A 144,179-nucleotide genomic window follows, 5' to 3' on the forward strand; every position below is an offset into this window, starting at 1 on the left:
TATTTCATGCTGAATACATGACAGTCACAGCAGGTGCTGAAAGTGTCCTCCCTGGACGTCAAGACATGTTTGTACACGGCGTTCCATATTGTGAAAAGTCCGATGTAGAGTCTCCGGTGTGATCTCATGAATCGCATTCTCAATGTTGTTTCGCAACTCTTGCAGTGATCGTGAGTTGTTTCTGTCGACAAAACCTTTAAGAAAACCTCATAAGAAGAAATAAGGTGGTTTCAAATCCGGAGATCTTGGCGGCCACAATCCTTTGGAGATTATCCTGTAACCAAAAAAGGACTCAATTTCTGCCATGGCCACGTTGGAAGTATGGCATGTTGCTCCGTCTTGTTGGAAACAACCGCGACGCAGTTCTTCATCGTCCAGCTGATTCACAAATTCACTGAAGATGTGTAAGTAAACTTGTGTATTTACTGTAAACATTTACTAGGATTTTTTTAGTTTTCTAAAACTTGGTTTTAAATTTCTAGTTCGAAAATTTTAAAAGCTTAGTTCGATAAAAAGTTTGAGTTGAATATTTTTAATTTGATTTACATCTTTAGTTCGAAACTTTTGATTTTAAAAATTGGTTTAGTTCAAAAAAATTTTGTTTCAATTTTTTTAGTTCGAAAATTTTTCGAAAGATTTTAGTTTCAAAATTTTTATTTCGAAAATTTTTTGTTTGAAACTTTTTGTTTAATTTTTTTGGTTCCAAAATATTTCGTTTCAAATTTTTTTTAGTTCGAAAAATTTTTTAGTTTTGAAATTTTTTTAGTTCGAAAAATTTTTAGTTTGAAAATTCTTGCACTCTGCGAAACCGTTTCGAAAAGAATCGGAGCAGTTTATGTAAGAAAAATCTGGCAACACTGTTTCCATTAATGATGCGCTTACTGAACAATAAATCGCTTAACCTCACAACAATGTATTATAAAAAATCTACAAGCGACAAGCGAAGGATGGACCCCTCTTTCAACATTGTTAAACTAAATGTATCCTTTCAGAGACAGGCTACTAATTCAAGGACAGAATCTCCATACGTAAACATATAAGGTGGGCTCCTTCTCCATCAAGGTAAGAAAGCTGGTAATCATCTTATCTGTCAAAGAGAACGATAATATTTAATGTAAATTTCAGTACAATATCATGATACCAAAAAGGGTTATTTAAGAGGGGGTTGAACCCTCCATGGGAACTTTAAGGTACCAAAAAGGATAACCATAAAAAAGGGAACAAAATTCTAAAATCCCGGTCAAGGGTGATCACCGTCATATCACGTAACCTAAAAAAATGAAAATGAAATGAAATGAAATCTGTGAGTTTTACGTCCCACGGTTATGCCGGTTAGGCTAAAGGAGACGGTGATGATGAATAATGAGTGAAATGGTGGAATGAAGAAAGTGGGAGGAAACGGGAGAACCCCGAGAAAACCCACGCACACGGTGTTTGTCCACCATAAAGTTCACTTGGCGGGGGCTGGGATCGAACCCAGAACCCCAAGCACCAGAGGTGAACGCTCTACCACTGAGCCACCGCGGCCCCCCTAAAAGAATGAATTTCTAGCATTGGGGTGGGGGTAAGATTATGTGACTTCTATCCTCCAATCAAAATTGAGGTACCAAAACATTCAGCTTATCCATAAAATGAAACGAATTTCAAAAATTCAGAGTGAGGGATTTCCCCACGTTATACCATGTAATCTGTTCACCGTGTGGTGGCTCTAAAATCATGTGACTTCTATCCTCCAATCAGTATCGTAGTACCAATCCCAGAGCCTAAGATCATTTGACCTCTATCAACCAAGCAGCATCATGGTACAAAAGCATTCATCTTCCCGGAAAAGGGAACGAATTTCAAATATCTCTGGACCTAAGATCACGTGACCTCTGTCAGTCAATCAGAATCAAGGAACCAAAGCACTCATCTTACCCGTAAAAGGAAACGAATTAAAAAAAAAATCCAGAGCCTAAGATCACGTGACCTCTATCAACCAATCAGAATCATGTTTCAAAGCACTGTTGTTACCCATAAAAGGGAACAAATTTCAAATATCCCACGACCTAAGATCACGTGACATCTATCAACCAATCAGCATCGTGATACCAAAGCATTCATGTTACCCATAAAAGGGAACAAATTTCAAATATCCCACGACCTAAGATCACGTGACATCTGTCAACCAATCAGAATCAGGTATCAAAACACTCATCTTACCCGTAAAGGGAACGAATAATATAATTAAGACCCCACCACTGATTCATAATCAGTTTTCTTCTCCTTGATTCTAATCTTGTTGGGTATGCATGATTTAAAAGCGGTTATTTGGAAGAAAAACCACCTGTGTTTAAAAATTTCCTTTCAAAGATTGTGCAGCACTTCGCGATTCGTGCAGTTATTGCCGTAATAAGGTGTGTGCGGTGTAAACAATGTTTATGGATCACACACTTTTTTACGGAATATCATTACCGTAAAACGCTTTCCCAATCAATTCATAATTATAACATTTGAGGAAATATGAAGTTCTGACATAGAGTGAGGCGAGGGGACCAGAGCTGGCGTGGGTCAATGAAAACTTGACCCACGACCCACTGACCCACCACCACCATGACCCACTCTGACCCATGACCTACCACCCACCGTGACCCACTCTGACCCACCACCCACCATGAACCACTCTCATCCACTTTGACCTACTCTGACTCACCAAAATCCATCGTCATCAACTCTGAACACGATCCACGGCCTCTTCTGAACTGACTAAAGAGTTTACTCTTGTAATAAAACAAGACTGTGAAATTGTCACTAATCAGAGTTTGAATTTCTAGTCAATCGCTCAAGCACCACTCTGTTACAATAACAGTGGATCTGACCTTTACGATATAAAATGGTAAAGTGTTTGTCAGTGAGGAAATTGAAACAGTTCGAGGTGGGGGGAAATTAGTGTGTGCATCACGTTAAATTTAAGTTACAAATATGCATAATTGCAATTATTATGAATATTTGTTCAAAGTAGTTTACCTAAAGCAAAGAAGAGACTTACTAAAAATTAGGTACAAAGTTGAATAACACAAATAAGCTATTAGTAATACAAGTATACATTTTCCGTAACTCGTAATTTTCCACCTTAAAACAAATCTGAAATCGGATTTATTTCCTGTTGGTAAGTTTTTGGCGGTAAATCATTCGCAGTGGAATGATGTCCATCCTTCAGCCAAGAAATAACTAGCTCGTCTACTTTGAGCTTGTCTAGCGGTGGGCCATTAACATTGATGAGCAACAAGTTAGACAATGTTTGAGCACTTAGTGTATTTCTAATATTAGTCATCTGTAAATTCATAAGGGGAAATCCCCGTTTGCACTCTGTCGTGGAAATTGATAATATTTCTACCCGATTTCTGCAACTTCTCATCGACAATCTACTTGTAAGACTTAAGTCTGATAACGATTTTTCTTGGTCAGGTTTGAAATACTCAGCAAGAAGTATCATCTCTCTATCAATATACAACATCTTTTCCATATCGACCATGTTAGTTGGCAATGTCGACCCATGTAGAACACAAACTTCATCTACCACGCCTTCGATAGGGAATCTTGTGAATAAATTATCAATTAAAGCCTGATAAACTGATGATTTCTTATTTGTTTATAAATTTAATTTTTGTAATTACACATGAAGGTTTGATATCATTACCAAGTTCCCTCCCCCGTCTAGAAAGCGAAAGGGAACGAGGTTCCTGGAAAGTGTTCAGAGTTGATTGGGAATTTCCCTCCTTCTTCCCCTTCAATTACCACACTGATGTTTGCCATGTGCCAAATTACGATGAATTTCAATTAACTTATCATAGTATAATTATTTCTTTGTTGAATTATCAATACTTTTTAGTGGAAAAGAGGATGAAATTTCAAAGTTCCAAATCAAAGTAAGTAGACCAACGTAAAGGTAGAAAAAGTGTAAAATTTTCCATACAATTATGCGTACAATCCAAACTTCAAATTTCCGTGTAATTAAGCTTACAATACAAATTTTATGCCTATTTTTCTCACAACTTTATGGGTTGATTGCCCTGTGCTGTAAGCGCTCCATATAATAAACATAAGCTTCAGCAATTATTATAGCAGAAAGCAATGGATATATGAAGCCAAGCACTGTATTTTTTGTTTCAGATTTTTTTTCTTAAATAACATCGATCGTTTTCGATCATTTTTACAAACCAACTCACTACCAATTTTCCATATTTAGAAAGTGCCCCCCCCCCCACATAAAGGAGAATTTTAAAAAATGCTAGGACACACACTGTTTATTTTCAATAAAGAGTTAATACGCTGAATTTCATCTCCGTAAGTTTAACGGCTTGCGAGATACTTTTTTTTCGCAAAAATTCGGATCCTCACTACCTCCTTAGGATATTATGCATTATAATAAAAGCAATATAACATCTCAATTTGGATTAAGGCCCAACTATATACCAAGTAATTTCATTTGACTTTGCAATTTGACCGTGATGATCAGGCACACATAATTAAATTCATTTTTTTAAATATAATAATTTATATATTACAGTGATTCAAGAATGTATTTTTCAGTAGTTAGCTCTAAAAACTCACAGGTCTCGAAAGCCAAGTAGTAGTGTAAGTCCTATTGCTATTATTACAATTACAAATATCAATATCAAAAAGTGCCTGAAGTTCCTTTTACGCTTGGTTAGATAAACTCACCTGAGGTGAGTAGACAGAAACAAATGGAAAAGGAAGGGAAATGAAGGTCTTGAAAGTAAAACGCAGACAAATTTACCAGTCTTCACAAGATACTGTCTACAATGCAGTGAGAAGAGAGGGTCGATAGATCATACTGAGTCGGTGGGTCGCAATGGGTCACGGTGGGTGGTGGGTCGCAGTGGGTCACGGAGGGTGGTGGGTCATGGTGGGTAGTGGGTCGCAGTGGGTCACGGTGGGTGGTGGGTCGCAGTGGGACACGGAGGGTGGTGGGTCAAAATGGGTCATGGTGGGTGGTGGGTCGCAGTGGGTCACGGTGGGTGTTGGGTCACAGTGGGTCACATGCTGTTGACCCATGACCCACCCAAAAAACTTGACCCACTCCATCTCTGGAGGGGACTCACTATAAATAAGCATCTTGAATAGTGGGAGGTAGAGACCTACTTTAATCAAGCATCCCATTAAAATAAGTACAGAAGGGGCTTTCAAATCGGTCTGCAACCTTCTCCCTTCCAATTATAGCAGCATTTAATTTTTATTTTATTTATTAAATTATATTTTCTATTTCATGAATTTATTTCTCCCTAACGAATAATTTTCATTTTTAAGGGTGGATGTTTCGGTGTAAACATTGAAACTTTTACACCGAACCAGCCTCACACCGAGACACCCGTACACCGAAACGCCCTACACCGAAATAGCAGTATCCCCTTTATATTTTGATTACTTGTACATTCCTCTTTTGAAATAATATATATTTCTTCTGTGAATTTTACAGATCTATGGATCAATAAACTGCGTAGACAACCTTTTTCCTAGTAGAGTTGAATAGCACTTGTGATGGTTTCACAAGGGTAACGCTACACTTGTAAAATAAAATACAGCTTTTGTATTCGTACACTGTATATAAATGATACCCCAGCGGAAAATATCTAATACAGTCTTTTTTCATATATACTCACTTGCATTAACCAGAGAACAGCACTTGTAATGTTTTTGACTAATAACCCTACACTTGAAAAAAAAAAAAAGAAAAAAAGCTCTTATACTTAGTATTTAATTTTGCCAAGTGTGGTATTAAATTTATCCCGCACCAAGAAAAACTTGAAATCTACTTATGTCGGTAACAGGTGCGTCATTTCAGACTTTGCTTGAGGGGGGCAAGAGCTCGATCGACATAAGACTTTCATGTTTTGTACTAATACATTAGTAGACAATCTATTAAAGTATATGTATTCCTCAAACTCTTGGGAGGGCAATTGCCCCCCTGCCTCCTAAATGACGCCCCTGGTCGGAAACTGTTGAATTCTTTCCGTCCAGAGCAAAATCTGAAGTGACGTCTATTCTAATCTACATTTAAATACATATATATACAAATTTATGAGATATTTTTGAAACAATTGCTCTCAAATTACAATTATAAAATTGAAATGGAAACCTTCGCCAAATATAAATGACAAAATTGGTTAACGGTTAGATATTGCATGGATAGAAGAAAGCAGGAACATGCAAGGCAAACTGATCATGTCCCTATGCTGTCCAGTGTGAAGTAGTGAACTTGTAATGTTGACTGTAGTGGAGCAATGATGTAATGTTTTTAGTAAATTGTGGTCCATTTTAACTTTTGGGTCTGCATTGGTGGAGTACTTTTAATTATAGTGTGCAAAACTGAAACAATAAAATTGGATTATTTCCTCCAGTATTACTGTGAAAGGAAAATGAGAAAAAATGTCAGCCTTGTCTTGTAAAGTTGGCAGTAATCAACTAAGAAGGTGAGTTCTAATTTTGCCAGCTGGTTATTGTTCGAAAACAATCACTCTTGAAGTTTGACAGTTTAACTTAATTCTACAGTAGTTTTGGCACATTAATTGTAGGGTATAATGATGCAAGAAAGGAACATAGGGTATATAACATGTAGATTTAAACTACCCGTTGTTTACTGTTACTTTTTACGTTTTAATATATAGGTGAAATTATTCAGAAAATAAATGTTTTAAGTGATGCTGGTAAAGTTTAGGCACACCATATTTTTGTAAAATATACAAGTAAAATTCAACCCCCTGTATTTTAACTCTGCACGGAAAGACATGTTTATAAGGAACAAATTTCGGCCTATGTTTAGCAGAAGGGGTCCAGCTCTTTTCTCTAAAAAATGTTACAATTTTGGTAATTTCTGTTCAGATACGGTTAGTTTAGGTTAGTTTAGTTTATGTTATATTAGTGTAGGGGTCCCGCATGATTTTCCAAAAAAAGATAGAATTTCGCTTATTCTACTAATATTAGGTTACTTGAGGTTAGGTTATGTTAGATTTGGTTACGTTATATTACGTCTAAGTACTTGCATCATTCATTTCTCCTGTAAATTTTGTTTTTTACGTGCTTCTAGACCCCTTGTACTAAACATGCTCCCAAATTTCTACAGGGGGCAGAATTAAATACTAATTAATACAGGTGTCCTTTGGATTTGCAAATGTAGATGTATTAGTCAAAATCATTTTCCTAAGATAAGTGAGGGTAAGAGTGTAGTTTATGCCGAACATTAATAATAATAATAATAATAATAATAAATTTTATTGTCGAATCAGCTACATAGCCATAGACAACGTCAAATTATAACTTACTACAATAATGTACAGCAATAGTGATTGTTCACTACTACAATAAGTACTAAAGTACTAAAATTCACAACAATAACATATCTCAAATATTATTACCTTACAAAAATTAAATATTATCGTATTCAAAAAACTCATCTATTGAATAAAATGGTGTTTTTACTAACCAAGAATATAATCTATTGTTGAAGCTACCCATAGGTAGTTGTGTCAGTTCTATAGGTAATTTATTATACCACCTCACACTCATGGCTTCATAGCTATTTTTTGATTTTGTTAATCTCAAACATGGTACGTTGACACGTCTATTATTTCTAGTGTTATATGAGTGTATGTCATGCCTATAATGTATTTCTGACGTTTTGCCTTTTATGTACATCAACACATTGTATATATATATATATATAAAATTGATTACTGTCATTATTTTTAATCTTGTGAATAATGGTTTACAATGACACGTATTCTTTGCATTCATAATTATTTTCACAACTTTTTTTTTTTTTTTTTTTTTTTTTTTTTTGTAACAACAGAACGTCCTTCAAACGGCTACCATTTCCCCATAACAGTATACCATATAGTAAGATACTTTGAAAAAACGCAAAATATGCGGATCTTACATAGTTTTGTGCTACCTGATTCCTCAAATTTGTTATCAAAATATATAACTCTTGAAAGTCTTCCTGTAATATATTGAATATGAGAGTCCCATGATAATTTATCATTCATTGGAACCGATTCACCTGAACTGATTCCTCGGAACAGTTCAGAGATCAGTTTCCAAAAATAATCCCATGAATCGAAGCAATCGAAAAGTAAGTTCTGGGCAAGTTTTGCAGACCACCTAATAAGTAATCGTAATCTAACTTCACACCAGCAAACTAAGATATATCATAACAATGATAATAGATTACGATTGCTAACCAAATGATCTACCACACTCACCAAGAATTTGCTCTTCAATTGCTACGTACAAAGGCAATATCCTTGAGAACTGACGTTGAAGTCTTGCGAGAAATCAATGCAGGTGAAACGGTGACTATCAGTTTTGAAATCTAAATGGGGGCTACCGCCCCCCAAACCCCCCGCTCAAGTACCATAAAAACATCTAAAACAACAATAAATAATCAATCCACTACTATAGATCTAAGGTAATAAGGAAAAAAAATTCTGTAAAAAAATAAATTAACACACCACTAATTATAAATCAATCCAGCATGCTGAAAAAAACGACATCCAAACTGACTTAACATCACACTTCACCAACGCAACACACACGTTCAACCGTACACATTCGAACTTGAGTTACGAATACATAACAACCAATCAGCGACTTCAACACAACCAACCAACCACAGCATAGGAGGCAACATCAGTGTCACCAACCGCTAAAACACCGTTTCCGTACCTGTTACAAATAACAGTGATTCCATTCCTCCAAAGCCACAACATGTGACAAAATCACTTGTTCGGCATAAAGTGCACTCTAGCCTAAGTGAGTACATATGAAAGAGGACAAAGTTCTAGAACACAGGTCCCCATTCCAATTTAGTTGTAATAAAGACAGAAATAAAGTGCCCTGCGGTGCTCTAACCCACCTACGCTCGCTCGGCAGTACTATGTGAGTTAAATATTAAACTTTGACACAGAAAGGAACCAGCCTATATAAGGGGTAGGCCTACCCGTGTTCTAGAACCTTCCCGAGGACGGTAGTAGATATTTTCCGTTGGTATAGCATTTGTACTATTCAGTGTACGTGTACAAAAGCTATATTTTATTGTACAATGTAGGGTTGCTATTGTGAAACCATTACATATGCTATTGTAACTCGAATAATTGCGAAAACCCACGTGTTTTCAATGCTCTTTCGCGTGCAGGTTTACTATACGGATCCCAGTATAAGTAGTAGAAGTAGTAGTAGTACAGGTTAGAAATCCCGCAGGGATTGGTTGGGTTCTGTTCTCGACATAAAATGGGTAAATAAAAAGCCTTGCCCAAAGTTTATGTACATTTTACAATCTGTGGATCCGTATAGTAAAACTGCACCCTCTCCTGTACGCGCATACCGTACCCATTGTCACTGAGGTGCCCCCGCCCTTTAGATGCGCTCTCGCAATATTGCACGTATCTACCAGTTTTCCCCTGTCCTTATTCGTTTAGATAGTATTCGTGCTTTTTAGTGGCCACCTAGCACAAGATGGTTTGTCTTTTTGAATTGTAGTTAGTGTGCCACGCATCCAAATGCTGTATTTATACGCAAACCGTAAAATAATTCTAATTTTTAACAATTACTTCTGGTAGCACCCTTGAATTTCATCTATGCAAAGTGGGGTAATGTCATGTCGCCCAGTGTAAATCTTTTGGAGGACAATTAGAAGGAAATTAGTGAGAATTGTAATTTTTCCACAATTTCGAGTTGGGTGCCTAAACTTGACCTGTACAGAAATTTGTTGCATATAGACATGTCTTCATGCAATGTATTGAATTTTACCTGTAAATTTTGCAAGACCAGCACCGTTTAAATTCTTGTAGGCATTAAATAAAATGTGACATGTGAACAGAAACAGCGATAAAAAGGTGACTAAATCCAGGATGACACACGGCACAGAATAAAGCGACCATTTTAAATGAGTTTTCTGAAGGTTTGATTTTCTGATGAACTGTATAACTAACAGGATATTGCCGTGCCCTTCTAGTGTTGTATTGCACAAAGTTTAATGTAGGAATTCGGGTTCTTTCACTTTGATACATAATTGTGGCTATAAAACATGTTGTGTATGTAACTTGTTAGCATCATTAGCTTATGTTCTTCACTTTGCAGTACATTGTACGAAATATGACCTATGTGTACGTCCGTTTGTTATCAGGTCTGAAATATAGGATGCCAAAACATAATCTTCGCAAAATCCACTTCAATGTGTGTAAACTCGGTCGCATAGGAACGCAAACAGTTCGAAATATTAATGAATGTGCGGGATAAATTAAGACAGTAAGAGCGAATATATAATCAACACCGTTCCGAAAATTCTTTAGTGGAATCTCATGGTTGGAAAATAAGGAAGGTCACGGGTCTCGTTCTATTATTGGCTAGTACAAATTGAAGGTGATTACTGAAGCAAATTCGCGGAAATGACACGATTAATTACAGAGAAATCCTGCGTCGATCATCCGACCATTTGGAGAATCTAGAAAGGTGAAAAGATGAATAAATTGAACGAGCACCGAAGGAATCAGCGTTTTGAATCTGCTTTGCTTTACTGTTGTTTCTGTAGTATAAAAGTGGTCTATTTCACACGCACATGCAAGAACTCCCTTCTATTTCCAAACCAGTTCCAGCTCCGACGTTGCATTCAAAGAGATTTATAATGATTGTGAGGTGCTTCGTGGCGTATTAATCCACTACAGCTTACTCATTCCAGGCAAATTGAATGGTTTAAAAAATTGTCGTAGGGTACCAAAACCTACAATGTCTATGTTAAGCATTGGCCAACAGCAAAGATCTAAGTTATATGCCAATAATATGAATAAGCAGTACTTGGAGAATTACATGCATTGTGATATGAAACTGCCCTATTTGCCTTTCGTCAGACCTAGCTTATTGACTTGGAGGTGCTGGAGGTGCTCTTGTAGAGACACGTCTTCAACATCCAAGACAGTGGCTATTTTGCCTTCGAAGACTATCAGCCCAAAACAGTAAATCTGTATATTGCCGGTGACGAACCTGTGCAACTATTTTTTTTTCATTCTTTCTTATATGGCTTTGGTTTTAGTTCATCGAATTCCGTTGAGACGACATTAACTTACGGTTCAGAATCCTACATTAATTTCACAAGAACCCATTATATATATAACCTTTCCGATTCTGGGACTAGCGGCGCAGAGTTTTGAATAACTTGTGTGTGAAGGGGAGGATTGTGTCAGACATTACTCACAAAACTGAAAGACAAATTAAAATTGTAACGCTGCGAAAATTTCAAAAAAGAAATTCTGTTCCTTAGGACAATATCTCTGTCCATCGAGTACTACAAACACAACTGACATTGCATGAGCTACGGTTTCAATGTCTAGATCATCCTCTTTATCCTCCAGTTCTAGCTCCGCCAGACTATTATTACCTGTGTTTATTCCCCAGACTGAAACCGCACTTAAAAGGACACCATTTTGGATCTGATAAAGAGCAGTGGTGTGAGGAACAGTCTTCAGAATTCTTTTTAACTGGTCTGCAAAAATTGGTGCACCGTGCAAGGAAGTGTATTGAACTTCAGGGGAAGTATATAGAATAACTAAAATTTCACCATTCCACGTGCATTCCTGGGTTGGGCTACGAACTTTTCAGTGGCTCCACGTACGAACATACGAGTCACAATAGTTTTATTCAATTCTACATTAAAGGTGGTTGGAAATGTTGAATTCGAACTGTGCGAATACGCGGTTCTGTGTTATCAGTAGAAAGACTGAATAATTCTCTAGACTGTCTTTGCCAGGTCTGTATAAGCAAAGAGGTTTACCAAAACTGCTGATGAAGTTGCACATCGTAGTATGCATTTCGTCAATACTCAGTGGATAACCTGACTAATTTCATTGGACTCTTGATCGTTCATCCTTATACCGAAACATCTGTAGGAACTACGTAATAAGGCACACCTGGTCTGTCAGACGTTCTGTTATTTTGCATTGCTTAAATGCAAAAATACGTATATGTAGTGTACTATTATCAGATTTGTATTTTAAACATCGTTATATTGTTAACTGTTAAATATTCAGTAACAACATTTTTTTTTTTTTTTTATACGTAGTTTCTCGAGTGCTCTACGTACTTAAAATTTTTACTACCGGTACTACTTGAAAGTAAGTTGACATTAATATTAGTAATAAATTCTAGAGACTATACCTAATTCATTTCTTACTTTATCAGTCACTTCTTTAAGTACATGTGCACACTCTTCTACTATATCGAAGGCAAGTTTGAATTGTTACAAGTGAGGTTATTTGTATGCTATTTTACTTCGTTTGTGGTAAGGACATTTATAGCAGATTTTCCGTCTTTTCCAGTTTGTCTTTGAAAATTTTATCATCTGTTGCCGTCAGGATGGATTGATTTAAATCAGTCTGATTTAAATCAAGATTTAAATCACTTGATTTTTTAAATAAAAATCGCTGATTTAAATCAAATTCCGAAATAATTTAAAGTGAAAATAAGTAGTCCTGTTTCTGTTCTGTTATTTCGATTATGGAAGATGATAATCATAATACAATGAGACTCATATGTACAGTATGTACAGCATAGTATGAAAACAAGTGTCATGCAGATGATGATTAGGGAAAATCCCGTTTTGACCGGTAACAGGGCAATCATGTTTTCCTCTCTTCGTAACATAGGGTTTATATTGTAAATCGTTAACTATTCCAACGGGGAAATCACCATCGACATTTAAGACGAAGATTCTTTTGTGTGCGCGTCTATATATATGTTCCCATATAATAGGACGTATTTAGAAGTGTCCTATCCCCTGTCCGACTTTTTTTTTTTTTTTTTTTTTTTTTTAAGATTTTATAACTTCAGGCAAAATTTATGTATTTCGTGCCGCAAGCTAGTTACAATTTCCTTAAAAATATGCCCCTGCCAAATATCAGTAACTTTTGTGGAAAAAAAAAGTGTCACTTTGATAAGCGTTGCTGTACTTTTTCCTTAACGCTTAACCTTTTAAATTATATCACCTATTTTTAGGTGATAGGATAAAATCTTCATTATTCGATTAAAAAATTACCAATAAAGCTTTTTACTCTTTTTTTATTTATTTTTTTTTTTTAGGACTGAAGGCATCGTAAAGTACGTTACATATGCTTTCACGCCTCTCTGCGTCGAGACATAGGATGTGATGGCGTCATATTTTTTTTTTTAAAAAAGATATTTTTTTGTGCCTATTTTTATTATTTTTTGGCGGGCCTACATTTTGCATTTAGAAGACTGAAATTCTGCACACTCGTCCAGTGCACTCTTAGTATTTTTCAGATGATTTCAGATCTCTGCGTGAAAACAAGGTAATCCAGAGGGGCAAAAAAAAAAAAAAAAAAAAAAAAAAAAAAAATATATATATATATATATATATTTTTAACAAAAAATAGCTTTCTTCGCGATTTTCCCGCCTAAGATGGAGACATATGAATGGTACCATTTGAAAGGCTGTTCTATTCTGAAGAGAATGATGTACGAACCATGATCTTAGGATAAATAGGGATGTCTCAGGAAACTGTTACCTGAGATCCTGTTTTATACGGGAATCTGGAGTATTTAGTATTTTTCTCGGGCTTACTTTTGCATCTAGAAGTTTGAAATTTTGGGCACTCATTCACTGCACCCCTTAGTATTTTTCAGATTTATTTCAGATCTTTATCTCTGTACAAAGGCGGTACAGAGGGGTAAAAAGTAAAAAAAAAGGTGATATTTGTTAACAGAAAATCCCTTTTTTCGTGATTTTCCAGCCCCAGATAGCCTACACCAGTGTTTCTCAAAGTGTGGGTCGCGAACTATTGGTGGCTCGCGGGCCGTGTTTTTGTGGGTCGCGAGAAATTAAGTATGAAAATTTTATTTTGGTGCAGAAACATATGTTATAAAGTAAGTACCATTCAGGAAATGAACATTCGAAGCGTTTGTTAATGAGGTGAAAAGTAAGTGATTGCTCAGAGCCCTGCCTTGTTGTACACATGGGAAAGAAAGTATTTGACAGTTGACAAATTTTCTTTTGTCAATAACTCGGGAACAAATGTATTAATTTGGATCTTTTTGTTGCTATCCTTAGATTAGTTATAACTTAATAACTTGCCAAAAGCGGTACTCTAATAGGCTATTTTTTGTTTAGTTATTAGGAAAAGAAATTTTGTCAATCGAAAAATACTTTCTTTGTTGATTGTACAATCAGTAGAGATGCTGGATTAGGATGGAAAGAGAATGGGTGAGTCAAAATCTGTCACGGGGTAGGGCATTGCGTTGGGAATATTGTTAGCTCTGAGTTACATTTCTATGGAAAAATTAGAAATATGACTTTCAAAATTTAATTGGTTTGGAATGCATCACGATGTGTATTTGAATAAAAGTAGCTGGGCCACAAAATAGTTTTAATATTTAATATGGGTCGCGGTCACAACAAGTTTGAGAACCACTGGCCTACACGATGGAGACATTTGAATTGTACCGTTTGAAACTGTTTTATTCTGAAGAGAATAATGTGCAAATCATGATTCTAGGATAAATAGGGATGTCTGAGGAAACTTTATTACATCCGGGTAATCTGGGGATGTTCTTAGCTCATTGTTAAATATTTTCCCGCCCTTACTATTCAAGATAGAAGCTTGAAATTTTGTAAAAACATTTAGTACACTCTTAGTATTTCCCAGATGATTTTGAGATCGGTGCGTTAACACAGGGGAGTCCAGAGGGGATCAAAATTTGAAAAAAAAAAATCAGAAAAAATCCCGACTTCTCTCAAAATTTTCCGCTTCAGGGACATGATAGGGAAAATGTGAATGTTACCGTTTTAAAAGCTGTTCTATTCTGAAGAGAATGAGGTATAAACTATGATCCTAGGGTAAATAGGGATGATGCTTGACTGAAAGTCTATAATTTACCAAAAAAAGAAAAAGAAAACCATAATTTAAAATTAAGAAACATTGTTTGGGATTGATATAGGTTAACGATTGGGAATTAATTCAAAATTCAACCCCAATAGTTTCACTTAAATGGCATAATTGGCATTTAATACTAATTCGTAATGCTTTTTCTTCAGTTCGCGACTTGTATTATACGAGGAGAAAGATTTGATTTAAATAAAAAAAAATCGATTTAAATCAAAAAAATCATCAAAAATGATTTTTTTTTTTTAAATCATGATTTTTTCCACCCTGGTTGCCGTACTTTCCTCGGGAGTTACTAATTGTTGAATTAGTACTTTGATATATCTTGGGAGATTAGAAATCTCCGGTCGTCTTCCAAAATAAGGAATTATCAATTATGCCAAGTGCTTGCTGAACTCGAACCGTCTAATAATTGGATCATCCGTGTAGCAAAGGTAAAGAACAAAACTATTTACACAGCTGATGTTACGCCTTACTTCTTGAGATATTAGTGAACTTCCTCGTTGAAGGCTGGTCCGTGAAAGGTAATGAAGTGCAATAAACACATACATGTAATCAAATACGTAATTGAAAACACACGGTCTTCTAGATCTTATGCAGAACTACATAATTAGAAGCACCCAGTCCCTATGTGGCAGTCAACCAATAACTGATTAACACAACGTTCAACGTTTTCAAACGTTTTCCATCAATAGTTATATATTTCTAATGATATATTAATGACGATGCCTCTCATAAGTTTTTTTTTAAATTTTTTTTTAATATTGTTGATTCTCGTTATAAAATTTTTCTAAACTTAAAATTACGGTATACAGAAATTTGCGAACAATATTTATGGTACATGAGTTCAAATGAAATTTAATTTTTTCTCTCTTTAATTATTCTTAAACCAAATTTTTCTGTAGATTTTTCAATGCCAACATAAAATGTTGAAAGTATTATAAAGCAAGGTCCCTTTCAGACAAGACATGTAAAATTTTGTAACTGAAATGCAGCTGATCACGAGAACTGTTTTAGAGATTGGAGGGTGTGCCACCCATAGGAACATATCTGCTAGCTCCTTTCCAAAATATGCGACAAAGACTGGATTTCTTTATTTAGCAGCTCGCAGTGAAATAAAAGGAAAGAAAAAAAGAATGGCTAAAATTTGCGATTCAAATTAAAAGAATATTAATTTGTTTCCAATATACTGTGGATATAACAGTTTCATGATAATTCCTGTTTTAATGTTGACATCTTCAGACCTTTACTATGGAAACAAATCGTAAATGGCTTCTGCGTCATGTTCATATGTTGCTGTTTTATATCTTGTTTTCGTCAAAATGCTTGGGCTTTGGAACTGGGGAACCAAACAGCTTCTTTCTTGCTGACAGTTCATAATTACATGTTACATTAAACGAAGGAAATTGATCGAAGATATCGATCATCTTTTAGATGCTATACGGGTTACAAATATTTTTACATGGTGTTAATTTAAACACAAATTCTGTACCTAATCGGTAGATCGTTCCAAAATTCGTGCGTTCAAACCACGGGTTCGCAATATGGATTTTGTGGTATATAAAAGGTCTGGCCACGACATTAAACTTCCTTGTTCTAATTTCTTCAACTAAATCATATTGTGCTGCATTTATGACTGAAATAATTATTATAATGAAACACGAACAAAGTTATAATTTTTTTTTCGTAAAATCTTGTCCGATGAAAACAACCCCAGAAGTAAACTACCGTTTTGAATATTTTCATAAGTGATTTATGCAACGCCAAGAATTATTAATAAAACTTGAAAAAAAATCGCCTGAGTTGTTATTGAGTAAATTGTTCGAAAAAAAAAAAAAAAATCCTAAGAGTTTAAATAACCTTCTGGATTCATTTCCAGAAAACTCACTTATATCACATATAGAGTTGTTAATGAAATATTTTATGTTTGAAATACAAATATGGATCGTTACAGCCGTTTTTGAGAAAATTGCTAATTTTGATTTTAACTCTAAAGTAAACTACCCTTATATTTGGGGGTAGGAGGAAAATTCGAATCCTCTTTCCTAAAGAATGTTATAAAAACCTTAAGATTAAAATTTGGTCTTCATACGTTGAACACTATGATCTTTAGGGAGTAAACACATTTACATCGGGAAGAACGGACGGACGACGGGCAGACGAAAGTCCGTAAAATTTCGACTGCTGAGTTTTTTTTTTTTTAAGTGGCACCTCCTAAAGTGGTTCCATGTCTAACTAAAGTAACCCACGAGAAAAAAATAGCTCAATTTAATAATATTAAATGATGCGTCAAGTTTTGAATGCATTTACAATATACAATATGGGGCAAATGTAACTAATTTAGAACAGTTAGAGGCGGTAACACCATATCTTGACTGGGCGTAATGGAAGTAGAAGCGCATCTATTTCTGTATAATACTATCATAGCTGCTATCTTGAACTCAAGTCAGTTTTTTTTAATAGGAAGGGGGTCATGTGTGTATCGTTTTAGGATAGCTTTTCACTACAAACACACATTTAACATTATTTGCATCTTACCTTTAATCATTTAATAGGTTATGTCCTTCCCAATATCGGTTCATTAGCGTAGAATTGTCGTTCCAAAGCTACAAGGTACCTTTGCCTCATGTCGTATACTGTAAATGCATTTAAAACTTGAGATCGTTTTGGGCACCATTTAATATTACTCAATTGAGCTAACTTTTCTTATTGATTACTTTGGTCTGATATGAAACTGTTTTTCGGGATAAGACTCAAAGAAACTCAAACCTGAAAAAATAAGGACCACTCTAATATATTTATCCATCGTAACTTTGTTATTATTATTCGTCAGTATCCAAAGGTACTTACATCCTCTACATTATTACTGTTTCCGTGTATAGTATATACGGTTCTGACTTGTTGCTATGCTTTTCGTTTTGTGAACTGTTATCGACAAAAGAAAATAGTATATACTCCATTCACTTTTGCTAATTATACCATACCTTCACTTCCAAGCTAATTTCGTTACACGTCTTCAGAAGAACTTGTTTCTGTGCAGACTCCGGTTCGCCAGTCTTAACAGTTTCGTTGGGACCTTCCTATTTTAATGTAGCTAATCTCATTTTACATTATGTGATTTCGTACTTCATACGATTACATCATGTGCAGCAGATTAAGTTCCGTACAGTTTTAACATAGAAAATCATAAATCAATTTCTGTTTTGCACTCTTGTAGATCCGTCACATGTGCAACCTGGAAATAATTTTTCATCCTTCAATACAAAGAGAGCGGAGCAAATTAGTGCAGTGTGGATAACTGCCAGTGTTGTGTTACATATTGAAGAAGAATGAATTTAGAGAGGGGGAAGTAAGGTACAAAGTGCTCCAGAATTATTCTAGCTTGAAAGAAAAGAAGGTAAACCTAAATTTGGAAGAAGAAAGTGTTACTGTTAAAAAAAAATCTGGGTGATTACTTGTTTCGGCAGAATGTTAATTTTGTAGTTGTACTAGGAGAATACAAAAATTGTGTAGGGTTTACTTGAAGTTCACGGAAAGAAACTTTTCAAGGAGTAGCAATAACGTGAAATCCGCAAATTGTAATTTATGAATTAACATTTTTATTTCAAGTTTACAAAATAATCTATTGACAATTCGATTCTTTTTAGAAGATCGTAAAGATGGGCGGGGGGAGGGGTAGGGGGTGGTTAAACGTGTGATGAAAAGAGACAGTGTGGACAACGATTGTTAAATGTACTACAAAGAAGTGCCAATATTCCATTTTTCTAAAGAAAAAATGAAGAACTATTTATAAAACTTTTTGTATATTATAAGGTACGATAGCCGATGAAGTATTGTGAGACAGTTCATTTCCGTTTCAAATTTAGTTTATTACAACTACGTTTGTATTCGCATTTAATCGCAATTTTCGTGCTCCCTAATTTTAAAAATGGTAGAAATCACCTAATGAGAATACAAAGTATATTGATCTGATATTTCTGTGTTGGCCTGGTAGTTACCTTTCCTATTAGACCATCATTCAATAAAACTATGAGTCAAAAGTGCTTTTACAGTGGTAATTTATGTTATAATTCAGAATTATTTCTCTCTTACGATTCTTCACACTGTATGAGCAAAAATCAGTGTTTCGAGTTGTTCAAGCGCTTTAAATTAGTCAGGACGTCGACAAAGGAATATTTCATATCTGAACAAACTTCTGCATCAACAAACTCGGACTGTGTCGAGAATGTTCGTGCTCTGATCCTTGCAACTCTTCACATAACTGTCGAAATTGCTGAGGAATCATGTGTAATTTTAAGTGACAAGCTGGGAACGAAACACGTTATGACAAAATTCGTGGCGCAGTTGCTGACAGACGAACAAAGGCAAAATTGTGTTAAAATCAGTGAGGAACTGCTGGGCCGTGCAAATGATGATGACAACTTCTTGAACTTCTACAAGTTGTTGTGCGCAGAAAGAGACCTGTTTTGTGGGAGAACCAGAACTGGTTGCTGCACCACGATAACACGCCACTTTACTCTGAATTAGTAATTTTCTTAATATATATATATATATATATATATATATATATATATATATATATATATATATATATATATATAATCATATTCATCCATCCTACTCATCGGATCTTGCGATTTCATTTAATCGCAAAGATACAAGAAAATGTGATGGCAATTACACGATATTCCAGCAAACGTGTTTCAGGAGGCGTTCAATCATGGAAGAAACTGGTGTGTGGTTAGTGGAGGGGCCTGCATTGAAGGAGACAGGGTTGATTAAACATGTCACTTATCAACACATATTTTGTAGCACCAGACCGGTCTTCTATTGAATAGGCCTTCCATCTAAGATATTTCACTATCACAGAAGTTTTCGTTTGCCCATGCCTCAGTCACATTGTATTCCGCTACTTCTTCGCCGTGTAGGCCATGTAGTGATACGTTCAACACACATAAATAACCTGACCTTGAAGACCCACAATAAGAGTTCTCATTGCTAATCAACTTGCACCGTAGGCTGCAGCTTTATTGTAATTTCTGATAGCGAGTCCATTCACAGGTTGTGTAATTTTAAATTGTTATTTACTATGCTGTTCTTGATCTTAAATATGGTAGAAATAAAAAGAGAATCGTTGTAGGTAATTTATTAGGATACAAGGGATCTTATGTGTACGCTTGGACGTATTAGATGCCATGATGTTTGAGCTAAAGTTCAGGTCTAGTGTAACCAAATTAGTTCAACTTATGTAACAGATCTACGATTGACAGCACCATTTTCAAATCGTAATAAATCAAATAAATATAGCACAAGGGACATCCAAAAAGGAATGTCCAATAACACAATAGTAATATCCACGGGATTATCCTGCGAAATTGATGCCAACATTGGATAGAATCTTGCCACAGAAGCGAATGTGGAATCAATGACTCAACAGAGAGGAAAAATAGACCGACTTCAAGGGTATCAACGGTCCCGTCACACTGCCGACCAAGAAGACAAAGGCGCAAGTTTGCGGATAGTTTAACCACATCGCGAACACTCGGACAAGAATTCGAAAGTATTGAACCAGGAACCGTGTCCGCACACTCGGTTCGATGTCTGGAGTATCGAGGCATTTTTTTTTTTTCATACTTCTCGTTGCTGTGGTTCCCTTTGACTGCACATCTTGGGCGTCTGTGCTTTAATGGTACCAAGTATGTATGTCAGTCCGAATGATTTGACATCTACCTCTCCATCGAATCCCACTTATGTCTGCAGTACCATGATGATTACATAGTGTGCAGTAGATCGTGGTAACAGACTGGGCGAGTCATGCATTGTGAATTTCAACATCGATTAGCACCGGGCGTTATAGAATGTGATACCATTAGATTTCATTACGTTGATCGGACACTGATACACACCTAAGGTGTTGGTGCCTATTGTTGTCCTACGTATGTGCATTTCTATTTCAGTTAATGAGGAAATTTTCAAATATTTTAGTATACGTGACACGTTACCTCCCAACAATTTGCAGATAGATACCACTGTCCCGATCATTCACCTGATCTCACTTGGTAAACACATCTGGTACATGATCGCATGACTTCCACACCAGAGATAAAAACAGATGAAAGCTTTTAGTAGTGCTTTTTAGCTGCGTGGCTTGCAGTACTTAAGAAGGACAGCTAATGTATATTTTTATGTTTGTGTTTTCCATGTCGCAGCAGTTACTGATACTCATGATAGCTCCATTCGATACTACTTGTTCTGCTAGATGTCATCTACGTTGTATATAGGAATAACTGTAATCATTTCATTATTGTACCATTAAGTAGCTACCAAATTTGATATTATTTGTACAGAATAATTCTTCACTTGTTCTTTCATTGACTAGCACAGCGTATATGTCCGTCCTGTACAGATAGAAGATTTGAATCTCGGCCGCGGCGTATCAGCAGTATCAAATCCTCAGCACTTGCGATACACATTTTATGGGTAGTAATTTGTCAGTCAGTCACGCGTTTGTATAAACAGAACTCAGGACGAGTTGTTAACGAAAATAAGGGGATCTGTGCTTGTTGGTGCTAGTACTACGTTTGACAGGGCAGCTATGCATCGGTCGTCGAGAAAATAAACCGATTGTATTCAGGGGGACAGAGAGCCACTCACTTCAAAGTATGTTGGATTTGAAGGGATTTTGTCTCGGTGAAGTACGTTATTCATCCAACTTGGAATATTAATTAACGGAACTCAGTTTGGACTTCTCTATTTTTTTTTGTGTTAGATGTACTCATGAAATTTTCAGAGTTGTAACATATTTTCCATTTCGTATGTAAGTCAATATTGATGTATGACAGGATCGCCATGTCGCAGTTAGCGACTAAATATTTTAATTTGACGAGGGCCATTTGGCCTTTATTCTGTTCACCTTTGAATGTATGGTGATCAATCTCTTATTCAGACCTGAAATTTCATGCTGTGATTTATGGTGTCACACATTGTCATTAAATCATGCTCAATATTACATAATAAGGGTAAAATTGTTCCCTTGAGGAGCTCGTAACTTTCCTGATCTTCTACGTATTTAATAGTATTGTTCGAAGGATAGAAAATGTTATCAAACCTTCTTCAAATTGAACGTTTGATATACATAATCAATATGCGATATTTAGATGATGAAACATCTTGTACTACATTATTCTGAGAACATACGAATTATTCAACATTCGCACTGATCTCAAGCACATGTGGACAGATATATTCAATTGAATATGATTGTTCAGGAGTATGTCGTTTATTTGTTCAGGGAGCATATCTTCTACCAATTGAACCAAATCGTTGGGGTGTATGTCATTTATCTATCGACCTCTTGATGGTAACGAAACTCTGATTTGTTTGTTTGTTGACGTTTCTCTCCCCTTTTTCAGCATGGACGCTATATGAGACGTAAACCTACAGTTTCAAGTTGGAATCCGAATGCCATAGTATGTTCATTGCCTCCTACCGAGACTGGAACTCGGAATACCGTGCATTAAAGGTGCACACACTAGCCTCTTGATCAGCAGGAAGAATAACAGAATCTTGCTGATGATTTTTTCTGTAAGTTTGGTTTCTTTCTTGTAGTCATGAAACTTGAGGATGGGTAACTTCCAACTCAAAATAATATGGCAGTGATTATTCTGATAACATACCGTCTCATGTACACTTAGTGTGACGTGAATAAAATCGGAAAACGATTCGAAATGATATGTGGAAGCTGGAATCGAATTCTCAAGGTTTTGAAAACACTGAACACATTGCTATGTACTTCTTGCACTGAGTTTGTTCTCCAAATCAATGAATAATATTATACCACAATCAGAGTCAGCTTTAACAGCATACTGTCACAATGCATAAAATACAAGAATCAGCGCGAATAAAAGTTGAGTCTTTTTTTCTTTTTGATAGACATTCATTTCTGAAACCTTGCATGATAAGTGGTGATCCTGAATGAGCTTATGTTATACGTAATTATATTATTATGTGTATTTTAGTTCTTATGTGCGCGATCATTTGTTTTCGTTAATACATTTTTCGCCTCTTGCTTTTTTTATGTAATGCGTTTCCTCTGCACTTCTCAAATCTAAGATTTTTTTTCTCTCGAAATATTCACTCAGGAGCACACCTGACACTGGTTTCATCATGCACATGACATACTGAAGATTACGAAGATTGGATCTGATGTGGAATTTTTCGTAAGTTTTGCACTGATTAATATTGTTTTATTGCATAGGATGAGAGGAAAAGACAATTAGGTTCTTAACCGTTGCTAGGACTTGTTTTTGTGTGTTTATTTTTCTAACGTGTGTAAGGAGAGAATGAAAAATTCGTGTTTTTCCGTTAGTATTTGCTGCTGGTGAAACATATTTTGATCAAGGAGGATTGGAGTATATTTTTCTTGTGGAGGGAGGGCGCTGAACTGAGTTACAATAATCTTTTTGTTTTACGTCCCACGGTTATGCCGTGTAGGCTAAAAGAGACGGTAATGATGAGAAATGAATGAAATGGTGGAATGAAGAAAGTGGAAGGAAACGGAAAAACCTCGAGAAAATCCATACACACGGTATTTGTTTACCACGTAGCTCACCACTTGGCGCAAGTTGGGATCGAACCAGAGATCCCATGTATCAGAGGTGAACACTGTATCACTGAGCCACCGCGGCCCCCTGAATTGTAATAATAATTAGATTAATTAAACAGGTATTTACATTCAGACTTCTGGACTTACCATTAAGTTGCAATTCTTATGAATGTTCTACAACATTACGTAGCTATAGATAGGTAGGTGTATTTTTGGATTAATTCAGCATTTCAATCAAGGAACAAAAGTGGGAAATAAACTCTTTAAGTTTATATAAGAATATTTATAAAAAATATTAGAGTAGCAGAATGTAGGTGCTGTTCAAGAAAATCATTAGAATTTTTGCTACTATTTCTGTTTTTATATGGAGAAAAGCAAATGTCCCGCTATCCGAACACATCCTGGAGAGAACTGTGATATCTACCTCGCATACCCACCACGAGCCACTTTCCATAAGTTGGCAAAGAAATGCAGCTTCAATGTTGTTTCGGTGTTTTCACGCTGTATGTCAGTTAGTTGGACGCATTTGCTTGCCCAGATCTTTTATTCCAATATATCTCAGAAATATTTGATAATATTTAAAAATTAGGGCTGTGAATGGGTTAACGTTGTTGTACATTACGTTATGGTAGCTAGAAGTAATGCTTTGGAAGTAACATACTCGATCTATAAAACCTTAATAATGTTGGGAAAATTCCATTACTTAGACTTGCAATAGATTTTTTGCCGTTTCTGTTTCCTAAACAATGAGTAATGGTCCGATGTCACCGTACTAGGATCAGCAATTTTTTTTATCATAATTACATCATCATCGTAATCATTTTATGGTGGGTACGATACATTTAGACGATAGCCATTCTCCTAGGAGGTCATATATATACACGTTCAATGGAACGAAATATGATTGTTGATTCAAGACACTCTAAAGGTTTATTCCCGCTGCTCCACTGTTCAGGTCCGATGATACAGACAACACAGGAAACTTTACTTAATTACATGGCACGCAACTTCTCTGTGGAAATATCTAAACTAGTGGGTTTTGTTGTTCAATGTTTTTAGTGCTCTTATCAAAATCTATGAGTTTTGCACTGTGTGCAATATGTATTTCAAACTGCATCTTGTTGTCCCCTGAACTTAGGTTGCTAAGTACAAATTAACTTGCACCTATTTCATTGCTTTAAGTTTCCACTCCCCTAAGACGTGCACACTTAACTCTTTTGGTAATTAGTTCATATTTAGCGGAGAAATCAATAATATCGAGAGCAGAAAATTATTTGTGGTATCTAGAATTAATAGATTAATTCTTTCTCTGTTCTTCCTCTTTTCAAAACTTGTGCAATTTTAGATTTATTTTTGAGATTTGTGTGTAGTGTTTGGTAAAAGATAGTTTGCTTGCACCCAGCATGTTATAAAGAGTTTATTTTCGATTTTTAGTTTAACCATTAGTGGTTATTGTGTTTCCCTTGTATAAAAAATAAAACAATTACGTCTATATTATTAACATTAATTTTATAACGTTAGTGTTCTTTTTATAGAAGAAAATTTTAAAAACATACGGAAATTTTTAAAAACAAATTATTTCTTTTGATCAAAAGTATCTGGACTCCTAGCTAAGATTACAAGTGAAGTTTGATCATGAATCTATGTAGTTGCGTGTAATGCAGATTTGCAAGACAAAACAGTGCATGAGAGTTCACCAGTACTACGTCAATGGCGTTAGTGAGCAAAGGAAAGTACCATTTTTATGCCTTATTTTGTTCTGTATTTTTAGACGTTCTAATTCATCTTGTCCACTCCTCCTACATGCTTGTTATACTCTGTGATCAGTTACGTTGGAGGATGTGAACATCTTTCTTTCGAGCTCTACTCCATCGCTTCACTTGCAAGAGAGGCTCGATGGTTTCATGGTTGGATAGTAGCCTCACACAGCTGTTGTTGTTCCAGGCGACAGCCAAAATTTGATTCTGCGAATAAAATCTATAGTTAAAAGTTTCACGTTTCTTTTTTCTTAATCTCTGTGTCAAAATAAAGCACTTGTTCATTCTGTTGAGTCGAACAGGCTCTGTTGCTCTGACGTCAATATCTTACAAATGTTTCATCAGAGAAAACCCCGTGGAAAAATTGTGAAGTTGTGAGTCTTTGGTGTGTCTAAAACAGAATCATTCGATCAACAGATGATCGAATTCGGGACACACGTGTATCATCACCTCCAGAATCCTTTGATTTGCCTTCATACACCTGCATCTTGTAACAATAACCTGTTTCTGAGCAGTAAATCGCCCATTGTTTGAACCCAAACCTGATGTGCTTACCACGTATAAACTGGTTGAGATAGTGATGCCCGTAATATCAAACAATTTGTTCAGCAATGCTCAGATTTTCAGGGAACATGCAAGATTTCAGAAAATTTTCGATTAGTTTTTTGATCAGTGGGCGAATCTTGAAAATCTTACCTGTTTCGACTCACGCATTGGATATCCGTCATCGTATTCACACAAATATAAATGTTCTTGAGGAATACAATGATAACCAGTCAAAAGAAGAATTCCATAAATTTCTTGATGCAATCATTTGAAAGCTGAAAGTGATGGACGTTCTTGTGTGCGGCATATATCGTAGCCTATCGAACAATATGTGAGACTTGACATCAAACAGCTTCTCAAAACACACTATCGGGCTTTTCTCTTGGAGTTCATTAACGAGATCATTCCTGCTTGTCTCTACAGCATCCGAATTTGACTACACTTCTGAGTAATCGGTTGTTGTTTCTTCCGCTTCGAAATCAAGGACATATTTTTTTCTTTTTATCAGGTTGTTGGGCTTGATCCTGTGTAGTTGTACTTGTCGATGATACAGCCACTTCCACTACAGCAGGTTCATCCCTCCTTATCGCATAATCAATTTCAATTCATCGATATATTCATTGTCAGAAATTTCATCGATCCATTCTGAAGGAAGTTCCACAATGTCTAGTGAATCATTACTGTCATCTTCATTGTCAGAATTCCAGAAGTTCTGAGAATCCATGATATCTTCAACCTCTTTTAAAGAAAGAAGCTTTTGTCAAGCCATTGCCCATACAATGCAATCACAGAATATTTGCCGAAATTGTAGTCACTATCATCCGTGATCCTCAAATGGAACTTTCTGTATTTCCGTCCATTATTCCCATGCAAGTTGTACTGACATGAAAAAAGTACTATTATCGTAATCAACACCCACCAACAATCAAGAAAAAATCACCACGACCAAAATTAGCCTCGATCCGCAACGTCTGATCTGCCTTCAAAATTCACGTTTCGCTTTTGTAATAAGAAGAGGTGGGTTGAACGGGAAAATGAGCACGTGTGCTGAACGTAAAGCACACGCATGATCGCTTTAGGTTCTGTATCACAGGTGACATTCGGGGAAAGAAGTGAACATCCTGGTTTTCTCCGAGAGAGAGAGAGAGATAACGGTACTAGACGCGTTAAAGTATGTGATTCTCAGATGGGAACCATGGCAACTAATGGGTTAAAATTAGGTAAAGGGAGTGCAGAATTCTATATTTTCGTTTTTACTCGGCTTTATGTGGGACTTGAGCGTAACACAAATGAGAAAATCGTCTTCAGTAATTTACTTAAGACTGATTGATTTCTTCAGATTTCTGCTAAAGATTCAAGTCTACTTAATAAATTGTTACGTAGCTAAATACTAATTGGTAAGATGACATGCGTATTTATTAACAGTAAATACAAATTCTCAAGCTGTTTCGAGGCTGTCCTTAATCTCTTTCCCAGCACATCTAAAGAAAATTTGTTACATAAAAAGACATGATACATGAAATTCTCTAGTTATCCATACTTTAGAATAAGAATTGATGTGATGAGTTTATAGTCCGATAGTACGATTTCCTTCTCTTCCTAATGTAAGCAAATTTTCATTAGATACACTGAGCAAGAGTTTAGGAGTACTTCGAAAACGTTCGCAGATTTTGTGTTGTTTGGAAAGTTTGATTTTTGAGAATTTTTTATGTATTGTTGCATAACTAATTCATAGAAATATAACTGAATGTTATAATTTGTATATTTTGTAACATAAAGAAGACAATGCAAACTTGGTGTTATTTAGTGAGTAATGCTTAAAGTATTATCAAAATTCAATGTTATTCATCATTTTTACAATATGTTGAGCAATATGAGAATATTCTGTACAGTGACGAATCCTAACCAAATAATCAGACATACTTTCTTTTACGGGATCTTGAACTTAGAATTTCATATCTTCAATACTCCGCCAGGTAAACTACGTTGAAATTCAATATATTCAATATATGCTAACGGAGGTTATTTGCAAAAAGGTTAAAATAAAAAAAAAAAAAAACAACCTTAATTTCAATTGTTCTCAATATTTATATGTATTTATATGCGTAATAAGATGATAAAATGTGGTATTTCATGTGATACTGCCTGGTGTAGTTACTTCTAATTAAAAATAAATGAATGTGAGAATAAATAAAAAATAATAATAATAATAATAATAAAACACTTTGCTCTGTCGACAGATAGATAAGCAGAATCTGTCTATGAGACTTCTCATATTTATTCCTAGCATAGTTTGGAGATTTAAAAGTATTTAAAAAAATCTTTGCATTGAGAAAAGTTTAAATTGATTTATAGGAAGAAAAAAAATCGTGTGAGAAAAGGTAAAGCATTCTATAATTATAGAGCATTCTATACATAAAATCAAGTCTTATTTCTGTTGTGGCTTTGATGATAACAGGAGAACTTTCGCTGTTAAAATGTTAGTTTCGTTTTCGCTTGTTTCGTGGTTTGATTACAATCTGATGAACTTTTGTTTCTATGGCTTTGGGTGTCATCGTATTCGAACCCATAAGTTAGTCAGCAAGTCCTCTAATAAAAATATAAAAGAAGAACGGAAATTAATTTTAATGTATATAGCCTCACTTACAGTGAGTGTAGTAAGCTCGAACGTGTATTCTTAAAATCAGAGAACGAGATTGACGTATGCCGTTAAAGTAAGAAAAAAGGTGTATACTTGCTGCGTCGTTGTCCTTATTTTGTGCCCTAACAGTTCCGGTAGACACAAGAACCATCATCATTCAGCAGATGTGCATGCAGATACTTTTCATATCCCTGATTCATATGTCAGAATCGTTCGTTTCAGTTAGAAATTGAAGTGATGAATCTTCAGATTTACATTCGTATCACACATTTACATTCTTATCACAAACTAGATATTTACAGTAAGTGCATTTAAAATAAATAGCATGCCCATCTTGAATACAGAATAAAAATTGCGAACACTACAACAGGAGAGTGTTTATATTTTATAGGTGAAATGAAGATTCTGTCGTGAATCAGGGCTGTCAAAAGTATTTAGACGAGGATTCGGTAACTGGTGAAAATGATAGTGCCCACCGAATCCGTTTTGACAATATAAGGACGATGACATATAAACAAGCATTCTTTTCTAGTTGTATGGCCGAAGATATCTCGATTATTTCACCTTTTATTTTATTGTCATCATTTCATTTGTCATAGTCTCCACTAACCTAAAAGAGACAACTGTGGAACATGAAAATAAGTAAATAAATAAATAGACAAATAAACAAAGAAATAAATAAAGTTTCTTCAGGGAGCATTGGATTAACAGTTTTTATCTTAACAAAGCTTTATATGTATGTTTGCGAAAGAACATCTTAATCCTCCGTGGACTCCTATTCAGTGTAAATAATTATTTAAAATAATTTGACTTCTGTTGATATCCGATCTACATGTAAGAACTCATAAATGTTATATGTCTATAAATTTAAAAGAATAGTTGATAATGCTTTACGGGTAATGAATTAAGAAGACTAAGATGAGCGGAAACATCACTTTCGTGGGTAATATTCGCCGTGTTCATAGAGTTGTCGTTAGAGGGCCTAGGAGAACGACACATCTGGAGAGACCAAAAGGAAGAAGAGAGAATATTATAAAGCAGACTCTTAGAAATATGTGATAATCCAAAGCGGATTAAGTTCATACGAGATAAAATTCAGTGGAGAGATCTTGTTTCTACAGCGAAGAATCTTTGTATTGTTTAAGCTATAGAATAAATGAGTTGGTATCATCGTATCTTTTTTATTCTGTTTCTTTATTTTATAACTACTTTTAGCATTTTATTTTTACTTTTGTAATTTCAAATTTGTGTAACTTGTAATATGTGAATCTTAGTTTTTATTGTTTTTCTTTTATTTTTCAATATTTTTGGCTAAATTTATTTACCTTGATCTGTTTTGTTGTTATTTTTTGTTTTAATATCTACTGTATGCGATAACGGTGGCTCACTACACTGGAGCACTGAATAGTTGCTTATTTTCTCTCATTGCATGGCAACGTTATTGTGTTGTTTTGCTTTTCTTTTGTTTTTCTACAGCAAGCAAAACAGTTGGTAGATAAGTGTCAGTTGTCATGATGTGGTATGTGATGTGCTGGTCTTTACTGGGATGTGTTCCTGCTTCCCAGAATGCTCCGTTCGATGAGTAGAGATAGTAATGCTATGCGCCCCAGGATGATGGAGGACGAAGGAGGTGGTAGATGCGGCCCTAATGGCGATAAAGCTTCTCATTCATCGAAGAATGAATCCACGGCAGACATTGAGGTAAGCAGTTCCTTTTTGTATTATATTCTTATTAACCTTTTATTTTGTAAGGATAATAATATACGTATGTCCTGAAGTTAAAGGATTTTTTCGTTTTTGTTTTCTTTTGAGCTTTCTATGCGGTCTAAGCGGTTAGCGTACGCGCCTTTCGCGTGTGAGATCCGGGTTCGATTCCTGGCGGGAGCTCATGTGGCTCGGATTCCACGTTAAGCTGTAGATCCACATCTCATATAACCTTGCTGCTGAAAGGTACTAAACTCAAAATAAAATCAAAATCTTTCTTTCTTCGAAACTTATTATCATCATAGGTATTCCGTCATTATTGGCAGGTCACTTGCCTCAATTGAGAAGCTTCCATCCATGCTCCACGGTCTTCAGCTAACCTATCGTTCATCAGTTGTAGCCTCCTTCACCTCCTCCCTCTCGTTCCTGCCACCATACACTCTAGCACGTTCTTCATGATACAGTTCCTTCTTAGCCAATGTCCCAACCAGTTTCTCTCCCCTTTTCAATAATATTTAAAATCGTTCTTTTCTCTCCCACCATTTCTAACACTCACTGATTCGTTTTCCACTCGACCCAGCTAATTCTCTCCATTCTTCTTCACACCCACATTTCCAAAGCTTCCAATCGATTTTCACCACTTTTGCGTAATGCCACTCTACACGAAGTATTTTATGAGTCTTTTTCTTAACTCTTTATGCAAGGTCCCACAAAATAGTATTTTCTGCCTCCTAAAGGGTTTCTTTTTTCGCCATTCGTCTTTACTTTTCGTTCACGTCTGTACTTCATATCATCACTAGTAATACTACCCAGATATCGAAAACATGTCACCTGTCCCATTCCCTCCCCCTACTTCTGTATTTGACACTGACTGGCTCCAATCATCATGGCTTTTGTCTTTCCAACATATATATTTCACCTCATATTCTTCATAGCTCTTCTTCAAGCTTTCTGACATCTTATTGATTTCCTCTTCACATTCCACAATAAGCGCCACAATCATCTGCAAACCGTATACACCTAATCATTCTACCTCCTACCGAAATGCCGTCTTGATTATGTAGGCTCTTTTTCGTTATCTCTCCTACATAGATATTAAATAATGTTGGCAAGAGACAGCAACCTTGTGGAACTACCCTTTCAATTGTATTCCCCTCTGTTATTTCCTCCCATATTCTAACACTTACTTGGTGGTTCATATATACACTATGTGATCAAAAGTATCCGGACACCTGGCTGAAAATGACTTACAAGTTCGTGGCGCCCTCTATCGGTACTACTGGAATTCAATATGGTGTTGGCCCACCCTTAGCCTTGATGACAGCTTCCAGTCTCGCAGGCATACTTTCAATCAGGTACTGGAAGGTTTCTTGGGGAGTGGCATCCCATTCTTCATGGAGTGCTGAACTAAGGAGAGGTATCGATGTAGCTCGGTGAGGCATGGCACGAAGTCAGCGTTCCAAAACATCCCAAAAGGTGTTCTATAGGATTCAAGTCAGGACCCTGTGCAGGCCAGTCCAGTACAGGGATGTTATGGTCGTGTAACCACTTCGCCACAGGCCGTACAGTATGAACAGGTAGGTGCTCGATCGTGTTGAAAGATGCAATCGCCATCCCCGAATTGCTCTTCAACAGTGGGAAACAAGAAGGTGCTTAAAACATCAATGTAGGCCTGCGCTGTGAGAGTGTCACTCAAAACAACAAGGAGTGCAAGCCCCATCCAAGAAAAACACGACCACACCATAACACCACCACCTCCGAATTTTACTGTTGGTACTACACACGCTGACAGATGACGTTCACCGGGCATTCGCCATATTCATACCCTGCCATCGGATCGCCACATTGTGTACCGTGATTCGTCACTCCACACAACGTTTTTTCCACTGTTCAATCGTCCCATGTTTACGCTCCTTACACCAAACGAGGCGTCGTTTAGAATTTACCTGCGTGATGTGTGGCTTATGAGCAGCCGCTCGACCATGAAATCCAAGTTTTCTCACCTCACGCCTAACTGTCATAGTATTTGGAGTGGATTCTTATGCCTGTGTGATGGTCTGGATAGATGTCTGCCTATTACACTTTACGACCCTCGTCAACTGTCGGCGGTCTCTGTCAGTCAACAGACGAGGTGGGCCTGTACGCTTTTGTGCTGTACGTGTCCCTTCACGTTTCCACTTCACTATCACATCAGACACAGTGGACCTAGGGATGTTTAGGAGTGTGGAAATCTCGCGAACAGGCTTCTGACACAAGTGACACCCAATCACCTGACCACGTTCGAAGTCCGTGAGTTCTGCGGACCCCATCCTGCTTTCTCACGATGTCTAACGACTACTGAGGTCGCTGATAATGAGTATCTGGCAGCAGGTGGCAGTACAATGCACCTAATATGAAAAACGTATGTTTTGGGGGGTGTCCGGATACTTTTGACCACATAGTGTATGTTTCTTATGAGTCTTCCATCTTTTCATTTCAGCCTAACCTTCTTCAGAATTCCCAACAACAGTTCGTAGTTCAAGCGGTCAAAATCCTTTTCTAGATCAGTAAATATAACATACACGTATTTCCCTTTTTCTGTAAAACTTTTACCGATTACCTTTATAATCCAATTGTATCTTTTGTGCCTTTACCTCTTCTGAACCCGAACTGTTCCTCCTCATAGCTTCATGCGACATGAGACTAATCGTTCTATAATCTTCACATCTCTCTGGGTTCGATTTCTTAGCCATCGGTATCATGATCATCTTCTGGAACTTCTTTGACCACTCTTTGCTTTATATATTTCATTGCAGAGTCGGAACAATTCTTTCTTGCCATTGTCTCCTATATTCTTAATGGATTCTATTGGTATCTTATCTGTTTGTTTCCTTTACATTTATATTCTCGGATATAGGTTTTTCAAACTCATCCTATAGCACGGCCAACAAGAGATGGTCTCTGACATTTTCTTACCATATGCGGTGGGACATTGCAGCCCCTACTTTGATACCAGTATTACCAACCACGATCACTCTGTCTTATACCATTAATTAAATTGCCACTACAGTTGCACCGAAAAAAACATTGACACGCGAGTAGTTGCATTGTCACTGCGAGCTGTCAGAGACGTTCTCTTACTGGACGTACTATAAAGAATACTAAACCTTTTATCATCATTGAGTACTTCATTTTCTATTTTAACATTTAGGCCAAACGGTTCATTCCTACTCTAATCTAAGTCGTCAACATATTGTTTCTGTCTTCCTAAGACTTCACTTCTTTTGCTGACTACCTTCCCATTGTTATTTTCAACTGTCATCTTAACACCCCTTGTTTTCTCTGACGTTCCATAGATTTTTACTCTTGTACATTTCCTCATATTTCCCAATTCTTTTTAATTCTTCTATGGCCTCGCATTTTCTTTTGTAGAACTCTTCCGTTGCTCTGTTCTGTTTCCCTTCGTAACTCGTTGTTTAACTTACTGTTCATCTTTCTGGCCTTTCCTATATCAACCGGTTTCCACACCCTCCTTTCTCTCATTCCCTGCAACATCCGTTCTGCAATCCATGGTTTCTTACTCGTTTTGTGTTCGCGTTAACCTGCTAGTACTTCTGTGGCCTGCTGTATGGAAAGTTTAATATGCTTACATTGTCTGCGCCTATCTTGTCTTTGTTTCAGTATTTTTCTTCGAATTTTTTCCAACGAAAAGATCTCTTACTTCCTCATTTTCAAGTTTTCAGCATTCAACATCTTGTTGCCTACTTTTAGTCTGCCTACATTTTTCAGTTGAATATCCATTTCGGCCAGCAGAAGGTTGTGATCAGAGAAAATATCGGCCTCGGGAAGAGTCCATGAGTTCTTTAAGCTATTCTGATACCTGTCCTGAATTATAACATAGTCTATCTGATATCTTCGGCCGTCTATTGAGGATTTCCACTTTTCTTGTGCTTGTTGAACAGGGTTCGTGACGCAGTTCGTAGGGAAATAACGGTAATTCCATAAGATATGGTCCAACGTTCTATGCAGAATTTTAGTGAGGTTGCGAGATAACGTTCGCAAGAATTGTTCTCGTTTGGATGACGTAATTTTTGAAACGCAGACTGTCTTCATCTTTTGTTAAATATATATATTTAATTGTTTACTGTTTCGTAAATGACTTTTCATTTGATGTAAGAACAATAAATTCTGTTTTGTTTAAAATTCTAACCTTATACTGTGATTCCAGAAACCGCCAGGTTTCCCTTCCGGACCTTGTAGAATGGATAACAGTAGAAAGCGTTAATTTTTACTTACTTTATTACACGGGCTATCTTGTCAAGTGTCTAACAAATTCTATCGAACCATCGTCATATTTGGAATTTGTATTTGGCCAGTGTATCGAATATTGTAATAGTATAATCTTACGTATGCTATAACTTCAATACATCACAGAACTAGTTTCTGTGTGTTTCAGAATAATCCCGTGTAATGTTTCATAGAAACCAAGTTGTCTTCGAAAACAGACTTTGAACAGCCACCACATCTCTAACGCTTTCATTTTAAAAAAATGTAATTTACAGTGCATACGTAACCAATATTTCGTAATTTATACACACAAATTTTGATTGCGATTGCGATCTCATCATTCTTTAGAAATGTGAATGCTTTTTGTGAAGGTTCTATTTTTTACTTTTCATCAAATTTTCAGGTATTTTGTCAAAAGAAACATGATTTGTTCTCTACAGTATATTCCGGAAGTAGAGAAATTATTGTAGTATGCAGTTCATGCAACATAAAAATTAATAAAATATTTACACATCATTGTGATGAGTGTATAAGGCATTTACATCATCGTTTTACATTAGTCTCGATTAACTTTACGTAAAATTTAGTTTCTATAGAACTTATAAGAAGCAAATAATATTTTATATTTAATTTAATAATTTATGTATTCATCAGGAAATAACAGACTTAAGTCCAATAACTATTTCGTATACATGTAAAACATTACACTGAGACATATTGATAAAATAATACTAATAAAAAAGTAATTCATGCAAATACAAAAACAAATAAGCATGCGTAGAGATACCAAACACAATACTCACATATACTATGAAGAGCAACATCTGCTACATTGTTTTTTGATAATACCAAAATCTCCGATAAATATGTCCATAGGATAAGAATAGTTATTGGCCGCTGACAAACACTTATAGATAGGGACATCTATTAAGGTAGGTACACATTTAAACATTTTGTAATTCCTAATAGTTGTGTAACGAACATGCAAGTTAACAATATTAATTAACTGTAGTTTACCAGTTAGAATTTCATGCAGTAATTTAAGATCATGTGAAGTTTTCCTTGTGGTAAGAATCTAAGTAAGTGCCTAATTTCATCATTAGTTTTGAGTGATAAAAACTTAAAATTTCCAGCCTAACCAGGAAAGAAAGAAATTTTGGACATATTCAGTATCATTAAAAAAGTACGCTTCTGTTTCAACACTAGAGCAATATTCAAGATGACTTCTAACATCAGCGAGATACAGGGTTACACAAGTATTCATTAGCACAAAAACTCTAGAGATTCATTTGATAATTCCTAAATTTCTCCTTGCTTTGTTGGTAGTCTCTCCAAGATGCTTGATAAATAACAATTTGTTATCAAATAACATATGCAGAGCTTCAGTGAACTCAGCATAGTTAACAAAAATATTATCAATAATAGACGTATAATAAATAGGATTACTTTTATTCGAAAAAGTAACAATAAGAGTTTTGCTTAGATTTAAAGGTAAGGCATTAACAATACTATCAATATTACTTCAAATAACAGCACAGTTATCAATAGAATCAGTAGAACGATAAATTTTGAGTCATCAGCATACATGAGAAAATGACAATTAATGTACTCGTTCAAATCATTGATAAATAAAAGGAAGAGAAGCGGTCCCAAGTTAGACCCTTGAGGGACGTCTGAGAAAATATCGTGAACTGCAGAGGTATAACCGTGTTCTAACCATAAATTTTCTGTTAGAAGGATATGAGACAAACCACCTAATAAAATTAATAAATAAATCATATTGTTTCAATTTCCTTATAATATGTCATGATCCAATTTCTCAAAGGCTTCGGAGGAATCAAAATATATAGAATCAACCTGTTCTTGGTTCTTAACTACAGGAAGAATATCAGACATGAAACATGCCAAGTTAGTATTCATTGATTTGGTTTTTATAAAACCATGTTGTTCCATAATATTTGAAAAAACTTGGTTATACAAATAATTGTACATATCAATTTTTTTTTAGGTAGAATGTGCACATAAATAGGAATTGGTCTAATGTCGGTAAGGTTTTTCCATTAGTTTTGGGAATAGGAGAGACAATAAGAGTTTTCCATCTATCAGGATAAGTAGCAGTAAATTAAACTCCAATTAAAAATTGATACAAGGATAGGAGTAAGAATATTTATTATACCTTTATTAAAGACTGGTGCTATCCAATCCACAAGAGAATTTCATCTTCAAACCTTTTATAGCATTAATCACTTGATCAACAGTAAAAGTAGGATAGAAAGTAATACTATTACTTGCAATACATGCTATGTCAATACAGTTGAGAGATGATTACTTCTGATAAATGGATTCAAACAAATCGACGTAAGCATTGACAAACTTATTAGGATCATTTAACATATCATTCAGTTAGTCCATAGATGACTAATAAAACAACAACTTTTAGACAATATTCGACTTTATTCATCAAGATGAATACATTCATTCGAACGCTTCTTCAGTAATATTTCGATGCCTTTTTTGTAGAACGATTTGTCTTTGGCCTCAAAAATAGGCTTCTGTTTTTGGCAATCACTTTTTTATTAGAGTCAGATCTCTTTCCCTGGAGCATTCATTTTAGGTCTGCAAACAGGTGGTAGTCGCTAGGAGCCAGATCTGGAAGTAACGGTGGATGGGGAAGCAATTCAAAGTGCAATTCGTGCAGTTTTACCATTGTTGCGATCGACTTGTGACACGCTGCATTGTCTTCGTGAAAGAACACTTTTTTCTTCTTCTTTAAGTTTTCTTTTTCAAATTACTTCTTTCTAACGCACCAATAACGCCATATAATATTCGCTATTGATGTTTTTTTTCTTTCTCAAGGTAATCGATGAATAAAATACCGTGCGCATCCCAAAAAACGGAGGCCTAAACCTTACCAGCTGAAATTTGCACTTTTGGTCGCTTTGGGCGGCTTTCGCTGGTGCTGTCTACTTAGCTGACTGCCGATTTGACTCTGGAGTGTAGTGATGAATCCATGTTTCATCCGTTGTCACATATCATATGAAAACAACCTTTTTATTGCGCTGGAACAGCTCCAAATAGCGCTCTGAATCGGCACGTTTTTGTCTTTGGTCGACTGTGAGCAAACGCGGTACCCACTTCAAACAGAGCTGTCTCGTGGACAAATGTTCAATCTAAATAGTGAACACACTATCTTCTTCTAATATCTTTAAGGTATCACCTATCTCATTCAACTTCACTTTACGATCGGCCGAAAGTATTTTGTGGACTTTATGTTTTCTGAAACAATTGCCGAACTCGGCGACCAGAGCGTTGAATATCATCGGTATTTGTACAGCAGTGTTTAAATTCAGCAAACCACTTTTCTACTATTTGTCTCGGCGGAGCAGAGTCCGAATAAACCATTGCTTTGCTGGAACGGCATTTTTTTCCATTAAAGAGCAATGGTTTATTAACTCACGAAAGTCAGATTTTTCCATTGTTTTGAAAAGTTGCGTCACTTAAATCATTGTAACTTGTGAAGTAAACGTCATATTGTTGGGAAATTGTGACAGATATCATTTGAAGGTTAGTACTTCGTAATCATTATATGGATTTATAAGTAGTGGTGACATCTGTATGTCATCCTACGAACTTACTGAGTGATGTGTTACATATTCACCAGATTCTTGTTCTTATTAATACAAAAGTAAATAAACAAAACTCCGGATGTATGTATGTTAGAGATACTTCAACACTAGATATATACTTCGCTCTGTTCAATCGCAAGTTGTTTTTAAACTGTTTTCTGTAATTAGCGCAGGCATAATACTTCTCGGTGGATCCAGTCATCTTATATTTTCTGTGTGGCTTATCTTTGTCTTCAATTAAAGAAATGAGTTCCCTGAAATACTAAGTAGAATACTTCCCAATTTTAGGTTTGTATACAGGGGTATTGTTGTTCATACTAGATATTATAGCGTTTTTGACAGCTTCAGCAGCTAAATTAACATTTTCACCTAGTAATATATTAGTCTAGTCGACCTTAGTTATCTCATGGTATAACGCCAAATAATTACCCCTATGAAAAGCAGATATATGGAAATTTTTACAATCAAGTATACAAACCAGTTTAAATATACAAACCAATATAGTAATTTCAATAGGATAATAATAGGAGTCAAGTTTTACAATTTAAATGAAAATAAGATACAACCAAATCAAGATTAGGAACACTCGAAATTAACACCCAAGATTAAAATCATCTAGAAAAAAACTTTAGTTTTGTATTTGCCATAATAATGTATACCAGGAAGAAAATTCGTATTGGCCCAATTAACTTTGGATACATTGTAATCAGCAAATGTTAGAATATCATACTCAAGAAGATCAATTTTAAAAGTATCGCCAGAGCAGTTGCCAAACGTATAGTAAGTTCTTACCAGTTTTATTAGCAAAATTCAAGAAAAGACATTCACTGAATATTTCAAAAGCTATTCGTTTAATCGCCTTAATATTTTTGTCGACAGCACATAACACTCTTCCACGTTTTTTTTTTTTTTTTTTTTTTTCAGATATTCGGTTCATATACTCTGTCAGCTCTAAAACAATTATTGGGAAAATAGTTCTCACCTGTGTGGGAATATCACTAAGCTAAGTGTTCATCATAGCCACATCATACGAATAGTCCGCAAGAGCAGAAAAAAAATAAACGTTGATTTTTGTTCTAAGACCCCGCACATGCTGATACCAAATCTTAATATTGGTATTTGATCGTTTTTTACACTTCCATTTGAATCATTGACTTCTTCGGAATCAGAGAGTGTTTTTAACTTTCCTTAAAATGGACCAATAAGGAGACCAGTAGGCCATATTTCCGCAACATTGATTACATTGTAACCATTACTATTTATCTCAATGGGAAAAGATTAATAAGATTTATACTTCGTTCTCAATTTTGTACCCTTAAAGGATTTGACATGCTCATACAAAATATCTTCAACAACTTTAACAGAGGACTAAACCTAGTTACAAACAAAACTTTTTTTCTAGCTTTTAAAACCAATCCTACTTTATGGTTATTACATTCAGTGTTTAATTTACGAGAATTTTCCTTACCCACTCTACCTAAATTCTGATGAACAATTACAGTAGGTTCTTTATTTAACAATTTTTTTTTCTGTTTTAAGATAACTTCAATCCATCATTGTTACCTGAGGACTTATCGATAAGTTCCAATTTGTGATTTTGAATAATGATTGTAAGACTAGGAAATTTTGCCTTATACTGACATTCATTTAGCGCACGACCATGAATACGGTCCAGTTCTGATTCATGATTAAAAGAAACTTCAAATTTCTTCTTAAGAATAGACTTGAGCTCTCTATTTTCTTGTCTTAAACCGGTAGTTTCTGATTTCAAAGCTTTGATCTTATTCCAAAAGACTAGTAAATGATATTTCAGTTTGTTCTTAAATGGCAACCAGAGATTGCAGCTCATCCTTATTTGACATATTTACCTTTATTGTCTGAGATTCAGCCAGTGGCGGATCTAGCCCGGGGGTGCCTAGACACCCCAGTTTTTTGGGTGACAAAAATAATTTAAGCTATTATTATATATTGTTGAAAGTTTATGGTAAATTCATGATATATCTATTATAGTCTGGGTTCTAGCTGCCCCCCCCCTTAGTTTTTACCTTCTAGATCCGCCACTGGATTCAGCCATAGCTTGGTTCATATTAGTTCAATTGCATTAACATCATGCTTTTCTACATTCATAGGTGTTCAGTATCTCTACAGGTGCAGTTTCCTGATTGCAACAACTTGAACACTTAAAACTAATATATAGGTCATCATTCCTCCAGCAGGTTGAATCTGTATGATTTCTAAGTTAAACTTAGTCCTACAAATAATACATTTTAAAACTCTTTAAAACATAAATTAGTGCATTGTAATCCGGAATTATCAGATGTTGGCATGATTACATAAACAACACATAAAACAATAATCATAATGCCAGTAATGCTTATCAAAATACCAGTAGATGTATTGAGAAAATAAGTTGTGAAGGAATTTATTTATTTTATGTTGATGTGTTTGGATAAATTTTACTGTCTCTTTATTATAGATCGACAATTCGAGCACCGTTTTAGCAAAGATAGCGAATTTGTATGCTGAGCGGTTAATGAGTGATATCTGTTTGATAGTTGGTTGCAAGGAATATCCAGCTCATAGGCTTATTCTTTGTGCGTCTAGTGAAGTCTTTCAGGTAAGAATTTTAAAAGATGTTCATTCATAAAGAAGATCGTAAATGAAAATTCTAAAATAGAGTTTCGACTTTTTCTCTTTCTTTCTCAGTACAGTTTCATTCATAGCATAGTTTTAGTAACGGTTAACTCTTGATTGAAGAAAACTACCAAATGTAGCGTTGAGAAGTATTAAGGCTTTTCATAGTAATTATAATCACAATTTTGCCTCACATTCTAAATAATTATCACTGTTACACGAAACGTAAGTCAGTATTGAATAAAGAATAGAGAAGCAAACCTGCATCGGCATTAGCAATTTAACATAGTGTGTGATCATGAAATAAAAATTGTGGTTTCTAATTTTATATATATTCAGTGTAGATCAATTTGACGTTATAAATAGACCTACGATTAGTCTGCCTGGAGTAAAAAGTCTGATTTGATTTACCTGGAGTCTGCTTTTTCGTGCTCTTGCACAGTAGACCCACCGAGAAGAGCACGAGTTTTCTGAATGCACGTATCCAGGGTATCTTCAAGCCTTGGGATAGTATTTTAAATATTTTTGTTTATCTTTCTGCTGCTAGTTTAAGTTCACCGAAACCTTTTAACACTGACAGGTGTTTTCACTCATGTTTAGAAGTGAGTGAAGTCCTTTTCTGAGTAGTTGAAAAGATTGTTGATCTGCAGTACCTGACATCAGACACGCTTGTCAGCAGTTGTACGTACTAACACGAATTGAGTATTAATAGAACGTTTTTTTTTTTTGTGTAGCGAATATTGGAAGTTCTTGCGAACATGTATGAAAATTCTTGATCCCAAACGTTTGATATACAGGGGTTGGACAAAAAAATCTAAAAACACTTCATACAGGACACTTAAATTTGGCCCTCCACTGTGCAACACGTGTTGCGGTTGCCGATCGTTTTTTTGTTTTCAATGTGTCATGTGGACCTTCCTCTTCCCTCAGCAGTGACCAGTTCACCTGTGAGTGTCGTGGTGTGAAAGTGGTAGGTAAAATGGGCGACCTGACAGACTTCCAAAGAGGCGTGATCGTTGGTTCCCGTCTGGTTGGTCAGTGGCAACAGTGGCGAACATTGTGGATGTATCGAAAGGCACTGTATCCAATGTCACGAGGGCATACACAATTCATGGGCAAACGACGTCTGTAAAGCACAACAGTGGTCGAAAGACAATCCTATCAGATAGGGACCGGAGGACATTAAAACGGATTGTAGCAGCTAAAAAGAAGACCACTGCAATGAAAATTACGTCTGAACTCAATTCCGGCCTACAGATCCCGGTTTCATCAAAAACAGTGCGACGGGAACTTCATAAAATGAAAATTCATGGCAGGGCCGCTATCCCCAAACCTCTGGTCACAGCAGTAAATGCGAAGAGGCGAATCCAGTGGTGCAAGGACCACAAGGTGTGAACTCATGAGCAGTGGAAACACGTAATGTGGTCTGATCAATCGACCTTCACCTTGTTTCCAACAACCGGTCGTGTTTACGTATGGAGAACACCGTCGCAGGTCTATGATACAGAATGTCTGCTCCCAACTGTAAAGCATGCGGTGGTTCTGTTACAGTATGGGCTCGTGGTTTTCTGCAGGTACCATCATAGTCCTGCATGAAATGATGAATGCTAAGGCGTATGAGGCCATCGACCTTCACCTTGTTTCCAACAACCGGTCGTGTTTACGTATGGAGAACACCGTCGCAGGTCTATGATACAGAATGTCTGCTCCCAACTGTAAAGCATGCGGTGGTTCTGTTACAGTATGGGCTCGTGGTTTTCTGCAGGTACCATCATAGTCCTGCATGAAATGATGAATGCTAAGGCGTATGAGGCCATTTTGGGGGACCATTTTCTATCCATGGTCCAAATATTGTTCCTTGATGGTGATGGCATCTACCAAGATGATTTGTCACCCTGTCACGCTGCAAAAACGGTGAAATCATGGTTTGAGGAGCATGACCAGGAGCTATCACACCTCTCCCCTGGGTTCCACAATCACCAGATCTGAACATCATTGAGCCATTGTGGTCTGAGTGAGAAAGGCGTGATCGGTCTCATTACCCTCCACCAGCATCCCTTAAGGAACTGGAGCATGTTTTGGAGAAACAATGGTACAAAATTCCACACACCACGATTCAGGAGCTATATACTTTCATTCCACGTCGGATCCAAGCTGCTTTGGACGCAAAAGGAGGCCCCACACAATACTAGGTATGATTTTCACACTTTTGCAAACGTTTTAGATTTTTTTTTTTTTTTTTTGTCCAAGCCCCGTATCTCGTATATTATACTTTGTCAGTAAGATACATGGCTGTCCTCGGATTTGCTTCATTGTCGTTAGTGTACGATTGCGGTATTTACATTAACATTTTATATTTACCTTGGTTGCTGACTTACGGCGTTCTTACACATATCACATATTAGCACTTTAATTAATTCCGCATTCGTGACTTATTATCACATTGCAACAGAACATGGAATATTTTATTAGCCCGTGAATGCTTGGCATGAGTCAAATTCCCTCTAGGCCTTCTAAATAAGCGTTTCGACACCCCCCCCCCCCACTTAACATTTGCTTTCACTGAGAACTTGTACACTCTTCTTCTTTTCATTTTAGCGCAAAACTCAGACCACTAATTTAATACGGAAAATGAAGCCATAGACTCGAAAAGTATTTGGCGTTCATTATATTTAAAGTAAAACTGTCCAAATAAACCAAAAGACATGTTTTAGTATATGTTCTTTTGTGTCACATGGTTACATTACACAATGATTTTTTTTTCACCAATTAATTGTTCCATATTTATTGATACAAGTCAGTTGAAAGATCTTATCTCAAAGGTACTCACTTTTGCTTGTCCAAATATTTAGATTATTAGAATATTAAACGTCGAATTTTCGCTGACAAATATAAGCATTGTCAAGAGGTGCGTAGTGGGAATTAAATGTTTACGCTTATAAATAAGAACGTTCAGCTGATTCACAGAATACATAGCTTAAATTTTTCTTCGACGTTTAAAATCAAACTTTTAATATAATTTCTTAAACAATCTATAAAAATTTGAACGAGCAAAAGTGAGTACCTTTTCGTGTTTATTGATACGTATTTATTTTTGTATGTGCTGCATTGTAGTCTGTTGCTTGTATTATAGACTGTACTTGGTTTTGTTTCATAATATAAACGAAGTTTCTTTTTTCACGATTGTTGTACTGTATATTTTGTTGTTTCAAACATTATTAAATTCGGCTGAGAGGGTATAAACATTCATTATATCTAGTATAAAGGTGTTCTGATATTTGTTTTGTTAGAATGGTAATATTTATGTAGTTTATTGTGTTACAGGTGATGTTGATGAATCCTCGCTGGACAGAATCACAGGAAAGCAGGGTTGTGTTGCAGGAAACTCCATCGTGTTGTGAAGTTTTCGGTGATTTCCTCAGATATTTCTATACTGGACAAATTCATATTAATCATGCTGTGGTGATGCCGATTTTGTCGCTTGCAGACAAGTACAATGTGAAGGTGAGATAGTCAGATTTAAAAAGAAATACAATAAAATAAAATAATATAAAATAAAATAAATACGAGGGGGTGCTGATAAAGATTGAGCCTTACCAAGAAAAAATTTAGCTAGGAAGCTGAAACTCCCACAGAATTCCATATATTCCCCTAGTAGGTCAATACATGTGCGACATCTGGCCTGCAACTTTTTAAGTCATTGTAAATAGAAGTATTTTGTCTGCTGCTGTAACTACTCATCTGTAGCATCAGTTGTCGCTTGAACACACTGAAAACGGTGACATTTGAGACGTTGTTTTGGGATTCGGAAACAGATGATAATCGGATGGAGCTAGGTCCGGCGAATAAGTGGGATGAGGCAACACTGGAAAGCCTAGGGTGGCCAATGTGTCCTGTGTTTCAGATGCCATGTGTGAGGAGGCATTGTCGTGCAAAAGTAGGACACGTTTGGAGATCTTACCATGACGTTTATCCTTTATATTTTCGCGCAACTTCAAGAGACCACAGTAATATACTGCATTAATCGTTACACCCACTGAAAGATAGCCCACCAGCAGAACTCCGTCCTTATCTCAAAAGATTGTTGACATTTGTTTCTGTGCAGACCTCTGCACACGGCACTTTTTTGGCCGAGAAGAAGAACTGTGCCTCCATTCCTTAGACTGTTCTTTAGTCTCGGGATCATAGCAATAGATCCACGTTAACAAGTTTCTCCAGAAAACCAACCTCGGGATCCACTTCGCTGCAACCTTCCTCATATCCAGATCATTATGAATAATGGTACCAACTCTTTCACGTGATATGCCCAAACATATAACAATCCTTTTGGCTGATATTCGACGATCTTCCATTATCATGTCCTAAATGGCTTGCACATTTTCGGGAACAGACACAGAATCAGGCCTGCCACTGGGTTTCGCACTTTCAACATCAAAATGGCCAGTCCTGAACTTCGCCACCCAGCGTTTGACAGTTGCATATGACGGCCCACGGTCCCCTAAAGTTTTGTTCCATTTCATCGTAGATCTGCGTCACACCTTTTTCTTGTAGAAAAAGAAACTTCATGACGGTCCTATGCTCCTCTGGACTGAAGTTTGCTGGAGGTGCAGCCATGTTCACTTCTGAAATGAAAAAGAAAAGGATGTTAATATCATAGAACATTGCATTTTGCAACATAGTATATACAGATCCTGTCGTATATACTCTGCTAATTTCAGCTTCCTAGATCATTTTTTTTTCTTGGTAAGGCTCAATCTTTATCGGCACCCCTTTGTAAATAAATAAACAAAGTCTTAAGTCGTGTTTGTGCTGTAACATGTTGAAGTGGATTTCTTAGTTTTCAGTTAATTCAGAACAGATGGGCAGAAGAATCGCTGTAAGAGGAAATTGAATTCTGAACAGTTATACAGTGATTTACTAGAAGGTAGTGGAAACGTAATTACTTCATCAGATATGGAGAGAAGTAGGAACGAAAGGAAACAAAAAATAATAAACAGAGAAGTAGTTTTGAAACGGCTAAGTGGACGCCATATTGAAAGTCAAGGTAATACGATAGGTTACCAGGCTTAGTGAACGAAGATAAAATTGATGGAGTGGATGAGACGGTAAGAGTGCACTAGAACGAAGAGAAAATACTGGTGAGAAAACTATATAGTAAGAGAGTTGGAAATAAATATAAAATAATAAAGAAATCAGTAAAAGTAATAACAACTATGAATAATTAGAAAAAAGAAAATAATGGTAAATAATACAGATTAAAAATTATGTAGGAAACGTAATTGTAAAGTAAAACAGGAAATTCACAAATAATAAATAAATAAATAATGTATGGAAAAGGAGTAAGTGTAATGAGGGGATATGGCAAAGTCTATGGAAGGGACTTAGGAGATGCTTCGCGAAAGGTATGGTCAAATATAGTGTTAAGTGTTCTGTGATATATGGATGGAGAATGTGATCGCTAGAAAAGTATCAGTGGTTGGTGATGTGAATTGATAGAGAAAATATACTTTTGTGAATGTAAAATTCTGGATAGTGGGTGCGTATAAAGATGTAAATTAGTTTGAAGAAATTGCCACTACGGAATAATAGCAAGTACGTGTATCTTTGTGATGGTATATTGAAAGATCAAACTCTTGACTAATATCGGACAAGTTTTATATGGAGGTTTCCGGCATTCTTTAGTTGGAGGTGTGGGATCTTTCAAGAGACCAGTTCTCGTAAAGAAGGTCTGGAGAAGATTAAAGGTAAACTACTTAGAAGGAGGGGGGTCGGTTTCATGTGATGGAGTAAGAAAAATTCATTAGTTTCTGTAGGGAATGGAGGCTGGGATGACATTGGGTAAGGAATTGGGAGTAAAGTATTTTTCAATGGTGATTTTTTTTTTTTTTTTTTTTTTTTTTACATGACTGAATCGTTTAACAATAAAATTGATGTTGTGGTGAGTGCTGACGGAAGAATCTTAAAGTAGTTTTGGGGGATGATGTGGTGGAAGGCACAGATGGTATTGGTACGGCGGATATGGTGAGAGTGTGGAAACTCTTTGAAGTGGAGATATTTTTATATTATTGAGTGGTTTTATGCGTATGTCAACCTCGAAACGTTAATTCTCAAATCTGACATCCACATCAAGGAAAGTACTTGGAACTTTTTGATACCCCCCTCGTATATGCTAGGCCAAACACACGGAATTAAATGGATGGCTCGTGAGTATTCTAGAAGGTTCTGTTGTGTTTTGGAATAACCTGAATGGTTCCACATTGTCTTATTCGTCTCTCTCAGCCTGAAAGGCATAATCGTGGAATGGAATGTAGCACTGCATGGTATATATAAAATAAAATAAAATAAATAAATAATAAAAAAATTTGGAGATTGCATTTTGATTTTTCAAAAAATAATAATAATAATAATAATAAATAAATAAAAAAATAAAAAAAAGTTATATATATATATATATATATATATATATATATATATATATATATATATATATATATATATATATATATGCAGCACGGGTGCTTATGCACATCTTTCGAAACAGAGGGTTTTATTTGAATCAGTAAATGATTATTTTTCAAATAGAACAAAAAGCAGTAAAATATCTTGAACCGTTTCGAAATAGAGCATTTTAATATTTTGCCGAAAATCACACGTGAAAAGTGGCACTCAAGGCATTATATTTGGTGGCCAGTATCCCGGACTAGGATTTTTTTTTTTTTTTTTTTTTGAACAAGCAAATACGGGTTTCTTATTTTATCCAGAAATTTAACATCTGTTCAATTCAGTTACATCTAAGACTATCAAGGTAATCCCCGTGCATAAATTGATATGGATTATGCCTTATTATTTTCTTATCATTTACACTTCTTCCATACACTGTTTGTTCTGTATTATGTCCCATTCATTTATTACATTTTAATTTATATATATATGTATTATTGGTTAATTTCTTTACCAGTATTAATCGTTCAATCTCTTTTTGTCTCCTGCACTTTTACCACAAGAAAACCCCCATACAGCTAAAGTAAATGAACTTCGGCATTGTGTCGTCACTTATGATACTCGAAGAGTACAATCATCGTTTCTTATTCTGGTATTCTGACTGGTAGGCTAGTTTAATTATTTTACTTTGCACTATAAGATATTGGCTACCAATTGGGTGTTGCTTGCTCTTCTCGTTCCTAGTGTTATAGTATGCTGTTCTTCAATTGTCTGTTAGAAAAACCCATGATGGATAAAATGATATGTTAAAGTTTTCATTTTGTAGAAAATAAAAGTGTCAACATATTTTGCGTTGATTTATTTGATTTATGACCCTGGTATTTCTCTTTCTTTACACTGAAAGCATTGTCTGAGGGATAGCCTTTGACGAAAAGAATCAAGATTCTATTCACATACTTGCCAAACTGTCTTCTTCCTTGTATTTAAGAATACTTCTAAATTTAAAACTTAGAAGTATTCTTAAATAAAGGAAGAAGACAGTTTGGCAAGTATATAAATAGAAACTTATTTTTTTTTTCTTTCTTCAGAAGCCTATTCCTCAGACGATGCTTCCCCTGTGAAAAAAGGGACATATCAGATTCACAAATCAAATAAATCAACGCAAAAGATGTTAAAAACAGGTGTGTAGTGGAGCCAGAGCGGAGCGGGGCGATGCTTCGGTACAAAATCAGGAAAAAATACGTGTTAGCGCAGAAAGTAAGTTGACTCGAGTTCAGAATTTCGAATTTCCAAAATTCGAATGATAATTCAAATTGGTTTAAATTTTTCATTTCTGCAACATAATTTAAGATTTTATAGAAGTAGAAACTTAAAATTTAATGTTCCTAAACGAAATGTTATGTTTAATCTTCTTTTTCTTAAAATAAAAACATTAGAGGGATTTTGTGAACATTAATACAAAATAAAAGAGTACCAGTTCCACCGCATAATGAAGGTGGAACTGATCAGCGATAAAAATAAAATCTAAATTGCAAAAACTATGCTATGGCTTTTATAATTTGATTTCAGTTTTGTGTTTGTGCTAAATTTGTGTTTTTGATTCTCTTATCTCCCATCAAGCGCTTCGGCACTGCAACCCTGGTTAAAACTTTCATTTTCTATACCATAAAGGATAGTTTGCTTACCATAATCAGATAACGTATAGAGTGCATCAAATGTAGATATACGTCATATGATAAAATTTCGCTGTACATTTTGGTTCTTGCGCAAGTTTAGGGGTAACTGGGGTCACAATTGATCGAACCATACGCTTTGAATTTGAGATTGTTACATCCACTATGGACAAAGTAACGTCTAATTCAGAGTTGCGATATAGTTTAAGAAGGAAATAAAATTTCATTACAATACAATAGCGAAAATTGTTATCGTGTTCCAAGAATAGAATCAACGAAAGAATATAGCGTATTTTACATGCAAGTTGTATATAAATTATGCTTTTTTCTGAGGGGCATGGCTGTCCATTGGAAGAGTGCTCCCCCTCTGGTGCAAGGGCTCCCTTGTTTTATCCCAGAACATGTGAGTTTATGGTGGACAGCATCATGTCCGTGGAGTTTCTCAGGGCTCTCATGTTTCTGCCCACGTAAGACAATAATTTCATTTCATTTGTGTTATTTTCGTTTATCAGACAGTAGAAATATTACTATAATGGTGAAGAGTTTAGTTAATTTATGTAGGTATGCGAACTGATCATATATGTAAGATAAAATGAGATAATTAGAATCTTGTACATTAGAGATTTTTCCAATAATTTCAGCAAACTGAAAGTGGCTGTCTACTGTAGGGCGATATTCTTATTTCTAAACTATTGAAGATAACTTCATCAAATTTAATTTATTAAATTTCTTCACCGAACATAAAATAACAGAAGAAAGTGTTTGTGAAGCTTTCCTAATCAGAACAAGAAAACACACATTAAATACTAAAACTAACTAACTAACTCTGTGGCCTATGGAACCCAGAGGTTCAATGCCGCGTTCACAAAAGCTCTCCACTCACTTCTATCCTTGGCCAATTGGATCCAGTTTCTACTTTGTATTCCTATTTCTGCGAGATCTATCTTAATATTGTCCTTCCATCTGCGCCTAGGTCTTCCTAATGGTCGTTTTCCGATTGGTCTTCCAGTTAAGATTTTGAAAGCGTTCCTACTTTCTTCCATCCTGGCTACATGACCTGCCCACCCGAGCCTCCTAGATTTGATGACCCTAACAATGTTGGGTAAACCGTATAAATTATGCAATTCCTCGGTATGAAATTTCCGCCATTCCACATTCCCGTTTCTCTTGGGTCCAAATATTCGTCTCAGGATCTTGTTCTCAAATACTTTCAATTTATGTTCTTCCTTCCAAGTAAGCGACCATGTTTCGCAACCATATAAAAGAACAGGCATGATTATCGTTTTATATATTTTAAGTTTGAAATTCCTCTACAGAATTCGCGACAACAAGAGATTTTGAACTGAATAATAATACGAATTCCCTGCTTTTAGTCGACATTTAACTTTTTCGTAAATATGGTTTTCGTCTGTTAACATTGATCCTAGATATTTGAAAGTATCCACTTGATCAAAAGTATTATTCGATATTTTAACGCATCCATAATTTGCCGTATTACAATCCCGACAAACTTCCATGTATTTAGTTTTCTTTGCATTTACTTCTAAACCCATGTCCCTGCAAGCGTTTAATAACCTTTGCATTTCTTTCTATTGTTCTCCAGTTATCCCCTATTAAATTTACATCATCATCATATGCCATAACTTGGTGAGCCCCATTCAACTCGAGGCCCTGGTTGTTATCTTTGATTTCCCTTATAGCGTATTCCAGAACAAAGTTTAATAATAATGGCGACAACGCATCTCCTTGTTTCAGGCCATTCTCGACGTTTAAGCTTGTGGAGAAAAATTTTCCTACCCGGACTTTACTTTGGGATTCATTTAAATATATCTTAATTAATCTAATTAGCTTTTTCGGTATTCCAAATGCTGTAAGAATGTTGTACAATGCTATTCTCCTAACCGAGTCGTAAGTCTTTCTAAAATCAATAAATAGTTGATGTACCGGGGTATTGTATTCCCATTTCTTTTCGAGTATTTGTCGAATGGTAAATGTTTGGTCGATAGTTGATCGATTTCGTCTAAATCTGCACTGATAATCTCCAATAATTTCATCTGCGTATGGGGTCAATCTTGCTAATAGAATGTTTGAGAAGATTTTATAAGATGTTGACAGAAGAGAAATGCCTCGATAATTATTATAGTCAGTTTTGTCGCCTTTCTTGTGAATTGGAACAATGATTGATTCCTTCCAGTCTTGTGTCAATTCTTCCTTGTTCCAGATAAACACAGTAAATACAGTTATTTTAAAAGTAGTTTCAGCGTAATCTCAGTAACAGTTTTCCAAAGTAGCTTAGGACATAACCCTTGAAATTTGTTGTTTCCGAAGTCTTAACATTATTGGCATCACTTCTTTCTTCTCACCATCAATTTTTCGTTTTCTCTGTGCGCGGTGTGCAGCTTTGTACAAACTAGGTTTCCTCCGTTTAAACTTAATTTTTTGAAGCCACTAATCTTAATTTTTTTTAAGCTACTCTCCATTATTTTTCCCCCCCTGAAGATGGCAGTTACTTTTAGTAGAAAAACATTATTATCCATTGTACAGAACTAAGTATTTGTCTTAGTAGCTCAGGAGTTTTTTTCTTTTCTCTCTCTCTCTTTTTTTTTCTTTTAATATTAATTGATTTATTTCCTTATAAGGTATCGGGAAAACATTTCCCTTAAGTTAAAATTATATTCCTGATTTCGTTCGTCAGAGACGTGATTGTAAATCTTCTATCAAACACTATGTACTTGTATCTTTTCAGGATCTCATAAAGCTGTGTCTTGATTACATGTGTATCCATATTGCCCATGCTGCAACCCATAATCAGTTAGTGTCGTGGCTTCAGTACACATTGACATGTGGGCACTACCAGGTTGCTCAGGTAATTTACTTCTTATTATGGTATTGTATGTTAGTTGTGAGATTATTTCTTCCTTGTACTAAAATTTTATAAGAAATTATGCATTTTTCTTAGAATTGCTTTGCCGAATTCATTTACTAATTCGTACCATTGCATATATTGGATGCATGTCTTTTCTAATGTATTTTGTATTTTTTAAACTTTTGATGTTAGTTTTCAAAATTTTATGCGTGAAGTATCTAACTGTTATGAAAGTAATAAAATAAATCATGTAAAATCATTGAAAAGTAATGATTTCATTTAGTAAGTCACAAATTGTAGGAAAATGCGCTTTTGTAATTAAAAGACCTTCAAGAATATGAAAGGAATATTGTGTACGATTTTGATGAAAGCAAGATTTAAAAAAAATAATAATAATAAATAAATAAATAAATACTTTGAGTACAAAATTAATTTTAATCAGTGGTTATAGTCAGCGTCCACAGATAATATATTATTTCATATAGATTGAATTAGACTTAAGTTTAGTGTCCCTTTAAGCACCGAGATGTATTAACGAAGTGGACATCAGTTTAACATGGGATCCGAATCATATAAGCAATATTGAACAAGAAATTGTTTTATTAACAGTAGGCTCGTTCTTTCGATATATTTGGACCGTGATAAGATCAATGCATTTGGAATTAATTCAAGCTAAAGTCAATTAAAAAGAAATGAGAATAGTTTGACTTCACTCGTTTCGAATGGGAAGAAATATTATTATTATTATTATTATTATTATTATTATTATTATTATTATTATTATTATTATTATTATTATTATTATTATTATTATTATTATTGAAAGCAACATGATTGACTACAGGAATGCATTCACCATCTTTTCCTTGAACTTTACAAAGAATTATCCACAAATGTTAGCGAGCAAAGCCTGGTAGACAGAAGAAGAGCAATCACAACCAACAACCTGCTCACAGAAGTAGAATTAAACCAAATTCGAAAAGAAAAAAAAATCAATGGCGAAAATGATGAAGAAAATGGCCCACGTAACCTAAGATTAACGACACCTGAGAACCCGAGAAGAGAATACGTAGACTCACAGTTCAAAGCCAAACAGCGGAAACTGAAATACAAGACACCAGATTTATGAAGGATATTCAAATAGAATTCTGTGCTCTTTACAGCAAATACATGAATAAGGACACGAATGAAATACTTCCACTAAGAAAACTTATGAATATTGTAAGGTTTTGCATGTCGTCACATCATCCTGTAACCGTGTGTATACTACACGTGTTTGCAACAAGCAAATACAACGCAGACGACAGTATCGAAGAGGTGTCGCCCACAATCGCCAGGAGTCGGCAAGACGGAGATCACCGAAGGTAGCCGACATTTTAGGATAAAAGTCAGCAGCACGCCTCAAGAAGCATCAATCTCCACAGGTTGATCAAACCACCAAAAGCCCTAAGGCGCCTAGCCATTGGGAACACCTTACCCTCTCACGACGCTTGGTCAGTAGAGATACCTTTCCTAAAAGCCCTACGACGCTTGGTCATTGGGTTCCCTTTCTCTCTCACGACGCCCGGTCATCGAGAGACACCTAATCACACAAAAATTCCCTCTCACGACGCCTGGTCAAAGAGAGTAACCTCACCTACAAAAACCCTACGACGCCTGGCCATTGGGTTCTTTCCACTTTCTTACCTAAAGTATTAGAGAAAACTAACTATTGTAATATATTTCTGTATTCAAGAGGATCTTTTATAATAAAAGGTGATGGGAAAGTCCAATTTCCCGAGTACGATAATTGCTCTACCTTACACAAACTGAAAATTTTTTACATGGTAGATGCGTCGGCGTCTATTTCTTAAGGACTTTCCTACGGGACTCTGGTTTTAATAACGGAAAAACGGACTTAGAAACTTTTTAAAGTACAGTGTATTTGTGTTGGTGTTAATAAGACAGGATTATATAAAGATAATATCCGTGTTGTTATAGCACTCGCATTACTCTTAGCGGTAATTTGATTCGTTTTAGGTTGGCAGGTATTTATGTCATCTATTTCATGTAATATGCGATGCAGACACAAAAGCTACACCACTCCATCTAGGCATGACAGAGTTCACCACAAACTATGAATCAAATGAACAAAAGTGTTGCAAATGGAAGTCAAAAAGAACTCCACGGAACCTTTAAGAATCTTTTAGAGGATAGTAACACAAATAAACGACAAGCAACTGCCTGGCACAAGAAAATTGGACTCCTTTTCCGAAAGAGAAGGATTTATGATGGCCATCCAGCACCGAGTGATATCAACCCGAAACTACTGTAAATACATATTGAAGCAAGAAACATCGGATGAAAAATGCAGATAATGCGAAGACATGTCAGAAACAGTTGAACACATCATAAGGTTCATGCCATATACTGACGTCCACAAACTATCTGAAAAGACAACAATGTTACAAAAAGAATTCACCAGTTTTTGGCACATAACATGGAATTAATCACCGATATCAAGCCGTACTACAAATACCAGCCAAGTCTAGTACTTGAAATCAATAAATACAAATTCTACTAGGATTGAGAAATCAGAACGGACGTAACTGTTTCTGCAAATAGACCCAACATTATTAGTATCAATTAAATTGACCAAGAAGTAACTCTTATAGATGTAGTGGTGCCATTGACTCATAACATTCGTACAACATTTAGTGCGAAAATACAAATATAAAGACCTGGCAGACGAAATCAAAAAGTTATGAAAATGACAGAAAATTACAATAACATCAATCATTATCTCAGCTTCGGCTATTGTCCCTAAAAGTACTGTAACGCATCTGGAATAGATAAACGCAAAACATCTGACAAATCTACAAAAATCAGTAATACAAGACACTTGTCATATAGTCAGGAAATTCTTTGGAGAAGAAGAACTCTTCAAATAATCTACTCTTGCTAAGAACGCCGCCAGATTATTAAGTCGAAAACAGTTTAAACCGAATAATAATAATAATAATAATAATAATAATAATAATAATAATAATAATAATAATAATAATAATAACACTGGCCGACGTAAGTTTAGTTACAGAAAGGAAAACCTCTGATTCTGACTAGTTTCAGGATACTGAATTCAAAATTGATAGCCGTTTTACTACATTAGCTCGTATTTTGTCGTTATGCATTGTTGCCAATTTTGCCATTTCGTAGGGACGGCTTCAGTTGTCATCGAAGTAACCGGTCTGACAATGCTATTTGAGTAAGAAATAAATTAGATTTCACTCAGTTGGCGACAGATACCCCCCCCCCCCCCTTGTTATTGGCATATATAGAAGAAAGAATAGAAAACTAGCTGTGGAGCTTCTAGGTGAGCGTCGTGGCTGTATCTCTATTCTTTAATTTTTCTTTTCTTTTCTTTGTACTTCTTGCCCTCCCTGTCTGATGAAACATTTTGCAAGAAGGCTTAGGGTACACTTTTTCTTTCAATTTTTTTCTTAAGTATTTAAGTAATTCATTTCGCTTTGATTCTTCTGTTCGAATCATACATTAATATATGCACAGCTTATTGTATGTTTCATTGTATTTATTTACTAACAGGCGTGCCAAAATTTCATAAAATGGAACATAGAGGTTATAGCGGAAACATCGGACTTCGGAAACTTTGAACTTGATGTCCTTGTTGGCTTTCTTCAACATAATGATTTGGTTGTTCATAATGAAATGGCACTGTATAGGTAAGTGGAACATTTTTGTACGTGTTTACAATGAGACGAATTCCAATTGGGCATATACAAAGTAATATTTGGAAGTGGTTTATGGTATTATCCACCATTATGGGTAACAGAGCTGAGCGGGAACTGAATTATCACGGTTCCCACCGACCTGGAAAACCTAGAAAAGTTTAGGGAATTCAGTTTACTCGTAAAACGTTCTGTAAAAGTCAGGGAATTTCATGAAAAGCTTAAAATCCTGGAAAAGATCGGTACATAACATGTATTTGCATAGTAAAAGAGGAACACTTTGCTTTCTTACATTATTACATAGACCTGGAAATATGTAAATCGTGACCTAGAAAAATCAAGAGAATTCGTACTCGCTAAATAAGAAGGTAAGTATCTGATATGGTTTTGAAAGTCAGTGTCAAGCTTACAGTAATGAAATAAGAAGTAACATATTTCTATATGTATAAAATGAAATTTTGGAAGTGGTGTATGGTATTATTCGTCATCTGAGTTACAGCCTTAGCAAGCAAAACAGTGGGGAAGGTAATTCCTATGAAAAGTAAGATTACATTTATACCAACGAAACCAGCCAGTTTTGTCGAAAGTTGTCTTCAAAAGCGAACAACTCGTAACAATACAATTTTGAATGCTCCATGTTTTGTTTTACGACGTGATTTTATTTGCTGCTGAATGTTAGTATATTAAGTAGTAAATATAAACTGCAGTCTGGGGATGTGAGGTGGGGTTTTCTTACAAGTTGTTGCTTCTATAAGTTAGATGGTCAAGCTGATTACTTTTTCAGTATTAAAGCACAAATTGGTAAACTTTTATTCATTAAGTAGTAAGTGCTTACTTTACTTTCGATATTGGATATATGGGAATGAGTGCAGCAATTGAAACTAGAACCTTACTATTTCAAGTGTGCCCCTCCTGGCGCTAGTATCGATGTGTGTTTTTCCGTACGTCCCTCGAAAGAGGAGGAACAAGTTGCTGCGGTCGAGATCTTTCCATTGTTGGATGCGGAAGCGTTGCCACAGTGAATTATTTCACGGACTTCGCTGTGCTTTGTCTTGTTAGCCATTCGAAGTAACCTACGATCTTCACTCGTCGAGATCAAACGACTGAATGACAAATTGGCAACACAGCTGAGGTCATTCACATCTTTTCCCTACGCAAAGGGAGGGTTTCATCCGTCAGAGGGCGACGGGGGTGGGGCCGAAGTATAATTCACATATTTTCCGAGGGCACAGGTGGAATAGACAGGCTTCATTCTTTAGACACATTTGATTTGGCTGATGCTACGAGTGCTTGTGATATTGTTACCGCATCATTTATTGTAAGTCCTTTTTATTACATGTTTTCTTTTTATCTTTTTCTTGTGATTTCATATTATGATAAAAATGAAAAGAGAAACTTACAACACATCATTTGTACTTAGGTCTAAGCTTTGCATATCTTTTTTCTTAGTAATGCCGTGCGAAATGGCATATTGCAAATCTCACTCATATCAAATGCTGTCGCCTTTGTAGATGATTATGATAAAAAGTCAGATTTTCATCAATGTGTGGTTGACATTCAAAACAACAATGACAACTGATGTTTAAAATGGGAAAGAAGGTATTTAAGTAGGACAGTGTCTTTCACGATGTTCATCCACTAACTTATTCAGTCAGCACAATGGAGTGAGTTTCCTAAATTGAAGTTGTCTATATTCGGTCATAAAGGTCACAAATCTCTTTTATAGATATCTTGTCGCTATCTGATAAAGTTCATGTAGTTATTTATTTATTTTTTAAAATTGAGTAAGGAAATATCAGATGACAATCCTGTTGCAATTTCCACAGTACATAAAAATGCAATAGAACAACAAATATAATAATAAACTAAAATAATACACAAATAACACGCTTTTAAAAACATTAAAAACATGCTAAATCATTAATAACATGCAGAAACATGCAATCTGTACTAGTAAATAATATAAAAGATATTGTTTCTTAAAATAGTGTAAATCATTATTAAAGATATTGTACGAGAATATTTTTTGACCTTTTCAAGTCAGTTTCTTTTGCCAATTTGAGTTCATATCTAAAAATTAAAAAATTCTTTGTTACTTCTTTGAACATAAAAATTTTGAATATAAGACAAATGTAATTTACCTATTAAGATGTTATATAACATTTTCAAATGATATAATTCCCTTCGCTAAAATTAATAAACTTAATGCCAATCTTGTTTCCAAAGTTGATTTACACTCACGTTCCTTAAATTTCCATCTTAACCAGCCTCATAATCAGTGCCTCTTCACTCATGTAATTTGTGAATTTCAAATAATTCATAAAACAGCTATTTCATTTATGCATATTAAAGTGCTATCTCTTTTATACGTGTCAAAATCACCTAGCGTATTTAGTGATTGAGTATTCAGTAGGGTCGTAAAAATTAACATATAAATAAATAAATACAAATAAAATATGGGTTTACTTATGGAAACTACAGGATTCATATTTAGTGTTCAGAAGACGAAAAAAATTCTTACCTAGCATTCAGGAAACGATTACCCAAACAACAAACTCCTTCAGGGCTTCTCCGGCTCCTTTCTTTTATAAAAGCTACACAGCTTACAATACTAATATACTAAAGTGGAACTTACTCAGCAAGTACAAAATTACTTACAAATATAAGGGGAAAACATTTTGTTTAGTCAACAGTATTAACAAAAACACAGAATAATAGCAATAACAAAAGTTCTTTTCTTATATTGCTAGGAACATATATACTAAATCCACATGCTGTTTTTTATACAGGATGACGCAGAGCCGACTGACAAAGCGCAGGCGTGATAGCTTGGAATGGGTTGTGGATGTTGTATTGGAAAAGGATAAGATACTGTAAAGGTAACCAAGAAAGTTCTGTCGCTTTTTCACTCACCACTTTCGAACATCGATATGTCACCTAAGATGTAACTGGAAGATCAAAAATAATTCCCATCAGCATCGACGACCTTCAGTCAACGTTCTGGAAGGCCATGGATTCCAACGCAGTAGAACTTGGTGGGCCGTGAAACGAAGAAGATATCAAGTGCATTTTGCATCTCTACTAGGGATTTGAACTGGCGCCCTCTAAGGTGATTGTCCAAGGAACGGAACAGTTGATAATCGGACGGTGCAATGTCCGGGGAGTATGGTGGATGTAATAGTGTTTCCCATCCAAGGCGTAGAATGGTGTCCCGCGTGATCCTAGCCACGTGGGGCTGTGTTATCCTGTAACAGGAGGACCCCTTTGCGATTCAGAAGTGCTGGCTTCAGAGTTTTGAGTTTTTCTTGAACACTGCTCAATTGCTGACAGTACACAGTTGCATTGATGCTTGACAGCTGGTAGCAGATCCCGATGCACGATGCCGCGAGCAGCCCACCAAACACACAGGAGGACCTCCTTCTGGTGCAATACTGGTTTTGGCTGTTGTGGAACGAGGTCATGGGATGGTAACCAATAACGACGGCGCCGCGGAGCTTCGTACAGGCTCCACTTCTCATCACATTTCAACACTGTTTAGAAATGGCTCCCTCCTCAGACGAGACAACAAAGAAACACAAGGGTCTGCTCGCGTTACCTTGTGGCTCGGAGTCAGATCATATGGGACCTATCGACCCAACTTGTAGTGCTCCTCAAGTTGATGGAGGTGTTGCCGAATGGTTACTCCACTGAATTGTAGTCCCAGATCCTCACATGTCTGGCCACTGTTCGCCTCAATTGCTGCCTGAAGATCTTCATTTTGTACATGTGTTGTGTCTTCCGGCACGTGATGCGTCTTCAAGTGTTTCATCACTGTTCTTGAACTTGTTAAACCATCGCTGCACTCTCAACATAATCACGACACCCTCATCAAAGGCCTGGCATATCTTCCGCCCCATTGCAGCGGTGTATGACTCCAGTTTGAACTCGTACAGCATACACGTCCGTATGACGCTCTGTGGAGGTCCTATGTTCACTCTGTCCTTACGCAAGTTCACGGTGTAACTGAACTGCCACAACCAGGTAGTATGTTGGATATATCCACATCAACAACTGACCTTCGCCTTATATCCATTCGCATACAACTCACAGTGTGAGGGGCAATTGAACACAGACCTCCACAAAAAGCGGAAGAACTTTCTTGGTTATCTTTTAGTTCATAAGAATACCATAGCAATGACCATGGACATTGTTGGAGTGTTAAACAATGTGTTTTCTGTGTTGTACTCGTTACGAAAGTAATTGAGTTATGAAAGTGCAGCGATTGATCAGACAATATTTCATTGTTAGCTGACATTGTTCCTAAGGTCTGTTGTAACTGCTACAGTGTGTGAAATGACATCTGATTCACTTCCTATGCCCCGTCCGCATCCCACTCCAAGTTTTCTAACCTGCGCAAAGTACATAATTCAAATGTGTCAGTCGGCTCCGCACCAGCGTTGAACAAGAGGTGTCTCTCATGACCTGACCTCATTTCGTAATAAATACGAGCACACAAAACACACTGTTCAACGCTCCAACAGTGTTCGTAGTAACTGTTATGGAGCCCTTATAGAATGACATCCCATCTTCTTCCAATTCCTGATCCATAACCCACTCCGTACGAGGGCTGACAATAAAGTAATGAGAATTATATATATATATATATATATATAAAAATACTTAGATTTTTAACCAACCACAAAGTATTCCCATTGTGCCTGCACATACTTACTCCATCGGCGTTTCCATTGTTGGTAGCATATCTGGAAGTCATCTTTTGGGATGCCTGCCAAAGCCCGTGTTACAGCTGTTTGAATATCTGTTTCTGCTTCAAAATGGTGTCCTTTAAGATCTGCTTTCACCTTTGGAAACAGAAAAAAAAAAACGGGGCGATGTCCGGTGAATAAGGAGGGTGTGGTAGCACTGTAATGGATTTTGATGCCAAATACTGCCGAACAGACAGTGCAGTATGGGCTGGTGCATTATCGTGATGGAGGATCCAGGTGTCAGCAATCTCTGGACGAACACGACGGACGCGGTTTCGAAGTCTCTCGAGAATTTCTATGTAGAAATGTTGATTTCTGTCTGCCTGGAGGTACCCACTCTTTATGGACAATTCTCTTGGAGTCAAAAAAACGACACAAACATGCATTTCACCTTGGACTTCGACATGGGGGCTTTCTTTGGTCGTGTTGAATCTTTCGAACACCGTTGCGCACTTTGACGTTTCGTTCCGGGGTCATATTGAAAACACCAACTTTCATCAGCAGTGATAATTCTGTTCAGTAAATCCGGGTTAGATTTCACTTGGTCCAACAAATCAGCCGCTACGGTCCTCCGGTCATTTTTTGTGGCTGTGTGAGATTTTTCGGAACCAGTTTGGCACACTTTTCGCATTCCCAAATTTTCAGTTAATATCAGATGCACTGTTTCTCGATTCATGTTCAGTTCATTCGCGATCATTTTTACAGTTAATCGTCTATCCGCTCGCACAAGTTCCCTCATCCTGTCTGTGTTATCTTCCGTTCGTGTTGTGGGTCTCCCACTGCGGTGTTTATCTTCGATTTTATTCTGCCTTCCGCAAACATTTTGTGCCAACGATACACCTGTGCCATTGATGGCCTGCTGAAGCTTCCAGCGTTACCGCAGCTGTCTCACCAAGTTTCACACAGAAGGATATTGCGTAGCGCTGCTCAATATTACGTGCTTCCATTGTGACAGGGGTCCAACACACGATCGCACTCTTCAACCTCTAACTCCACAGTGAATAATATTTCGTGAGTGCCATGTGCTGTGCTAGTGGAGCAGGCCCAAGGTCACACGCTGCCGGCAGCTTCAGTCTGCAGAGTTGCCAGCATCAGCTGGAAAAACATCTCATTACTTTATTGTCGGACCTCGTATTTTAGCACCTGCGCAATATTTAACTTTTTGTGTCAATCGGCACCGCGCTATAAGCATCCAATTTACTTTCCATTCAAGTGACTTGTCAATTATTTGAACCATTTTAAAGGACGATTAATTTGTTCCTATTAGAAAGTTGCCATGTAAAACAGGATTTGTGCTCCATAGTTAATGCAGGTGACTGTAGTTACGCGAGAAAATGGATAAATCAACTTACTTTCCATACACTATATCAGCGTTTCCCAACCGCTGTGCCGCTGGTGTGCCGCGAGGAAATCGAAACAAATTGTTAATTCTATAGGAATCAAATTCCAAGATATAGGAGAAAATGTATATTTATATTTCACATTACTATAAACCTCTACTATACTATAATTCTACAATTTTAAGTTTCATACTGCTTTACTTTTCTGTACATTTTTAATGTTGAAAAACGTATTTATCATTGTCATGACCATTATTGCTTCTTTATTGTTGCAGACTATTTCGTAACTTGAAATTTTAACATATCATTTAATAAATTCAACAAAGCAAACATGCATACAAATTACCTACATTTGTATTTTAAAAGTATAGGAAATTTGTTTATTTGTTCCTTATTTACTGATCTTCCCTTTTAGTGAAAGGTTAGATACAGTTTTCAAAAGAGAAAGTGGATTTTTAAAAACCCAAGTTTTATATTTCATTGCAATTGTTTTCTATTTAAAATTAGAATGAAAAATAAGCATAATGATTTACCACGGGGCAAAATCAGTGATCGAGCTTTTTTCTCTGTAAGAAGGAGATCAGTAATCACAGAAAAATACCACGGTATTTTATATTTACAAATAATAATAGTAATAATTATATATATATATATATAATATGGGTGTGCCGCGAGAATTCAAGTTACACCTGTAGTGTGCCGCAACTTGAAAAAGGTTGGGAAACGCTGCACTATATCCTCTGTAGGTGCGAAATCGACGAAAATTCATAATGAAAAAGTGTGAGACCTAGCCGGAAGTCAAAGGCAGGTCTCCAGCTTACCGTGTCTGTTAACTAACCACAACGGTACCCTCTTTGCTTCTTGAACACCCATACATCTTCTTTTGAGGTCAGTGCTCATTGCTGACCATATGAAGTGTCCCACAGATCCTGTTGTGCATGGATTATGAACACACATGACCGTTCATGGGAAAATCGTAGAAATCAACAATGTTTTTACGTCACGTTTTCTGTTGGTACAAATTCAATGACAAGAAAATTCATAGATTGAAAAAGTGCCGGACTTAGCTGGAATCGAATCCGGATTTTTGGCTGTACAGGGAGTGAACTTGATAGCGATATGAAATCTTTAACGTCCCAAGATTGTGCCCTTTAGGCTAAGGGAGACGGATGATTAATGAAAATGGCTGGTTATGAAATAATTACTAGAATGAAAATGTGGAAGAAAACGAAAGAAAACAAACGGACACGATATTATCTACCACAACCTTACATGACCAGGGAATCAGATCACTCCTCGTACGAGAGGTAAAGGCTTTACCACTGTAGTTGGAGGGTTACCTGAAATGAAAAGTAGGTAATTCTGATTTAGAAAACCAGAAAGAATAGCACTACGAGCTGATAATGGGGACCATGTATCACTCAGTTGAACATGCATCATCTGCTAAGACTAGTTAATTGGCACAATAGTATTACCAGAATTAACTTAGTAATGATTTAATAGTGATTGTAAACTTCCTTTAGTAGTGATGTAATGTTGACTTCATAATTTCTAATATGTTTTTAATTTAAGCACGCCCGGTATTATTGTATTGACAATAATTAAGAGAATCGTATGCAAAAAAAAAAAAAAAAAAGCTTTGCTATAATAATAGATACCACTACGTAGTACTTTAATATTGAAATAATTCTAGTGATAAAGTCGACATGGCTTTCTAGCTGCGACATAATCTTAATACTGTCCTAGGGTTATATAGAATAGAATAGATTGTTGGTAATAAAATTAATTAGTTACCACATTTTTTTGAGTAGATTAGTTGATATGTATTGTAATTATACATTTTTATTCCTCATAAGATCATTACTCGTGGTGTTAAAACATTATTGGAACTAATTGTAGTTTAATTATTCGATCCGCAATGGTGCTCTCACGCACATGAACTATAGTTTTGATTTCGCTTTATATTAATAGTTTTCTCATAAATATATAAATTATCAATAATATATGATGATAATACTTTTTTTTTTTTTTTTTTTTTCAGTTGCGTAGTGAAATGGTTAGAGTTTCAACATGAAAAGTTAGTGCAAGAAGGGGATGAAGATGTGGAAACTCATATGGAGCAGTTGGTTGTGGAAGTAATGTCTCATATTAGGTTCCCTATGATGTCACCAAGACAGTTAGCGGAATTGCTGTTATCACCGTTAACTAAAAAGTACAAAGAGTTTTTCGTGGAGAGAATGGCTATAGGAATGTCTTTCCATTCAGGTGAATATTCATTAATTTCAGAAAAAAAGTCGTACTTAATTGTATTATAACCTTGCATAACGCGATTTTTTTTATTACACATATTTACGAATTGTGAATTTATTTTCCTATTCATTCAGAGTTTTAAAAATAACCAAATAAAAGCAGTAAATAGCACTTATGCGTGTATAGGTGGAAATACTTTGTATGCTGAGTCGCGTATTAGCTTGTGATACGACGATATTAACTACTACAATTGAGGTGACTCAGTAATAGAGCTCTCATCTCTGGTGTGAGGGTCCCTGCTTCTTTCGCAAACGAATGGTAGAGGAAGATATGTATGGATGAGGCATGGGTGTATCTTTCCGACTGCGGCAACCAAGAGCCATTATGTACACAGATAAAGTGGTAAAGCGTTTCACAAAATGAGTCCGAGGATGCAAAGTTGCTTTCCCGAAAGGGTTCATAGTGGTTGCCGACGACTGTCATCGAGGCAAACTGAAGATCCGTAGGGTGAAGAACTGCAAAATAAACTGGCAATACTACCACGAGGAAATCTTAAGGCCAATCCACGAGCAGAAATGTACGGAAATGAAATCAGCATGGTCCGCATCATCATCACACACCCCAAGATCGTTCTTTGCATTCTACCAGGATATAAAGAAAGCTACTGAAATGTAGGACATACCTTTCAACGAAATACCTGTATTCCGGTAGCCTTCTTTTGGACTCAGTCTTTTGCAGTACAGATTTTGCCTTCTCTGAGAGAGGAACGATCGTATGTAGTATGGATTTGTCAAATTATACGGTGCTATTTCAAGCATATTTGTTTTTTATAGTCAGTTTTTCAGTAAATTTGTACTATATAATAATTTAAATTTGTGATTAATACTTACCTTTTATGAATTTTTAATAATAGTTCTGTGTTTTGAAGTATTTCTCATTTTACCAGTCATGATCCAGGAACTGCTAGAAAGCCTTTATATTGTTTTTGAAATGTTCGTCGCAAGCAAATAGATTTTGGAGAAGGTAAAAAATTGTAAATATTTTACTTCAGGCTAGTTTTCATAGTATAAGGGAATACTCAAGGAAAATCGTATTGCCATACGAGAATGTAATTGATCCCGGTGAATGTAACAGATGTGTTTGCTTGAAGACGATTATTTTATTTTTGACATGGATATCTTGCTGTGGAAAGCATATTGGTAAGTTACCATATTGTGGAAAGAGGTCATGTCAAAAATAAATGCCTAGTTATTAATGTTGAAAATCTATTACGTGAGAGGTCCCAGGGACAGACATGGAAGACTTAAGAAGAAAAAAGGAAGAAAGAAAGGAAGAACAAAGTGGCAAAAACTAGGATGAAGGAGAATACAAAATAGGAGTACAAAACATACCGCATGATATATATATATATATATATATATATATATATATATATATATATATATATATATATATATATATATATATATATATATATATATATATATATATATATAAACATAGTTTTATTTTAGAACATCATTTGTGTTGGGATCTATACCTTTCAAATACTTTTCTAGACTTTTGAAAAAATATATTTCATTTATCTGTGTTGACTCAGTAATAGGGAAACCGTAGCTATAATATACAATGAAACAAAAAATCATTGCTCAGTGATTCTTGAGTAATGTGATTTCTTTTGCAGCAAGTAGGAAACCCCAACTCGTAATATGGCCAGAAATCTTTATTACTTAAGTTCCACTACTATTTCACACACAATCCATCCAACGGTGCTCTTGGTAACAGGAGATAGTATGGGTACCATTTCCTTCTTATACAGTTAAATTTACGTCACATATAATAGTTCTAAAGATATGTTGCCTTAACCGACCAACTCTTCAGGTAGCATTTTTCTTCTTTCTTTCGTTTGGTATGTGTGTGTGTGCTATGAGGTGATATATTCCATGTGTTTCATTTGTGTCTACCTGTTATATGTACTTGACAGTTATTATTTGGAAATTTTATATATTGGACATGAAGAAAATGGAAAAATTAAGAGTCTATTTCTCTTGATTCGATGCGGCATCGCGAACTACCAATTGGAGTTAAGGAAATAATTTTAAATGACAAAATCGAATGAATCGAAAAACGAATGTATTGTTATTATTTAAAACGGAACATCATTGTCGGCCGAGCAAAAATAATGAAATTTTCGCAAGCAATTACTACTTATTAAAATGCAGTTTTGTTGAAGTTCGCGCAAAGAATTTTTGCTTCTATACAATTGAATGAAATTTGTTTCTACAGTGTCGATTGCTAGGTGAGATCAGATATTTCTATACAGTTTCTAAGATATCTAATTAAGGCTGCCAAACATTACCTGTACATAGAGTTACTACTGAAAAAACTAAACTGAGGTATAATTATAATTATTAAATTAAACTCAGGAATTCGTCAAAAATTTAGACGCATTCCTGAGTTTAATTTAATAATCATATAGAGTTCATCATGTTTGAAGTACAAATAAACGAATAGTAGTCTTTGGCGTGCAGGTCAATACCATGGTGCGAGAGGTCATTCATGGCATGTAAGAAAAAAAAGAATTAATCGAATGCTAGTCCTGGTATGCAAGATAAAAGTAAACGAAATGAATGGTACTCCTGGACAGGACAAAAGTAAGGAAATGTAATATCAGGTTTGCTGTGCAGGATAAAAATTAGGGATGACCAATCCCTGACATGTTACTTTCCGGAATCTGGAAAGTAAAATCGGAAAAATTCCGGAATTCGGAAAAAACTCGGATTTCGGAAAAATTCCAATTTCGAAAAAAAATTCGGATTCCAGAAAAATTCCGATGACGGAAAAATTCCGGATTTCGGAATAATTCCGGATTTTTCTTAATTCCTGAATTTTCCAAAACCCGTATTTTTTCTAAATTCCAGAATTATTCCGAAATCCGGAATTTTTTTTGGAAATTTCGGATTCCGGAAAATTTTGGCCATCCTTAATAAAAAATAAACTACGGGTCTTGGTCAAAAATTAATTAAACGAATGGCTCTCTCGATAAATGCAAAACGAAAATAAATAAAACGAAATGTCCTTTTTGGTGTGCAGACAAAAATTACATAAACGAATTATAGTTTTGGTGTTCAGTTTAAAATCAAACAGCAGATCGCGTATATTGTCCAGGACAAGAGTAAATTACTAAGAACAACCACTGTACGAAACATAAATTACCAAATTCATCTGTTGCGACTTTATTAGAGGAGATAAATACACATTTTTACATTGTTACATAAGTAGAAATTTAGAATGAAACGTGTGCACTTGTTATTCTTACAGGTCAAGTGAATCGAGTGCGTGAAGTAGTGCAGCAGAATCCTTGTGGCGAGTTGTTGTTTACACCACGAATGTATACATCCGAGACGTGGGGGTCTCAGCTAACTGTTGAAAACTTTCCTAATCTCCAGCCATACGCTACTCGCACTCTTGTGTTCTCTAGTCCTACTTCTTGTGCCGAATTCGCTGGAGATAGGACCTGTGAGTGGGTAGTGGATATTTATCCCAAAGGAGTGTGGTTCAAGAAGTTTTATCTTATTGTTTGGCAGGGAACAGTAGAGGTTTCTGAGTACGTTTTAAAGACCGTTCGTTTGTCGATAATGTGCAAAAACACGGAGGATGCTCACGTGAAAATTGGTGTCCTTATCAAAGGTGTTCAAGATGGCGTGGAACATGTAATGACTGTGATTGAGAAGAATTACCATTTTAGTGAGAACGATAAAGTTCTGAATTTTGACAATCTCCTTTCATTTGATGAACTCAACAACTCCAAAGGTCATAGTCCTTACTTAGTCGGACCAAATTGTGATGTTTTGAAAGTACATATTGTCATTGTGCCACTCAGTGACGTTTATCTAGGAAAGAGGTTCGTATTGAGGTAATCTTTTATACACTGTTAGCTTTTTTTTAAAAAAACTTTTGTTCATATAAATTATATGCTAGTTGTGGAAAAAAAGAAAGAAATAACTTGGATTTATTTTACAAGCATTGTAAAATGTGCCTTTGTGGTACCAACATAATTAACTGTTCAAATTATACAGCTCATTGTTATATTTCTGCTTAACTTTGTATTTCATAAAGAATTATTTATAATTTTCTCTTTTAATTGTAAATAACCTGCAAACATTTATTTGTATGTACATTCTCAACTTATCCTAAGGCTACGTTAACCAGTTATGTCCTGTACCTGTATGTATAGCATTTGTCGAATGCTATTAACGTACCTTAATTAGCAATGAGTATGTTAATCAGTTATAATCATTGCATACTGAGTTATTTTTATCTCGGAAACAGTCATTTCTAAAAGATAAATTGATTCTTACTAATCCCGATAATGTTGTATGTCCATTCGCTACAGCTAAGCTATTCGCTTTAATTTCAGCTGAATGAAACTTGTACCACATATTAGAATGTCACTTGTTTTATTTTTGTGTTCTTTGGTGTTCATTTGTGTATTATTCTTTTCACACTTTTCAGTTATTTTCCAAAACGCTCTTTCCGTACACTCTTTAACATCCAAAAGTAAACGTTATATTTAGAGATTACATTAAACTCTCTCGGAAGTTATCGGAATAAAATTTCCTAAAAGGTTGGAATGATCACTGCTGGCCGTTAAAATGGACATTTTAAGTACATTTTGTATAACGCTGAAAAATGCTTTAGAGTTAACTGGTTATGGAAATTTCTTCTGTTTATTTTCTGATTCTGTATGATTGAAACTGTTAATTGAATTTCATGTGTTCCACTATGTTTGAACGTTAGATGTCTCCGGGAAAGACTGTTGTCAGTACTTAGTAGCGAAACAAATATTGGTTTATTTATTTACATTTTTCCAGTCTGTACGACACTATTGGTGAAAATGAGAATAGGAATGAGAAAAGTAATTTGACTTCACAAATTTTAAAGAGTAAACTTATTTATTTATTTATTTATTTATTCATTATTCATGTAAATGTAACAAGTTATTGAATATACTTACTTAATTGCTCCTCTTTTGCCTTGCGGTGTCGAGATTTATTTCAATATGTGAAAAGCTAAAGCGATTCTTATACCTAGAAACTTCAAATCGCTGTACTTAGAAATTAGGACTGTACACTTCTCTTTTGATATTATTGAGGGGTAAGAAGTTTTGAGAACGTTAACTCTGTAAGTGGAGTAGGGTATTCATTTTCATTAAAAAAAAATCCATTTTATGAGTCGTTGAAACTAGGTACTCAAAATTCACCTAAGTTTCTCATTATAAAAAAGTGAATACATGTGAAAAAAAGAGTGGGAATACAATACCCCGGTACATCAACTATTTATTGATTTTAGAAAGGCGTACGACTCGGTTAGGAGAGAAACATTATACAACGTTCTTACAGAACTTGGAATACCGAGAAAGCTAATTAGATTAATTAAGATATGTTTAAATGAATCCCAAAGTAAAGTCCGGGTAGGAAAATTTTTGTCCACGAGCTTTCACGTCGAAAATGGCCTGAAACAAGGAGATGCGTTGTCGCCATTATTATTTAACTTCGTTCTGGAATACGCTATAAGGAAAATCAAAGATAGCAACCAGGGCCTAGAGTTGAACGGTATTCACCAGGTTATGGCATATGCTGATGACGTAAATTTAATAGGTGATGATAGGAGAACAATAGAAAGAAATGCAGAGATCTTATTAAACGCTTGCAGGGACATGGGTTTAGAAGTAAATGCAGATAAAACTAAATACATGGAAGTGCGTCGGGACCGAAATACAGCAAATTATGGATGCGTTAAAATATTAAATAATACTTTTGATAAAGTGGATAGTTTCAAATACCTAGGATCAATATTAACAGACGAAAATCATTCAGGGAGAAATTAAATGTCGACTAAAAGCAGGGAATTCGTGTTACTATTCGGTTCAAAATCTCTTGTCGTCGCGAATTCTGTCGAGAAATTTGAAGCTTAAAATATACAAAACGGTAATCATGCCTGTTGTTTTGTATGGCTGCGAAACATGGTCACTTACTCTGAGGGAAGAACATAGACTGAAAGTATTTGAGAACAAGATCCTGAGACGAATATTCGGACCCAAGAGGAACGGGAATGGGGAATGACGGAAACTTCATAACGAGGAACTACATAATTTATATGGTTTACCCAACATTGTTAGGGTCGTGAAGTCTAGGAGGCTTAGGTGGGAGGGTCATGTAGTTAGAATGGAAGAAAGTAGAAACGCTTTCAAAGTCGACAGGAAGACCAATCGGAAAACGACCATTAGGAAGACCTAGGCGCAGATGGGAGGACAATATTAAGATGGATCTCGCAGCGATTGGAATACAAAGTAGAAACTAAATGCAGTTAGCTAAGGATAGAAGTCAGTGAAGAGCTTTTGTGAACGCGGCATTGAACCTCCGGGTTCCATAGGCCATAGAGTTAATTAGTTAGTTAGTTAGAATACATGTTTAAGCGTTTGTCTATAAATTCCAAAGGGTTAGGTTAATTTATCAAAAGAATGAAATGAAGATATTGAAAACGGAGTCGCTAAAGGTGGAGGCGGCGAGGGATTCGCCATAAAATTTCTAATTAAAATACATGTATATGCTTTGCATGAAATTCTCTTCCCAAGAAACAAAACAAAACAAAACCAAAAAAAAAAAAAAAAAAAAAAAGGGTATAATATGAAGATGAAATTTGTACTAACAATTTTGTGAACTGTATTGGTACGAGAAAATTACTCTGTAAATCGGGATCGTATTTGATGTAGTAATAGCTCATCACTTAAAGCAAATTCTTAATTTCTCTAGTTTTTGGAAATTCGATCTGAAAGAAGAAAAACTTAACTACTAAAACTAGTTTTTACTGGAGAGAAAGCACGAAATATTATTAAAATGAGCCAAATACGCCTTTCATTGCGCGAATTCAATATTCATTTTAGCTGCGGCCTGATTAGTAACTGTATAAACATTGGCAACATCGGTATCAATCCAACCCTTGATCGACTTTTCTTTGTGCACGTCTACTGTTTCCTATACTTTATAGAATGTATTACATACAAGAGTGCGACTGATAAGTTCGTGGCCTGAGGTACGTAGTAGTAATGCTTGTACTTACTAGCAACAACACTAACTGCAGCCTCTTTAATAGTATAAATATCAACTCATTTCAATAATAATCTCATTACACTATTATCTGAGACAGGACAAACATCTCCATGTCAGCCAAATCCGAAAATCCTCGCAATTTTGAGCACCTCGCCGTGATAAAATACTTTGTAAAGAAAAAAAATGTCTAAAGAAATTTTTGGAGTCATGTCGTCAACTCTAAAGGATTCAGGGTTTTCGTATACCTATAAATGGGCTAGCCAATTTCAAGAAGGATTAGAGAGCTGTGAAGTCGATTTCGCCCAGGGCATCCTGTGGCGGTGATCACTGAAGAAAACATCGCAAAAGTCGGAAAATTTTTTCAAGCCGATCGAAGAATAAAATTGTATCAGATAGCGGAAGAATTGCAGATCAGTTTATATATATAAATGTGCACGAACATTTAAACATCTAAAATTAGCGCGCTGTTGGTGCCGAAAATGCTCCCTCGACAAACTACGATGACTGGAGAATTCTAAAGATTTTTTGAAATTAGCTGAAGACAATCTCGACGAAATTTGCGTCCGAATCGTAACTGTAAACGAGACTTGGTTACACCACTATGATCCAGAGTCGAAACAGGAGTCTGTGCAGTGGATTAAGAAAGGAGAAAGGCAGCCAAAGAAGTTCAAGGTGGAAAAGTCTGCTTCGAAGCTTATGACGACTGTTTTTTGGGACAGTGAAGTTGTTTTGTTGAACAATTTTGATATGAAGCGTCCCTCGTAAGTATGTAATTCATGTGCTGAAGTAGATTTAACTAACAATCTTACAGCTTCCTTCTCTTTAACCATGAACTTAAAAGTATTAGTTTTCAATGTTTACTGGTGAAGAACAAAGTAATAGAAGAAATAATATTCAATACTCAATTTTAGGTAAGTTTTGGTGTGTTGTTTATTTTGATAAATTTACACTTCTAAATAGTTATTTTGAAAACTCATGTTAGTCTGTTAACAAAAAGCGAAAATGAAAGTAACATTGCAGTAGTAAAATGAAACAAAGAAGGAATACTTCCAACTAGAGAACTACTTAATGGGTATGAAAGCTTACGCTATCAAACAATAGCATAACATGAGATAAGTTGTTATTCTAGCATTATTACTGAATGCAACATACAAGGGAAGCTGCTTGAACCCACATAACCTAACCAAAGAGCTAAATTCTCGGGGAGAGAGAAATGAATTTTAAAACTACTATTTTGAGGTTCCTTGTTGCTAAGCGGTCAGCGTACGCGCCTTTGGCGTGGTTCGGTTTCCGGCGGGAGCTCATGTGTCTCGGATCCCACTTTACGCTGGAAGTTCATGTCTCATATAGCCTCGCTTGTGAACTAGACACTAAAATCAAATCATATATACTCTGTTTTGTTTGGCATTTGTCTTGGTCACTGCATGAAACTAGCAAAAGGAAAACTTAACGAAGTGAGTGTTATAGTGTAACTTTTTCGCAAACGAAGTATCATGTTAGGCCCACAGTAACATGCCCCAGTTTTTTCTGTTCCTGTAAATTGTGGAGGAAAAGAAACTCTGTGCTGTGCAACCCTGAAACTTAATACTACGTCCCGTGTAGTTATGATCTGTACCACGTGCCCAACTGTTTTCCAAAAAGTCGTCCTTGTTGTTAATGGAAGAAAAGTTGTAAAATGTTCGTATGTTCAGAAAATTACATTCGTGTGAGGTCATGTTGCGGAAAATGCAGTCTGTGCACTGGTTATGAACTGAGTGAAAATGACTGTTCCAATATCGGTAGATTATGATATTTATGCATTTTTATGTATATATTTGTTTTTTCGTTTTGTGTGTAAGAAATGTAAAATATAAGAAACAATTGTATAAGTGAAGCTGCTCTTATGCTATGTGATTCTTAGAACTTCATATTACGACTCTACTTGCTGACCTGCACCACATGTCAAACTACCTCAGAACTTCACCTTGCATTGCTAACGGAAGAAAATTGATCAGAATATATATATTCTCAGAAAACTTACATATTTTCGTGACCGTTGGTTTTGTCAGGTACTCCCATTTCCTCACACATGTTCATTTCACCAATTCTTCCATCATCATTCACTTACCTTAATCATCGCCTCCCTTACCACAACGGGCACAATAATGGAATATTAAAATATTTCATTTTATTTTCATTTTTAAAATTACACATTTGGTGTTAAATAAGTCTCTCATACTTTTTCTGTGTTGTGACTTTTGCTACTATGATATATTGTGATATAAAGAGGTGAATGAGAAAAGGACTTCAGACATCTGCCAGTGGGTGTAGCTAAATTTAAATTAATTCTTAGACAGCGTTTCTTTTTTCGTGATTTCGGTCAGGTTAGGGGCCGTTCACATATTACTGTGTGGTTGTTTTTGTGAGAAACTCCCATGTAACTAATGTCCAAAATTATTGTGGCGTGTCTATAAATATGTTTTTGTAGGAAAATAATTTGATAACGAATTCGCCCGGTATTTCTTATAATGTTAGTGTGTGTATAATCGGCAAAGACATGTATGGGTAAATTTCATGTAAAAAGAGCAGTAAATAAGAACAATAAAATGAAAATACACCTTTCTTGTCCATTTAGCGACGTTTTACTCATTCTAATTTTCGTATTTACAATTCTTTTTCTACGAAATTTTCCACAAATATACATTTCCCGATTGTACACACAGTATCAGTATTAAAAGCACCCCGGAAAATCATTATCAAATTATATTATTACAAGAAGACACTTATAGATATGCGACAATCATTTTGGACATGAGTGTACCTCATGAAAGACGTGTCGGGCGTACTGCGCTTGAGCGACTACAGACACACCTTTGTCAGCAGTAGTACGAACTCATAGATGACACCACCATCTTATATGGGGAGGGAGAGCAAGGAGATATGCATCGAGGAAAATTTCGTAGCTTTTGGAGAGGGATAGATTTTTTTCCCGGGCCTACCCCTTGCAATCATCACTAGTTCACACAATCCGAAAATATAATGTGACCTGAGGTATTGCTAACTTTACCAAGGCTGTGTGCTCCACCAGGGATTACGTGTATTGGGAGTACTTGTTAACCTTTCTCCCTTATAAAGAGACCCGGCAGGAGACTTACTTGGAGGGCCCCATCATCCCTTCCCATGTTGCATGTAGGAACCTCACAAAGTATACTAAGTTTCATCTTTTTAATTTTTCTGGTGCCCCAAGGTGGGGACCTGTTCTAACTTGTCAACTGACTAACTTGATAACTTGTCAACTGACTAACAGATGGCCCCAGCGCGACTTTTTAAAAGTCAGTCTCATTTCGGCATTCGTGGGGCTCCAATACACATTTAGACAATATGATGCTGGGGCCCCGTTCTTCATATTGTTGAAATATATTCTTAGTAGGCCCCAAACAGGACTTTATAATACTGTTACTTTCATTCCAATAATGGGATCCCAAGACTACATTCAATGCTGGGGGCCATTGAACTCTGGGAACGGAACAAACTACAACGAGTAACTATGCTCCAACACAGCAGACATGTTTTATCTTACTTTCCATGTTATTCAATATTATTATACATAGAGAGAGAGAGGGCCCCGGCAGGGATCTCTGCCCTCCTGCCTTGGCCAGTCTCAGCCTGATCATCAGGCTTTTTCTGTTTTCACATAATGGTCCGCTCAGTCGGATATCTTTCTCTTAGTGAAAATAAAAAAAATGTTTGCTTTTATTTTTATTTGTAAAACGACAACTGAACAGAGAACCAATGTAGCATGAATAACATATCCAAGTAGCGATCTGATATAAGACAATGTATTAAAACTAATCTGATATTTGGTGCCACCCTGGCCACTCTTGTTTTAGAACCGAAGACAATCTGGACACAGACGGAAGAAGGGATTTTCCCGTTTAAAACGAAACAGCTTCATTACAAGGTAACAAGGTAGAAAAAAAGAAGTTATTTTCAAAAGTTAATGAAATCCTTTTATATATATATATATATATATATATATATATATATATATATATATATATATATATATATATATATATATATATATATATATATATATATATATATATATACCCTCCATTCCAAAAGAAACCGAACGTTTTAAAAAAAACAAAAAAGCAATGTACATTTTGGAACAAATCATTTTTAATAATCAATGTATTCCCCTTCTGCATCGATACACATATTTGCACGCTCCAACAAGTTGTCAAACGACTTCTCCATGTCCTTTATTGGAATGGTCTTTAGGACGGCGGTCGTCGCCTTCTCAATGGCATCAATCGATGCGTGCCACTTTCCTTTCATCGCCAAATGCAGTTTCGGGAACAGATAGAAATCGCACGGAGCGAGATCTGGTGAATAGGGCGGATGATGCAACCGAATAATGTGATTTTTGACCAAAAATTCAGTTACAAGTCGCGAACGATGTGATGGTGCATTATCGTCCAAAAGAGTCCAACTGCCGATTTCGCGATATTCGGGCCGAATACGACGAATTCTTGCCAGCAAACGCTTCATGACGCCCAAGTAAAACTCTCCAGTGACTGTCTGGCCGGGCTGAACAAATTCTTTGTGGATGATTCCTTTTGAATCGTAAAAACAAATCAGCATCACCTTAACTTTTGACTTCACCAAGCGACTTTTTTTTGGATGTTCCTTCATCCGGCGCTCTCCATTCAGCACTTTGCCGCTTTGTTTCGGGCTCATATTCAAAACACCACGTCTCGTCACCAGTTACAATCGATTTCAAGAAGTTTCGATCCTGCCGAGCACTTTTAACGATGTCTTTGCAATGCACAATTCGATCAACTTTTTGGTCTTCGGTGAGTTTGTGTGGTACAAACCGCGAATTAACCTTCTTAAGGCCCAAAACTTCGGTCAAAATGCGGTATGCGGTTGTTTGAGGAATGCCTAATTCCATTTCAATAACTTTCACCGACGATTTTTTGTTATGTTTGATGAATTCACGCACTTTTTCGATGTTTTCTTCCGATAATCCGGTTCTGGGACGGCCTGATCTTTCGTCATCATCCAGCGTCTCTCTACCCGATTTGAATCGCCTGAACCACTCGTAAACTTGCGTACGGGATAGACACTCATCACCATATGCATTTTGTAGCATTTGGTGCGTTTCACTAAACGTTTTACCCAGTTTAACACAAAACTCAATTGCAGCTCGTTGTTTGAAACTCATTTTCCGACCGATGTACACAACACACTGACAGTTGAAACACAATAACTTTGTTGCCGTGCATCCAAATGTCATGACATTTATACCAGTTGTCAATGAGGGACTACGCCATCTACCGGTAAAATATTACAACAGATGGCACTAGTGGTACTATTTTTCAAAAGTTCGGTTTCTTTTGGAATGGAGGGTGTATATCTGAAAAATCATGGTTTTATTGGAAGAATGTCTTGACATTCGTTAATTTTGATATAGTAATCCTAGGCTAACGGGAATAATTATGCTTACCAATTACTATTCAATGTACACATTGCAGTGGCAAGCATGCCTTTCGGAATATTCCGAAAGGACATTTCTGTTGCAGGCCTTTGCGTGCCCATTACCATTATCAAGGAACAAATTGTTTTTCCTAATTTTTCATTAATTGTCAATTGAATGTTGAAACTTCGCTAGATCTGAAACATACACACTCCTCTCTCTCTCATATATATATATATATATATATATATATATATATATATATATAATATACGAGGTTCTGTGTAATCTTCCTCAAAGTAGGACTCCCTCCCTCGCAGCTGGTCATGGTGTTGACCAGTTTTCCTCCTTCACGGGAAGGCATCTGGGAAACAGAAAGCAATTTCATATGCGTTAATGACCCTTGCGCCCTGTTCAATAAAACTTTATTCATGTGTGTCATCAAAGTTCACTAGTTCGTGAAATTCTAAAGCTTAATACCAATGATTTCACGTAGGAGAAATTTGTTTAGATGTATAATAATTTGTGAATGATAGTTGTTGTAATTGTAGCAATAAGTGTAGATATTGGAATAGGCCTACTAAGCAGCTACAATTGTATTTTTAACGTATGAGCTGGCAACACTACTTGCCATCGAGAAGGAACGAGAGGCTGTCTGTTGACTAGGTTCACGAGAAAAATTCTCAACAATACGTAACGCTATTTTATTTTAATCAATTTTTTACCCCATTCGCCGCTTGTTACAATTCGTAACACAAGGCTTGAATCCCTTCCCTCCCTTTGTCACGTAATGCTTTTTTGATTTTTTTCATCATTTTTTTATTTTGGGGGTTATTACAACAAAAAACTAATTTTAATTTCAAAACTTTTTATTACAAAGTGTTTATATTCTGAATAAATTTGTAGTATTTTTTCATCAACAAATCAACGTATTAAAAATGATAAAAGCGTAATAATATTTTAACCCCATAAGGTTGTTTAATTAACTAGTCTTAATTCTTCGAAATTGCATACTGCCGTTTTTCCAAAGAGATCGCATCCATTCAGTTAGGTCACCGATAATTAGTAAGGAAGTGTATTGCCGGAAGATGCAGGTGAAACAGATTTAAAGAACCGACATCGACCTTTTCTTCCAGAATCCAGGATGCTCCCTGTATTTAAAGTTCGCCAGTGTCGATGATACTAAGAAGTTCTCTTCCTCGTCGATCACAGATTTGACTTGAGTGCACTATGGAGGAGCATAAGGATTTCGTTTGCGAACAACCTTTCGAGCATCTTTGGACGAGTCTACTAGTAACTTTCCGTTTGCAGCCATTTAGAAACGCGCAAATAAATACCGATTTTCTAAATCGATTGAAATCAAAAGCAGATAATTCAGTAGTGATAACGGTATCTCATGTAAAATAATATTGCCTGAGGCGCTCTTGTTCCACATTTCGATTATCTTTTATCTATTTGAAGATATCACATAATTACTGTAAAATCAGCGGTAATTTTATTTCGCCGTAATGGGCCTTCTTAACCAGCAACAATTGGATTTCATGACGAAAGAAGAGCAGAGAAGGAAAAAATGTATATAAAGTTGATCTAAATGAAGAAGGAAATTACAGAGGAATATACAATTGAAGTAAAGCTGACAAGAGGAATTAAAAAGGGTAGATACATTATAATAATGTATATGAAGGTAAATTTCATGGAAATATAAGGTAGCAAGGGAAAACTACTATGACAATATATAAACTAAAGATAGAAATGAACTTATGAAAGAATTGCAGCTTGACAAAGATGGAAAAAATACATTGAGGAACCGGATGATAGCAAGAATAAGTTTTATATCTTAGGTATCAAAACGGAAAAAGAAGTAAAAGATGATAGCGTGTAATTCAGTAATAAATAACATGTACGAAATATAATAACGAAAGTCCTCCTTTGAAGTAAATTAATTCTTTTAAATATAACATCCACAGTGTAAAGTAACACTCATTACTTTTTTTTCAAGGATTTGTTTAACACTCGAATATTTAGATATAAAATACCCACTTTAAACGCAATAAAGTAATTATATCGAAACGTTAAATAATATAGGAATTCTCTACCCAATATTAACGACCAAGGTTAGCTACTATAATTTAAATTTATAGTTAAAAGCAAACAACATCAAAAGGTTTGTCGCAGATAGTCCAACCAAGGCATTTACTGGTTACGTAAGATGACCAATTCAAACTTTCTTTCCTTTATTTCTTTTCTTTTCTTTTCTCATACGAGACAATAAGGAAGGTGAAATGGAAGTTACTAATTCTAATATAACAAATTACCATACATACCAGAAACTATTTCATTCATTTTCTTTCCCTTCTTATTTTCCTTTTTCTTCTTTTAGTCTCCAAACCTGTTTTTCTTCCTGAGCAATTTAGTGGTCAGAATTCTGCTTCAGTCTCCTTACAGCCATAATCCAATGGTTTCCTGTCTTCGTAATTTAAATATCACCACCCCCATTTCACAATTCCCATTATCATGTTTCGAACTCTACTCCTTCAGTACCTAGGTGAAAATACGCCGTCCGCTGGCTGAGCAGCAAGCAGCTGGCTGTAGCGACAAGTAGCGACACACAGCGAAAGCTCGCGCACTTCCACCACAGGTATTGCCAAGGTCAACCCGTTACGAGTATCTCACGAACCTATTGCTATTTTAAAACGGAGATTTTATTAACAAACATTTTACATATTTTTATTTTTCAACTAAACGCAACACAATAATTTCCCCCTCCCCCGAAGAGGACAAACAATATTATTATACTAACCAAGAGGAGAAAAAAATAATTTGTACATTACCAAATTTCCTGAACTATTAATATATGGTTAATCCTCTTACAAACGTTGGATTATCCACTCCAATACATATTATCGAGAACCACGCGACGAACACGGATGATGATGATGGGCTCTACCACCACAACTCCTAGCCCTTAACAATAATGAAGATTTTCCTGCAGGAAAAAAACAAAATAAAACAAACACAAGATATATAACAATAAACAAAATTACAAATCCCAATCAAGTTAAGTAAGTTTTTTGAAGGTACCTTAACTATTATTACCCTAAGCATTAGGAGGAACATTAAAGATTTTACAAAAGGATACATGGCGTTTCAACCTAATATTTGGATTTTCTACACTTCTCAACCACACAGTGTTCTGTGTAGGTTTACTCAAAACTTCAAAAGGACCATCCCAAGGAGGAGCAAATTTGGGTTAAAGTGTTTTTTCACTGACAATTTCAACATTGTTTTAACTAAGACCAGATCTCCTACATGTATATTAACAGGAATATGTTTCTGAGAGTAATTTTTTTCACTACGTTTCCAGGAATTCTGAATATTATTAGAAATAATGTCAAATTTCTCATCTTTATTTAGGTCATCATCCAAAATTTCTAGATCTAATAACCATTTAATATCAAGAGGATGATAAAATTTTCTCCCCATATAAATCTCACTAGGTGAATAATCAGTAACATCATTAATGGTAATGTTGATAGTGAACGCGATTTTAGTTAACAATTGGGCCCATTTTCTTTGTAACTTATCAACGTATGCACGAATTAAATTCTTCACCCACCTCATGGTTCTTTCTGCCTTATTCGGCGACGGGTTATAAGGAGACAATCTAACATCCTGAATTCCATAAGAGTACAGAAATTGAGAAAAGTACTCTGATACGAAGTATGAAGCTCTTTCGTGTAAAACAGAACCTGGAAATCCGTATCTCAGACAAAGATCTAATAATTTATTACAAATAGTCTTAGAATTTAATTGTGTCAAAGGTTCTAAAAACACAAATGTACTGAAAGAATCTGTTACAATCAAAATAAACTTATATCCTGAACTTTTGGGAAGACGCCCAGCTACGTCAATGTGGCAAATATAATTTAGATTGTTTAACATTTCTAGTATAATAATTTCCCGTAGGTTTCCTAGTTTTATTGGTTTATTTATTTATTTATTTATTTATTTACATTTTTCCAGTCTGTACGACACTATTGGTGAAAATGAGAATAGGAATGAGAAAAGTAATTTGACTTCACAAATTTTAAAGAGTAAACTTATTTATTTATTTATTTATTTATTCATTATTCATGTAAATGTAACAAGTTATTGAATATACTTACTTAATTGCTCCTCTTTTGCCTTGAGGTGTCGAGATTTATTTCAATATGTGAAAAGCTAAAGCGATTCTTATACCTAGAAACTTCAAATCGCTGTACTTAGAAATTAGGACTGTACACTTCTCTTTTGATATTATTGAGGGGTAAGAAGTTTTGAGAACGTTAACTCTGTAAGTGGAGTAGGGTATTCATTTTCATTAAAAAAAATCCATTTTATGAGTCGTTGAAACTAGGTACTCAAAATTCACCTAAGTTTCTCATTATAAAAAAGTGAATACATGTGAAAAAAAGAGTGGGAATACAATACCCCGGTACATCAACTATTTATTGATTTTAGAAAGGCGTACGACTCGGTTAGGAGAGAAACATTATACAACGTTCTTACAGAACTTGGAATACCGAGAAAGCTAATTAGATTAATTAAGATATGTTTAAATGAATCCCAAAGTAAAGTCCGGGTAGGAAAATTTTTGTCCACGAGCTTTCACGTCGAAAATGGCCTGAAACAAGGAGATGCGTTGTCGCCATTATTATTTAACTTCGTTCTGGAATACGCTATAAGGAAAATCAAAGATAGCAACCAGGGCCTAGAGTTGAACGGTATTCACCAGGTTATGGCATATGCTGATGACGTAAATTTAATAGGTGATGATAGGAGAACAATAGAAAGAAATGCAGAGATCTTATTAAACGCTTGCAGGGACATGGGTTTAGAAGTAAATGCAGATAAAACTAAATACATGGAAGTGCGTCGGGACCGAAATACAGCAAATTATGGATGCGTTAAAATATTAAATAATACTTTTGATAAAGTGGATAGTTTCAAATACCTAGGATCAATATTAACAGACGAAAATCATTCAGGGAGAAATTAAATGTCGACTAAAAGCAGGGAATTCGTGTTACTATTCGGTTCAAAATCTCTTGTCGTCGCGAATTCTGTCGAGAAATTTGAAGCTTAAAATATACAAAACGGTAATCATGCCTGTTGTTTTGTATGGCTGCGAAACATGGTCACTTACTCTGAGGGAAGAACATAGACTGAAAGTATTTGAGAACAAGATCCTGAGACGAATATTCGGACCCAAGAGGAACGGGAATGGGGAATGACGGAAACTTCATAACGAGGAACTACATAATTTATATGGTTTACCCAACATTGTTAGGGTCGTGAAGTCTAGGAGGCTTAGGTGGGAGGGTCATGTAGTTAGAATGGAAGAAAGTAGAAACGCTTTCAAAGTCGACAGGAAGACCAATCGGAAAACGACCATTAGGAAGACCTAGGCGCAGATGGGAGGACAATATTAAGATGGATCTCGCAGCGATTGGAATACAAAGTAGAAACTAAATGCAGTTAGCTAAGGATAGAAGTCAGTGAAGAGCTTTTGTGAACGCGGCATTGAACCTCCGGGTTCCATAGGCCATAGAGTTAATTAGTTAGTTAGTTAGAATACATGTTTAAGCGTTTGTCTATAAATTCCAAAGGGTTAGGTTAATTTATCAAAAGAATGAAATGAAGATATTGAAAACGGAGTCGCTAAAGGTGAAGGAGGCGAGGGATTCGCCATAAAATTTCTAATTAAAATACATGTATATGCTTTGCATGAAATTCTCTTCCCAAGAAACAAAACAAAACAAAACCAAAAAAAAAAAAAGGTATAATATGAAGATGAAATTTGTACTAACAATTTTGTGAACTGTATTGGTACGAGAAAATTACTCTGTAAATCGGGATCGTATTTGATGTAGTAATAGCTCATCACTTAAAGCAAATTCTTAATTTCTCTAGTTTTTGGAAATTCGATCTGAAAGAAGAAAAACTTAACTACTAAAACTAGTTTTTACTGGAGAGAAAGCACGAAATATTATTAAAATGAGCCAAATACGCCTTTCATTGCGCGAATTCAATATTCATTTTAGCTGCGGCCTGATTAGTAACTGTATAAACATTGGCAACATCGGTATCAATCCAACCCTTGATCGACTTTTCTTTGTGCACGTCTACTGTTTCCTATACTTTATAGAATGTATTACATACAAGAGTGCGACTGATAAGTTCGTGGCCTGAGGTACGTAGTAGTAATGCTTGTACTTACTAGCAACAACACTAACTGCAGCCTCTTTAATAGTATAAATATCAACTCATTTCAATAATAATCTCATTACACTATTATCTGAGACAGGACAAACATCTCCATGTCAGCCAAATCCGAAAATCCTCGCAATTTTGAGCACCTCGCCGTGATAAAATACTTTGTAAAGAAAAAAAATGTCTAAAGAAATTTTTGGAGTCATGTCGTCAACTCTAAAGGATTCAGGGTTTTCGTATACCTATAAATGGGCTAGCCAATTTCAAGAAGGATTAGAGAGCTGTGAAGTCGATTTCGCCCAGGGCATCCTGTGGCGGTGATCACTGAAGAAAACATCGCAAAAGTCGGAAAATTTTTTCAAGCCGATCGAAGAATAAAATTGTATCAGATAGCGGAAGAATTGCAGATCAGTTTATATATATAAATGTGCACGAACATTTAAACATCTAAAATTAGCGCGCTGTTGGTGCCGAAAATGCTCCCTCGACAAACTACGATGACTGGAGAATTCTAAAGATTTTTTGAAATTAGCTGAAGACAATCTCGACGAAATTTGCGTCCGAATCGTAACTGTAAACGAGACTTGGTTACACCACTATGATCCAGAGTCGAAACAGGAGTCTGTGCAGTGGATTAAGAAAGGAGAAAGGCAGCCAAAGAAGTTCAAGGTGGAAAAGTCTGCTTCGAAGCTTATGACGACTGTTTTTTGGGACAGTGAAGTTGTTTTGTTGAACAATTTTGATATGAAGCGTCCCTCGTAAGTATGTAATTCATGTGCTGAAGTAGATTTAACTAACAATCTTACAGCTTCCTTCTCTTTAACCATGAACTTAAAAGTATTAGTTTTCAATGTTTACTGGTGAAGAACAAAGTAATAGAAGAAATAATATTCAATACTCAATTTTAGGTAAGTTTTGGTGTGTTGTTTATTTTGATAAATTTACACTTCTAAATAGTTATTTTGAAAACTCATGTTAGTCTGTTAACAAAAAGCGAAAATGAAAGTAACATTGCAGTAGTAAAATGAAACAAAGAAGGAATACTTCCAACTAGAGAACTACTTAATGGGTATGAAAGCTTACGCTATCAAACAATAGCATAACATGAGATAAGTTGTTATTCTAGCATTATTACTGAATGCAACATACAAGGGAAGCTGCTTGAACCCACATAACCTAACCAAAGAGCTAAATTCTCGGGGAGAGAGAAATGAATTTTAAAACTACTATTTTGAGGTTCCTTGTTGCTAAGCGGTCAGCGTACGCGCCTTTGGCGTGGTTCGGTTTCCGGCGGGAGCTCATGTGTCTCGGATCCCACTTTACGCTGGAAGTTCATGTCTCATATAGCCTCGCTTGTGAACTAGACACTAAAATCAAATCATATATACTCTGTTTTGTTTGGCATTTGTCTTGGTCACTGCATGAAACTAGCAAAAGGAAAACTTAACGAAGTGAGTGTTATAGTGTAACTTTTTCGCAAACGAAGTATCATGTTAGGCCCACAGTAACATGTCCCAGTTTTTTCTGTTCCTGTAAATTGTGGAGGAAAAGAAACTCTGTGCTGTGCAACCCTGAAACTTAATACTACGTCCCGTGTAGTTATGATCTGTACCACGTGCCCAACTGTTTTCCAAAAAGTCGTCCTTGTTGTTAATGGAAGAAAAGTTGTAAAATGTTCGTATGTTCAGAAAATTACATTCGTGTGAGGTCATGTTGCGGAAAATGCAGTCTGTGCACTGGTTATGAACTGAGTGAAAATGACTGTTCCAATATCGGTAGATTATGATATTTATGCATTTTTATGTATATATTTGTTTTTTCGTTTTGTGTGTAAGAAATGTAAAATATAAGAAACAATTGTATAAGTGAAGCTGCTCTTATGCTATGTGATTCTTAGAACTTCATATTACGACTCTACTTGCTGACCTGCACCACATGTCAAACTACCTCAGAACTTCACCTTGCATTGCTAACGGAAGAAAATTGATCAGAATATATATATTCTCAGAAAACTTACATATTTTCGTGACCGTTGGTTTTGTCAGGTACTCCCATTTCCTCACACATGTTCATTTCACCAATTCTTCCATCATCATTCACTTACCTTAATCATCGCCTCCCTTACCACAACGGGCACAATAATGGAATATTAAAATATTTCATTTTATTTTCATTTTTAAAATTACACATTTGGTGTTAAATAAGTCTCTCATACTTTTTCTGTGTTGTGACTTTTGCTACTATGATATATTGTGATATAAAGAGGTGAATGAGAAAAGGACTTCAGACATCTGCCAGTGGGTGTAGCTAAATTTAAATTAATTCTTAGACAGCGTTTCTTTTTTCGTGATTTCGGTCAGGTTAGGGGCCGTTCACATATTACTGTGTGGTTGTTTTTGTGAGAAACTCCCATGTAACTAATGTCCAAAATTATTGTGGCGTGTCTATAAATATGTTTTTGTAGGAAAATAATTTGATAACGAATTCGCCCGGTATTTCTTATAATGTTAGTGTGTGTATAATCGGCAAAGACATGTATGGGTAAATTTCATGTAAAAAGAGCAGTAAATAAGAACAATAAAATGAAAATACACCTTTCTTGTCCATTTAGCGACGTTTTACTCATTCTAATTTTCGTATTTACAATTCTTTTTCTACGAAATTTTCCACAAATATACATTTCCCGATTGTACACACAGTATCAGTATTAAAAGCACCCCGGAAAATCATTATCAAATTATATTATTACAAGAAGACACTTATAGATATGCGACAATCATTTTGGACATGAGTGTACCTCATGAAAGACGTGTCGGGCGTACTGCGCTTGAGCGACTACAGACACACCTTTGTCAGCAGTAGTACGAACTCATAGATGACACCACCATCTTATATGGGGAGGGAGAGCAAGGAGATATGCATCGAGGAAAATTTCGTAGCTTTTGGAGAGGGATAGATTTTTTTCCCGGGCCTACCCCTTGCAATCATCACTAGTTCACACAATCCGAAAATATAATGTGACCTGAGGTATTGCTAACTTTACCAAGGCTGTGTGCTCCACCAGGGATTACGTGTATTGGGAGTACTTGTTAACCTTTCTCCCTTATAAAGAGACCCGGCAGGAGACTTACTTGGAGGGCCCCATCATCCCTTCCCATGTTGCATGTAGGAACCTCACAAAGTATACTAAGTTTCATCTTTTTAATTTTTCTGGTGCCCCAAGGTGGGGACCTGTTCTAACTTGTCAACTGACTAACTTGATAACTTGTCAACTGACTAACAGATGGCCCCAGCGCGACTTTTTAAAAGTCAGTCTCATTTCGGCATTCGTGGGGCTCCAATACACATTTAGACAATATGATGCTGGGGCCCCGTTCTTCATATTGTTGAAATATATTCTTAGTAGGCCCCAAACAGGACTTTATAATACTGTTACTTTCATTCCAATAATGGGATCCCAAGACTACATTCAATGCTGGGGGCCATTGAACTCTGGGAACGGAACAAACTACAACGAGTAACTATGCTCCAACACAGCAGACATGTTTTATCTTACTTTCCATGTTATTCAATATTATTATACATAGAGAGAGAGAGGGCCCCGGCAGGGATCTCTGCCCTCCTGCCTTGGCCAGTCTCAGCCTGATCATCAGGCTTTTTCTGTTTTCACATAATGGTCCGCTCAGTCGGATATCTTTCTCTTAGTGAAAATAAAAAAAATGTTTGCTTTTATTTTTATTTGTAAAACGACAACTGAACAGAGAACCAATGTAGCATGAATAACATATCCAAGTAGCGATCTGATATAAGACAATGTATTAAAACTAATCTGATATTTGGTGCCACCCTGGCCACTCTTGTTTTAGAACCGAAGACAATCTGGACACAGACGGAAGAAGGGATTTTCCCGTTTAAAACGAAACAGCTTCATTACAAGGTAACAAGGTAGAAAAAAAGAAGTTATTTTCAAAAGTTAATGAAATCCTTTTATATATATATATATATATATATATATATATATATATATATATATACCCTCCATTCCAAAAGAAACCGAACGTTTTAAAAAAAACAAAAAAGCAATGTACATTTTGGAACAAATCATTTTTAATAATCAATGTATTCCCCTTCTGCATCGATACACATATTTGCACGCTCCAACAAGTTGTCAAACGACTTCTCCATGTCCTTTATTGGAATGGTCTTTAGGACGGCGGTCGTCGCCTTCTCAATGGCATCAATCGATGCGTGCCACTTTCCTTTCATCGCCAAATGCAGTTTCGGGAACAGATAGAAATCGCACGGAGCGAGATCTGGTGAATAGGGCGGATGATGCAACCGAATAATGTGATTTTTGACCAAAAATTCAGTTACAAGTCGCGAACGATGTGATGGTGCATTATCGTCCAAAAGAGTCCAACTGCCGATTTCGCGATATTCGGGCCGAATACGACGAATTCTTGCCAGCAAACGCTTCATGACGCCCAAGTAAAACTCTCCAGTGACTGTCTGGCCGGGCTGAACAAATTCTTTGTGGATGATTCCTTTTGAATCGTAAAAACAAATCAGCATCACCTTAACTTTTGACTTCACCAAGCGACTTTTTTTTGGATGTTCCTTCATCCGGCGCTCTCCATTCAGCACTTTGCCGCTTTGTTTCGGGCTCATATTCAAAACACCACGTCTCGTCACCAGTTACAATCGATTTCAAGAAGTTTCGATCCTGCCGAGCACTTTTAACGATGTCTTTGCAATGCACAATTCGATCAACTTTTTGGTCTTCGGTGAGTTTGTGTGGTACAAACCGCGAATTAACCTTCTTAAGGCCCAAAACTTCGGTCAAAATGCGGTATGCGGTTGTTTGAGGAATGCCTAATTCCATTTCAATAACTTTCACCGACGATTTTTTGTTATGTTTGATGAATTCACGCACTTTTTCGATGTTTTCTTCCGATAATCCGGTTCTGGGACGGCCTGATCTTTCGTCATCATCCAGCGTCTCTCTACCCGATTTGAATCGCCTGAACCACTCGTAAACTTGCGTACGGGATAGACACTCATCACCATATGCATTTTGTAGCATTTGGTGCGTTTCACTAAACGTTTTACCCAGTTTAACACAAAACTCAATTGCAGCTCGTTGTTTGAAACTCATTTTCAGACCGATGTACACAACACACTGACAGTTGAAACACAATAACTTTGTTGCCGTGCATCCAAATGTCATGACATTTATACCAGTTGTCAATGAGGGACTACGCCATCTACCGGTAAAATATTACAACAGATGGCACTAGTGGTACTATTTTTCAAAAGTTCGGTTTCTTTTGGAATGGAGGGTGTATATCTGAAAAATCATGGTTTTATTGGAAGAATGTCTTGACATTCGTTAATTTTGATATAGTAATCCTAGGCTAACGGGAATAATTATGCTTACCAATTACTATTCAATGTACACATTGCAGTGGCAAGCATGTCTTTCGGAATATTCCGAAAGGACATTTCTGTTGCAGGCCTTTGCGTGCCCATTACCATTATCAAGGAACAAATTGTTTTTCCTAATTTTTCATTAATTGTCAATTGAATGTTGAAACTTCGCTAGATCTGAAACATACACACTCCTCTCTCTCTCATATATATATATATATATATATATATATATATATATATATATATATAATATACGAGGTTCTGTGTAATCTTCCTCAAAGTAGGACTCCCTCCCTCGCAGCTGGTCATGGTGTTGACCAGTTTTCCTCCTTCACGGGAAGGCATCTGGGAAACAGAAAGCAATTTCATATGCGTTAATGACCCTTGCGCCCTGTTCAATAAAACTTTATTCATGTGTGTCATCAAAGTTCACTAGTTCGTGAAATTCTAAAGCTTAATACCAATGATTTCACGTTGTAGGAGAAATTTGTTTAGATGTATAATAATTTGTGAATGATAGTTGTTGTAATTGTAGCAATAAGTGTAGATATTGGAATAGGCCTACTAAGCAGCTACAATTGTATTTTTAACGTATGAGCTGGCAACACTACTTGCCATCGAGAAGGAACGAGAGGCTGTCTGTTGACTAGGTTCACGAGAAAAATTCTCAACAATACGTAACGCTATTTTATTTTAATCAATTTTTTTACCCCATTCGCCGCTTGTTACAATTCGTAACACAAGGCTTGAATCCCTTCCCTCCCTTTGTCACGTAATGCTTTTTTGATTTTTTTCATCATTTTTTTATTTTGGGGGTTATTACAACAAAAAACTAATTTTAATTTCAAAACTTTTTATTACAAAGTGTTTATATTCTGAATAAATTTGTAGTATTTTTTCATCAACAAATCAACGTATTAAAAATGATAAAAGCGTAATAATATTTTAACCCCATAAGGTTGTTTAATTAACTAGTCTTAATTCTTCGAAATTGCATACTGCCGTTTTTCCAAAGAGATCGCATCCATTCAGTTAGGTCACCGATAATTAGTAAGGAAGTGTATTGCCGGAAGATGCAGGTGAAACAGATTTAAAGAACCGACATCGACCTTTTCTTCCAGAATCCAGGATGCTCCCTGTATTTAAAGTTCGCCAGTGTCGATGATACTAAGAAGTTCTCTTCCTCGTCGATCACAGATTTGACTTGAGTGCACTATGGAGGAGCATAAGGATTTCGTTTGCGAACAACCTTTCGAGCATCTTTGGACGAGTCTACTAGTAACTTTCCGTTTGCAGCCATTTAGAAACGCGCAAATAAATACCGATTTTCTAAATCGATTGAAATCAAAAGCAGATAATTCAGTAGTGATAACGGTATCTCATGTAAAATAATATTGCCTGAGGCGCTCTTGTTCCACATTTCGATTATCTTTTATCTATTTGAAGATATCACATAATTACTGTAAAATCAGCGGTAATTTTATTTCGCCGTAATGGGCCTTCTTAACCAGCAACAATTGGATTTCATGACGAAAGAAGAGCAGAGAAGGAAAAAAATGTATATAAAGTTGATCTAAATGAAGAAGGAAATTACAGAGGAATATACAATTGAAGTAAAGCTGACAAGAGGAATTAAAAAGGGTAGATACATTATAATAATGTATATGAAGGTAAATTTCATGGAAATATAAGGTAGCAAGGGAAAACTACTATGACAATATATAAACTAAAGATAGAAATGAACTTATGAAAGAATTGCAGCTTGACAAAGATGGAAAAAATACATTGAGGAACCGGATGATAGCAAGAATAAGTTTTATATCTTAGGTATCAAAACGGAAAAAGAAGTAAAAGATGATAGCGTGTAATTCAGTAATAAATAACATGTACGAAATATAATAACGAAAGTCCTCCTTTGAAGTAAATTAATTCTTTTAAATATAACATCCACAGTGTAAAGTAACACTCATTACTTTTTTTTCAAGGATTTGTTTAACACTCGAATATTTAGATATAAAATACCCACTTTAAACGCAATAAAGTAATTATATCGAAACGTTAAATAATATAGGAATTCTCTACCCAATATTAACGACCAAGGTTAGCTACTATAATTTAAATTTATAGTTAAAAGCAAACAACATCAAAAGGTTTGTCGCAGATAGTCCAACCAAGGCATTTACTGGTTACGTAAGATGACCAATTCAAACTTTCTTTCCTTTATTTCTTTTCTTTTCTTTTCTCATACGAGACAATAAGGAAGGTGAAATGGAAGTTACTAATTCTAATATAACAAATTACCATACATACCAGAAACTATTTCATTCATTTTCTTTCCCTTCTTATTTTCCTTTTTCTTCTTTTAGTCTCCAAACCTGTTTTTCTTCCTGAGCAATTTAGTGGTCAGAATTCTGCTTCAGTCTCCTTACAGCCATAATCCAATGGTTTCCTGTCTTCGTAATTTAAATATCACCACCCCCATTTCACAATTCCCATTATCATGTTTCGAACTCTACTCCTTCAGTACCTAGGTGAAAATACGCCGTCCGCTGGCTGAGCAGCAAGCAGCTGGCTGTAGCGACAAGTAGCGACACACAGCGAAAGCTCGCGCACTTCCACCACAGGTATTGCCAAGGTCAACCCGTTACGAGTATCTCACGAACCTATTGCTATTTTAAAACGGAGATTTTATTAACAAACATTTTACATATTTTTATTTTTCAACTAAACGCAACACAATAATTTCCCCCTCCCCCGAAGAGGACAAACAATATTATTATACTAACCAAGGGGAGAAAAAAATAATTTGTACATTACCAAATTTCCTGAACTATTAATATATGGTTAATCCTCTTACAAACGTTGGATTATCCACTCCAATACATATTATCGAGAACCACGCGACGAACACGGATGATGATGATGGGCTCTACCACCACAACTCCTAGCCCTTAACAATAATGAAGATTTTCCTGCAGGAAAAAAACAAAATAAAACAAACACAAGATATATAACAATAAACAAAATTACAAATCCCAATCAAGTTAAGTAAGTTTTTTGAAGGTACCTTAACTATTATTACCCTAAGCATTAGGAGGAACATTAAAGATTTTACAAAAGGATACATGGCGTTTCAACCTAATATTTGGATTTTCTACACTTCTCAACCACACAGTGTTCTGTGTAGGTTTACTCAAAACTTCAAAAGGACCATCCCAAGGAGGAGCAAATTTGGGTTAAAGTGTTTTTTCACTGACAATTTCAACATTGTTTTAACTAAGACCAGATCTCCTACATGTATATTAACAGGAATATGTTTCTGAGAGTAATTTTTTTCACTACGTTTCCAGGAATTCTGAATATTATTAGAAATAATGTCAAATTTCTCATCTTTATTTAGGTCATCATCCAAAATTTCTAGATCTAATAACCATTTAATATCAAGAGGATGATAAAATTTTCTCCCCATATAAATCTCACTAGGTGAATAATCAGTAACATCATTAATGGTAATGTTGATAGTGAACGCGATTTTAGTTAACAATTGGGCCCATTTTCTTTGTAACTTATCAACGTATGCACGAATTAAATTCTTCACCCACCTCATGGTTCTTTCTGCCTTATTCGGCGACGGGTTATAAGGAGACAATCTAACATCCTGAATTCCATAAGAGTACAGAAATTGAGAAAAGTACTCTGATACGAAGTATGAAGCTCTTTCGTGTAAAACAGAACCTGGAAATCCGTATCTCAGACAAAGATCTAATAATTTATTACAAATAGTCTTAGAATTTAATTGTGTCAAAGGTTCTAAAAACACAAATGTACTGAAAGAATCTGTTACAATCAAAATAAACTTATATCCTGAACTTTTGGGAAGACGCCCAGCTACGTCAATGTGGCAAATATAATTTAGATTGTTTAACATTTCTAGTATAATAATTTCCCGTAGGTTTCTTAGTTTTATTGGTTTATTTATTTATTTATTTATTTATTTACATTTTTCCAGTCTGTACGACACTATTGGTGAAAATGAGAATAGGAATGAGAAAAGTAATTTGACTTCACAAATTTTAAAGAGTAAACTTATTTATTTATTTATTTATTTATTCATTATTCATGTAAATGTAACAAGTTATTGAATATACTTACTTAATTGCTCCTCTTTTGCCTTGAGGTGTCGAGATTTATTTCAATATGTGAAAAGCTAAAGCGATTCTTATACCTAGAAACTTCAAATCGCTGTACTTAGAAATTAGGACTGTACACTTCTCTTTTGATATTATTGAGGGGTAAGAAGTTTTGAGAACGTTAACTCTGTAAGTGGAGTAGGGTATTCATTTTCATTAAAAAAAATCCATTTTATGAGTCGTTGAAACTAGGTACTCAAAATTCACCTAAGTTTCTCATTATAAAAAAGTGAATACATGTGAAAAAAAGAGTGGGAATACAATACCCCGGTACATCAACTATTTATTGATTTTAGAAAGGCGTACGACTCGGTTAGGAGAGAAACATTATACAACGTTCTTACAGAACTTGGAATACCGAGAAAGCTAATTAGATTAATTAAGATATGTTTAAATGAATCCCAAAGTAAAGTCCGGGTAGGAAAATTTTTGTCCACGAGCTTTCACGTCGAAAATGGCCTGAAACAAGGAGATGCGTTGTCGCCATTATTATTTAACTTCGTTCTGGAATACGCTATAAGGAAAATCAAAGATAGCAACCAGGGCCTAGAGTTGAACGGTATTCACCAGGTTATGGCATATGCTGATGACGTAAATTTAATAGGTGATGATAGGAGAACAATAGAAAGAAATGCAGAGATCTTATTAAACGCTTGCAGGGACATGGGTTTAGAAGTAAATGCAGATAAAACTAAATACATGGAAGTGCGTCGGGACCGAAATACAGCAAATTATGGATGCGTTAAAATATTAAATAATACTTTTGATAAAGTGGATAGTTTCAAATACCTAGGATCAATATTAACAGACGAAAATCATTCAGGGAAAAATTAAATGTCGACTAAAAGCAGGGAATTCGTGTTACTATTCGGTTCAAAATCTCTTGTCGTCGCGAATTCTGTCGAGAAATTTGAAGCTTAAAATATACAAAACGGTAATCATGCCTGTTGTTTTGTATGGCTGCGAAACATGGTCACTTACTCTGAGGGAAGAACATAGACTGAAAGTATTTGAGAACAAGATCCTGAGACGAATATTCGGACCCAAGAGGAACGGGAATGGGGAATGACGGAAACTTCATAACGAGGAACTACATAATTTATATGGTTTACCCAACATTGTTAGGGTCGTGAAGTCTAGGAGGCTTAGGTGGGAGGGTCATGTAGTTAGAATGGAAGAAAGTAGAAACGCTTTCAAAGTCGACAGGAAGACCAATCGGAAAACGACCATTAGGAAGACCTAGGCGCAGATGGGAGGACAATATTAAGATGGATCTCGCAGCGATTGGAATACAAAGTAGAAACTGAATGCAGTTAGCTAAGGATAGAAGTCAGTGAAGAGCTTTTGTGAACGCGGCATTGAACCTCCGGGTTCCATAGGCCATAGAGTTAATTAGTTAGTTAGTTAGAATACATGTTTAAGCGTTTGTCTATAAATTCCAAAGGGTTAGGTTAATTTATCAAAAGAATGAAATGAAGATATTGAAAACGGAGTCGCTAAAGGTGAAGGAGGCGAGGGATTCGCCATAAAATTTCTAATTAAAATACATGTATATGCTTTGCATGAAATTCTCTTCCCAAGAAACAAAACAAAACAAAACCAAAAAAAAAAAAAAAAAAGGGTATAATATGAAGATGAAATTTGTACTAACAATTTTGTGAACTGTATTGGTACGAGAAAATTACTCTGTAAATCGGGATCGTATTTGATGTAGTAATAGCTCATCACTTAAAGCAAATTCTTAATTTCTCTAGTTTTTGGAAATTCGATCTGAAAGAAGAAAAACTTAACTACTAAAACTAGTTTTTACTGGAGAGAAAGCACGAAATATTATTAAAATGAGCCAAATACGCCTTTCATTGCGCGAATTCAATATTCATTTTAGCTGCGGCCTGATTAGTAACTGTATAAACATTGGCAACATCGGTATCAATCCAACCCTTGATCGACTTTTCTTTGTGCACGTCTACTGTTTCCTATACTTTATAGGATGTATTACATACAAGAGTGCGACTGATAAGTTCGTGGCCTGAGGTACGTAGTAGTAATGCTTGTACTTACTAGCAACAACACTAACTGCAGCCTCTTTAATAGTATAAATATCAACTCATTTCAATAATAATCTCATTACACTATTATCTGAGACAGGACAAACATCTCCATGTCAGCCAAATCCGAAAATCCTCGCAATTTTGAGCACCTCGCCGTGATAAAATACTTTGTAAAGAAAAAAAATGTCTAAAGAAATTTTTGGAGTCATGTCGTCAACTCTAAAGGATTCAGGGTTTTCGTATACCTATAAATGGGCTAGCCAATTTCAAGAAGGATTAGAGAGCTGTGAAGTCGATTTCGCCCAGGGCATCCTGTGGCGGTGATCACTGAAGAAAACATCGCAAAAGTCGGAAAATTTTTTCAAGCCGATCGAAGAATAAAATTGTATCAGATAGCGGAAGAATTGCAGATCAGTTTATATATATATATATATATATATATATAAATGTGCACGAACATTTAAACATCTAAAATTAGCGCGCTGTTGGTGCCGAAAATGCTCCCTCGACAAACTACGATGACTGGAGAATTCTAAAGATTTTTTGAAATTAGCTGAAGACAATCTCGACGAAATTTGCGTCCGAATCGTAACTGTAAACGAGACTTGGTTACACCACTATGATCCAGAGTCGAAACAGGAGTCTGTGCAGTGGATTAAGAAAGGAGAAAGGCAGCCAAAGAAGTTCAAGGTGGAAAAGTCTGCTTCGAAGCTTATGACGACTGTTTTTTGGGACAGTGAAGTTGTTTTGTTGAACAATTTTGATATGAACCGTCCCTCGTAAGTATGTAATTCATGTGCTGAAGTAGATTTAACTAACAATCTTACAGCTTCCTTCTCTTTAACCATGAACTTAAAAGTATTAGTTTTCAATGTTTACTGGTGAAGAACAAAGTAATAGAAGAAATAATATTCAATACTCAATTTTAGGTAAGTTTTGGTGTGTTGTTTATTTTGATAAATTTACACTTCTAAATAGTTATTTTGAAAACTCATGTTAGTCTGTTAACAAAAAGCGAAAATGAAAGTAACATTGCAGTAGTAAAATGAAACAAAGAAGGAATACTTCCAACTAGAGAACTACTTAATGGGTATGAAAGCTTACGCTATCAAACAATAGCATAACATGAGATAAGTTGTTATTCTAGCATTATTACTGAATGCAACATACAAGGGAAGCTGCTTGAACCCACATAACCTAACCAAAGAGCTAAATTCTCGGGGAGAGAGAAATGAATTTTAAAACTACTATTTTGAGATTCCTTGTTGCTAAGCGGTCAGCGTACGCGCCTTTGGCGTGGTTCGGTTTCCGGCGGGAGCTCATGTGTCTCGGATCCCACTTTACGCTGGAAGTTCATGTCTCATATAGCCTCGCTTGTGAACTAGACACTAAAATCAAATCATATATACTCTGTTTTGTTTGGCATTTGTCTTGGTCACTGCATGAAACTAGCAAAAGGAAAACTTAACGAAGTGAGTGTTATAGTGTAACTTTTTCGCAAACGAAGTATCATGTTAGGCCCACAGTAACATGCCCCAGTTTTTTCTGTTCCTGTAAATTGTGGAGGAAAAGAAACTCTGTGCTGTGCAACCCTGAAACTTAATACTACGTCCCGTGTAGTTATGATCTGTACCACGTGCCCAACTGTTTTCCAAAAAGTCGTCCTTGTTGTTAATGGAAGAAAAGTTGTAAAATGTTCGTATGTTCAGAAAATTACATTCGTGTGAGGTCATGTTGCGGAAAATGCAGTCTGTGCACTGGTTATGAACTGAGTGAAAATGACTGTTCCAATATCGGTAGATTATGATATTTATGCATTTTTATGTATATATTTGTTTTTTCGTTTTGTGTGTAAGAAATGTAAAATATAAGAAACAATTGTATAAGTGAAGCTGCTCTTATGCTATGTGATTCTTAGAACTTCATATTACGACTCTACTTGCTGACCTGCACCACATGTGAAACTACCTCAGAACTTCACCTTGCATTGCTAACGGAAGAAAATTGATCAGAATATATATATTCTCAGAAAACTTACATATTTTCGTGACCGTTGGTTTTGTCAGGTACTCCCATTTCCTCACACATGTTCATTTCACCAATTCTTCCATCATCATTCACTTACCTTAATCATCGCCTCCCTTACCACAACGGGCACAATAATGGAATATTAAAATATTTCATTTTATTTTCATTTTTAAAATTACACATTTGGTGTTAAATAAGTCTCTCATACTTTTTCTGTGTTGTGACTTTTGCTACTATGATATATTGTGATATAAAGAGGTGAATGAGAAAAGGACTTCAGACATCTGCCAGTGGGTGTAGCTAAATTTAAATTAATTCTTAGACAGCGTTTCTTTTTTCGTGATTTCGGTCAGGTTAGGGGCCGTTCACATATTACTGTGTGGTTGTTTTTGTGAGAAACTCCCATGTAACTAATGTCCAAAATTATTGTGGCGTGTCTATAAATATGTTTTTGTAGGAAAATAATTTGATAACGAATTCGCCCGGTATTTCTTATAATGTTAGTGTGTGTATAATCGGCAAAGACATGTATGGGTAAATTTCATGTAAAAAGAGCAGTAAATAAGAACAATAAAATGAAAATACACCTTTCTTGTCCATTTAGCGACGTTTTACTCATTCTAATTTTCGTATTTACAATTCTTTTTCTACGAAATTTTCCACAAATATACATTTCCCGATTGTACACACAGTATCAGTATTAAAAGCACCCCGGAAAATCATTATCAAATTATATTATTACAAGAAGACACTTATAGATATGCGACAATCATTTTGGACATGAGTGTACCTCATGAAAGACGTGTCGGGCGTACTGCGCTTGAGCGACTACAGACACACCTTTGTCAGCAGTAGTACGAACTCATAGATGACACCACCATCTTATATGGGGAGGGAGAGCAAGGAGATATGCATCGAGGAAAATTTCGTAGCTTTTGGAGAGGGATAGATTTTTTTCCCGGGCCTACCCCTTGCAATCATCACTAGTTCACACAATCCGAAAATATAATGTGACCTGAGGTATTGCTAACTTTACCAAGGCTGTGTGCTCCACCAGGGATTACGTGTATTGGGAGTACTTGTTAACCTTTCTCCCTTATAAAGAGACCCGGCAGGAGACTTACTTGGAGGGCCCCATCATCTCTTCCCATGTTGCATGTAGGAACCTCACAAAGTATACTAAGTTTCATCTTTTTAATTTTTCTGGTGCCCCAAGGTGGGGACCTGTTCTAACTTGTCAACTGACTAACTTGATAACTTGTCAACTGACTAACAGATGGCCCCAGCGCGACTTTTTAAAAGTCAGTCTCATTTCGGCATTCGTGGGGCTCCAATACACATTTAGACAATATGATGCTGGGGCCCCGTTCTTCATATTGTTGAAATATATTCTTAGTAGGCCCCAAACAGGACTTTATAATACTGTTACTTTCATTCCAATAATGGGATCCCAAGACTACATTCAATGCTGGGGGCCACTGAACTCTGGGAACGGAACAAACTACAACGAGTAACTATGCTCCAACACAGCAGACATGTTTTATCTTACTTTCCATGTTATTCAATATTATTATACATAGAGAGAGAGAGGGCCCCGGCAGGGATCTCTGCCCTCCTGCCTTGGCCAGTCTCAGCCTGATCATCAGGCTTTTTCTGTTTTCACATAATGGTCCGCTCAGTCGGATATCTTTCTCTTAGTGAAAATAAAAAAAATGTTTGCTTTTATTTTTATTTGTAAAACGACAACTGAACAGAGAACCAATGTAGCATGAATAACATATCCAAGTAGCGATCTGATATAAGACAATGTATTAAAACTAATCTGATATTTGGTGCCACCCTGGCCACTCTTGTTTTAGAACCGAAGACAATCTGGACACAGACGGAAGAAGGGATTTTCCCGTTTAAAACGAAACAGCTTCATTACAAGGTAACAAGGTAGAAAAAAAGAAGTTATTTTCAAAAGTTAATGAAATCCTTTTATATATATATATATATATATATATATATATATATATATATATATAAAAGGATTTCATTAACTTTTGAAAATAACTTCTTTTTTTCCATTTGTATTTGGAATAAAAATGATTTGTTCCAAAATGTACATTGCTTTTTTGTTTTTTTTAATTTTGGAACAAATCATTTTTATTAATCAATGTATTCCCCTTCTGCATCGATACACATATTTGCACGCTCCAACAAGTTGTCAAACGACTTCTCCATGTCCTTTATTGGAATGGTCTTTAGGACGGCGGTCGTCGCCTTCTCAATGGCATCAATCGATGCGTGCCACTTTCCTTTCATCGCCAAATGCAGTTTCGGGAACAGATAGAAATCGCACGGAGCGAGATCTGGTGAATAGGGCGGATGATGCAACCGAATAATGTGATTTTTGACCAAAAATTCAGTTACAAGTCGCGAACGATGTGATGGTGCATTATCGTCCAAAAGAGTCCAACTGCCGATTTCGCGATATTCGGGCCGAATACGACGAATTCTTGCCAGCAAACGCTTCATGACGCCCAAGTAAAACTCTCCAGTGACTGTCTGGCCGGGCTGAACAAATTCTTTGTGGATGATTCCTTTTGAATCGTAAAAACAAATCAGCATCACCTTAACTTTTGACTTCACCAAGCGACTTTTTTTTGGATGTTCCTTCATCCGGCGCTCTCCATTCAGCACTTTGCCGCTTTGTTTCGGGCTCATATTCAAAACACCACGTCTCGTCACCAGTTACAATCGATTTCAAGAAGTTTCGATCCTGCCGAGCACTTTTAACGATGTCTTTGCAATGCACAATTCGATCAACTTTTTGGTCTTCGGTGAGTTTGTGTGGTACAAACCGCGAATTAACCTTCTTAAGGCCCAAAACTTCGGTCAAAATGCGGTATGCGGTTGTTTGAGGAATGCCTAATTCCATTTCAATAACTTTCACCGACGATTTTTTGTTATGTTTGATGAATTCACGCACTTTTTCGATGTTTTCTTCCGATAATCTGGTTCTGGGACGGCCTGATCTTTCGTCATCATCCAGCGTCTCTCTACCCGATTTGAATCGCCTGAACCACTCGTAAACTTGCGTAGGGGTAGACACTCATCACTATATGCATTTTGTAGCATTTGGTGCGTTTCACTAAACGTTTTACCCAGTTTAACACAAAACTCAATTGCAGCTCGTTGTTTGAAACTCATTTTTCGACCGATGTACACAACACACTGACAGTTGAAACACAATAACTTTGTTGCCGTGCATCCAAATGTCATGACATTTATACCAGTTGTCAATGAGGGACTACGCCATCTACCGGTAAAATATTACAACAGATGGCACTAGTGGTACTATTTTTCAAAAGTTCGGTTTCTTTTGGAATGGAGGGTGTATATCTGAAAAATCATGGTTTTATTGGAAGAATGTCTTGACATTCGTTAATTTTGATATAGTAATCCTAGGCTAACGGGAATAATTATGCTTACCAATTACTATTCAATGTACACATTGCAGTGGCAAGCATGTCTTTCGGAATATTCCGAAAGGACATTTCTGTTGCAGGCCTTTGCGTGCCCATTACCATTATCAAGGAACAAATTGTTTTTCCTAATTTTTCATTAATTGTCAATTGAATGTTGAAACTTCGCTAGATCTGAAACATACACACTCCTCTCTCTCTCATATATATATATATATATATATATATATATATATATATATATATATATATATATATATATATATATATATATATATATATATATATATATAATATACGAGGTTCTGTGTAATCTTCCTCAAAGTAGGACTCCCTCCCTCGCAGCTGGTCATGGTGTTGACCAGTTTTCCTCCTTCACGGGAAGGCATCTGGGAAACAGAAAGCAATTTCATATGCGTTAATGACCCTTGCGCCCTGTTCAATAAAACTTTATTCATGTGTGTCATCAAAGTTCACTAGTTCGTGAAATTCTAAAGCTTAATACCAATGATTTCACGTTGTAGGAGAAATTTGTTTAGATGTATAATAATTTGTGAATGATAGTTGTTGTAATTGTAGCAATAAGTGTAGATATTGGAATAGGCCTACTAAGCAGCTACAATTGTATTTTTAACGTATGAGCTGGCAACACTACTTGCCATCGAGAAGGAACGAGAGGCTGTCTGTTGACTAGGTTCACGAGAAAAATTCTCAACAATACGTAACGCTATTTTATTTTAATCAATTTTTTACCCCATTCGCCGCTTGTTACAATTCGTAACACAAGGCTTGAATCCCTTCCCTCCCTTTGTCACGTAATGCTTTTTTGATTTTTTCATCATTTTTTTATTTTGGGGGTTATTACAACAAAAAACTAATTTTAATTTCAAAACTTTTTATTACAAAGTTTTTATATTCTGAATAAATTTGTAGTATTTTTTCATCAACAAATCAACGTATTAAAAATGATAAAAGCGTAATAATATTTTAACCCCATAAGGTTGTTTAATTAACTAGTCTTAATTCTTCGAAATTGCATACTGCCGTTTTTCCAAAGAGATCGCATCCATTCAGTTAGGTCACCGATAATTAGTAAGGAAGTGTATTGCCGGAAGATGCAGGTGAAACAGATTTAAAGAACCGACATCGACCTTTTCTTCCAGAATCCAGGATGCTCCCTGTATTTAAAGTTCGCCAGTGTCGATGATACTAAGAAGTTCTCTTCCTCGTCGATCACAGATTTGACTTGAGTGCACTATGGAGGAGCATAAGGATTTCGTTTGCGAACAACCTTTCGAGCATCTTTGGACGAGTCTACTAGTAACTTTCCGTTTGCAGCCATTTAGAAACGCGCAAATAAATACCGATTTTCTAAATCGATTGAAATCAAAAGCAGATAATTCAGTAGTGATAACGGTATCTCATGTAAAATAATATTGCCTGAGGCGCTCTTGTTCCACATTTCGATTATCTTTTATCTATTTGAAGATATCACATAATTACTGTAAAATCAGCGGTAATTTTATTTCGCCGTAATGGGCCTTCTTAACCAGCAACAATTGGATTTCATGACGAAAGAAGAGCAGAGAAGGAAAAAAATGTATATAAAGTTGATCTAAATGAAGAAGGAAATTACAGAGGAATATACAATTGAAGTAAAGCTGACAAGAGGAATTAAAAAGGGTAGATACATTATAATAATGTATATGAAGGTAAATTTCATGGAAATATAAGGTAGCAAGGGAAAACTACTATGACAATATATAAACTAAAGATAGAAATGAACTTATGAAAGAATTGCAGCTTGACAAAGATGGAAAAAATACATTGAGGAACCGGATGATAGCAAGAATAAGTTTTATATCTTAGGTATCAAAACGGAAAAAGAAGTAAAAGATGATAGCGTGTAATTCAGTAATAAATAACATGTACGAAATATAATAACGAAAGTCCTCCTTTGAAGTAAATTAATTCTTTTAAATATAACATCCACAGTGTAAAGTAACACTCATTACTTTTTTTTCAAGGATTTGTTTAACACTCGAATATTTAGATATAAAATACCCACTTTAAACGCAATAAAGTAATTATATCGAAACGTTAAATAATATAGGAATTCTCTACCCAATATTAACGACCAAGGTTAGCTACTATAATTTAAATTTATAGTTAAAAGCAAACAACATCAAAAGGTTTGTCGCAGATAGTCCAACCAAGGCATTTACTGGTTACGTAAGATGACCAATTCAAACTTTCTTTCCTTTATTTCTTTTCTTTTCTTTTCTCATACGAGACAATAAGGAAGGTGAAATGGAAGTTACTAATTCTAATATAACAAATTACCATACATACCAGAAACTATTTCATTCATTTTCTTTCCCTTCTTATTTTCCTTTTTCTTCTTTTAGTCTCCAAACCTGTTTTTCTTCCTGAGCAATTTAGTGGTCAGAATTCTGCTTCAGTCTCCTTACAGCCATAATCCAATGGTTTCCTGTCTTCGTAATTTAAATATCACCACCTCCATTTCACAATTCCCATTATCATGTTTCGAACTCTACTCCTTCGGTATCTAGGTGAAAATACGCCGTCCGCTGGCTGAGCAGCAAGCAGCTGGCTGTAGCGACAAGTAGCGACACACAGCGAAAGCTCGCGCACTTCCACCACAGGTATTGCCAAGGTCAACCCGTTACGAGTATCTCACGAACCTATTGCTATTTTAAAACGGAGATTTTATTAACAAACATTTTACATATTTTTATTTTTCAACTAAACGCAACACAATAATTTCCCCCTCCCCCGAAGAGGACAAACAATATTATTATACTAACCAAGAGGAGAAAAAAATAATTTGTACATTACCAAATTTCCTGAACTATTAATATATGGTTAATCCTCTTACAAACGTTGGATTATCCACTCCAATACATATTATCGAGAACCACGCGACGAACACGGATGATGATGATGGGCTCTACCACCACAACTCCTAGCCCTTAACAATAATGAAGATTTTCCTGCAGGAAAAAACAAAATAAAACAAACACAAGATATATAACAATAAACAAAATTACAAATCCCAATCAAGTTAAGTAAGTTTTTTGAAGGTACCTTAACTATTATTACCCTAAGCATTAGGAGGAACATTAAAGATTTTACAAAAGGATACATGGCGTTTCAACCTAATATTTGGATTTTCTACACTTCTCAACCACACAGTGTTCTGTGTAGGTTTACTCAAAACTTCAAAAGGACCATCCCAAGGAGGAGCAAATTTGGGTTAAAGTGTTTTTTCACTGACAATTTCAACATTGTTTTAACTAAGACCAGATCTCCTACATGTATATTAACAGGAATATGTTTCTGAGAGTAATTTTTTTCACTACGTTTCCAGGAATTCTGAATATTATTAGAAATAATGTCAAATTTCTCATCTTTATTTAGGTCATCATCCAAAATTTCTAGATCTAATAACCATTTAATATCAAGAGGATGATAAAATTTTCTCCCCATATAAATCTCACTAGGTGAATAACCAGTAACATCATTAATGCTAATGTTGATAGTGAACGCGATTTTAGTTAACAATTGGGCCCATTTTCTTTGTAACTTATCAACGTATGCACGAATTAAATTCTTCACCCACCTCATGGTTCTTTCTGCCTTATTCGGCGACGGGTTATAAGGAGACAATCTAACATCCTGAATCCCATAAGAGTACAGAAATTGAGAAAAGTACTCTGATACGAAGTATGAAGCTCTTTCGTGTAAAACAGAACCTGGAAATCCGTATCTCAGACAAAGATCTAATAATTTATTACAAATAGTCTTAGAATTTAATTGTGTCAAAGGTTCTAAAAACACAAATGTACTGAAAGAATCTGTTACAATCAAAATAAACTTATATCCTGAACTTTTGGGAAGACGCCCAGCTACGTCAATGTGCCAAATATAATTTGGATTGTTTAACATTTCTAGTATAATAATTTCCCGTAGGTTTCTTAGTTTTATCTTTACATTTCTGACAGACCTCACAAATATTCACATAGTTCTTTATATCTGAATACATTGTTGACCATGTAAAGCGAGAAGCAACCTTTTGTATGGTTTTCTTAATTCCCATATGACCTCCCGGTACTAAAGAATTATGAGCATACTCTAGAATGCTCTCAACTAAAGAAGATATTACGACAGCTCTAAAACCTTGACCAGATTTACCTTTTGTTTGTTTTAAGATGTTATTTTGTAACTTGTAACCTCTTACCTCTTGCTTACTCTCAAGTTTGGCTATAATCTCTTGCAGCTCTGGGTCTTTCCTTTGGTGTTCTTTCAAGGAAATACTGAAATCAGGATACTTCCAAAAATTTACAAAAGACACATTTACACTTTTACCATGATCCTTGACAACTTCAACAGTATCAGCGTCTTTCGTATAAAATTCTAAATGATTGCCAACACGGCTAAGAAAATCAGCTATACAATTTACCTTAGCGCGGATATGGACTATTCTAAACCTAAAACGAGCAAGTTTCTCCAGAAGAGTTCCATACCGTCGTTGTCTTTTATGATTTTGTAAGAAGCCAAGAGAGGCTTTTTCTATCGCTGTATACAACAAATGGATTGAATAAATAATATTCAAATAGTTCTAAGCAAAGAGTAAGGGCTTTAAGTTCCAACTCTGACAGTTTTACTCCAATCTGTAGAGAAAATTGCTTTTGAGAACATAGCAACAGGTCTCAAATTACCATGTTCATCATATTGACTCAAAACTCCTGAATAATGACGCAAACTACTATCCGAATGGACAATAAAGCTTGAGTTCATATCAGGAACTTTCAAAATTACATGAGTACAAAATTCATCCTTCAATTTTTGAAGTGCAATATCATGATCTTTTGTCCACTTAAATATTCGTTTAGCAGATCGTAATTCCTGTAGTGGAGCTATCAATTCCGAATAATTTCTTACAAATTTAGAGTAAAATGCAAAAAAATGAGCATATTTTATTCACTCTACGATTTTTAGGTTTTGGAATATCCTGAATTGCCTTAATTCTGTCAGAGTCAATACACATAGTTCCCTTCTCAAAACGAAACCCTAAGTACTTTATAGATTGTTGAAACGAATGTTTTCTTGGGGGAAATGGTTATACCCCATTTTCTTAAACGGAAGAGAACATCCTCTAATAATTTCTTATGTTCTTTGACACTAGAGCTAACCAGGAGAATATCATCATAGAATATTTCCAAATTCTTTCCAATTAACCCATCAAGTACCTTATTCATTAAATTACTTAATACAAATGGACTATTTAAAAATCCCATCGGACAAACCTTAAATTGATAATTTTTTTTGTGACAAAGGCGGTATAAGGACGACTGTCTTTAGTCAATGTCAACTGGAAGAATGAGGATCGTAAATCTAACTTACTAAATATAGAATGATTAGAAATACTTGATATAACATTCTCCATGTTAGGAGATGGAAATTTATTACAAATCACACGTTTGTTCATTTCTCCATAAGCTACGACTAAACGTTTACTATTATCTGAGTTTTTTACGAGAAAGCAGGGTGAAGTAAACGGTGAAAAGCCTATCCTCTCTACTATATCATATTTCTCAAGTTGTTCAATATATTGTTCTAATTCCTTCTGTTTAAAGGTAGGAAGATGATAAGGTTGTTGTCTAATTGGTGTATTATCTGTTACTTCTATTTTATATTCAAAGTCCTTAACTCGACCAATTTTTTCGGAGAACACATCTTGATAATTCCAAAATTTTATCAACATACTTCTGTAAACTAGGATCTATTTGTAAAAGTTCAGGCGAAACCTTATAATTACCTTGTAATTCTTCCCCGGTTATTCTCTGGATGAAGAACAGAATGATCATAACAAAACTCCAACTCTGGGTCTGGCTCTTTTGGAACAGCTCCATGTGACGTGGATGCTGCAGCTTCAGGTAATCTATGCTGTTGAAAACTGAAAGAAGTACTAGGAGAAGACGATGTTTCCAGCGAACCTACGTTGCATGTTGGTTGCCTTCCACGATCCTCTCACCTAGAAGTATAAAGGGAAGAGCGCACAGTTTCTGCCGACAACTGGGAGGCATCTTGTATAGGTACGCTTAGTCTTCGATTTTGTACTTTATATAAGTTATTTGGTAAGTCTATAACAGCACTACTTTGAATGAAAGCAGTTACCCAAAAGAATATCAAAGTCTTCCGATTCGGTGATATAAAACAGTTCACAAAACTGCTGACGTCCCATGCGGAAGTAAATACGAACTCTCTGTTTTACGAGAATCAGTATTTCCAAGACCCGTAGTTTGTAAATTCACATGTAATGTTTCCTCTTCACTTTTTAGACGATACATACTACTTAAACGTTCAAAATAGCGCTTACTGATAAAATTGTTTCTACTACCAGTATCTATTACACAAGGTACAGCTTCGCCTTTTATATAAATTAACACCGAAATCAAATTCATTAACCTTTTATCAGGCGTATGAGATATACTAGATTCAGTAGATCACCCAAATTTAATTATTTTCACATTAAACAGTGGTTGAGATTGAACACCCTGTACTCTATCGAAATTATCTAAATTTGAATTAGGACGTTTACATTTTTGTGTATTATTACCTAAAGATCCATTTACTTTTGTAGTCTGAAAGTTCTCCCTTATTTGCATTCCACTAATTAAGTCTTCTCCATAACCTAACTGATGAACACTAGGTTGATTAATGTGACATTTTTGTTTCGGTACCTGAACCACTGAGTTACGCATGCCACGTGCCTTCAACATATTAGGTGATTTTTGTGTTGTGACCTAAAGTTAGTTTACTTATAATAATCCCTTTTATATCGGAACAAGGCATCATATCTAGCAGCTAAAGTTAACAAGTTTTCAAAGTTGGTAGGAAATCCGTGCTCAACTAAAAATTCATGCGTTCGAGGAGTAACCATATTTACATTTAGGCTACAAATAGTATGTTCATCAAAATTCATATCCAAAAACATTAATTATAGATAATTTAGAATCAATAAAGTCATAGAATGTTTCCTCTTCACTCATAGTAGTGTAAAAATATAACTTCATATATTGAGTTCTAGAAATAGTAGATATGAAACGCAACATTATTCGCCAACTTCCAATCAGAGATTGTTCCATCTCCTGAATTTCCTCTTTTGTTCGAGAAAGACAAGCGATTAGCACCAAATCCAATGGGAAATCCCGTCCCCTGAGAAAACTATCTAAACGAAGCAAAAACTTGGTTAAATCTATTTGCTCCATCAATTACTGACTGGTAAACTATTAATTTCCTCCATTAAGACTTTATACATGCTATCCGACGCATGCCTTGAAAAATTGAATTGAAATTGACGGGTTAGTGGAGGTACCATTTCGGTCCTACCACTCCCTCTCATATTTGACGCTCCCCTTCCCATATTAGGAGAAGCACAATCATAATTAGGAATTTGTCTTCCGCTCAGGTCATTTTCAAATAAGGGATTTTCATATTGATACCCCAAAAATTCATCGCCACTTGAGCTAGATTGATCATTATCATTTACAAAACCACCCCTCATATAATTAAACTGCGCCATATTACACTTTAATTCAAAACCATATAACGGGGAGAGAGGAATTACATATATACATATAAACACTACAAAATAAATTGGGAATTTTATATCTATTATGTTTCTGTAATATACTTCCATCAATTTTCCTCCCACATTAGCATGCGACTTCCATAACAATTCGTTTTACGCATTTAGCAACCTGCCATAAACCAATGCAAGGGGTACTATCACCTATCATCTATCTCTATATACAAACAGTACCAATTGCAAGAAACAAAATGCCAAAAAAAAAAGCATTAAGCAGGAAATCCTTCCGCAGAGAAACTCTACTATACAGAAACTTTCAGAGAGATAAAGCCTATAAATGAAAACCCTTCAATTATTTTGGCACTCGTATTTTCACCTAGGTACCTTATTTAAATTATATATGTGTTGCGTAATGAAATACACTTATATAATTCCATGTATTCGCCAATCCCCAGTTCTAGCTGTTTTACCCACTAGGAATGTAAATAGTATTAAATTCCTTTACTGCAAAATAATTCCCGAAAAATAAAACAACCAGTACTGACAATTAACGTCCACACATCGAGTGAGCGCGATAGTTACCATAGAAGGGTAGAATAGGTTATCATCTGTTCCAAATCACTGCAAAATCGCAATTTCAAATAACTAAAAAACTTTATTTTGTGTAATTCAGTAACAAATAACATGTACGAAATATAATAACGAAAGTCCTCCTTTGAAGTAAATTAATTCTTTTAAATATAACATCCACAGTGTAAAGTAACACTCATTACTTTTTTTTCAAGGATTTGTTTAACACTCGAATATTTAGATATAAAATACCCACTTTAAACGCAATAAAGTAATTATATCGAAACGTTAAATGATATAGGAATTCTCTACCCAATATTAACGACCAAGGTTAGCTACTGTAATTTAAATTTATAGTTAAAAACAAACAACATCAAAAGGTTTGTCGCAGATAGTCCAACCAAGGCATTTACTGGTTACGTAAGATGACCAATTCAAACTTTCTTTCCTTTATTTCTTTTCTTTTCTTTTCTCATACGAGACAATAAGGAAGGTGAAATGGAAGTTACTAATTCTAATATAACAAATTACCATACATACCAGAAACTATTTCATTCATTTTCTTTCCCTTCTTATTTTCCTTTTTCTTCTTTTAGTCTCCAAACCTGTTTTTCTTCCTGAGCAATTTAGTGGTCAGAATTCTGCTTCAGTCTCCTTACAGCCATAATCCAATGGTTTCCTGTCTTCGTAATTTAAATATCACCACCTCCATTTCACAATTCCCATTATCATGTTTCGAACTCTACTCCTTCGGTATCTAGGTGAAAATACGCCAGCCGCTGGCTGAGCAGCAAGCAGCTGGCTGTAGCGACAAGTAGCGACACACAGCGAAAGCTCGCGCACTTCCACCACAGGTATTGCCAAGGTCAACCCGTTACGAGTATCTCACGAACCTATTGCTATTTTAAAACGGAGATTTTATTAACAAACATTTTACATATTTTTATTTTTCGACTAAACGCAACAGGTTATTTTACCACACGCTGAACAATTTTTCTCCAGGCCCATTTGCAATATGGCAGCCCAAATATGGCCGACATTGATAACATTGAGTTACAATATCATCCCCAATACACAGGAAGGGGTAACATACCATCAGCTGAAATATACGTCAATATACTGAGGAAGGTCTAAGGTTGTCAGTCACAAAATAAAGGTTAGTGATTCTTTCCCCTTCTACTTCACAAAGATGACCAAAGGTGGGTGAATTTTGCGTGAATGACTTTTACATTTGACCCGCCATTGTGATGGCAATATTGATGATATTGGTTTCTTACTTTTCTTCGTATGTTCCCCTGTATTACTGTGTGTGCTGTGACAAAGCTTTATGTTCCTCACATTCACCAAACTGGAACTAGATGTTTTTTTCAAATATATGCATGTTTGGAGCATTCTTCACGTGTTGCATTTCAACACCTCTCTTGATATCTCATAACATGTCAAAACACGAGCAAAATCGAAAGCCATGATACTACAACATTTTTCAAAATTGGCAGATTTAGCTTGGAATGCATTATAATCAAATCAAGAATGTCATTGTACGACTTTTTTCAGAGTCAAGAGTTTGGAAATTACCATTTACTCATAATTTTGACGTAAATTCAGTTGGAGTCTAGTAGCATTCTAATCTCCCCCTCCCCTAATTTTAACTTGCCAGAAACGCTTATATTTACAAATATACTTTTTGTACAGAATATCGATAAATAACGTGCAACTTGTATGAAAGATAGGACAATTGTTCCTTTTAACAGTGAATGAGGATTATTTTATTCATAGTCTGGTCTGTTAAGGATAGGATCGTGACAAACCGGACACAAGTGTGAAACTTGGAAGACTGAAAGTACTTCGGTATTCAATTTGTTTTAGGGTCGGGTGCCAAAATTTTCTGGCCGCCATTTTGAAATATGCCGCCATATTGGGTTTTATATAATGTTCTCTTAAAAGATCATTATCTCGGTAACCAATGGTCCGATTTTGATGATTCTTTTTCTAAATTATAAGTTAAGCACGAATATAATCGATTATAACAGTAATAAAGTCAAGGTAATATGATAAAAACGCGAAAAATAGAAATATTTAAGATTTTATGAAACATATTTATATATGAGTGAGTTTTTCTCCAAAATGGTCCATTTTATGAAAGCATGCACCCTATAACGTTTGAAAGAGCATAAAAAGAGCTTTAATTTGATGTATAATACGTTAAAATGCGAGGAGAAATAGTCGAAATATAAGTCTTGAAAACAAACCCAATGCAAATAGGAAGACTGCGTAATCGGTCAACTTTGTGAAATTTAGCGGTGTCTGGCAGAAATTTTTCTCATTAAATTATCTAGTTATTATTCTTGTCATGATTACTTAATAATAACTACGTTTAATCATTACTTAGTATTGTTATGGGAGTTTTCATTGCAGCAGTTCTATGTAAACATGAACATTTTTTTTATAATATTGCTTATTATAATGTAACTGTGAACACATTAAAAGTGTATTGTGCCTTTTAAGTTGAAAAATATCATTCCTTGCAGTATTTGAAATAATATGTTTATTACGTGTTTTCTAGGCGATTCGTGTTCAGAATTCCTGAGGATCTATAAAGATTTCGATAACTTAGAAGAAATCTGTGAAACTTGTCACTGGAAAAGAAGAATTAGTAAACACACTGATTGACAATGCAGCGAAGTGGCATAAACAGTCCAGACTGAAGGTTGTTGTCTCAAAACTAAAAAGAGAAATCGCAAAAGAATTGAAAACAAAAAGTAAACAGAAATCAACAGAAAATAATGAACCAAAGCGTAAGAGGAGAAATGAAAGTAGAGGAAACGCAATTCCATCGGTTTATATCTTTTGTAATTCTGGGAAAGGGATTAGAAGAAACTGTCACTTACGTTTGACAAAAATCTTAAGGAAATGGTTTAATAATTACAGGATATATTTCTGCTTTCAAAAATTTCCGGAGAAGACTTGGTAGCAATGGAGGCTACATACCCTATACAGTGCTTATGGATGTATAAAAATAGGTACAGAAGTTGAAAAAGGGAAAACAGATCTTTAAATGAAACCGAAAGTCAAGATGATGATATTTTAGAATCTCGTGTATTTGCTGAACTCATAGATCACTTGGAATGTAAAATAGAAGATGTTCATTTCATTTTCAATTTGTCAGAGCTGCACAGTCTATATGAAAACAAGTTGAGAGCGGTAGGTTTATAAAAAGCAGTAAATAAAACAAGACTAAAAAACAAAATTCTCGTTCATTTTATTTCTGATTGTACTAAACAGTGATAGCAAAATATGTTTTTGGCATTTAAAGAAAGGACGCTAGAAATTACTCAAAGATTTCATGTCTAAACGATCAAATGAAGAGAGATTTTTGCCATCTCAATATGTTCAAGTCTTTAAGAAGAAATATGATAAACTGAGAGTGCCAAACATTTTCAGGATACTTTACAAAAAACTGTCAAGATGAAAGTGTTCCAGAAAGTCTAAAGAATTTCGTTCAATTGCTGCTGTATGGATCTAACATAGAAAAAAATTCTATAACATATTCTCAAACTGCCCTAACAATAAGACAATTAATATATTTTAATTTTAAGAACAGAAGATTAGCACCACGAAAAAAAGGCACAACATATCTCATGAACCGCCTCTCTCACTGTATGTAGGTTTACAGGTACACACTCTTACTTGCTAGAAAAAATATTGTCAGTAATTTACATAACTTAGACATTTTTGTAACATATAATCGCGTGATCCAAATTGAAGATCAAATAGCAGCAGTGACATGCAGACGTTACAAATTAGAGGGTCTTGTGTGCCCCTTTCCATTAATGACTAATGTGTACTCCATCGGTGCATTGGACAATTTAGACCACAACACATCATCAACTACTTCTACAGGATCTTTCCATGGAACAAGTATTAGTGTATTCCAATTGCCTTCCGATTCCGACCCTGGTTTACCCCCAATGCGAATTGAAGTTTCTTCATCAGTATAAGATTACTTATTACCAGATATCTATGTTATTGTGCCATCAGTATCATCATGTGATTTTGACAAACTGCAAGTTCCTATTACTGTTCAAGAACAAATACGGTCAGGGCTCGAAGAAGCACTTTAGACAGAGAGGCGGTGGATTGAAAGAAATTCTCCGCTAGGTGAAAGTAAATGCTTGTGGGCAGAGTATCATTTGACTCAATCAGGAAGTGTACGTTCTACTAAAGGTACCAACGTCATGTTGCCATTTTTTACTGAAAAGCGGAGTCTCTTTCAATGGTGAAGCATGATATGTCTATCATAAAGAAAATTACTGATCGATGTAATCCTAACCAAATTCAGGTTATTTTCCTTGACCAACCTCTCTTTGCAATAGCAAAACAAATAAAGTGGAGATGGTCCGATTCATACTATGGACAAGTTCTATCGTTATGTTTGGTGGACTACAAATAGAAATGGCCCTTTGAAAAGTGTTAGGCCACATACTAAATGGAACTGGATGGACATCGTCCTTAGCTGAGGTCGGAGTAGCAGGTTCAGAGTCAGCTGATTCATTCCTGGACTGCTCACACCTAACCAGATCCAGAAGAGCACAGCAGAAACCAGCTGTAGTTCTAGGCTTTCTTGAAATGGTAGAGTTTCATACAGAACAAGAGTCCGGAAACGGTAAACAAGAATTCCAACAGTAGCGGAAAGGAATGATACAGAAAAGATCTCTGTTTTCATATTGGGATCTTGTACTGGAATTGGAACTTCTAATTTTGATATTTGTTAAAGCTCACCGACAAAGTAATTTCCTATTATATGTAACTGTGTTGGAGCGTCTTCTGCCTCTATCCGTGCATCTCAGGGACATGAAGAGTTTAAATGAAGGAAAGGAAGAATTTAAGATAACTGGGTGTTTTCAAATACTAACCAAAAGTTTTGTTTAATGCCGTTCGACCAAAATAACAGAAGTGTTAGAGACTCCAGTGGAGCCAATAACAAAAAATCCACGTGCTTTTCAACGATGGATGTTCACTGCTCCTGAGTTATGCAGACCCACAAAAGAATTTGAAGATGCTGCACACATTGGGGAAATAATTAACGAAAATTATGTTGAAAGTGATGTAAGTTTTAAGACTCTTTATCAAACATTGCATGACACAATTTCTACTGCAGGAAATCCTATTTTAGATACGTAACAGGTAATGAATCTATTATCACATGCGTATGCCTTACAGGATTTTCAGAAACTGTTGCAGAAATAAAAGTGATTGGTAAAAACCAATATGAAGAGTTTGTTGACTTGGTGTTTGTTAAACGAAGCAAGTCAATTTAGTCTCCTATAAAAAGGAATAGTTTTTTTTCTTGGGAAAACTTAAAGAAGGGTAGGGGATCATCCTAACAGAAGATAAATGAATTGAGAAATGATTACAGTTTGTTCAGTGGGCTGTATATATCATGCAAACCGCGTGAGGGTGATCTGCAAGACATTTTTCTCATGAAAATCGTAGTTGGCTATCATCATTGATCACGAAAAACTTTTACTGTCGTCAAACAAGTCTGAACTACTGAATATTTTCAAGTCCAGAAAACTTCGGCTGGGTCAAAGAAGGTGGATCGTGGAAGCCCTTATGGATGACCAAACCAGAAGTGTCTAAAAGTTCAAGAGAATTGCTAAAGTATGGCTGCAAAGCTCTTCCTCTTTGCTCAAAACAGTGCGTATGCTCAACGAATGGTGTTCAATATACAGATCTTTGCTGCTGCGGAAGCTCCTGTGATGAGCAGCAATGTGACTAAGAAGTATTTTTTCTTTGTGGAATAGGCAATTGGATGTTATCAAATTTTGTCACTTTGTTAGCATTTTGATTTGGAATATTCAGTTTTTCAGTAGCTATTTATTATGTTTGAAAATTGACATACATGCAAAGACGTATTTATGATGTGGCTTTTCAGTGTCTTACATAATATAATTTATATGAACAGTATAATGCCCATTTAATAACAATAGCAGTAATGCAAATAATATTGATTTGAATAACAATTTACAAAAGTGGATAAAAATATTAATATGCCAGGTTCTGAGCATGCTTGTTATCACATAACATCTAGATTCGTCTAGTTGACTCTGCACACTCTTCGTATTCTATTGTACTGATTTCTTAACTATATTTCTGTTATTTTTCATCGCATTTTAACGTATTATACATCAAATTGAAGCTCTTTATATGCTCTTTCAAATGTTATAGGGTACATGCTTTCATAAAGTGGACCATTTTGGGGAAAAATTCATTTATATGTAAATATGTTTCATAAAATCTTAAATATTTCTAATTTTCTCGTTTTTATCACATTTCCTTGTCTTCATTACTGTTATAATCGATTATATTCGGGCTTAACTTATAATTTAGAAAAAGAATCATCAAAATCGGACCATTGGTTACCGAGATAATGATCTTTTAAGAGAATATTACATAAAATCCAATATGGCGGCATATTTCAAAATGGCGGCCAGAAAATTTTGGCACCCGACCCTAAAACAAATTGAATACCGAAGTACTTTCAGTCTGCCAAGTTTCATACTTGTGTCCGGTCTGTCACGATCCGAGCCTTTTTTGTTGTTAAGAGACCAGACTATCAGTAATTGCCGTCATTAGCAATTTTTAACGTAGGCAAAATAGGCCTACTCCTTCCGCAGCCAACAGTTGCCTTGTCAAAGTGTCACAGAACACTTGTGTGAAGATATGTGTATTTGGACTCATAATGATACATTTTATTTTGGAGTTCGGGACATTTTATTTCAAAATTCATTACAGTCAAAAGCATAATCGTTCATTTAATGTTCAATCACTTTTCCTTTGTTTTTCTCAAGTTCATTTGCCTTCCTACTAGGAAGTTTTCTTGTTGTCTGTCATTTCTTTCCTATACATGTAAATTCTCAATCAATGAAAATGACAGATTGTTTCCCTGTCAGCATTCCTATCATCACCTCATCTTTGGTTAATCTATGAGCATGCACTTTTCATCGAAACTGAAGTAATAGTCAACGACCCAGGATATCAACCCGAAAGGGACATCGAACAAAAAACCTTTGAGAGACTTTTGGAAGAGTTAGTCCGCATCGCAAGAGAGACGAGTCAAGATGTAGGAGCACGAACCACGATTTAATTTTTACAAGAAGTTTACCTTGCTTTAACTTAGAAAGCACTTCGCCTTAGTTAACGTTGTAGTTATTAGTTACGATGGATAATCCGTTAAAGAGTAATTTCGACTTTGATTAGATTTACTGTATTCGCAACGTGAGTTTTCCTGCCCGGGCTTCGCAGACTCTTAACACACGACTACCTGGACGCCCAGCTGACCAGAGAGAAGGATGGACGAACATCAATCCACTGGGAGAATCATCAAGAAGGCAACACCAAGATTTACGAGTAAGTGCAAGTAGGTTAACCAGTCCTAAAAGTTACTCCCTTCTCACCCCTTTCAACCCCTTCGACATCACAATCTGTTCCTTTTGTATATGTTTGGTTTTATTTACATGCAACCCAGGTCAGCTCCTGTACCTTACGCTCTGTTAAATTCAATGTTTACAAAATCCTGGGCGCAACTTGTCAGTTCTGACATCCCCAATTACGCTATCTACAAACGCATCATCTGAGCTCTCAGACTGACAAGGGGCGGTTGCATACTTGTACGTTACATAATTTTGGCAGAATTCCCAACAATGCATATACTTCAATAAATATGCAAACTTCATAATACTTTGACAATTTTGTAGATAATAGTTTTTACGAACCTTTTGACTGTGTAAATACAATGCATATGCCTATTCACCCAATGTTATTACAAATACACCACCATATTATATTATTGACTGTTACAGGGTCAAAGAAGAAAAAAAATGACACCTTTGGCATATGAAATTACAAACGTTTTTGAAATTTCGTCTCGAGTTTTTCGTTCTACAATTTTTCCTAGGAACACAAGACAATCAACAATAAAACAGACAGAAATTACTATGAAGCATTACGTGAAAATATCTTGTTTTCCATTTCCAATATGGCGGATCGATTCAACATATGCGAGTTCGATACTATCAAAGATCTCGCATCAGAGCAGCGCTAGGTCTTTATATTATCTCGATGGTGACTACTAACCATAAAGACAACAGATGAAAATCGTGTAACGTTCAGTGCTGCCTACTTACTAGAACAGAAATGGGGACATTTCAAAACTTGTGGTCTTTACGAAACACCTTTTATTAGGCCATTTAATTCACACTGACTTACTAAATGTGGTTGCTCCGACAAAGAGCGAATACAATCTATTTCTCATACATTGTCTGGATCAGTATCGTTCCTTAGAACTCTGCATCATACTCTTACGAAATTCATTTATAGCTGATTTCTCTGGTATGGAGAGTTCTTCAGAATGCGAGACAGGACGAATTGCTGACGGTAGGTCAGAGTACACGAAGGTGTGTTTCGGTTTAGAAGTGTGACCAACAACATCTATGAAACAGAAGTAACAGTCGGGTACATGACCTCTTGCTTCCCGCCAAATCATAGGTACAGAAAATGGATTGTTTTTTCCCGCATAACCACATTCTAATAGAGGCTGAAGATACGGAACATATATGTTCATCTTTTATCTTGGTCACCAATCTCACACCTGAAGTAAAGGTGATAGAATTTTCTTTATTAACAGTGAGAGTAACAGTTCTTCGCTGCGATCTTAATGTATGCTGCTCACAAATGTAACAAGACAAAACAAATTATCATTGTTTACCCAACATTATTGTTTACCCAATTATTATTGTTTATGACATTACCCTGCTCAGCACAAGTTATTTGACAAGATAAAGTGGTTTCAACATGTCACATCAGTAGCTACTATTCTTGCTTCAAACGATATTTTCAACGCACAATATGAACACGTAGAAGAAAGCAAGATGGCTTGGAAAACAATCAACAATTAATCAACCAACAGATGCCGCGGGCTGGGTTCCCGCTCTCCTCGAGTCCACAGTACCTAATGGCTGCCTACCCTCCGTCATCCAGTTTTAAATGCTGGATGAACAGGTGGTGGCACCTGATTGGCTATGGGCTGTCGGAGAATCGAGCTCCTGCTCGCGACAATCTGTCTGCTTTATTTTCCTCTGAACTTAAAAATTATTATACAACTTGTGAGATATGGCATACAAATATGGAACACGACAGATTTTTCTATTCAAACAAGGCAAGGTTATCAGAATATATGACAGGGTTGAATTCAGCGTATAACAGAATGGCAAACGCAGCTGCAAGATATTCCATTACAAAGATTACAAGAACAGAAGTGCACAAGAAGAACAGTGGAGTTGAATGTTCGTCCGTGATGGCAATGGAGGCTGCTGCCACCTACGAAACACTTATTATCAGTTTTGCTAAGCTACGAAACTAATGATTTTATGAGTGCCTTATTTTCTTTACCAGTTCGAGAACAAACTGGGTGGTTTCTCACAAACTATAGTTGACACTTGAAGATGAGGGCTATATCTTTCCAAGAGGTTCTGCCCTCTGCCACAAATCTAGATAACAAATTCTTTCCATTCGTAAGTGAGATTTTCTGAACACTTAACTCTCTGCAGCTGAGTTGTCAATTCTAGGCAAAATATTAAAGCACTAAGTTCTGCTAGTTTCTTCCCTGGTGTTTCTGTTTTTGAATCATTCTTTCGCATTCTATTTCTTGTTTCTTTCAACCATCTGAAGCTTTATTGTGGAATATGTTCTTTTTTCTTTGAGGATTTCCTTAGAAAAGTGATTACCTTAGTAGCTTAATTAATTTCATATCGTAACTTCCAAATAAGTATATTTCCACTGTTAAACAGAGCTTTGTTGTACGAAGTTGTAACATCCACAACTAATACTTGGTTAAAATATCATTGGACTTCTTGTATATCTGCAAAGAAAAGAACAAGATATTATTTTTCATTGAACACGAACTAAGAAGTTTGGTGCAGGCAGATGTTGGTTGAAAGCCCCACAACCTCGTCAAGGTCTTTACCTCTGTGAGGGCCTACTTTTGACTGGAGAGTGACGTAAGATCATACGCACCATACGATCTTACGCCGGAGAACCAGATTCTAGCAAATTCCGTGATATTTCACTTAGCAAACTCTTTGGAATTCCTTTAATGCCAAAGGTTTTGCTGCGATGCTTTATCAAGTAACTTGCTAGTGGATGATGATGAGATGAAGGGTGAGGGAATTTAACAAATTCCTTGGTATTTCACGACGCAAACCCTTTGGTATTCTTTCAATCCCAAAGATTTTGCTGCGATACTTTACCAAAGAATTTGTTATTATCAGAAAAAAGGGGGACAGAGAATGATGAAGTAGAATGATGCTAATGTGTATATGTAGAGGATTATGGAAGATGAGAAAATAAGGAAATTTTAAAGTGTTAAGTGTAAGCCCGAAGAAAATGGAAATAAAAGAATGAAGTGTTGCTATGGTTATAAAAGAATATTGTTATAACAATACTTATTTTTTAAAATATTATATTGTCGTTATCCAAAATCGTTTATCCACTTTTTTCACTATTACCGTCAACATTTTATGATGTAATTATCTAAGGGAGTTACAATAATTCCCTGTTTATTCTGTTGTTAGCAACTGTCAAGATTGCGTTAAAAACAAATGAAAACTTTCGACCAGTGTTGGGTAAGTTACTTGTAAAAATGTAACGCGTTACAAGTTACTTTACTTTCTCTTAAAAGGTAACGCGTTAGTAACGCGTTACTTGCCCCCAAAAAGTAACTGTTACTTTACTTCGAAAGTAACGCGTTACTAACGCGTTACTTTTAGGTGCGAAACTTTAAAAATGTAAAAAAAAAATTATGACTTCAATTTTCCTACTACTATTACTACCATTATTATTATTATTATTATTATTATTATTATTATTATTATTATTATTATTATTATTATTATTATTATTATTATTATTATTATTATTATTATTACACGTTCTGAAACGCTTTATGTAAATGCAAGGACAAATTTTGACTTGATATATGAACATTTTAATATATTGTAACATTGATAAAATGCCATACTGCGTTACTCGTAGGGATGGACACGAGCGAGTTCGAGCGAGTTCGAGCGAGTTTTCTTTGAAACTCGATTCGGCTAGAAACAGACATCTTTGAGCTCGACCCGACAACTCGACTCGAAAAATTTCCTCCAACTCGACTTGAATTGGGGTCGAGTTTCGAGTCGAGTCGAGCCGAGCCAAATCCGGTGTGTAGTTTCGAGTACATTCTTCAAGTATATTACATATACAGTATAATTATTATCAATGACACTACTACTACTCTACAACTGATATTATTATTATTATTATTATTATTATTATTATTATTATTATTATTATTATTATTATTATTATTATTATTATTATTATTATTATTATTATAACAACACTGTAAGTAGAAATGAAAGATAGGCGGTTTATATTTGAATACTAAAAAACTAGTTGATTGCCAACCTCCGTAGTCATGAAGTCTAAGAGTCAAAGACATTGTTCACGACCTTCTGAATTTGGGTTCAGGGTCTAGGTTGAGTATTCGGGCTCGACCCAAACACTGTTAAAAGTTATAGGGCGCTGGCCAATTATCTTCAAAACTGCTCGGCCCGGGTTTAGAATTGTCAACAACTCGTTCAGCTCAACTCATAGCTCATTCACTATCGACCCGAACCGAGAAGTGAGCCGAGCCAACAGCTCACCCAACCGACTCGGCTAGAGCCCTCGGCTCAGTTGAGCCGAACCGAGCAGATAGCTCATCCCTACCAAGCCAGCTCGAGCCGATGGTTCACCCCAAGTGAGCCGGCTCGAGCTATCTTCTCAGTTGAGCCGAGCTGAGCTGAGCTTGTTATAAAAAAAATTTCTTGTGGTCTCGCTATCGAGACGAGACGAGATGCGAGCAGTGTCCCCTCTCGTGAGCAACACTAAAAGTATTCCATATTACTGTTTTGCTTACATTTCTCATGGTTTTCATTTTCCAGTGTAATCAGGCCATGATTTCAAGACGAGTTAAAACGAACGAGCCATTTATCAAACTCGACTGGACTCGAAAGTCGACGCGAAAAACTGAATCGGCTCGGAACTCGACTCGAGGATATTACCTTTGACTTGACTCCAAACTCGACTTGAATTCTAGTCGAGTCGGGGTTTAGCTTGCCTCGTGCTCATCCCTATGCGTTAGAAAAAATGGTTGCTTATTATTATTCTGCTAAACTAATTATATAATAATAACAATGATGTTATGTAAAATTAAAAATACAGAATATAGAGAAACATTACACTACAACTAATAAAATGAGAATACATGAACTGGGAGTGAATCAAAACTTGCCAGTAACTTTAAAATCAATACATGCTTTTTAAAGCTAGTTTCAAACCCTATAATCAACGGGACTCTAGGATAAGCAATCTGATTTGAAAGAACTCCAATATTACATACCATCAGCAAACTATTTTCTAGTAATAATGTAGGCCTGCTCATCAGAACACAGTTTGTTCATATTAACCCCTTACTGTAAATCGTTAATTATGGCACGCTAGTTGTTGATAAATATTTTCCGCCGGGGCACTTCCGACACTTTACTTTTAAAACTGTCCACCATTATCCAGCTCTTAAGAAATAAGTATTCTTTCAAATGTTCGAACGGTAAAATATTTTCATTCTCCATCTTTATAAAAACACCACCAATAAAAGTAAAATAGTATCGGTATCATTGCACTCCTAGTTCACTCACTGAATGTATTGATTTGGAGCTGTCAAAATCTACGACAAAATCTTCCAGGTGCTTGCAATCAGTACACATGATTTCCCTAAGGCTGTCCTCATCTTCAAAAAACAGAAAGTGACACTACTAACTTATCTGTTTCTCTGTGTGTCTATGACTGTGGATCACTGACATACATAGTTCATGCTCGATTGTTTCATTCTGAGAAATTCACTTACAGGAAAGAAACATTTGTTTCCGAAAAAATATATATATACATATATTGTAGTTACTCATCCGAAATGTAACGCGAAAAAAGTAACGCAAACTAGGTACGTTACTTAAAAATTTGTAACGTGTTACCGTTACAGTTACTTTTAAAAATGTAACGCGTTACTAGGAAACGTTACTTAAAAAGTAACGCGTTACTAGGAAACGTTACTTAAAAAGTAACGCGTTACAAGTAACGCGTTACTTGCGTTACGTTACTTCCCAAGACTGCTTTCGACCTATACCAAATATGCTAATTTCTAACGAAAGTGGTTTCTACGTGTTACAGATAAATGTTGACAGGAGAACTTTAACAACTGGTTTAAGCTATTTATGTCCTTGTAAAGGGTGTCCCATAAAGAATACAACTTTTGAAACGCATGCTATTTCTGTTTTATTAAGTTGGTAACAGTGAACGTTGTACAATTTACATCTGTTCGTAGTCACGCAGCGCCAAATAGCGCATGATCGTAATCTGTTTTTTGTATGAGTGGGAATGGAGAGCTCACGACATTTATAACATTTCACATCAACATATGACAACACGTTGTTCCGTCGTGTAATGCTTCCATTGAAAATAAGTATACTAACACAAACACTATACTAACTATACTAACACAGATAGATAGCGTGCACATCTTGGACGCAGGAGATATGGGTTGAATTCCCGGAAGTAGCTCCTGTGTTTCGGATGCCATAAAAAAACTGTAACTGTCTTACATAGCCTCGTTGCTGAAAAGTACACTGAAGTCTGATGTGTGTGTATATATTTTTTAAATATATATTTACAAAATGAAAACTAGAACTCTTCTGCAAAACATTCACAATTCACTTGCTTATATTATACAAGGAGTTCCAAAAGTCCCATTTTCTTCTTCTTCCACTGCACTACAGCTCTTAGCCGAACCTTGGCTTTCGTAAGAATCTGCTTTCACAGTCGCCTGGCTGCCGCTGAAGATTTCCAGTTTCGAATATTTAGTTACCTAATATCCTCTAACACTGGATCCCAGCGTCTGCTTCTCGGTCTTCCTCGGCTTCTGTTGCCCTCCACTTTCTCTTCAAAGATTCTTTTAGCTAGTCTTTCTGTTGGCATTCTATATAAGTGATCGAGCCATCGTAACCTGCTTATTCGTTAAACACAAACAAACTATTTGCTGAGCAAAATAATATATTCATATTAAAAAACTACATACGTGTGACAGTTTCGCCAACTAACACTTTGGCTTCATCAGACATTATCAAGTGTGATAGTGTTTGATGAATCCAAAGTGTTGGCGAAACTGTCACACGTATGTAGTTTTTTAAAATGCCTATTCATACATCCATAAATATGTATTCATTCTTGTACGATTTGTATAGCTCATGGTTGTATTTACTTCTATACTGATTATTTTCCACGCTTGTTGGTCCAAATATTTTACGCAGAATTCTTCTTTTAAAGTTTCTTATTAGCTGTTTATCTTGTTGTTGGACCCAGTTTTCGGATCCATATGTTGCCACTGCCCTGATTAATGTCTTGTAGATTCTTGTTCTTGTTATGTCTTGATGTTCTTGTTATGTCTGCATCGCAGCAAGGGAAATAAGGCGAAATAAGCTCTGCTTGCTGCTGTGATTTTTTGTTTGATATCATGTGTTTGATCGTTTTGTGACGATAATATTATCCTTAAGTACGTGAATTCACCTGGAAACTGTATATGTCAAATCGAATGCTTTTCCCATTTTTCTTTGAAATCCTGTATTTTTGGCTATTACTAATAGCTTTGTTTTGCATTTATTTGCTCTTAGGCCCAGTTCCTTGACGTTTTCAGTTAGTTTCATGAATGATTCTTTTATTTATTTCAGACTCCTTGCTGCGATGTCTAAGGGTTTGTAAGAGTTCCTGTTCTTTTTGGATCTGCTTTACGGATTGGTGCTTCTAAAGCAAAGTTGAACAGGACGGGCACTAGACTATCTTCTTGTCCTACACCTTTTTGTATGGGGAATTGTCTTGATATGGCAGAGGCGATTCAGCCAGTTGAGGCTATTTTGCATAAGTTGATCAGTTTTTTTTTTTTTTTTTGTATTTTTAATTCTCCGAGCACTTCTCATAATTTCACCATGAATAATTGCATAAAGTACCTACACTTTTTTAATAGCAACTAAATTAATTAAACAAGAAATAATTACTATTTCGTTGTTACTTAAAACTGTGTTTAAATAAATAAAAAAAAACATAATTTCAACTACTATAATTCAACATTCAAGCGATAGCTAATAAAATTGTCATATCCCCAATCCGATTAGAAAGTGCAGTTAATATTCCAGCATTATAGGAACGGACATTTTCATAATAAATAACCAAACAATATGAAACTAACCCTAACCGATCTCATCCAAGAAGAATTCTAATTAAATTAGGAGAAATAATAATACCATTGAAAGAATAAATATTAAGACTAATGTAATAAAGCGGTTAAGATAACGTTCAGAACCTGTATATCGCTTGCTACAATAAATTACTCTACTGGAAATATAAAGAACAAATCTCATAAACATAAATGATATTCAATCTAGCAAAAGAGTTATAACAATTTTATTTCTATTGAAAGAAATAACTTCTCACTCAATTAATACACTATATCTATTAACTAAAAAATTTAGACCTCCTAAAAATAAAAATAAACAATACTTATACTATTTAAAAATACAAATCTAGCCCCCAAATTGAGAAAGGTCAAATCACGGCCTGAGGGTACCGAAAACCTTCCTTAGGTCCACAAGCTAATTTTTTTTCTAAACTACTCAAGCAATTATAGTCATAAAAATCTTGGACCAGCAAGAAAGATTAACAAATTTAAAGGCAATTAATGTAATATTAACAATAAGTACTCCCGGACACTTCCTCCTCAACAAGCGTACAAAAGGAGAGTAATGCTAGACCTACCATGCTTGTTTACGAGCAACCAACAATTCGATTTAATAAATTAATTTTGCATAATAAATTCAATGTAGGCGGAGCAGCCTTATTAGCAATTCTTAAAAGAACCGCCAAAGACTTATACTCGGTATAAAAGACAATATTCCTCGATTAATTATTAATTTTCGACTTCCTAAGCGCTCATAAGAAATATTTGCAAGACAATAAAATAATCCAGAAGAGCATAGCTTATGTGCACTCATCAATGTAAATGCCCCTCAAAATCCTCACAACCGTATGGTTATCAGGCCCATCAATACTAGCCCTATATGAGCCACGGAAGAATAAGCAATTAATGATTTTACATAAGCCTGCCGCAAATAAACCAATCTAATTGATCAAATCCCCGCAACACTAATTCTAAATCAAATCAAATTCATACTCAGAGCTATATTTTCCATAAATTACATAATTCGCAATAAACCATAGCTCCCTAGCTTTAGTAAAACACCAGGTAGAATTATTGACCACTTACATGGGCCCTCGGAAATCACAGATGAACTAAAAATATGGGCATCTTAATTAAAAAGCAACCACTAAGGCAAAATATCATATATAATATCTAATTCTTAAACCTATAATACTCCCTATTCTAATCATCAACAAGCTGCCCTTAATCTATATACTATAAAATTGAAAGTGACTATGTTTGTGACTCTTAATCTCTTGAACAGCGCGACCGATCTCGATCAAATTTTCAATGTAGATGAGGTTCGGGACTGGTATGATTTTTATCATTTCACTTGGATGGAGCAACGTAGGGGAGGGGATGGAGGGGGAGATATACAAAAGCCATCATCCAGAAACGGCCATAACTCGTTAATGATAACGGGGTTGTGTTTCATTCCATCAGAAACCACATACAAGTTTGGCCACACGTGAAAAATTCCAGAGCTTTGATGAAATGCACTGCCACACCCACTATACTCGCCCGATCTTGCTCCGACAGAATTCCACTTGTTTCGCTCTCTTCAACAGTCCTTGTGTGGTGTGACATTCAATTCCGATGAGGCTGTAGATTAGCACCTTCCTCAGACTTTTCGGATAAAGACAGGTCTTACTATGAACGAGGAAGTCTGCAGCTTGCTGGAAAATGGTAAAACATTATTGAACCAAATAAGCAATATGTCATTGATTGAAATTATTATTATTATTATTATTATTATTATTATTATTATTATTATTATTATTATTATTATTATTATTATTATTATTATTATTATTATTATTATTATTATGAAATATGTTGGGAAAACGACGACCAAATGCGCCATGACTTTTCCGACAATCTAATAACAAAACTATCAGAATATGATTTAGTACTTTTTCTAAGCATGGCGACTATCTTATGCTAAAAACAGAAATATAGATCCTTAACACACCTTTTGATGCACTGAAACATCAGTACTGTTGCCAATTCAAAGTGTTAATTTATGAAAATTACGATTTCCCTAGTTCCCCCTTACAGAGGCGTCATCCGATTAGTTATCGGTGGAAATGAAAAATTATTTTTCCTGCTCCATAGTTTCCAAGCTACTCCAATTAAACAAACTGAAAATTAACGACAGAACATCCATACGTATGAGTTATGAGTCAATTTACAAGTTTTGAAAAAAAAAGGATTTACACTTTCGGTTACATCTGACAACACTGTGTGGTTCCTAGTGTACTTCAATCGTTGCTTCCTAGTTTAAAAATATATGCATAAAAAAGGCTACATTTTGGTATAACCATTATTCGTGTATCACTCCAGGTTCAAAAGTTCTAGTATCCCAAACCCCGGGTTGCATTGTATATTGGACACCCTATAGTATGCAGAATGAAACGCTCAAAAATATACCGAATCGCTTACAAGATATAAATTTTAACATCTTTCGAACTCAACTTGGGAAGGAACGATGCTACGATAACCAGATATTATGATGTATTTTGGTAATCCAATGCAATGTATAGCAATGTATGTGGAATATTCCCTTTTATTAATTAACTATTATCTTTGTACCAGTATATAAGAAGTGAAAATTAATGCAAGTATAGGACTATGTCTACTGGTATATGAGCATAATTATCATAGATCGCAAGAATTAACAACTTCAGTGTTTCATAACTAGTGATGGGTGAATTCCCGGGAAGATATTTTTCGGGAATATTCCCGGGAAGATTCCCAAAATGGGAATTTATCCGGGAATTTATGTTCAATCAGAAAGAAAATTGCATTCCATTACTATATTATGATTTCAAAGTTGAATTAATTTTTATATCACAGCATATGATTACTGTTGTCCACAGAGGATTCTTTAAAATGTATATTCTGAACGGCACTATGTTACTTTATTAACACTTTATTATATTTAGAGAGTACGCATAAATGTATATTTATTTACAATATGTTCTATCAATTAAATATGTGTGAAAAAATTATACAGTAAATTATATAGTACCGGTAACAGTTTAAATTTATATGTAAGTGGATTTGCTCAACTTGACTCTATTAATGATATTGTAAACACATTAAATTTATAAATGTTATAAACCAATTAGATTGGGTAAATGCTAGAAGATACATGTCTCACCAATTTATCAACATTTGCGCATACATATTTATGTTCATAAAATTTGCAAGATACTTACTTATCTTTATATTTTAGCACGTAACATTGTTATACACGACCTTTCATTCTACCTATTTCTCGAAATTCCATACGTTAATTCACATGTAAAAGAAGTCCGAGTACTTCTTCAGAAATTCGAGTGAGAGAGAGGAGACAGACCGACGTCTATTACTAATGGTGGTTCAGGGTTTGTTAATAGTACTTCATCTCTATTTCTGCATAATTCTAAATTACTTTACAAAATGGTTCCTTTTCGTCATTTGTAAATTAGTACTTTGCTAATTTTGGCTGTTCTTTAGCATTGGCGGCCAGCTTTTGCACCTACTTTTTTTTGCGATATTCTATTCCGATGCGGTTGTTTTATGGTTTCATACGTTAAATTACGTTACCAACATTAAAATCAGACAGCGTTGCAGAGCGAGCGTTAGCGAATGAAGGCGGGTTAGAGCCCCGCATGGCACGTTGTTTTCTATCTTCGTTACTAACAATTCACTTTCTTTTCTCACATAAATCACTTCCACTTACCTTTCCGTTTTGTATAAATCCCCTACTGCCCTAAAAAATGTGTTCAATACTTTCTTGACTACTTGAACATCACTATCAACTCATTTCTTCCGTAAATCATCCTAATTTTTGCTAGTTTTGGCCCCCCAATTCTAAACAATTACCTTACTTTTTTAGTGCAAATGGAAATGGAACTTAAAAGTCATATTAGGCCTATTAGTTATATAAAGTACCGTCAAATAATTTTAAAATTTTCAACCTCAAAATTCTTTAAAACCTAGAAGTAAATTATAATATATTAAAATAAAGTAACTAGTCATATGGTTCTTATAATTTGGAAGATAAAGTAAAGAAATGGAAATAAATTCCTTCCCGGGAATTTATAGGCCAGGGAAAAATCCCGGGAATATTCCCATTTTTAAATTCCTTCCCACCGGGAATATTCCCACTGCCCATCACTATTCATAACAGACAAGTCGTAAAATTTTCTTGCACTAAGATATAGAGACTCGTACTGATTTTAGAATGAAAGTATTAGAGTTCGTATAGGGGGAATAGATTTGGCTCTACATAAGGTAACTTTTAAAGAGTTAACGAGGCTCAAGGCTGAGCAATTTGTTGACATGAAATATTTTGGATGAAGTGATTTAGTTTTTTAGTAAAACAAAATATAAATAATAATAATAATAATAATAATAATAATAATAATAATAATAATAATAATAATAATAATAAAGGGATAACCGAATTACAATACCAATTACGTAAACAATGCCTTCCAGAAAAGAAAAAAAAATAATTCCCACGACGGGATTCAAACCCGGGTCACTGCCTAGGAATTTCGTTCTTTACCATTCTGCCACAAATTCCGCATATAAAGATAAGAAAATAAACTAGTACTTACGGAAAATGGAAAGAGAACTTTCTATTTCTACACATGTTGATGCAATTCAAAGAATGCTAAAATAATGTTTGCCGTCGTTTCTTCTTTGGAAATTAGAAGTTAAGGTGAGGAAGAATTGTGATGTAAATCGGAACCATCGTTGAAAACGACGACAAAGCCTCAACTTGAAGAACGTTTCGTGATATTCTACTCATTGAGGAAGGTCTATATAACTTGTTTTTGAGTTAAAGAAGGAAATCTCGAATAAGTCATTGTGACATTCACATAAGGAACGTCTCCTTATTCGATCAGTAGTATCTTTTGATAGCCTTACATGAAACAATTTTAACTATCTAATAATTTGGATGGAAAATGAAGTAACGCGGTAGGTAAGTGGTAGCGCATCGAATTTCTATTTGGAAGACCTGGGTTCAAATTCCCGCCAGGTTCAAATCTTTCAATTTCAATTTTGATGCATACTGAATTGTGACAAGCAAGATTTTCTCTCCAGAAAGAAAAAGATGTAAGAATGAGGAGAATTGGAGAAGGTATGTCAATAGAGACAATGATTTACAAATTTCTTTCTGTTCTAGATTTGATATTTTCTTCTATTTTCAAGCATTTTCTGATTCATGCGTGGTCAGTGTTTTTATTTCTTTGAACATAGAGTATATAATGAAATAATACATTACATACACAGCAATATTGAAATTAATATATGTTGTTCAATGACAACACCGCCCAAACCATAGAGACTCACCTCAAATGGAAAACTGTTTCGTGCGTCATTTACTCAGAATTTTATTTGTATAAAGACCAGAGTAAGTGCTACCAACAACTGGCAATGCCGAGAAAAGTTTCTCGTAAGTTGGGTTGAATTTTCCAGACGTTTTACAAATTGCAAATGATCTGTACCCCAAGTAATGGATTTAGAGCATTCATGAGGGGGAGATACTTATGCTGGTGGCTGTACCTTGAAGTTTTTGTGTCAGCGTTCACTCTCAAGTTGGCTAATTGAAGTTGGCATTTCTTCTACAGGTAAAGATAGACTTAACCTAGTGTATAAAGAAATTCAATTCTTTTGTTAATTTGATACATGCTTTGTCAATACTGTCACATATATAGATTATCTGGTTTATGAGAATAGAAATTGGCGTTTGAGCATTGGTATTTAAATCTTGTTCCATTTCAATATCAGCAATGTATTAATTACACCATTACACACACACACACACACACATTCCCGGCGGGAGCTCATGTGGTTCGGATTCCACGTTAATCAGTAGGTCCACGTCTCATATAGCCTCGCTGCTGAAAGGGACGCTAAACTAAAATCAACTCAACTCAACACACACACACACATATATATATATCTGAAAAATGATGAAACATAGAAGAAATGTTTGAAGTACACGTTATATATTGCTAAGGGGGAAACCAATTCCGCCGAAAGTACTCCTCTCCGCCCCCCGTAAATGGGGGTAACGGGGGTAACTTTGAAATGTCAAATGGGAACGGGTCGAGTAATACCTCGTTCGAAAGGTCTTGGAAAACTAAGTAACGCTGTACCAAAAGATGTTCCATATGGAGCATCAGTTTCAAAATGGCCGCCATGATATGGTTCGGAAACTCCAGTACCCGTAGTATGAAAACCATGGAAGGTAAATGAATGGAACAAAATTGAAATACGTAAATATCATAGGGCATAGCGAATAGTGTGGTCCCTGTGATCCCAGTGGCCTCCCTGAAGGAGTCTTGGGGACTAAATTTAAAATTTCAAATAGTAACATGAGTCGAGTGGTACCTCGTTCGATAAATCTTGCAAAATCAAACATCTTTCAGGAGAAAACGATTGAAGGGAAATGGCACTGTTCTCAAAAGGCCGCCGAAACATAGTATCCGTGTCAGAGAAAAGGTTTAGTACCCGTAGTATGAAAGCGATTGGAGATAAATCAACAGAAGGAAAACTGGAGTAGCTAACTGACGTAAGGCACATCGAGAGGTGTTGTCGGGGTGACTCCCGGAGCCGCCTGATGGGTATCCGGGGCGAAAATGAAAATTCTAAATAGCAAATTTGGGCGAGTAATTCCACGTTCGTTAAAAACTGAATATTAGACAGCTTTCGTAGGAATGTTTTCGCCATGGAACACCGTTTTCAAAATGACCGTCAAGATGGTGACTGTGTCTAAGAAAGCGCCTAATGTTCATAGTATGAATACGGTTAGAGGGGCCAACAACCTCGTGAGTCCGGTAAGTAATCATCGACCCCGCTAACGAACTTAAAACCAAAGTGTGTGAGAATCACCAACTGTGCATTCTACATTTTAAGCAACACAAAACACGGGAAGTCTGGTCACGCACTCTACTTTGCTGTTCTTCGGCAATTTCATTATGGAGAGAATATGGTGTTAATGGGTTACAGGAAGGTACAAGTAAGGACATATAAAGGATAGGATACAAGGAAAAGGTATATGGAGTATGTATTGCTCTTTTAGTCCTTCAAGGAGATTATAGCTTTACTAATCACACGGTGGTCACTGGGATCCACAAGGAACTATTGCCTTGGATGGTGGACAGTCCCAACCACGAGGAGGTAAGAGCACTGACCACCCTGACGGAAAAACCGGGAAATCTAATTTGGACTCTCAAGCCCTCTTAGGGAATCATCCGCCCCTGATTTCACCAATAGTCCCCAAGTCGTGACACACTAACTTTGGATCCAAGCTGGGAGCACCTCTTGGTTACACCTGTAGCGGATAACCCTATCGGTGTAGCAGATATTCACCGGAATGTGGTTGGATATAGTTCTGTTCGCTAATGCCAGGGGCACCACTGTCCGCCGATTGCTCAACTTCGCGCTTGAGTCACGTAGCAAGGGAGATCAGTTCTGGACCCGCCTCATGAGTCCCACGCCTCTCACGTCCGGGGCGCTTTTTCTTCTTGAGCCTCGCCTCTCACGTCCGGGGTGCTTTTTCTTCGTGAGGCCCCTCGCCTCTCACATCCGGGGTGCTTTTTCTTCATGAGTCCCCTCGTCTCTCACGTCCAGCGTAGTTTTCTTTGTCAGTCCACACACCATTCACGCACGAACTAAATTATGTTCAACGACATCTCCATGTGCTTGAATACATAAAGTAATCCTTCTACGAAAATGTGTTACAGTATTCAATAAAACGTTCCGTGAGATTTGTGCACAAGCTAATCGAATTCGCTCTATCATATCTTCTCTGGTTATTGGTTGAAGTTCATACACAACGTTCTTCAAATATCCCCACAGATAAAAGTCTGGTGAGGTTTAAATCTGGGGATCGTCCAGGCCATAGTACTGGTCCGTTCCTCCCAATCCATTTCCCATTGAAACGCGTGTTCAAATACTGCACCACTCTCCGCGCACAATGGGGTGGCGCTCCATCTAACTGCAGCCACATTCTTTGTCGTGTCTCTAAGTCCATATCCTCAAGCAAAAATGGCAAATCGTGTCTGCGGAAGTCCAGAAAAATGTCACCAGTTACGTTTCGATCGAAGAAGTGTGGACCAATTAGATATCCATTGACAATGCCACACCAAACATTAATAGTCCAACGGTGTTGAGCATCTACTGCCCTATGCCAACGAGGATTAACATCTGACCAGTAGTGACAGTTGTGCCTATTGAGTTCACCGGTACTTCGAAATGAAACTTCGTCCGAAAACATGACATATCTAAAAAAAAAAAAAAAAAAAAAAAAAAAAAAAAAAAAAAAAACCAGGAACATTTCTACACGTTTCTCGTGCCCACTGACAAAACCCCATACGGTGTAACTTGTCGTTTGCAGTAAGGGCTTGAGTTAGAGTTATGTGATAGGCACTATATCTTGCCTTTTTCAAGAGCCAAAGGGCAGTTCTTCTAGGTATCCCTTTTTCCCTCTCCATCTGCCTACTACTAATATGGGGACTGATGTGAATTGCTGCTAAAATAGTTATCATTCGTGCATAATCGTCGTAGTTGCGAGCTGACCTTACACGCATCAGGCGACTCTCACGGGCTCTTACTTCAATATGTCGGATCACTGTATGGTTTGGTGGCTGTCGATCTGGATAACGGGTTTGATATAAAGCAGCAGCTTGACGATAATTTTTGCAACATTCACCAAAAATAAGTAGCATGACAACAAATTCGTTTCGAGTATAATCAGTCATATTCTTATGAACAACAATATTTCAGACAGTCAAAAAAAAAAAAAAAAAAAAGTAAGAAGTACAACAACTACTACTAATACTAATTCGTAGAGATATTAAGAATACGTACGAAAAAGTGTTTGTCCGATAGTTACATAAGTAGTAACTCTAAACCTTTGCTTTTGGCAGATCTGCTACTAACACTCTCATTTAACTCATTTAACAGGCTTCGTCTGTAGAATCTTGGTTCGAAGCTTGGAGGCAGCATGTACTGTACCGGTGTGTGTGTATTGGGCACAGGTGTCCGTTGAACCAATGCGCATGAGGCAACGGGGGTGCGTCTGCTCTATGACGGCGTTCTACACGAGGATTCAGGAACAACGATAATAATCGCTATTACTACGAACGTTTTTGTGAACAAAGTACTGGTACTTCGTTATTTCATAAGTCAAACAACATTGTTTTAGTTATTTTGATTTCTGAAAACTATATATTTTCAGATGGGTTTGAGAGTTTTGCTTGGAGCTTTACCGCTCATGCGCAATGTGCTGTAGCAAGAGACCTGAATTTAGTTTATCACGTTTAGTCATCTAAACCCAGGCCGGATTAGAGAAGCAAGGATGAGGAAAGTCAGCGCCCGTGGCCTTTTACAGACGGTTCCATCCTGACATTCGTCTAGTGGAACTGAAAAGAACAGGTACTCGCACTCAGAATGTCCGATCAGACAATGGTTCGGGCGTACGCTTGACCTACCAAATGTTGTTTGAAAGGCAGACTTCAGGGATAGAGAATTGGTGCACTGAGTTAATGCGGATGGCCACAGTTACATTTTGATTAACTATTAGCACTCATGTCATATTGTGAGCTTCAGGGATGAAACGGTGCGTACGTATATCCCCGAAATGCTTTCCGAATAACTAGCACGCATTGCATTAAAGTTTTTGTGGCGACGGAGATTGGCAAATTGACAAGTTTGTAAGTTCCAGCAACTGCATTGTTCAACAACTTCTTTCGTATAACGTTCCTTCTGTTTTCGCATCATATCATACTCAATCATCCAGATATGCTTTACCATTCAAATAAAATTTCACCTGTTTTTTAGTCACTACAGCGTCATCCTTACAAACAAATGTTTCAACCACACCATACCTATTTGTAGCGTAGTCTTAATTTGCGAATTAAAGTAGAGTTCTCATTTGAACTTTCACAGTTACTTTCCACCCCACTCACATACAGAGCGCAGGGAGAGATTATTTTGCAGGACTTGGATTTCTCTCTATACATTATGGCAATTTTACTCTAACATTTTTATCTCTGTTGTATCATTCTCGAGCCATGGAATGCCGTCCGTGGTTTTCCTATTTAATTTTGGTTATTTTCAGTTATCTCTAACCGTATTCATACTGGGAATGCGGCGTAGGATCGACACTGCGTAGCATCGAAACTGCGTACGATCGAAATATTCAGCTCAAAACCTGTTTCGATCCTACGCAGTTTCGATCGTACGCAGTTTCGACGCTACGCAGTTTCGACGCTACGCAGTTTCGACCGTACGCAGTTTCGATCCTACGCAGTTGCCCTGAAATAATTTAAGTTTTAATCATGCGCTCAAAAAATATATATTTTTTTCTCTCTCTTTAATTTGTTTAACCTGTGCAGCTATAAATTAGGGTTATATTCATGGACTCCACACGACCTAAACTGCGTACGGTCGAAACTGCGTAGCGTCGAAACTGCGTAGGATCGAAACTGCGTAGCGTCGAAACTGCGTAGGATCGAAACTGCGTACGGTCGAAACTGCGTACGATCGAAACTGCGTACGGTCGAAACTGCGTAGGATCGAAACTGCGTAGGATCCACACTGCAGGTAGGATGGACAAGTTACAGGCGTATGGATTGAGAATCAATTATGATTTGTAATGATGACTATGTCAGAAGTGTAATACTAACTTTGAAACAGCTTCGACGGAATATAATGTAAAATAGTTATGTAATATGAAGAATTTAAAGTAATGAAGAATATGATGTATAATGAATATTGAAGGATAATAATAATAATAATGTTTAACGAATATTTCGATTGTAAAGATATTATTTCTAAAGGCTATCAGAAAGTTAGAGAAACAAAAGTCAGATAAAGATTCATATGCTGTTCTGTGTGTACTTGTCTGCGTAATATGAATGAAAATTTATATGATTTTATGTACAGCTTAACGACCTAATCACCAGTTATTCATATGTATGTCAACAACGTTACAATATTGTACTTCGCTTTGGGAGTTTCTCATTTGTACGCTGAACCTCAAATCGATTTATAATTGGAACACGTACCCGTGGGGGTAGGAGCATTTCAATGTATTCCGTTACATTTCACAAAAATATTTTTAACCGTAAAAGATTCGAAATTAAACTACTATTCAAATAGAGAATAAAATTACGAAAGTTTACAGCTATTACTGGAAATCAATGCTGTCATCCATTTTGAACATTTTAAAAGAACATAGTTTCTAATGTATTGAAATTTCATTTCTTATGAATAGTTTGAAACGTTGTAAATAGTTGTAAAGAATCTGCAGAAAATTCATCAAAATCCTCCTACAATGGGGAAGCCGTGTTAGACATGGAGTTAGTGGATGCAGATGGTGGCATTGGAAAAGTCCGGGTCTCCCGAGCACAGTGGTGATATCAGAAACCGGGCCCCAGCCATGAGGCTCCAGAAAAATGGGGCCCCGAAGTTTTGGGCGCGGGTTCTTTCTATACGCCTATTAAACATGGAATTGTATGTGGGTGGGTGGTGAAGTTTTTAAATGTTCGGGTCGTCTGAGCACAGTGTTAACGTCAGAAATTGGGCCCTTGTCTCAAAGGTCCAAAAATGGTGTCCCGAAATTTTGAGCTTGGCTTCATTATATTTTTCTTTTAAGCATGGAGTTATTGGATACATATTGTGGTGTTGGAAAGCTCCGGGACCTGATACTCCAGAAATGAGATCCCAAAAGTTTGGGTTCAGGTCTCTTTTATTTGCCTATTTAACATGGTGTTGTACTATAGTGTTAGCGTTTGAAAGGTCGGGGTCGATTAACGAAAGCGGTAATGTCAGAAATTGGGCCCTGGCCTCGAAGCTCCAGAAACTGTGGTTCCGAAATGTTGGGCTTGAGTCCACTCTATTTCTCGTTTCAGCATGGAGTTGTTGCATACAGATGGTGATGTTGGAAAGATCCGATTCCCCTCAGCACAGTGGTGGTCAGGAACCGGGCCCCCAACATGGGGCCCCAGAAATGGAGTCCCAATGTTTTGGGCATGAGCCCCTTCTATACGCCTATTAAACATGAATTGTTGTACGAAGGTGAAAAACTTGTATCTTCGTAAAAAAAAAAAAAAAAAAACTTTTATCTTCCTTATAATGATTAGATAATAATCTCAGCTCCTAAACACGTATAAAAGATACCGAAGTTATATTTCAGCAAAAAACAATTACCATAAAACATCTCTTTGCATGTGTAATGACTGAAATGTATTATACTTTGCTTCCCTCCCAAATAAATAAATAAATAAATAAACGATTACAGTCGATAAGCGTAAATCTGGCAGAACCTATTTTCCGAAATCTAAAACAAATCACGCAGATTGTTTATTGCTTGTTCGAGATTGTCCACATTACATTTTCGGTCGCGATTGTCCACATCACATTTTCGGTTTTCATTGTATGTAATTAACTATACCATAACAGAAATTCCCGCTACGAACAAATTACACGTTAGGTATACGCCTATGTGTCTCGTCTCGAGGACTTCCGGGCCGCAGTGGCTTAGTGGCAGAGGGTTCACACATGCTGCGGGGCCCTGGTTCTATACCAACTTGCGCAAAGTGGGGTTTGTGGTGAACAAACACCGTGTGTGAGGGTTTTCTCGGAGTTTCCCTTTCCCACAACTCTTTCATTTCACCATTCCATTTATTCTCATCATCTGCGTCTCCTTTAGTCTACCCAGGATGACAGTCGGACATAAAACTTAAAGATTGCATTTTCATTTTCACATTTGGAGACCCTGTATCTGTGTTCCTTGAGTGCCCCAAATGCTAAATAATAATGGGTTGGAAGGCCCATGAAGTTTAGTACCTGGTACACTCATTATCTCAACTTGCCCAAAAAGTTAAGGGCTCACGTTAAGTTAACGCCCCAAAACTTTGATTTTCACACCTTACTAACTATATTGGCCCAAAAGATGAAATTTGTTAGCCCATCGATCTTTATCTCGACTAGCCCAGAAAGTTGGGAGGCTCTGGTGAGGTTAGCCCCCAAATTTTCGGCGCCTATATCACATTAACTATGGGAGAACGAAAGCTGAAATTTGGTAGCCTATCCAGCCCTTAGACAGTACTATGTAGGCCATTCATTATCTGGACCAGCCCAGAAACTTTGGGGGGGGGGGGGGTCACGTTAAATTAGAGCCCGAAATCTTTGGCGCGCATATCTCATTAACCCTTTCGGGACAAAATCGATTTTGGGGTTTTTGGTAGACTTTCAGTTAATGATTTATTGCCCAAACACTGTTATCCCGATTGATATCGTTTACGTCTTGTATTTTAGAAGAGGGACATGGCTATTTTTTGGTGTAAGTTAGATTGCAGTGTTGCTAACGGGAGGGATTATTGAAAAAATGTAGGAGTGAAATTTAAAAAAAAAAAAATCCCTAGCCGAATTTCATGATTTTTTCTAGCTGGGAACACTGAAGCCACAGGGGTTCAAGTCACCTAAAAAGAATTTTCTGGTATGTTGACAAGGTACAGTAAAAACCTGAAGTCGCTGGCTGCCATACAAAGAGAGAAAGAAAAAAACTCTCTCATAATACACATCAAATTTTGGCACTTCTTACGCGTCAGAAGCAAAAATCAGCATACATGGTAGTTCACCGTCTTCCCTAATTATCCAATCGTGCTCCTCTATGGTGCGTTTTGTAGGCCAAGAATGATTCCAGACAGTTGTACGTTGGTTTGAATATAGCCAAGGACACTGAAATAATAGGGGGGAAAGGATAAACTTCCCAAATTTTTTACAAACAATTACAATTAACATTTTCTGTAGCTGGCAACATTGCTACCACTCAGAAGCAAACAATTTTAAAGTAATCTTTGGCCCACCAATAACATTTTCAGCTAGTATCATGATGATATCTCTGAAATTAAGCATGTAATTTTAAAAAGTATATCATTTTTCCTAGAAAGTCACTATTATCCTTAAAATTATGTAATATGGTATACTGTAAGACCGGAATTGTAGTGTCCCCAATTATCCAAGTGAAACTTTTTATAGTGCGTTGTGTAAGTCAAGGATGAGGCTTCCAGAATCTGGTATGTTCGTTCCAATGTAGCCAATAGAAGAGAAGGAAATAAGAGGCAAATTTTAGAAGGGAAAAAAGGAAATTTTTACCAAAAAAAGTCTGGAAATAAATAGTTCTATGGCTGGAAATACTGCTAAGAGACAGATGCAACTATCTTCAAATAAACCTTAGCCCACCACTAATATATCCTGAAAGTATCATGTCGATATTGAATAAACGAAGCTAGTAATTAAAAATTAATAGATTATGGTAAATATAAAAGTGAGAAAAATCAAGGATTAGAACCTTAATACGAAAATGAAATGAAATGAAATCTTTTAGTTTCACGTCCTACGGTTATGCCGGTGAGGCTAAAGTAGACGCTGATGATGAGAAATGAATGAAATGGTGGAATGAAAAAAGTGGAAGGAAACGGGAGAACCCCGATAAAACCCACACACACGATGTTTAGAACCTAAATACGAATTTATGGTGCGCCTCCTAATTACGCAATTGCAACGATCTGTGCCCAAGTTTGTTCAGTAAGGACCGATGTTTGACTGACGTAGTTCACTTGCGCTCGGACGTATAGGTACGGAATTATAAACATAAACTTCGAAAATTGACAAATCTGAAAATACTTTATCTTCGCATTGAATTTGGACCCCTCTTCCAAAGTAAATTCATGCGTATGGTACGTACCACCATACTACGATTTTTAATTTCAGTAAAAATCCCTTTGTTTTCTTGCCCCCAGGATAACTATATACTCTGCCAGTTAATATGTTTAAAACATTTGGAGTGATGTATCGTCATGTGTATAGATTAACCTCTTGCACACAGAGAATGTTTCTTTTCCAAGATTTAAATAAAACTGAAATGTTTTCCATTTCCATACAGAATTCAATTCACCTAAGATGTCCAAAGTTTGTGCGCTCACCTGCTCAGACAATTCCTTCCTCCACCAACGGTTGTGCTCGATGTGGCGGCCACGAGCCTGGACTATCGCCCTGCAACGCAATTGCCACTGAAGCATTGCGCGTAGAAGGTGTGTGAGGGGAATTGTAGACCACACCGCTTGACAAGCTTTCCAAAGCCCTCTATGGTAGTGGGACGCCTTTGTGTGAGTCCTTGTTTCAGAAGGCCAAAGGAGCAGAAATCCATTGGCTACGCATCTGGTGACTCCACAAGTTTGAACGAGAAGGGTATAACAGACACATCAGTCTCCGTGGCCATACGCCAATAATACGCGACAGAACTGCGAACATTATGGCTGGATGCTTTGACCATGTGGATCCACACCTTCTGGGTGTCCCTGCCATACAACTGTGGGATGTGCGTTCTGTATAAGGGTTCCATGATGTTCGTTTGAAAGTAGTCTGCATTTACCTTGCCTTCGAAATTCACACGATGCATTGGCAACTTCCCACTGGCGCAGAAACCTGCCACCAACATGAAGCAATTCGAAAACTTCTCGCGACATTCACGGACGGACTCGCCGCGGCTCTTCGCATCATGTGGTGAATAAAAAATGGCCCTGGGCTTATTTGTGTCATCAAGGTAGATCCAGGCTTCATCCAGAGTGACAACCCACTACCATTTTTCATCTAAGAGGTACTGTTCATACAACTTTCTTGAATCTCTCTTGAATGTACCTTGGTGATAACTTATGGCCCATCGCCTTATGTCGTTTTTTTTATTTGCAAATTGTCCTTTGTGAATCAACACATTGTGCTCTGAGACTTCCTGCATGAGATGGCACGTTTGCTTTGGGTGGGTGGGTTCTTCTTCACAACTGCTGCCCTGATGTTTCTCACAACGCGTGGTTTCCTGGCTGGACTCCTTTCTTCACTCTCACGACTTGATCTTGACATTTAGGGCTGGTGCTTTTACAGCGCTATTACCCTTCCTACTGCACGCTTGATGATGTTGTTGCTGCTTGCCGCACACATTTTCACAATCACTGACTCATTGCATTTTGCATCGGGAAGTGCACATATGTGACCTTCGCAATAAGGTGTCACTTTAACAGAAATACTAGCTGCTCACCACAACAACTTCCACAGCGGTGTACGTTACTCACTACTGGATTTACAGGCTACTGACTTCTGGTTCCTTCTTCTACGCTGTGCTCGTTATCAGCACTGTAAACCACCTTGGGTGAACTGACCTGTAGTATATGAAGGACTCAATGGGAGGGGTTACAATCCCCCCTCTTCGGTACGCCACTGCCTAGGTATATGACATATTTAAACGGGATGTGTTGAGTAATAGAAAAGATCTTTTCGCAAACTCTCTTTAGTGCATTTTCAATTTACAAATTGTGGTTAGGTCATTATTAGGTAAGTAAATGTAGGCTCAGAAATATGTCTCCATCATGAGACATAACAAAATGAAACTTTATTCGGCAGGCCTGTACACGGCATTGAACCAGAAAACAGAAAGTCAGCACCAATATCGAATGGTAATATTTAAACTAAACACATGTGAGCGTTGACTTTCATTTATGAAATACTAGCTGAAATGCCCGGTGTGCACAGGGAAATATAGTTATAGGAAGGTCTCAAGGTATACTTGAACTTAATTTCTCCTTCCTGAAATATTTTATTTTTGACAAAGTTTAAACCACTCCCCATTGAACCCCACCCTAGGATCCGCACCCAATAAAATTAAATATAGGCCTACTACAGTCTTTTCCAGACTATTATGTCCTTGATGAATTTACCTAGAAGGAACTTATATATTAAGTTTAATCTTCCTAACATAAGTGTCTCGACAGATATTCTCCCGAATTCGATCTCCGGTGGGGTAGATCCACGTCTTACATAGAGTCGCTGCTGAAAGAGAAAGTATTCTATACATCACCCCACCTCGTAAGATATAATTTTTCATTTCTTCTTACCCCCTTTTCCGTTTTTAACCTTTTCCTTCCCCTCTTTCTCCCCTCCCCACAAGATGCGCACCAAAAATTCTATATAGTCTACGTTTTCTTCTAGACTACGATATATTTAATAAAGTTAGTAGAAAGGAACTTATATATCAAGTTTCATCAACGCCTTAACCTTTGACCTTGAATATCTCAAAATATCCCCTCTTCAATTTATTTGAAAAAAAAAATAATTATAAGTCCAATATAGTAGCACCGACATGACAAATATAAAGATGGCACACCAGGGGCATCGTACAAAAAATATTTATCCACATCGCTGCATCACCGAAAATCACGAAAAAAGCACTTTGATGCATCTTAAGTACCATTTACTCTTATAAGCTTGAAAATTAATTTTACTAACAAGGAATGTATCTGGACTCGGACGGAAGAATCTAAATGAAACCATGTAGGTTATATAAATTATTGGACACAAAAACCGTGGGTCAGCCATTCCCATGTAAAAGTCTGTGTTTGTCGACAGGCGGCATCTTTGTGTTCGGATATGGGGTGAACTATTCATCTTGATACGCCTTTATAACTTTTAAGCGAATAGATATATAATGCTGGGATTTTGCACATACAAATATCAGCAGGGTGACATTTTCTGGCATACTCTTCAATTCCACCAAATTAACAGTGTTGCCAACCCATCACAAAGTTATTTTTTTTTAATGGCACTACGTCAGGTTATTATAAATTTCAAATCTACATTCAAAGCAAAAACAAACCAAACCAAACTTGTTGTTCATTGTTGCAAACCGAGGACGCTACAGCATCACCAATATTCAGGAACGCGAAAATTTTGGAGGCCTCTACAATGCTAATAACTGAAGTAAGACGGACGGAACAGTTGCAAGGAATTGAAAATTGCATTTCCAAGGACTATTTCGAAAAAAAAAATAGTGCTTAGATACGTACCATGTCTAATTACGTAGATTCTTTTTAAAGGTTGTGAGGATCATAATATTGTTTACGGCAATTTGATAATCCAAACCGTTCTGGAGGTATAATAATTATTGTTAAAGTTACCAATATTTCCTAAAATAACGTAGTCCTAGTTGCGACAAATTTTGAAAATGACATTTTTCTTCCCGATCAAAATGTAATGTTGAAAAGCCTGTCAATAATTTTCAAAATGTACAAAATATTCCTCTCACACACAAATTCCACATAAAAGTTGTGCAATTCATATTTTCTTTTCTCAATTTAAAAAAGCATTACATTCACCACATTAATAAAATATTGTTCACGAAACCAGTCAATTAAAAAAAATAATAATATTTACAATATAATTAACCATATTTGCAGTGTAAAAAAACATATTTACAATATTTACCATAGCCAATTACATTCGGCATCATTGCTCATAATTAGGGATGCGCACGAGACGAGTCGAGACACGGCTCTTCTAATAGAGAAATATACATTTTTCGAGTCGAGACATCACTTTTACAGCACATTTTCGAGACGAGACAGCCACAAATCTTGTCTCGTGCGCATCCCTACTCATAATTCAAATACGTATTAAAGTAAAATAAATTGAAATGTCCCTTAATTTTTTTAAAAATCCACATAAAATATACATTCACTAACATAATGAAAATGGCAATTTAACATTTCAATCGTAGACTTCAAAGCAGCAAAAGCAATTTTCTTTTGGGTGAATTTAGGCACCCCAAGTTTTGTAAACACGTTTCTTGCAACATGTGTTTTAGCTCACCTGGATCCTATGACCAAGGGGAGAACCTCAAATCGCTTGTTATCATGGACCTAATGTTTAAGTCTTTCATACTTAGTTATTTTCTCTTCTTTTGCCCTTACATCCATGTCATTTCCTTCAAACGTAACGATAATGTCAATCACATACTAACACAGTTATTCTCAACAATTAGGTCTTGTTTCAATTGTACATTCTCAATATCAAACTCTAGCTCTTTACCCGTCTGATAGCCTCTTAACTCGCAATGTCTTTCAATAATTTGAACAATCTGGTTATGCCTGACTATACGTCTGTTGGCATAGTGATTTCTGATGATAAGTGATTTGGAGATACGCTCAATTTTTTGAAATTCTTAGAACCCCACTTCCTCCCCCTCTTCCACATCGAATTTCCAAAAACCCTTCTTTAGTGGTGGCATTTTTGGATAGGGCACATACTAGCTCCTAAGTTAAGTCTTGACCCGACTGCGGTAGGTCCCATAGTTTTGGAGCTATGGACCTTTAAAATTCCTTTTTTCATGTTTTTGGCAGCCTATAACACGTAAACCGTCGCTTGTAGAGGGGTAAATTCTTAAGGTCTTTTGAATTTGGCTAATCAGAGTGCTCCTTTAACCCGCGTATATTCGACGATAACCGTTCGGGATAAAATCTGCTCGCCATGTAGACCTAATTTTATTACAAAATGACGACTGTCTATTTACTTTATTTTATAGGTCTTCCATATTCACTTTCAAATGATCGGCGCCAGTTGCCATCTAATAAAGTTGATGCGTTTGTTGCTTCTAGTACACAACCGCTTTGACAAAGAAGCAATAAATGCATCAAATGTGGGAGATGAATTTAGAACACCAAAATGGTACATGCCTAGCACATCTTGTGCTGTTAGGCTTTCTTCAGAAACATTTTGTAAAACAATTGAAAACACATCGCGCGGTTTGTATTTTGAAATTTTGCGTATACTTGGATTTGTTTAAGTATTTCTTTCTACTGTGTTTGCCTGTAGCTTCAGTTCATAAGCCTTTATAATTAGATACCCAACATATTTGGCAATCACGCAGAAAACAACACCGAAGATTCTACGCTTGTGTTAACACACAGGCTGTGTGTCATTTCAACTAGCGGCATTTGACACACAACTCCAAACGGAGAGTGAGTTGTTCTAACCACTTGTTTGTGTTATATTTTAACACAATCGTGCTAACACATAGGCATGTCGTTGAAATAATACAACGATTTTTTACAGTATAGGCACTTCCAGTAGAACTACAAGGATTAAATTTGGCAAAGTTTTTAGCCTCCTGGGACTATATAGAAAATTTCCAAAAGTGAATATTTTCCATTTTTAGCAGCTTTAAAGAGACAAAAAACTGTGTAATTTAAATATACTTTTTGGATGTACAAAATCTCATATTTTAGGTACCGTAATTGAAATCGGAATAAAAACTAGGAATTTTGGTATGTTAGTAGGTTTATGAGGCGCGAGGCCGTAGGATGAGAAATTTTGTATCTGGCGACAAATTCCCACCTACTTAAAACTAAACTGATTATATAAACATTCAGTTTTGCCAATTGCCAAGTTCATAAAGAAATTGAAAATCACAGCAACTGGGTAAGTAAGAAAATGCTAATCCAAATGTCAATTGAAAGAAACGGAAGTCTTTTAAGTAAATATTGGCAGCAACCCATTCTAATTTTCCAACTTGGTCAAAAGTTAGCAGGGTTGGAAAAAGTACAGTTTTTTTTTTTAAAAAAAAAAAAGAACAAAACGCGTGTTTAAAATATGAAAAAAGTGTTTAAAATGTTTTAAAGATGTTTTTAAAAACACACAAAAAAGTACATGTTTTAAACATTTTGAACAGTTTAAAATATTATTTTAAACATATTTCAAAATCGTGTAATCACGTATTTATTAAGACTTTTTGCTCTTTCAACCGATCTTTTCATTTATTTTATTCTCTTTAAGACTACACAGTGTTGGGTACAGAACATTTCCGTATAGATTAGTAATTTTCAACTTATTTCATATAACGACCCCTTTTATTACACCCTCTTGCCAGTGACTCTCATACAGTAAGTATTTTCTTGGATATAGTAAGCTTTTAAGGTAGATTTTAAAATTTACCAACTATAGAGGT

The 144,179-nt window shown here is 35.9% G+C and overlaps 2 protein-coding genes across 7 annotated transcripts; one reads left to right on the forward strand and one right to left on the reverse strand.

The window, feature by feature from the left end:
• Positions 1-6,217: 6,217 nt before the first annotated feature.
• On the forward strand, positions 6,218-67,898 carry LOC145678517 (BTB/POZ domain-containing protein 17-like). Of its 6 annotated transcripts, none has more exons than XM_081748762.1 (10): positions 6,218-6,473; positions 18,166-18,345; positions 23,090-23,167; positions 29,974-30,198; positions 40,570-40,710; positions 44,052-44,231; positions 51,588-51,707; positions 55,290-55,426; positions 63,559-63,782; positions 67,089-67,898. In XM_081748762.1, exons 4-10 carry the CDS (start codon positions 30,064-30,066, stop codon positions 67,685-67,687), a joined length of 1,536 nt encoding a protein of 511 aa, XP_081604888.1. In that variant the 5' UTR covers positions 6,218-6,473; positions 18,166-18,345; positions 23,090-23,167; positions 29,974-30,063; the 3' UTR covers positions 67,688-67,898. The 6 variants fall into 6 exon arrangements, with proteins under 6 accessions (XP_081604888.1, XP_081604886.1, XP_081604887.1 ...); XM_081748760.1 differs by having other exon boundaries at positions 30,063-30,198; XM_081748761.1 differs by lacking the exon at positions 18,166-18,345.
• Positions 67,899-130,999: 63,101 nt separating this feature from the next.
• LOC145679437 (uncharacterized) lies at positions 131,000-131,615 on the reverse strand. The gene is given in 2 exon segments (XM_081750019.1): positions 131,000-131,215; positions 131,217-131,615. Coding segments are annotated over 2 exon segments (615 nt in total).
• Positions 131,616-144,179: the final 12,564 nt, after the last annotated feature.

This window comes from Thermobia domestica, chromosome 2 (assembly GCF_964235325.1).
Source record: "Thermobia domestica chromosome 2, izTheDome1.hap1.1, whole genome shotgun sequence".
Classification (NCBI taxonomy): domain Eukaryota; kingdom Metazoa; phylum Arthropoda; class Insecta; order Zygentoma; family Lepismatidae; genus Thermobia; species Thermobia domestica.

What these genes read in the sequence shown, in the direction of transcription:
- LOC145678517 (XM_081748758.1), top strand. Translation starts at nt 6,430, where the DNA reads ATGTCAGCCTTGTCTTGTAAAGTTGGCAGTAATCAACTAAGAAG. An exon ending in AATCCACGGCAGACATTGAG is followed by an intron (nt 30,199 to 40,569) that starts GTAAGCAGTTCC and finishes TCTTTATTATAG; the next exon opens with ATCGACAATTCGAGCACCGT. An exon ending in GGCACTACCAGGTTGCTCAG is followed by an intron (nt 51,708 to 55,289) that starts GTAATTTACTTC and finishes ATTTACTAACAG; the next exon opens with GCGTGCCAAAATTTCATAAA.